Below are 144179 nucleotides of genomic sequence, written 5' to 3' on the forward strand. Positions count from 1 at the left end.
ATTTCTTTCAAAAAATAAGGGTTTATGTGTCATTATCATTTTAATTGCGTTGTAGGAGCCGGGTAGTTTATTTAAGTGCATAAATTGATTTATGTTGAACAGGCTTGCGGTCAATCAGTGAAGTACTACTACTGCTTCGGTCTTACATGTGGGTAGTCTTTGGGCAGCCTGACAGTATCTTATCTATATGACAGCTAATTAACTAGTGGATACATATGCTTATTAATGTTTTTTATGTTGTGGTTTTTGAACTTATATTCAAGGCCTGTTGTGGAATTAGCTGTCAGCTGTGACCTAGTTTTGGGAACAGAGCGCCACCGCAGGTTTATTTAATTAATAAAGTCTTTGTTATTGGGCCACCACTGAGTTGCACAGTTACATTTTGGAGTACTATTTGTAGTTTTATGTTTAATTCAAATATTCTTATACATTATGAATTTAATTTAAAAATTTTCTTTCGCAATAATTTTGGTAGCTGTCAGTTTACCCATGATAGAACTGTTATTAGACACAAATACTTTTTTGGGAATGATAAATGACGTATCAAGTTGGACCACCCTTCAGAGTGTTTTCCTTTAATTAATCCCGATCCTTGTTCTGGGTCTCAATTGGCAGCCGCAGAGCGTGGTTACGTTCTGTCTGGCAGAGGAGGTGGGGGTCGGGGGAGTTAGAGCTGTCTAATCTTTGAAGTCACTTGCTGCTCCTTTCAGTTATTGTGCTAATGCATTTCTCATTCATTTGACTGTTTTCAGAATGACAATATCTATTATGGATTCCAAGGGGAGCCTGGGATTTCGCATTTTAAGAGGGAGCACCTACAGTACCAATTAAAGATTCGTGGTCTGCCTATGGAAGTTAGCGTCCCAGAACTGACAGCCAGGTAGCGCGCGGCGGCTGATAGTCGTGTTTGCCTTTCTTCGGACTCCAGTGGGGAGGTGGGTGCCTCTTTCCCTATTATTTGAGCCACATCAGATGTCTAACGAACTGGGCCTATCTTAGAGGGCATCCAACCCACCTACAAGCAGTCTTGTATGATCAAGGCGCATCTAGCAGGTTGGGGGAACTGCTTAATGTATTTCAGTTATATTGAACTTAAGGATTCCGAGAGCAATGGGTTCCACAGTTACTTAATCGGGTGAGGGATATGTCGGTTAGGGCTGCAACCCTGAGTTTAGAAAGCGACGAAATGGGGTCGGAGCAGGAAGTTTTACGTCTTAATCGGCTCCTTGATGATAAGCGGTCCGGTTCTTTAGGTGTTGGTAGCTCTGATAATTTCGCCAAAGAGCCCATCCCTATTATATGTCCCATTACCGTTATATCTGAGTTGTATATTTATGATCTGCATCAAGTACAAGAAGTGCTGTGGCTGCCTGTCAGGTTTGAGTATCAAGCTGATGCACTGAGCATACCTTCCAAGTGATCGTTTTGTTGCTGTATCCATTGACAAAGGGGACACTGAGTATCTTCGTCACTGAACCATTGAGACAGAAGGGTTCCACTGGACAGCTCAGGGCTCGAATTACAGGCAGAAAGTTGTCGGCGCGTATGCCCTATGAGCTCGAACGCTGAGTCAACACTCGACATGGGAATCATCGAATCTGACAGTATTTCCAGTATTTTAGATGGGAAACGGCCAGAGGATCAGCCTCGCTTGGTGTTTGCGGACCGCCCAACTAATTTTGAGGAATTTGAGGAATTTCTAGAGTCGACAGAGGCACAAATCGTTTCTGACGAGCAGCGCGGGTCAAATGGAAATCTACCATCGACGCCTTGTGTTCCACGGGGTAACAAACCACGGTCCGAATCTGAATGGTCCGGTTGCAAAGAGTTGTTTTCGTAAGGGTACGAGTCACCACCTTGTGCGTGAGTGCCCTGCTTTGGGAAGCCCAAGGCCTGATAGTTGACGCCATGGTAAGTGGGGGTGGGGGGGGGGGAGGGGTTTGGTGGTCGAACGTGTCAGAGGAGGTCACCGTATGGTTGTAGGCGTACACGTGCTATGGAAAGATCTTCCCCTCATTACGTTTGTGTCCGTGTTGGACAGGAACCAGTTTGCACGTTATTAGACTCTGACAGTTCGATCACCTTACATGTTTAAAAGTGGTATCTGAAGTCTGTAAGCTTTTGAGTCTTGTGTAAACTGTCTCCTGTAGTGGTAGTTCATCCATTTGTAACTTCTGATTGCCAATCGGACTACTCATATGTAAGGACTGGGTGGACACATTATTGTTCGTCTGCAATTTTATTCTGTAGACCGGGCTACTCATTGACTTTACGAGTGATAATTTGGACTTTAAACTTTCTTCAGCATAGATGATAACTCTCTGGTCTTGGAGTGGACTCAGCCCCATTAATTCTGTAAGTTCTGAAACTGGTAAATTTTCTGTTAGTCATTTTCAGACTTAAAAGACATAATTTCGCAATAATTTTGGTAACTGTCAGTAGGCTCAAGATAGAATTGTTATTAAATAAAAGTATTTGTACAGGATGGATGTTCAGCCACCTCTGTTGCACAAAATTATTGTCGAATTGATCATGGTTTCGACTGCACTAAGGCAGTCTTCATCGGAATAAAAATTGTCAAAGGATTACATGTAATCACAGCACGGGTGAAAAACGTCTGTAATCTGTCATTTTCATGAAGACGGCCTTAGTGCAGTCCAAACCATGGTCAGTCTGACAATAGTTTTGTCGAACCGAGGAGGCTATACATCCTTCCTGTAATTAAATAAAGTACAGTTGCTGTATCTCAGCCAGTAAAAATGTTTAAAATTTTAACGATATTTGTTTGGGACTGATAAATGACGCATGAAGCTGGGTCACCGTTTTAGATGTTTTCTTTAAATTAATCCCGATAATTGATAGGGCTCTAAGAGCACTTTCTTGGCTTGACAACCGTTCTACATGTAGACATATATGTGATGAAGTGAGTGCAAGGTAAAAAACCAATGTATTTCACAGGTTCATCTACAAAAGAAGAAAAATATAATAACGAAGACTTGCAGAAAATGTCTACCTTGTCTGATGAATGTCAGATCTCGTTAATCGTACAAGATTGTGGTATCACGTATCGATACGAGCCCACCAGCGTCATTTTTGACAACGGAACAATAGGTTTCCATCAATATTCGACAGTGGTCGTGTGGCATCTGCGGACCTAGTGGAGCAACCTTCAGCTGCCACGATATAGGGCGGCCAGCGGCAACTTCAGAGCCACTCGTGCTTGGCGCCTCTTCGCTACGTGACGCTACACAGACGCCGCGTAGTCATGTCTCCAACACCATCAATTGTGCTTCAAAGAGCGTCACCCTTGTTGCAATTGTATCAGCTGGACTCTGTTTCTTCCTACATTATTTGTAATCAATCTTCGTACCCTTGGAGAAACGCAAGTTATCTTCTATTTATCTCGTTAACTTATTCACTAACCATTTCTGCTCCTTTTCAGCTTTTCCTCGACGACAGTTGCCGCACTAATCTGTAGCCCCCCTCTCCTTACCACCGTGTACAAAGTCGTACACAACAGAGATAAATGGAAGGTAATGCCTACAACAAAGGGAATAACTACATTACCTGACTAAAAGATTAGTTAAAAGCGATAGTATCTGATTAGAAGATCTGTGACTAATATTTGACACCCGTCAGAGCGTCTAAGTACGAGGGTGTATTGCTACGATCCGCTATGAAATGGAATGAACACGTACAAGCAAGGTTAAGAAAGGTGAATTAAATATTAGAAATTATTGGTTCCGTTCCGCTAAAAGCCCAAGCATTGCAAGTGAAATCGCATTAAGACGGTAGTAAAAATACTTCAAGAATACTGCGTCAGCGTTTACAATCCTTATCAAGTACGTATTCTTGTACGTCTCCCATAGAGTTTATTACAATAAGAGTCATTAGAGTGAGGAGAGAGGCACATAAATCACACAAAACTAAAATAGAGCTGAAAATCGCTTACATTTTTAGGATTTATTCTCCACCTTACATCGGGGCTTGTGGTGGATATATGTAGATATATAATGATGAAAACTAACGCTATGAACCCCTGCTTAAGAGCTGTTGTTTCACCTCAAACGTCTTACAGCAGGGATTCTGCTTGGAATGGATTCATGTTGTTCCTAGGTTTCCGCAGCTACGTGGCACCAGATTTCTTCCATCGTGTTAAGATCAGGCCAATTTGGTGTCTGGGACAATAACGTGAATTCATTGTAGAAATTCTCAAACCACTTCAATCTGCAGAATGAGATTTTCACTCTGCAGCGGATTGTGCGCTGATATGAAACTTCCTGTCAGATTAAAACTGTGTGCCCGACAGAGACTCGAACTCGGGACCTTTGCCTTTCGCGGGCAAGTGCTCTACCATCTGAGCTTCCGAAGGGCGACTGGCGCCCGGTCCTCACAGCTTTACTTCTGCCAGTATCTCGTCTCCTACCTTCCAAACTTTACAGAAGCTCTTCTGCGAAAGAGCTCTTCGCACACGTGTGCAAGTAACAGGTTTTTATTCCGTCAGATCTGCCACAAATCGTCTCATAAACTTTTTTTTACAGAGCGGGTGACCCTCCGACCGCCGCGTACTATGAGACGTGTACGTCAAACAGTTTATCGGCAGATCATGACATCATCATCATCACTTTCCATAGATGCTAGCTGCAGTAGCAGGCAAACAGTCAACCATCTTCGCCATTTCGGAGATGCTCCAGCCCGACGGCAGACTATAATAATCTTCCCTGAGTCAAAGTTGCTAATGTCAGTGGATTTCAGATTTTGCGGCCCGTACTCTCACCAGCATGACTATCGATGAGTCTCTTCTCCGCCTCTAAGGTTCCCTTATCGCGTCACGTGCCCATATCGCCAGTAGTGCTCATAATACACTCCTGGAAATGGAAAAAAGAACACATTGACACCGGTGTGTCAGACCCACCATACTTGCTCCGGACACTGCGAGAGGGTTGTACAAGCAATGATCACACGCACAGCACAGCGGACACACCAGGAACCGCGGTGTTGGCCGTCGAATGGCGCTAGCTGCGCAGCATTTGTGCACCGCCGCCGTCAGTGTCAGCCAGTTTGCCGTGGCATACGGAGCTCCATCGCAGTCTTTAACACTGGTAGCATGCCGCGACAGCGTGGACGTGAACCGTATGTGCAGTTGACGGACTTTGAGCGAGGGCGTATAGTGGGCATGCGGGAGGCCGGGTGGACGTACCGCCGAATTGCTCAACACGTGGGGCGTGAGGTCTCCACAGTACATCGATGTTGTCGCCAGTGGTCGGCGGAAGGTGCACGTGCCCGTCGACCTGGGACCGGACCGCAGCGACGCACGGATGCACGCCAAGACCGTAGGATCCTACGCAGTGCCGTAGGGGACCGCACCGCCACTTCCCAGCAAATTAGGGACACTGTTGCTCCTGGGGTATCGGCGAGGACCATTCGCAACCGTCTCCATGAAGCTGGGCTACGGTCCCGCACACCGTTAGGCCGTCTTCCGCTCACGCCCCAACATCGTGCAGCCCGCCTCCAGTGGTGTCGCGACAGGCGTGAATGGAGGGACGAATGGAGACGTGTCGCCTTCAGCGATGAGAGTCGCTTCTGCGTTGGTGCCAATGACGGTCGTATGCGTGTTTGGCGCCGTGCAGGTGAGCGCCACAATCAGGACTGCATACGACCGAGGCACACAGGGCCAACACCCGGCATCATGGTGTGGGGAGCGATCTCCTACACTGGCCGTACACCACTGGTGATCGTCGAGGGGACACTGAATAGTGCACGGTACATCCAAACCGTCATCGAACCCATCGTTCTACCATTCCTAGACCGGCAAGGGAACTTGCTGTTCCAACAGGACAATGCACGTCCGCATGTATCCCGTGCCACCCAACGTGCTCTAGAAGGTGTAAGTCAACTACCCTGGCCAGCAAGATCTCCGGATCTGTCCCCCATTGAGCATGTTTGGGACTGGATGAAGCGTCGTCTCACGCGCTCTGCACGTCCAGCACGAACGCTGGTCCAACTGAGGCGCCAGGTGGAAATGGCATGGCAAGCCGTTCCACAGGACTACATCCAGCATCTCTACGATCGTCTCCATGGGAGAATAGCAGCCTGCATTGCTGCGAAAGGTGGATATACACTGTACTAGTGCCGACATTGTGCATGCTCTGTTGCTTGTGTCTATGTGCCTGTGGTTCTGTCAGTGTGATCATGTGATGTATCTGACCCCAGGAATGTGTCAATAAAGTTTCCCCTTCCTGAGACAATGAATTCACGGTGTTCTTATTTCAATTTCCAGGAGTGTATTTTGGCTCAGCCGTGAAAATATCATTACAAGACGATTTAAGTTCACAAACTGTTCCACTTGGTATAAAGTGCTTAGAGGGAAGTGGGAAACCCGCAAAATTGTACGGTTGGCAGAGAAATGGAATATTTGTATCTCAAAACCGGAAATTGGACACCACTATAAGAGAAACAAATGCAGTTAATAGCAGTTAACTCTCGCATTGCAACAACATTATTGTGAAAAAATTAATCTTCTCCGCCCGAAAGTTAAACTGAATCCATTTACAAATTGCATGCATACTAGTCTACGGAGTCCAAACAAAATCGAAAATGGATAGATAAGGTTGTTACAGGATTTAATATGTGGTAAATATCGACGAAGAAATGCTGAATCGAAGAATTTCCGGAAGTAAGGAAGAACGGAATGAGAATGGTCTCCTGTATAAATAGCTTCATTTCGTGAATAGATACTGGATCGGTTCTTGAGTTGAGTCTGTCCGAAGAGCGATCTGCAAGGAGTCAAGATATTCTTCTCGTCAGACAAAATGTATTGTAACACTTTACAGTAACTTGACGTCATTGCCCTACAGGGGCCAATTCTTCCACATATTCGGTATAGAATATAATATTTTTTCAAATGGCTTTCGTACATTGAACATCTTCAGTTCTCACTCTATTCCGAGATAATTTATTTCTATACTCGATATTGTTTCATCCGTGCTCCGTTGAAAGTAGGAAACGTGTTGTGATCGTAGCCGAAGCAACTTTGGAATACAGTGTTTCTGATATTTAGCCTTCATTTTATTCTTTCGTTTCTGTACCGTCGTGATCGAAGAGTACGTGGAGAGACGACTTCGTTTGATTTTACTTGGCTTAATTAGAATACTTTTGACAACTGTGCAGCTGAGTTGAAGTGCTCGACAGCTGTCGATACTTCTATCATAGGTGAATTAGCGCTTGTTTCGACAATATTCAGCTTTTGTTGGTAATGTATGTTGCGGTTTCTTTTCTTGCTAGTCTTTCTTCTTTCCCAGTAACTATTAGATATAGTTTTTGAACCATCTTCAACCTTCATACATTGAACTTTGCATATATTATTTATGACTATACATCATATAAATTTACAGAGTAAAGTTCAGCGAGAACTAATAAGAATTTCAAGGTTTTACGACGACATGTGACTCTGACAGAGACAGCAAATGACTTTGGTCCTCAGTTGAATGAGATGGGTGAGTCATGAATAGGGTTTACACATTGAACATTAACAGATGTAAAGTAATAGTAATGCAGTATAGACTAATTAAAGCTGCTGATGACGAGAAATTAGATTACATAAAAAAGCATAAAGAAGTCACGTTTGCTGTTTTTGGAACAAAATAGCTGACGCCCGATGCCGAAGGCAAAGAGGATACAAAATGTATACTTCCAACGTCAAGGAAAGCTTTTCTGAATAAGAGAAATATAACATTTAAATGGTAGGAAGTCTTCTTTTAAAGTATTTGCTAGATTATAGAAGTATACAAGCGTGAAACGTGGGCGATGGACAGTACACACTGGAAGAAGATGCGTCACAGAGGATCACTGAAGGTCAGGCAGGTAGATCAGATGTAAATCAAAGCGACTCTGAATCCAACTACGTGAAATTAATTTATATACAACCTGAATAAAAGGGAGTGTCACATTTGCGTATGTTAATGCAACCAAAGAAAATATAGTTCACAACATTCACACCTCCTGAAGCTGTAATATCTAGTGGGCCAAAAACTTTGTAAACTATAGATTAAAGCTTCAAAGTGTAATGGTTGGTCTTATTTAAGAGAAGTATTGTCTCACTTTTCTTAAGTTTTCCTTCAGTGACAGTGATCACTGATGCTACAGAAGATCTGTGATCTCCGAACCATTCCATCAAATGATTTTTGTTGTAAGTGGGAAATAAAAATAAAACATAAGTATTAGTGGCAAGACTTTACGCTTATTTTCATCCATACTGTTTCGCATGTCGATTCATTTCATCCATTTCAGTGAATACGAGTGATTTTGACTGGGAAATGACTGAGACGGACTCCAAATTTAGGCAATACATCTTGAAAGATGTATGCACAGGGTAAACTAGTTCAATTTTTGTAACAAATTAATATTGAACCAGAGATGGTAAAATGTTGTATCGATTGTGTAGAAGCATCGCTGCTCAATGGCGATCGCTGATTCAAGGTGTTATATGTCAGAGTAACTTTAGATCGAGTACCTTATGGAGGACTCTCAAGTGTAAAGACGTGTTTTATCTCATGTGTGCTGGATATGTATTTACTGGCTATGAGCAGTAATGATATTTATTTTCAAGATACTATGATGTTTCCTAAGTATAAAAGGAATCTCAACAGAACTTGTTACGATATAAAGTAAAATAATAAGAAGTAAACATATATACATTTTGAAGCAACCAGGATATGCAAGATATGCAACACGTTAATGGAAAATGAAAGAAACAAGTGATACAAAGGTCATTCTTCGTCATATTCCAACTAATTTCTTTCTCGTGGGTTTTACGGAAAGCAACAAATTTTAAACTTCAGGGTAACGTCCATAAACTACAAACTCACTTATATGCTGTAACTAGTCAATTCTTTCTGTGCATGCTACATGAGTATTATAGCACTACCAACAATGACATGTACTGACAACTTTTCTTTATATGGTAGATATAAGTTTATGAAGAGATAATAATGATGACAAAATGATGTTCTACTAATGATAATAATGATCATATGTGAATGATAAGGTAAAGAAAAGTGATGACACAGAGGTCACACTGTTATAATGAGAAATGTTTCATGATAATTTGTAGTTAATGAAAATACGATAATGGATTAAGGGAGATACAGATACTATTTTTCACTGTTGTAGAAGAAAATGAGATTACTTGTAACACACACATATTACTCCTTGTATTGCAAAGGAAAGATTTGTTTTTGAATGGTGGTGTAGTCATGCATGTTCCACGTAGTACACTGCGTTTTTGTGAACTAACAATGCTTTTACATGAAGTGTACACTGACATTTAGTACCTGCTGATACTAAGTTTATTTGCATTAACTATGCCATTGACGATTCCAGCATAATAATTTCCTCGGGCTTTTCAAGTACAACAAGCCATTTCTCATCACCTGTTTTTTTTCTTCTGTATGCTCTGAAATCTATACTTATACTATATGTTTCTAGTAGTTAAGTAATTCTGATTTCTGTAGCATTTTCATGTCTATGCTCAGAATAGTCTTATGATTACACATATTTATTTTGCTTTATTTTGACTGACAAATTTGATGACCATGGATGATAATGATTTTCTTTTGCAACAAAAGTACACTATCCTTTGCCTTATTCCCACTTTTCCCAGGAGTTATGCACACTGCTTACACCTGATATTATTATTTTATTTTCACTTCTCTGTAAGAGGTATGTTTCTTATCTATAGTTATATTTGCCATAAATATCAGTTTCAGACCTCATGTACTATAGAGATACTCAACTATACTGACCTTTCTTAGGAACTCCGACAGTATTTAGACTGACGAATTATGAACCATGTATTTTGACCTTCATTACTGTCAATCTTCAAGTACTATTTTCTAGAATTATCGCCTGTATGCCTTAAGATTCCAAGTGTAGTAACTGGCACAGCCACTGCTATTCTCCATGTAACAACTTCTGTTCTGCCGACAGTCACTACTAGTAAATGTAATTATCACTACCTTGCTATTAGAATAGCTCAAATGTGAGTCTAAAATAAACTCTATGTACCAAATTGTTTGATAATGAACTATGAACACAATTTCTCACTTATATATTGATGGCACTGTCATAAATAATGCAGTTGTTACCTGTATAAGCGTAGTCGAATTAAGTCGAGTGATGCTGGGGGAATTAGATTAGGAACTGAGACACTTAAAGTAGTAAAGTAGTTTTGCTATCTGGGGAGCAAAATAACTGATGATGGTCGAAGTAGACAGAATATCAAATGTAGACTAGCAATGGCAAGGAAAGCGTTTCTGAAGAAGAGAAATTTGGGTATGGATTTAAGCGTAAGGAAGTCGTTTCTGAAAGTATTTGTGTGGTGTGTAGCCATGAATGGAAGTGAAACATGGATGATAAATAGTTTGGACAAGAAGAGAATAGAAGCTTTCGAAATGTAGTGTTACAGAAGAATGCTGAAGATTAGATGGGTAGATGACATAACTTTTAACACCCCACCGATCGCTCATCTGGTTTTGGCGTGTGTTCACCCCAGCTAATTGCTAACAGATCAACAGAGAGTGCAAAACTGCCACAATATCGGATAATGCAAAGAAAGTAATAAGGCCCTGTGACTCATGATTGAACTGCGGTGGCAGTGTTGACATTAACTTATTCAGAATTGGTCACTTTTAATTAAAGAGGGGTGCACATTGATGTTATATTCAGCTATTGAACACCAGATGCAGATATTGAACATAAAATTAATTAAGAAAGTGACTTGGGATTTCAACTACTTGATTGAAAACAGATACAGTCGATTAGCACAAATTTATTTTAACTCACGACCTTCAATCATCACATTACATGACTCTCCTATCAGACAGTGGTAATAAATTGCGTTAACGTGGAGTAAAGCACGATAAATCAAAATTAATTCCTATCAACTGACCCAGGCTTAATGCGAAGTTCGAGAAGAATTCCCCAATACACAGCCCATAAGATCCTCATGAAAACTTTTCCGATGTGATCCAACAAATTAATCAGTGGTCTCGTGGTGCTGCCAGACTGCGCTTGTCTATTCACTCCTATCTATCTTGCTCAGTACATAGCTGAACCACAACTTTCTATCTCCAAGCTCAGTTGTTCCATTTGCTAAGTCCTAAACTGCAGAGGTGCTCACTCTTTCTCAGACAAGCTGAGTAAAGAAGGCCACGTCTGCACTCTAGGCAAGCTGGGAACGGAAGACCACAATGGAGACTTCTCCCAGTCTGCTCTTCGCCTCGGTTTCCCCTCCAGCAAAATCACTTACGCCAATTGCAGCCCATTTCCCAGCGCCGACCAATGCCTGCTCTGGGAAGTGAACAAATTCCCAAAAAATTTCCCTTCCTCTCAACTTCTGCTATTTAGCTTCTCCTAGGCCACCCATCAAGGTTAGTGTCTGCACAAAACACCAATTTTTCCGTAATTCTGACTCCCAGGAGAGTACTTCAAATTCGTCGCTACTGAGTTCCCATCGGAAGCTGGTGTATTCCATTCTGTCGCTCTTCATCTGATTTACTTCAGACTCTGTGGACCGTGAATTCAGCGTGAAATTGCTATAGTCACTAACACCCATATTTTGGCCTCTGTTGACCGCTCCACCGTAGCTTTGCGCAGCTTGCTCACATGTTTCATTGAAAACGGGACGACGGACATTTATCAACGGGCGTACAAGTTCTCCGTGTGCTTCCCGGTACACCAGCATAATGTCAACCGCCCACTCACTGTCACTCATCTTAAGGCAGCTGGAGGCTGCACCCTGTTACCGCTTTCTCAGAGCTTGAGACGCCCTAAGCTGCCTATCGTCGCTTCCCTTCGCCACTCCCCAGCCGGCCACTGTCAACTCTGAATACTTCCATGGGATAAACTGGCCTCCAGTAAATCGATGCATTTCCACAAAGTTTTTATGTCATGTGAATTACTTTAAAACCATCACCTGACATTAATTATTCCAGTGCATCCGTACTATACCCTCTACAAGGTGCATTGTGCCTTGTAAGTCTTTTTTGTTCAGCCCTACTGTTTGCTCAACGTGACTTAGGTGATCTTCAATGACTTCATGTAAGGGGCATAGTTCTTGCCATCTTACAAACTAATGAGGAGGTGTTGAATAGAATTGGGGAGAAGAGGAGTTTGTGGCACAACTTGACTAGAAGAAAGGATCGGTGGGAAGGACATATTCTGATGCATCAAGGAATCACCAATTTAGTATTGGAGGGCAGCATGGAGGGTAAAAATCGTAAAGGGAGACCAAGAGATGAATAAACTAAGCAGATTCAGAAGGATGTAGGTTGCAGTAGGTACTGGAAGATGAAGAAACTTGCACAGGATAGAGTAGCATGGAGAGCTGCAAAAGACCAGTCTCAGAACTGAAGACCCCAACAACAACAACAACCTGCATAATTTTAGGGTTTTGTATTAATATCCACTGCTGTCATACTTTGAGTCTTAAAAGAATTTCATGCCTCTTTAAGTCACATTTCCTCTTTATGGTATTGTCCTTCTCTGCCTTATCCACTGAGTTGGTCATGGAACATGCTGTTATTTACTTGTCTGTAACAATATAAATATATGCAAGCTTACAGTTGTCAATAATAATACTACAAATGAGAGAGCTGTAATGACAACATTCATTGGGGTCACAACCATAGTAGGCAGCACATAATATATAATTGGCTGAGTAGTCATGGGGTTTCATAACTACTGATGCCACCAATGAGTCTGCTCATTGTCAAATCTCACTACTTCCACGTACCTAGTGAGTTTAAAAAAATATTTAAGATAACACGACTTAAAAACATATTCCTCTGATGAAAAAATATGAACGAAAGTCTATGGATTCTCGATTTTAAGACCATTGAGACTGTAATTTTACCTCAACCAGGACTTTAACATTTTTAAGCTTATGATGTAGCTACAATATGATTTGTGTAACAATATCTATGATTAGTTACAACCATGGAAATTAGCGTTCTAAATGGTCACTTGATCTCAGGTAGTAGTGCACAGAAGAACTACATTTTTTAACAAGTTTATAAATACTTAGTAATGCTCTTCTGTAATATTGTAGTGTATAACTCAGGTTGTTTTAATTCCCATGTACTTTCTAAAGAGCGAGTTGATCGCACTATTGTGCTTATCTTAGATATTCGGCAACATTTTATAGTTTCATAGTGCACAAGAGCACTGTCATACCTGACAAACATACATTCATGAGTCCTAACCACAGATGTTAGATGGCTAAGGAAAATGCTTCACAAATTAATCGTGATACTTTTATGCTACTCAAAGAGGCAGATGCTCACAAATATTTGAATTTCTTTGTTAATTATATGTTTTATGCTACATTCCTGAACTTATGTAGTGTTAATTATTTGTTGTGTTATTCTGGCAACTGCCATAACAATCCTACCAAATTCTTCAGAATGAGACAGCTAGGGTTATGAAAGCTATATACAAAGATTAAATTAATTCTGGTTTTATAAGAACATGTTCGACCAGAGATGGTCAAATGTAGTAGCGATTGTGTAGTAGCGTCGCTGCTCAACATGTGTTAATAATGTGTTAGAGTAACTTTGGATCGAGAGATGTATGGAGGACTCTCAAGTGTAAAGACGTGTTGTGTCTGACGTGTGCTGGATACGTACTTGCTCGCTACAATCGGTAATGACTTTTATTTGCAAGATACTATGATGTTTGCTAACGGTAAAAGGAATCTCCACAGAAGTTGGAAATAATCAAGGTAGAGAAAGTTGTTTTGTTACTAATGCAATGCTCATATTCACAAGTGATTGATTGAGATATCGTATAGCACTACATCCAGTGATTTTGTAAAGCTAATTTTAATGTATAATATGTTTATTGAGTGTACTAATTGCGAGCATTATTAATTTTCAAAGAGTCAAAATAGTGGTTTTGAAGTTAGCCATACTGTCAGTACCAGTTCTCAGATCCATGTCATTTTTTATTAACCATTTTTCTCAAAAATTCATTGTCTCAATCTTATTCGATTTAATTAAAACGTATGATACGCAACAGCCATGCACAATAGCTGTTTGCTAACTTTACAGTTTAAAGTACTAACTGAAAGCAGTGCGATGAGCGTTGGCATTGCGCAGATAATGGTAAGAACATTTGTTGTTTCAGGGATAGCACTAATTAAGCACAGCGACCATTATTTTTGTTTCATTGCCGGGGAGAATATCAAATCGGTATTGTTGCATCAGCTTCAGTTTTTGTGTTAGAAAAATTCATGAAATTTGGGGTTGGTTTAATGTTATTGACAGTTTACACTCTTGCAGCTCATTTAAAATTACATTCTCGCAGTCAGAAAATTTCAGTACAAGGCAAATGTTTAATCTAAGAGATAAAGTACACGTTCACATGCCATTCCATTTCCAACAGTTGTGTTTTAGACTACTGTCAGTTACGTAACTTCAATCATATTTCAAACGTGCAGGTTTCAATCTGATTTCGCTGAAATTGTGTTTTTGTAATGTCAGTATTAATGAACGTATCTTGAACTCACAGAATGCATATCCCTCATCGTATATGCTTCATCCCATATACAGCAAATGATCTCAAGTATCCGAACACCCTATGTAATGCAGAATTGGTCACCAGGAGAGGTGGACAATCCAATATAAAAAGAGACGGGAAGTATTGTGATGTCAGTAGGGAAGCAGTAACAACAGAACTGGTCGCAAAGAAGACCCCAGTCACTTCGAACGTGGATTTATTCTCATAATCACCTGAGTAACAAATCCGTCAGAGACATTTTAATCCTTTTAAAGCTGTCCAAGACCATTGCTGATGGCACGAAGAGGATACGCAAAGGAAGAATCACAGCTAAATCAAAACTAGCAGACTTCATGCATTGACGGACAGGGATCCCCTAACATGAAATTAGCGGAAGGAATCAATTGTTAAAGATAATTTTTATTTAGAGTTGCGTCTGAGCTGCACATTGTTAATTAGACTGCATGTTTCGATCACCCATGATCATCTTCAGGTTTAAGTAACCTGTCTTGTCCACTCAGAATTAGAGTACTGTACTGTTTCAAAGTTCTACTAGATATCGAGTTAGCACAATGTTTGTGCTCAGGCAGTTAAAAAGAATGTCTGTAGAGAACATCAAGCGACGCTTGAGGTGGTGTAAAGATGGACGCAACTGGACAGTAGATGACTGGAAACTAGTGATTTGAAGAGGTGAAGGACACAATAACCTGCAGTGGTTTTGACGAATGTTTGGAGATCGCTACCTGCCGTCACGTGTAGCCCCAAGAATGAGTTGTGAAGTAGGTTGTCTTACGTTATAGGAGTGCTTCCCGTTATTAGCGTGAGAGCGCCTTATCGCATTTAAGAAAACGATAAAAGCAGAACGACATGAACACATTTCACAGCAATGTGTACCGTGTACAGTAGAGGAACTGTTCGAAGAAAGTGATTGTTTGTATTAGCCGTGTCAGAGAATAGCATCTGCCACCAAAACACTTGCTGCCTTACAAGCGCGCTGATATGTGCGGCAGTTACTGTTGACACTCGCTATCTCCGTTAACGTAGAGGTATCAGTTTTTGCAGTAGCACATGAAAGATTGTTGCAAAAGATGTGGCGAACGTGCAAGGCAGCATGGCCTTGTAGATATTTTTTGTCTCACCGTAGAGGATACGATTCATGATTTTAAATTTCCTCCGTTTTGCGTTCCTCTAGAAAGATTCTGCAGTTGCTACTCCAAACGGTGTGGTTTCCAAAGCAGTTTATACATTTGACAGGAGACAAACAACCAACTCCTTCATGAGCTGACTTACTACAGTTGCCACATGTCGCTTCTCCCTTACACTCTTGGGTTGTATACCCAAAATGCGGCATTTGATACAGCAAATTTGGTTTGGGGCATACGGGAGGACGTTCAGGCTAAGAAAGCCTGCCTTGATGTGCTCGGGGATTTTGTTGGTATTGAAGGTAAGAATGAAGGAGTCGGATTTCACCACGTCTCCATCCATCCTCTTTATAATGTTCTGATCATCAACGATTCATTCCAGGGTCCACTCACTCTCCAGTTTTCTATACGAACAACAATGAGGTACTTATATGACACACCACTTTTTATGAAATTCAAGGTGCTGTGGAGATCTGTGCGGATGGCATATTCCTTCAGGCACTTATCTGTCAGCTTAGTGGGAAATGGAATTTCGGTCACCAGAGTCCCATTTGGAACTGCTTTTCAGATCTTAGTGTCCTAGCTATTCCTCCTAATCCCTTCTGGATCCAGAAACGCGAGACATTCCCGAAACTTCCTTCTTTCCTTTTTATTACTGAAACACATTCTGATTACCAGGCTGTGTTCCGTTACCCTTGCTCCCTTTGTTCCTAGTTACTCTCACATGTACAGGGCTACCCGATCCCTCTCTTTAGGTATGGTGTTGGTGCCCACCAGCGGTCGGCGCATCCCACTGACATGTGTAAAATTAAAATTAAAATTCGAAGGATCCATTTTGGTCCCACGAGCAGATATGCAACTAAAAGAACGCCCAAACATAGCCCCACATGCCTGGATAAGTCTTAGACAAGTGAGATGCAGCTGTTCCCGAGAGGTGGCCGCTAGCGACTGTCAACCATAACAGCCATACATGAACTCAGCGCGGAGACTTTCTGTACACTGAAAAGCGAATTCTGAGCTCCTGAGGCATTGTTTGGTCACATGAACATATATAAATGACTGTAGCAAAATGATTCTGCAGCCAAAACATCTCCTTACATACAACGAGAACAAAAGTTCGGCTGAAATGCAAATCTGGTTATGTAAACATGTGACAGCAAAAGCTGATGGTACTGTACATTATGCTGCTCTGATGTTTAACTGAAAATTTGTGGGCATGAAAGCGGCGCAAATTAGATAACGCAATTACATTCGTAAAATTTTGCTGTTACGAGTATTTATCCAAACAATCCACAAGAGAAATTTTATTTTATCCAAAACAGTTTTGTGCAGAATGCAGACGAAAATGTACATACAATGTAACTGAATTAAAATTCTGATAGAAAAAGGAAAGAAAAAAATCTACCACTGGTGAAGGAATTATAAAGTCGGACACTTCTAAATGGAAGGGAGGAAATTTAGGAACGACTAGCTTCAGAATAATTCATTGATCATAGTGATTACATAACCATCAGTATTAAAAAAAAGCAATTTTGAACTGCTAAAATGAAATCATCGCCAAGATTTGCATAAGCGAATATTTGTGCAAATTACCAGACAATAGCTGCGAATTATTACAATGTGTTTGGAACTGTAAACTGGCAACTATTAGTATTTTGAAGGAATGCTCATTAAGACGGAAACACCACACGTTACATTCTCTTACTTTAAAAAAGCCACAGATTCGTTTCTGTCCGTATATGAAGAATATATTGATATGTCTCGGGCTAGTTTTGATAACACTGAAATTTTATTTATGTAAGTTTTAGTTACACTGTATAATAAGTCCAGAGCACTTTCATTGCCAAATTAATTGTTTCTAGCTTATTTTGTTTACATACGACCTACTGCGAAATGTCTTCCTGTCAGTACCTAGTTCGTGTTTTATCATAGACTGAAATTTATGAGAATATGAAGGAAATGTATGAGGAATTCCCTTCAACTGTTCCAATGGATGCGAGGTGTGTTGGGTAGCTGGGACCGTGGAATCTTTCACAGAGCTCGCCGGACAGGCTGGAATTCATTCTGTTTCGCCACTCAGACTAGAGTGAATGGGCATCGCAACGTCTGCCGACTTCCGCACTCCGGGGCTGTGCAGACTCGCAAGATGAAGCGCACTTTCTACAAAGACTCTCTTCTACGAGAGTATGTGGGACTCCGAGGGCCCCTGTTTGTGCTAATGCAGAAGATTAACGGACTGAGGGAGTTGCTGCCGTTAACTCCATCCCATGTGTCGGCTGCCATCACCAGGGGTATTAAAATTGGTGAACACATTTCTGAACATTTGCTTCAAACATTGCTGTGTTCTCCAAACCATGCCTGTTGACATTTATCAATCCTAGTTTTGTTTGGGCTGCCAAGATTTGTCAGTTACAGCAACAACGAACATTGTTTTAGGTACCTGCCACCCTTTTGCTTCTGGTTACAGTAGAGACATGTGAACTTCGGTTAATCGAGATCCATTCTGTGATTTTGGAGCTCGAAAATCAGTTTTTTCTCGCTACGGTACAAAATAGTTATTCGATTAATTTTTCTCTGTGTTTTGAAGCAAAACAACTGACTGATTTTACCATGTTGTGGTGTGGCGGGTGCCAAATTTTTATTTTTGCCGTTCTTAACACAGGCTCTGATTAGCAAAAACGTGATGCCTGTAAACAAATTTCACTGTGCCCACTGTGATGGAAAAAAAAAGTTACTGATCATTGAAGTTCATTACGCTGAGGATTTAGGACGATGTGTTCGATTAATTGAAAATGCAGTTTACTACAACAATTTTCACTATATTCTGAAAACGATAAAACGTAAAGCTCCAGACAAAAGCTTACTCAAGCAATTCTACTAATAGCTCTTGTACCATCAGAGCTGTCCAGAGTCTACTGCGCGGATCTCATATCCCTAGATAACGAAGCTGTTCAACAATCGTTATCGATGTAAATGTTCAAAGAGAATGCTCGCCAAAATTTGATGTTAATACTCATCAAACGTTACACTAATAAAGATAGAACGTCTGTCCTGCGGCGACACGAGAAAATACGACAAATGCAAACAGAGAATAAATCACTGAAGTCGTTCCGCAATTAACACCTTACCACAATGCGAACTCATTGTTACGTGCATACCGAGTTACGTACTATGGCATCCAAGGCTGTTCCTTGCAACTGCACAGACGCATCACGGCTTCTGACACGTAGTGCGCGCTAATACAAATCTAGAAGAGAACTGGGGCCTGAATCCGGCTCGCAGCGCTCTTATTTATACAGCCATGGTGCGACCGCCGAAGGCGCGGCCGACAACATTTGCCTTCCTGACTAGCCGCTGGGGTTAGTAGAGCACCACTTCACGTTAGTAAATAATTAATTGCTTCATTCGCTGAAGGCCAATGAGGCTCTCAAATGAATTGTGCAATCAGCACACACGTAAGTATCTATAATAAAATTCTGATGAGGCTAGGTTAAATACTTTTGGCGAGAGAATTATTTTAGTTGCAGTGCACACTATGGATGAGATCTGAACTTGCCCTTTGGAGAGATGCTACTTCTATAGATTTATAGCTACCTTTTGGAAACTTTTCACACCTTTGTTACAATAGCGTATCTATCTTGCTTCTGTACTTTTAGGACACAAAAAGAGAAAATCATGAATTTCAACCAAAATATTACTTTGTGAGATCCAGCTTGCTGTTTCCATTAAATTACAATGAAAAAGGAATCCAAATATAAGGTTTGAAGTTTCCAGCGTGTTGTGTACATAGTTCTGCATAGTCAGCACGTACACAACTTTCCGACTAGAGCAAGCCCCGCTAAGCACAACAGCGCAGGCGCAGCCCTCGTCCGTCTCTGCACTACGAGATGGCGCTGCCTTAGAGAAGGACCAAATTCTGCTTCCGCCGATCCGCGTATTAATATGTAACGCAACCAATGAGATTGCTGCTAACATAGAATCTTTTCTCCTCACGGATCACACTCGGGCAGTGATACCTCAACGCGCGAGGTATTATAACGGGTGTACGGACCTCCGATTAGTCTGCATCAGTCCACATTAGTCTGCATTAGTCTGTACCAGTCTATGGTCAAGTTTCAGTCTGTGCCTAATAAGATTTCCATATTCCTGTACATAGCCATGAAGAGAAATGTATAGACACTTTGTCAAGTATCAGAGATATGTGCGAATAAGATTAACATACCAAGACCAAAGGAACTTCAGAGTGTCAATTGTAAACAGCATCCAGCATCAAGTTACATAATGTTTATGATTTTTATTATTTTAATAAATGTGTGTTAAATTTAATCAAGTTCTGTCTAAAGTTGGTCACCGTCAATCTGCTACTCTAAGCGTAAAAGTGGCATTTCTATCGTCTGACCCAACGGCAGTAGACAAACACGCCACGATAAGACCACAAGACATATTGCTGACACTCGTCTACTTCGTTACAGCGACAAGTCAAATAATCTGATGGTGTGTGTACCGAAGGTCTTACAGTACGCACACCACACAGCGCCTTCCAGTTGCGCCAATGATTCTTTGGAAAACGTCCAAATTTCGAAAAGTGTTAAGGTTACTAAACTGAAACTTAACACATTATCAGTTTGGCATCACTCTTGACATCCTATTAACTTTTCAGATTATTTACCATACTCTTAAGGTATCGAGCAACATTCGTGACATCATAGCTAGTTACAGAGGACTAGGCTGGCACTCAATGGAAAGCATATGAATTCTATATGGCGTGAATAGGCTGCTTCCCTACAATGTGTCTTTCCTAAAGTCAGAATGGCAATTTGATTAATTTTGATGGGTATTTCCTGGGGGTATATTTTTATATTCCTTTTTGGCTTAAGAGTCATGAGGGATTCACCCTATTTATTTTATGTAAAAGTGTTAAGCCGGTTTTTAATGATTAGTGTTTTGAATATTGTACTGCACCCAATTACTGAGGGAACTTACAGAGTCGGGCAATAGTAAAGTGGTGGAGACTGGAGCTGGCTCCTGGTTGTACGGTTTATGCCACCGGTTGTCAAATAATTTGGTATATCTTTAGAACTCTGAGTCTTTTATTGCAGGCATTATGGCACTGTTTTTGTACAATTAGTATTATTTTTAGCCTAAACCTAAAGAACCACACAGGAACCAAGGAGCTGTGAGTGGAAGCTGCATTTTTGTCTGAGGAATTTCATTCATTAAAGTATAAACTGTCGCATCTCACAGCTGAAAAATTGTGAGGAGGTGGGATCCCATAGAGTGTGTCGTGGAATATGAAATAGTATGTGGGGGTCCGCAGCTCGTGATCGTGCGGTAGCGTTCTCGCTTCCTACGCCCGGTTTCCCGGGTTCCATTTCCGGTGGGGTCAGGGATTTTCTCTGCCTCGTGATGACTAGGTGTTGTGTGATGTCCTTAGGTTAGTTAGGTTTAAGTAGTTCTAAGTTCTAGGGGACTGATGACCATAGATGTTAAGTACCATAGTGCTCAGAGCCATTTGAACCATTTTTAGTAAGCGGGCCTGTTAAGTTGAAATGGAGTAGAAGAAGAACATAAATTTCCAAAGGAAACTAAAATTTTATTTGCTGACGCCAGTACTGCAATAATCAAATAATAATCATTAATAGTTGCGAAAAAGCTTACGATATACAATACAGAGTGCCAAAAACATACCAAATTCTTGTACAGAAAGGAGGATGATCCATATAACTAGAAGCCAGACCAGTCATCAGTATTGCTCATACACTCCAATCGACTGCCTGACTATATTCCCATAACATCTGTTCATACTGTAGTACTAAAAAAATCATTAGGAAGATTAACCATCCCCAAACACGTAACTCAATTCGTGAGACAAAAATTTTGATCTTAGGAAAAACACAATGTGAAATCAATAAGTTTGTGAAGCTCTAAAATACACAGCAAAATTAATCAGTGTTCTTGAACCATAGCAAAATACAAGTTGTCTTACAATATACAAAACAAACAACAGGCCTCAGTTAATCCAAGTTCACAGATCTTTACAATAACTAGAAGTAAGGCTACACCGAGTACTGAACACAGTATAAGAAACCGTCGTTCTAGCAGTTGATGAAGCTTGGCAGCCAGAAAAACTTGGTAGAACACAGAAACGTCTGAAGCAAATGTTCAGAAACGTGCTCACCGATTTTGATTCTTCGGTTGAAGGTAGCAGACGCATGGATGGGAGACAACCATAACACGTTCATCAATCTCTGTGAAGCCTCTGCCTGCCACTAATTAGTTCCCTTGGGATCCCACACGCTTTCGCGGAATATAGTCTTGCCAGCATGTTCTTTCGTCTGCTTCCTCCTACGGGTCCTCTACACGCGGCCCTCGGTAGGCGCTCCCTTGCCCTCCTGCTCAGGTATGAGTTTTGGTGGTGGGGGTAGTGCTTATGATTTTATTCGTTTATGATACTATGATATTATGATTGCTCTATTATGAGTACTGCGGGGTGCCAGTGTCACTATTACAATTTATGTTCAGATGTTCTTCGTTGTTTGGAACATGTGTGTTATGTGTGTTATAGGGAGTGAGCTAGAGATGAACCTATATAATTTGCTTGCAGCAAGTTACTTATTTTATAGTTATTTATTTTATGTTTAATTAATTTATTTATCTGATTGGGGGAATCGCTTCCTGTATTACGTAGGACCACACACACACACCGCATTTTTAACATCATAGTAAGCCAATAAACAACAATTTTAATACCACAAATTGTATTAATTATTATTTTGGGGAATGCCAAATTTTACATGCGAACTATTTAATATTGTTGATTTATTATTAACAGAAAATCATATCCACTGAAGTCAATGCGCTTGTGTGTTAGAATATACATTGTTAAATAAACGCTACTTTAAACTAAGCCTACGCTTATAGTGTCCCAGGCCCAAACCTCAGTCCACCGAAATACTGAGGTACCTAGACGATTTTTAAAATTTTTTTACTTCAGATTTCTTTGACTTCAGAGTAAATCTTCATTGCTCTAACACTTAGGTGATCCAACAAAAATATTTACTTTTTATGGTGGTTGATATTTTTATTAGCTCAAATCAAAATGATTTGTTTTTATATCCTAAGTAATTTTATATGATGCTCTATGCACACGTAGTTAACAGTCAGTCCACGGCACACTTTTTTCACATAATTTATTCTTTTTTCTATTACCATATTCCCAGTCCCAAGTCCTGGGACACATCGGGCACGTAGGAAGGAAGAAAGGGGTGACAGAGCCATGTTTGGACCCTTGGCAGGGTAACATCGAATACCTCAACGGGAGTGAAGGAAGAGAGAATGAATCCACGCGATACAGCAACTGGAGGAAAGCTTCACAAAATCTACTTTGCATCTGACTGGGATCAACTGGCAACGCCGTCGGTGTCTGTTCAACAAACGTGCCCATGGAACTTAAAAATCTCGAAGTACCCCTTCAGTCTTAACCACTGCGATGTCTTTAGAGACCAAATCCTTCAGTTCTAATTAAAAATGAATCATTGTAGGAAGCACAAAAATACTGCAGGTAGTAGCAAATCCTCCGTCATCAGCGGCGCAACTAGTCTATCGGATTATGGAGAGACTAGACTAAGACATTATATCCCAAAGCAGAGGATATCAGAACCTTCTGACGAACTCAATCCGAAAATCAGTACTTCCTTTGATACAATCAACATTAATTCCCGGAGAAAGCCAGGAAAACGTAAAGAACGAAGAATTAAAAATGGTTCAAATGGCTCTGAGCACTATGGGACTTAACATCTGAGACTTAGAACTACTTCAACCTAACTAACCTAAGGACATCATACACATCCATGCCCGAGACTGGATTCTAACCTGCGACCGTAGCTGCAGCGCGATTCCGGACTGAAGCGCCTAGAACCGCTCGTCCTCGACGACCTGCGAGGGATTAAAACCTTAACCATGCAAGGAAGGAGATTTCTAGATGAGATCGCCATGAATTACAGACTGTTCAAAAGCAAGGACAAAACAATCCTTAAATATGCAATCTATTTTTGGGTTACATTAGCAATTTCGCAAGACATTCTTGGTGACGTAATCTAATTAAACCCAGTGGACAATGGTTTAATGACAATTCTCTTTAGAAGTATAGTTAAAGTGTAACTGTGATTAAAAGAAGTATAACGATCACCAATAAAATAAAACAAACGTAGAGAAAGTAAATAAATCGTGGCAAGTGGTAAAAAATAACTCTGTAACATTCTACAAAATCAAGTGAAAATTCTTCTGCGCGGTTTCAATGCACACTTGAGGAAGAGCGGAAAACTCAGGAAAACAGTTGGTGACTAACCTGCGTACGAACAGCTCAATGAAAATGGAAAGAGACTGGTAAAAGTGTGCTGAGCTGCAATGTGCAGTTACGCACTTCTTCACGCAGTAGGACACGGTGTTTTGCCAAAAAGGAAGCTTCAGCCTCATGTGTCGGTGGGATGATTCCCTCAGTGCTCACGGTGATTTTGTTTGACTGGCACGTCGGATCTGGACTGTACGGCCTTCGAACGGAAACTTTTTCATCATCCCTTGTAAGTTTGAAGTCGGATAACAAATAATAAAAGAAATGTTTTCCTTTAGTGTGCGATAACTAGAGATTCACAGTTTTCGCATTTTTTAATTTAGTTGTACTGTGAAGCCTGGCTTCTTCCCAAATCTTATGATTGAAGCTGTAGATTTTCATGGGTGAATTGTCGAGTAGCAAAATATGTACGATAATTCGGTGCCTGTGTAATTCTGCGATGTTCCTTCGTACATGCTTGCATCGTAATTCGGAATAAATATAATTCGGAATAATATAGGCACTACAATATCGAAATTTCCCGCCGATACCCGACAAGCAACTTTCATGTAAAATGCCTCCCTTCACGTTCAAGGAAAATGCCTCCCCTTCAAGGTAACGTCCGTAATGGAAGTACGAGTACTGGTTGTAGAATTATGGCAAATCCCTGCAATAAAAAAGAAAAAATAAATAAAAGAAACTAAGAGAAGTATTCAAAGAACAACTGGAAGAGGTGCCATGTGACGTCCGCCCAGACCAAATAACGAGAAGAAACAGTAAGGTGTCAGGCAAATTCAACACCTTCCATGAAAACCCTGACATGATAAGCAAATCCAGTAGTATGTCACACAGCTCCGAAAAAATCGTGACATTAAATTAACCAAAGTAATACGAGTAACGAGTGAGCAAATGGAATACCACAGACTAATACAAGAATCCCTAAATGCATGTCATACCTTCCCACCGTGAGACAGACGCAGTTCAGAGGGGAGAAACGAGAACAGAAGCCGAGAGCAGAGCCGTTTTAAACTAGAAGGCCCTACGATAACGGACGGACACCCACGACGCCAGCTAACCCTTATGACCACCCCCCAGCCCATGTTAAGAGCTAGAGCCCTCCAGAAGAATAGTATAGATCTTACGATAACACTAAAAGGGCCACACCAGCTGCAAGTTTTAGCGTGAGACTTTTTCGCGTCTCTGTTACGTTGCAAACTTTAAAAACATTGCCCCTCCACGAAAAGTATAACGTTTCTCATTGGATAGACAGAATTTTTGCAGGTGGAGCTTAAGGTTAACATTGAGACCCTGATTGGTTAGATGAAAACATAGCCAGATAGTTTTTTTTTAAACCAACTTCGGTAAATTGTAGTAACGAGAAGTTAGGAGAGAGTTGCTTCCGAGACGGCGAAGGTGGAGCTGCGCCACCCGCTGCTCGCCTGAGAAGGTAATGAACGCACACGATGCCGCATTTTTGAGCGCATAAAGTTTCACTCAGAACTGCAGAAGTCTCATCCGTTACACCCCCTTTTTGCGTGATACTAGTGTCGATCGTCAATTAAAGCTCATGGTATTCACATTTGCTACGTAAGTTAAAATCTGAAACGCGATGATTTTTCTGTTATATAATTATTGAGAAGCCACATCAGCCACTGTAATTTACGGCAAGTTAGATAGGTAATTAAAGATAATTGAGGGTCACTGTAGATCATTTAGATAGTTTTCTCTTTTGTGAAACTTAATTTAAACCTAGATTATAGATGTGATATGGCATAGGTCATCCTTCGATCCATTGTAGAACTTGGAAACCAACTCATGGAATATTCGTTCACATTTATGTTGAAAGCAGTTGGTTTTTATCATCCTGTATTAAAATATTTCCTTTTATCAATAGTGCAATTTATAAACAATGTTTTGTGAGTAGAATAAAATTTCCAATGGTAAACTTAACTGCTTTTTCGACGTTATTTTGCCAGCTAACTAAAAATAGGAAAGCCTTGAACCCCATCCACTAAATTTAGTTAGTATTAAGTTTCTTTTACAGGGAGTGCAGTGGAGCTGACGCTGAAATCATTAAGTATTTGGTTATATCATCGATAGTCTCACTGAACTCTTCTGAACTCTACATGTCATGTGTGGTCTGGCGTCTCCTTATCAGCAACAGGTCCCAGGTTCAAACTAGTCAATTCCCTAAAAAAAACACGCTCAGAACGTCGTTGCGCGAAAGTGGTAGGGAGACACGACATAGAACAACAGACACCACGCAGAATGTTAGAAAACTCGAAGAAAATGGGAAAAAGGTAAGGCGATCTCTTGCGATAAGTGGGAAATCCCAGTTGGAGGCCCAGCCCGGCACAAATTACTCATTGTCGTCATTCCATTATGCAGCTGGTGGTTGTTCACACTCGCAACTGCGAATACATATCATGCATCAAAATATGTGACATCAATAGCCGTATCTTATGACAGCATTGAGTTAGAAACTTAATTTTTTACACCACCAAGATACTATAGACCATTCTATGTTATATAAATGTCAACATGATACGTCGCCTACCCCTTTAGAGAAATGGATCTTAATAGATGAAACGACGACATCGTTTATTTTCGTTTGATATTATTGCAAACATTTAATTTTCGTTTTTTATTTTCCTCTGGTTGGCTTGTTGAAACTTACTTCTTACCAAATTTCCTGACTCTCAGACGAAGGGAAGTACCCAGCAGCTTTCCATGAGTGAGTTCGCGACTATCAAAATAAGTGATATACATTTATTTATTTATTTACACGTCAAGTTCCGTAGGATCAAATTGAGGAATAAATCTCCAAGGTCATGGAACGTGTCAGTACATGCAATTACAACTTAAAAGTAATAACAGATTAAAATAAATGTTTATGAACACGATAAAACTAGTCCATAAGATTAAGTAAACGTAATCAACCATACAATAAGAGTCAGCTTAATTTTTCAAGGAACTCCTCGGCAGAATAGAAGGACTGACCCATGAGGAAGCTCTTCAGTTTCGATTTGAAAGCGCGTGGATTACTGTTAAGATTTTCGAAATCGAGTGGTAGCTTACTGAAAATGGATGCAGCAGCATACTACACACCATTCTGCAAAAGAGTTAACGAAGTCCGATCCAAATGCAGGTTTGATTGCTGCCGAGTATTAACCGAGTGAAAGCTGCTTATTCTTGGGAATAAGATAATATTGTTAACAAGAAATGACCGTAAGGAATACATATATTGAGAGTCCAATGTTAAAATGCCCAGAGTCGTGAGCAGGGGTCGAGAAGAGGTTCGTGAACTTACACAACTTATTGTCCGAACTGCCCGTTTCTGAGCCAAAAATATCCTTTTAGAATGGGAAGAGTTGCCCCAAAATATAATACCATACGACATAAGCGAATGAAAATAGGCAAAGTAGACTAATTTTCGTGTCGAACGATCTCTCACTTCAGATACCGTTCGAATAGAACAAATGGCAGTATTAAGTCTTTGAACAAGATCTTGAATTTGGACATTCCACGACAGCTTACTACCTATCTGAACACCTAGAAATTTGAACTGTTCAGTTACACTAATCATATGCCCGTTCTGTGAAATTTAAATGTCAGGTTTTGGTGAATTGTGTGATAGAAACTGTAAAAACTGATTCTAACTGTGATTTACCGTTAGTTTATTTCCCACAAGCCATGAACTTAGGTCATGAACAGTACTATTTCAAACCGAGCCAATGTTGCTCACAGCATCCTTTACTACCAAGTTAGTGTCATCAGCAAACAGAACTATTTTAGAGTTACCCGTAATACTGGAGGGCATATCATTTATATAAATAAGGAATCTGAGTGGCCCCAACACTGATCCCCCCCCCCCCCCCCCCACTTGACTGTACACCACTCAGACCCCACAACACAGCCATTATCAACATTGTGTATAATGACCTTCCGCTGCCTGTTTGCCTGTTGCTAAAGTTGCAGGAAATCGGCCCGGAAATAATTGATAACGAAATTCGTTTTCGCAAAGGAGCTTTCACGCTTGTGAAAGACATCTACGAGGACTCATCAAATTGTAAGTTACGCGTTATTACGGCATACCAAGCAACTTTCATTGTATGCAGCACCACAACTGAAAGTTACCCAGACACATAACTCTATTTTCCAACATAGTGACCAAGTCTCTATAAACAATTCTAAAGTCCCACCGATCGTTCAGTTCCTCAACGGTAGAAATTGGCTTATTAGTCACGGAGCCATTAAAGAAACGCTGTTTGAACGTTTTCAACGCTAGAAAATCTGTTTCCTTCATGTGTTGTTCCACTTTAGAGAAAAGATGGAAACCTCATTGTGCAAGATCCTAAATTCCCGATAAGCATCGACCACGTCTGTGCAGTCTTGGTCAAATTATAGGTACCATTTCGCTGCTGTTGTCCGCTGCTTTGCACTGGGCTCATATACAGCCAGGATTCTCCCGGTGAATTCGTGTGCAATTTAGACGTTTCGCCCTCAAGTATCATACCGCCCTAGTACTTCAACTTGAGTATACGTCTCCAGTTGTCACGACATTTCAATCGCCTTTTATCTGTTCCGCAACAGAACGGTGTCTGCAAGAAATCCGGAACATTTACATACTCTCTTCTGACAGTGCACCAACACTGTCGCGCGATTTTCGTAGCGTGAGGCGACATGTGTAACTTTCTGAACTCCCTACATGTTCCAAAAACAGATCCCAAAATACAGCCAACTGAGACACGGCGTGACAGTCATCAAACCAGAGTACCTTTATAGGGCTGAAATACCCTTTGGAAATGGGAGTAGGGACAATGAGTAATTATAAAAGAATGAAAGAAAAGTAATCAGGATAATTAAGGCCCAGATTATACTGCATAAGGAAGATACAGTGGAAGAAAATAAAAAATTTTAAAAATATACTAACATATATTCTTATATCGCAAAAGGCATGCTAAAACTTTATGGGTATACTAAAAGAAATGGAACTAACCAGATTAACTAGACAATCAGATGAACACCGTCCAAACGAGCGTTGAAACCCCAACGGCGCTTGACGGCCGCCGTGTCATCCTCAGCCCTTAGGCGTAAATGCGGACACGGAGGAGCATTTGGTCAGCACACTGCTCTCGCAGCCCAGTTTTCGTGAACAATGCCGCTACATCTCGATCAAATAGCTCCTAATTTGGCCTCTCAAGTGCTGAGAGCATCCCACTTCCCAACAGAACCGGGAGACCCGGACGGAGACCAATCAGAGGGCTAGCCAAGTCTGAAAGCACTTAACCACGGTCGTATGACGGGAACCGGTGTTATCATAGCGGCAAGGTCGTTGGCAAATTAACTATACAGCTTGTGGATTTCTACGGAACACGCATTAAACCTGAAACGGAAAAAATTATCGATCCTGGTTAAGAATACCTGAAGAGAGCAGAGATAAACAGCTTAATATACCACACAGAAAAAAAATTACCCAAAAAGTTCACGACAGGTTATTTGTCCTGACAGACAAACATAAGAAAACCGGAAAAACTTGGTCGAACGAGAGGAAACGAGCACATTCTGAGAGAATGAAAGTAATATGTGCGCAAAGGAAGGGTGAAACAAAATCCTCGAACGGCGTGGTCAAGAAGGCCCCAAAGATGAATATGTATATGTTGGTTTCTGATTTGAATAAGCCGACCGGTGTGGCCGAGAGGCCTTAGACACTCCAGTCTGGAACCGCGCGACCGCTACGGTCGCAGCATCACATCCTGCCTCGGGCACGGATGTGTGTGATGTCCTTAGGTTAGTTAGGTTTAAGTACTTCTAACTTTTAAGGAACTGATGACTTCAGATGTTAAGTCCCATAGTGCTCAGAGCCATTTCATCCATAGATTGGAATTACTGGATTGATATCTATAGTTTCAGGAAATATTTTGAGCTTATAAAATCTCAGAAATGATAGTACAGTGCCTGATATGTCAAGGAATAGTTCACTTGGTAACGGTGAGATGGATGCGCGTGTGAGAGGACGGTGGTTTGGGGAGAATTTTACAAGAGCCTCAATGAAGTAAACATTGTTCAATGACTGTTGACTGCGGTATTTATGCGAAGATAAAGTCTGGCGCAGGAAATAATTGGGTGGAGGGCTGTATCAAGAGTTCGGAGTGAAGACTACAGCAAACACACATTTCCGAAATGAAGGTTGTATTGCGTTAGATGGTGTACACCTTCAAAGGCATCAAAGTGCCTAAAAATCGTCATCAATGAAGCATCTACCATTAGGGACTGGTGAAAGACACTGACGACGTAGTCCAGCTACCAGCCTCGAATACTGTCAGTGTGATTTTGCAACGGCTGTGGTACAACGAAAGCATTCAAAAATGAATTCGAGGAACAGCGATGTAGTGACATGGATTCGGTTATGGTACCTTACGCTTCTACAGTGTCACATACAGTACACTATATGTGTGTGATCTTAAACATCAACAGACTCTATACATTAATAACGTTGTGGATGTCACTCTTGTTTTGTAGGAAACAGATCTGATATTTATATAAAACGTATTGCCCTGACTGACTGTGACATCAGCGCCCATCCCAAATTGCTAGGGAAAGAAACTTGAAATTTTCGAGCAGCTGTGAATCTTATATCGCAGGCGTCGCTTAAGAAGGGAATTTTCGAAATTCCAAGCCTAAGGAGGTGAAATGGAGGATGACGTTTATTTATTTTTGGAAAATGTCGCTATTAAGGCAATTTTGAAGCTAGGCCTAAGAAAATTGGTATTTGGTTTTGCGGTCAGAAAGAAAGAAGTGCGCGTTTCAGCGTTTTTGGAAATTTAACCCTGTTTGGATAAAATAGTGCGTGAAATATTCTTTGAAGATAAATCGTTTTTAAAGAACTATTAAAGCATTTTTAAAGCTACATCTACGAACATTGTTACTTGAATTCTCGCTCGCAAGTGAAACGAATACGTGTTTCACTGTTTTTCGACACCGAACCCCGAAGGAGTGAGAAGTTTTATTAAAATACTGTATTACGAAAGCATTATAAAGCTAAATCTAGAATATTTAAATTAGGCTTATCAATTAGAAATTTAAAAAATACGTATCCACTGTTTTTGGTAGCTCAACCGTATGAATTTGAAATGGGAGATTAAATGTTGTATAAAAATATTTCATCGTGCAATCATTTTATAGCTAAATCTATAAAATTTTGTATTTGGCTCTTCTGTTATAAATAAAACATACACATGTCACTTATCTTGGAAATTGACCCCTAAGGGAATGAAATAGGAGGTGAAACGTTTTATGAAAACTTTCATTGCGAAACCATTTTTAAAGCAAGAACTTTGAAACGGTGTTTAGCTTCTCTGTCAGAGATGAAAAATATTTTTTCCACTGGTTTGGAAACTCAACCCCTAAGTGGGCGAAATAGGGTCAGACTGATTCATTGACTCATCGCTCAGCCCAAACCGCTGACAATAGAAACTTGAAGTTTAGAGAGAGTGTGAGTCTTATACTGTATGCCTCGGTAAGAAGGGATTCTACGAGATTCTATTCCTAAGAAGGTGAAATTGGAGATGAAAGGCTTTTCGAAAGTATGTCGCTACTAAGGGAATTTTGAAGGTAGAACTACGGAAACTGGTACTTCGTTTCATAGAAAATAAAAAATAAGCGTTTTAGCATTTTTGGAAATTCAGTCACTAAGAGCTTAAAATAGTGGGTGAAAGATTTTTTGAAAATTAATCTTTATTAAAGAACTACTAAAAGACTTTTATGGCTACGTCTACGACAGTTGATATTTGACTTCTCGGTTATAAATAAAAATAATATATGCTTCAGTGTTTCTGGAAATTCAATCCTTAAGGTAGTTCAATAGGGAATGAACGTTTTTAAGAAAATATTTGATTACATTTAAAAATTTTAAAGCTAAATTTATGAAAACTGGTATTTCAGTTCACTGTTACATGTGAAGAAATATTTGTTGGGGATCAAAGTTGCTGTGGAAATAGCTCCACAAGAACGCAAAAGGCATGATAAACAAAACCGTTGGACTCCAGGTACCAGAATCGCTTTTTGATCAGAAGTGTACTCGGAAAATACCACGCTTATATTGCCTTCAGAGCGCGAAGAGTTTAGAAGGTGTCGCATTTTGTTAACAACATAAAAGTTGGATTAAATAAAAAGAAAACATCTGCAGGCCATACAGTCTACGCGAGCGAAGCAAGGGGTGCTAAACTAGTTTAAATATATTCAATCGTTGAAACGATGTCTATTCTATAAGTAAATTTAATTTCTTGTCTATTTTTCTGTCTATTTTTGGCCTCTGATTGATTCCTTCGGCCCACTTCCCTGACTTCTATTTAAACAATTCCTACTCAAAGTACAAGCAGCCATGACCATCCTTTTTACCCAAAACTCATTTAAACCTGGCTCCAGTCGTAAAACCTGTGGACTGGTATTTGTGTTGGGCTTGTGTATCGTCCTGGTGATTTTTTGCACTCGTGGCTAAGCAGGAAAGATTATTGTGGGAGGTATGAGCCGGAATAAGCATGGAAATATTATTCTCAATACCACAAGTCAGGCGTTAGACGAGTTTTGTTGGCACATTCACACTGAGTTTCCACTTAGGCTAGCTCAGCCCGTAATAATCAGTACATGTCACAATACATGTGTAAACACAGAGTGTTATTTTGACCTAAACCATTAAGTTAGATCACTTTTTTAACAAGTGAGATTTTCTCTCTTCTTCACTCATCTACTTTAGTACCGGCATACAGCCAAATTTCGTTTTACGTTCCACAGCTTTCACATTTCTGTGTTAGGGTTCTGTTTTTGTTCCCCTTCTATGTTGGTTGTGAACAATGCCGTGCGGTTCAATTTTATTTCATCACTGAATCTAGAGACTAAAATAGTATTTTGCACAAGTGATAACGCGCGACTGACTGATTAAGTTGCTGTACAGTTAATACTCTTAATTTCTATAAAATTCGAAGTATGGAAGAAGTTGTAGTTTAGGGAAACTGAAACGATATTTATAAATCGACATCTAAGGTATCTTAACAGGAGCGTTGTGTATTTCTGAAACAATTGGATTGGGTGGCGGAGAGTGTGGGGGCAGACTGGCAAATTTCGAAGTTAAAATGTCCAGAATAGCACAGGTCATTGTGAACTGGAGTACAATCATCCTTCAGGGAGACTTAGAGTTGGCTAGTGTTGTCTCAGATTTGCATCGCTGCAAGGAACAACATCAAGTTTGGATATTCGGTTGGAATCCCGATTCTATCATTGTTATCGTGTTAAATGTGGCATGTACGCGTGTCTCGAATATGTTTTAAGTATAATTAATAAACAACCACAAAATCAAGTTGTACATTCTGTGTAAAGTAGAACTCGGAAAAAGTGATACAGATTTGATTAGCAAATTCAGTGTGCGTGATGACTACGTCCATAAAATGATGGGACTGCAACACTCATGTGATGGTCGCGTGCATGACTACTAAAGACGCAGATTTAATGAAGAAATATTCTAAGCAGGGAAAAAGATTAGCAGAAACTTGTATGAGCTACGAACACCAGTTCTGCGATGTATATGGCTGGTTTAGCGATACATTCTTCAAGTAATAACGCATCTCGACTGTTTTGGACTACTTCGGAAACGGTACGTAAATTATTTCCTGCCTCTGCTCAAGAAATGAAACTTTGTAATATTCTATTCCATTCTTACATCTGTGTTAGGTCTGCAGCATTAATTACTTTCGCTGTCATTGGTTTTCGGGCAGTGAAATATGCCCGGTGAATTTCATTACTCTAACGAGCATTAATCATAGTAGACTGAATACATTACCTTAAGCACAAAGTCGTATTAAGGGAAGACATCGAAGCAATTCAGAGGATGTCTGCTAGATTTAATACCAATAGGTTCGAATAACATGCAGGTGTTATGGAGGTGCATTAGGGACCGATGGCCTTTCTAGTCTGGTCCCTTCAACCCGCACAAACCAACCAACCAACCCATCCGGAGATGCTTGGGGAACTCAAATGGGACTCAGCAGAGGAAAAGCGACGATCTTGTCAAGGGGTACTGTTGAGGAAATTTAGTGAACCGGCATTTGCGGCTGACTGCAGAACGATTTTGCAGCCGCCAACCTCCATGTCGTCTAAGAACCAAGAATATAAGATTAGAGAGATTACGGCTCATACGGAGGAGTATAGATGGTTTCCTTCGGTCTGTTTGCGAGTGGAGCAGAAAAGGAAGTAACTGCTTGTGGTGCAGAGTACGCTGCGCCACGCGCTGTACGGTGGCTTGCGGAGTATGTATGTAGATGTAAATGTATGTGTAGAAGCTTTAATTTGTCACAGTACAGTAATGCGTTAAGTTATTTATTTATTGGTTCAAAAATCGTTCAAATGGCTCTGAGCACTATGGAACTTAACTGCTGTGCATCAGTCCCCTAGAACTTAGAACTACTTAAGCCTAACTAACATAACGACATCACACACATCCATGCCCGAGGCAGGATTCGAATCTGCGACCGTTTATTTATTGGTTTAATTAGCTTGATCACAAGGACAAAGTATATCAAGGCTTTAGAAAATATGATTTCAGAGGTTTCTTCCGCTTTAAATGCTTGTGGTTCATTACGGTTGCATAAATATTGGAGTAATAGCAATTAATACGTTTTAATTCTCAAAAGTAATACTACCATCAGAAGAAGTTATGGTGTTAATGAATAATCGACATAGTGGAACAAAATTAAAACGTGTCGTGTGTGATTTTCCGTATCGACATCAGTGTACCACAAACTTTCTTATGAAGGGTTGCACCTCCGACGCAGTACATGAGATGATTTTTCTTTGGGCGAGAACGAAATTTTCTGCTACACAGTATAGACAGAAGTTGAATTTTCTCATGTTGACAAAAGAGAAAGAGCGATCCGTTTTACTTGGTGAAATTTTTTAAAGCCAAGATTGCCTAAATATTTGTTCATTATTAACAACCGGTTCTGACAGACTTTGCTCTCATCTTAAGTTGTTCAAAATTTCTTTTACAGCTGTTACAATGAATACGTTCTTTAACCAAAATATTAAAATTCTGAACATGACAGTAATGTCTGTTGAAGCCGGTGATTGAATACCAGGAAAATATTTTGTTGTCTTGGCATTAGAATGTTTTTATAGATAGAAGTGTTCGGACGAAAACTAATTAGGAAGCCGGCGGTGTAAATAAAGAGTGAAATAAACTATTTTCTGTGCATATCCAAGAAAACTGCCTGTCTGTGAAAGTGATGCGATCGAAATGAAAAGAGGTACAAACACTTCCTAGACAATCGTTCATCAGCAACCCTTACTAGCTTGAAATCTCATGCGAAACGCTCTGACCGCGCGGAGAGGCCGAGCGGTTAGAGGGGCCTTGTCACGGATTGCGCTGCTGCTGCTGTCGGATGTTCGAGTTGTCCCTCGGGCATGGGTGTGTGTGTTGTCCTTAGCATAAGTTAGTTTAAGTATTGTGCAAGTCTAGGACCGACGACGTCAGCAATTTGGGCCCCGTAGGAATTGATAAACATGAAAGGCTTTGCTTGATTCCGTGTTAAGAGCACCTCATTTGCTACGTATTATCTACGGGTGACAAGTGGACTGGACGAGGCCTCTATGGCAATTAGGACCCCTTACACTAGTAGTCTGCCTACGATAATATGCGGGGTATATTTCTGCAATAATGAACCATTTACTGTAATTAATTCTGCTTCTTTACAGAACAGAAGTGATCGCTGCAAGGACAAACCTAAAATTGACAACACTCATGACAGGTCTGTGTACAGATTGACTTTTCATACTCGTGCGAGGACAAGAAATCCATCAGCGTTCTTTTTTTTTATTTAAATGTCTTAATTTTTTGTTTGCATTTTTCACAGACCGTAGTTACTATGTTTCACTATTAAGTGCAACTTTTCAATTCGTAAAGAGGTGTACAATAATTTCTCATAGCTAAATTCTATGTGTAGTCCTTCAGCACCCTCCCCTTCTCTCTCTCTCTCCATCCCTCTCCCTCTCTCTCTCTCTCTCTCTCTCTCTCTCTCTTTCACTCTCTCTCTCTCTCTCTCCCTCCCTCTCCCTTTCTTTCTCTCTCTCTCTCTCTCTCGCGTGCGCGCGCACGCACGCGCACGCACGCAGTCTCGCGCACACACACACACACACACATACACACACACACACACACACACACACACACACACACACACACACGATAAAGTGAAATTACACATTCAAAAAATTATTTGTGCAGTACGAGGAGTTGTCAGGTAAAGATATTAGGTATAATGTTTAGTTTTTATCAGAAGCTATTATTGATATATACAAGGTACTTAAAATGAATATACGGGCTTTAAAGCTCTATGGCATTAATTACACGCAGCTTGCAATGCAGATAAATATCAAATGAAAGAGAAACTCATTTGGTCTTGTTTGTGCCGTGCTGTAAGAGAAGAGTGTGGAACGACCAGGAGCAACTGATAAACGTGTTGAAGGAATGGGACTCCGCCATGTGTGCCTCCAAAAAATCAGTTCGGAAGACTACCCATGAATTAGTAGTTCCAGTGACAAATGCGTGAAGACTTTTAAGGAGGCCTTTACAACTACTTCCTTATCGTTAGCAGTAGTTACAAGCCCAAAATTCTACTGACTATGGTTTACGAGTTAGCTTCGCAACCAAAATGTTGCTGCTTGACCATGAGGAGTTTTTGGATTGTGTCGTCTTCAGTGATGAATCGACGTTTCACTAAGTGGAATTTGAGACACACATATGTGCGCATCTTGAGGTCAACAAATTGCCAAGAGAGGGTACGGTTGCTACACAACTCCACAAAATTGAATGTTTTCTGTGCCATATCCCGGAGGAAATAATATGGGCCTTTCTTTTTCGGTGAGGCAACTGTAACTAGTGTTGCTTATATTGACGTGCAAGAAACATTGCTCTTTACGCAGTTAGAGACAGTACAACTACAGAAATTTATTTGGGATGAAGACCGTGCGCTGCTTCACAGGCATAACTCAGTACGCGTTTGGTTAAGCGGCGTTGCACCACACTGTTGGACTGGCCGTAGAGGAACGGATGACGGATCTTCTTTTGCACGCCTCCACTTCCACACACGAGCTAACGACAAGCGATTTTTACCAGTGGAAGTTCATAGAGAATTATGTGCATGTGCCTCCACTACCATCTGATCTACACGACTTCAGAAACAGCATTGTTGCAACAACTACTCCAGACTCATTGATCATGGTTTGGGAAGAACTGGGCTATCGACTCGATGTGTGGCGTTTGGTGCTGACACTGAACAACTGTAAGAGAAGCTGTTTGAGGTGGTCTTCCATTCGAAGTGTTATTTATAACTGTAAGTTGAATATAATGAAATGCTACAAAGCCTTAAATCCCGTATATTCATTTTGGAACACCCTGTCTACTCGTATTCGATTCTTCATTCACTGGGTTAGTGATCAAAGATTTCTACGCCGTATTAAGGCTGAATGAAATACAAACGAATGTTACTGTGGTTTACGAGCTGTGATTAATTGCTAAGAACGAACTTTTAAGGCAGCAAACGTTCTGTGGGTTTTTTATCAATACACCCAAATCTAAAGGGCCATTGACAAGAGAATCTAGAGTGTTTCAATTTATTCACAAAAACATTTGATATTGACCGTAAGTCTTTCAACTATTTTCATTCGTTCGAAATCGTTCTATGGAATACAGTACATCAATGCTTCTCCATACACATTACACACAGCAGTGCCAGGCACTGTCGTGGTATTCTCTCACGGAATAACAACCTCTCGTACGCCTCCGAGAGAACCTACTCGTATCGAGAGGCTGTTCAATGACCTCGGCGTCTAACTGATGGTAACGAGCATTTCAGTCGCATCTCGAGTACAGCTCTCCAACCCACATCCGCAAGTCACTTTGTTCTTGTTAATTATTTCGTGCTCTTTCAGGCCTCACTCTCGACGCACGTCTGTTGCGCACACAAGACCGTATCTTTTGACAACCAGCGGGCGGCGGTTTGGCGGGAGGTTAGCGAGAGTGGCACGCCCGACTGGGGAGGGCACTCGTATTTCCATAAGAGGCTACCCTCCCGCCCCTCCGTACCCCCCGCCTTTCCTCACCCCCGGGAGGGCGCGAGCAGCTGAGCGCGCCGATAACAGGCAATTTAAAATTCATCGGGAATATTACACGGCAGCTGCGGCCCGCCACACAATGCGCGTGTCAGCCGCAGCGCCGTATTCATGAGCACAATATCACGGCCTGATGGCGCCGTGGCCGCTGCGCTCCTCCCCAAAACCCTCCTTCGCCCACCGCTTAGGGCCGCGGCATGCACAGCTCATGACGCAGCGTTTTATTCACGTAGGCACTCAGAGTACTCCAGGCGAAAACTACCGGTCGGCGCGTAACGACCGGGGACCGACATAAATTCCGCTGGCGCTTTGTGTTCGCTACTTCCTTAGTATCGGATCCCCATTGCCAGAATTACCCTCCACCACGCACCATACGCTGGCTTGTAGACCATGTACTGAGGCATAGGTGTAGTAGGAATCTGACATTCACGGGAGCAACAAAGCTGACCTTTCTGCTTTCGCGCTCAAACGTCATTCGCGCAAGATAATCGAACTGACATGCCGTAGTTTCAAAGCCGCCTTACCTCCCGTAGGCCGGCCGGAGTGGCCGATCGATTCTAGGCGCTACAGTCTGGAGCCGCGCGACTGCTACGACCGCAGGTTCGATTCCTGCCTCGGGCATGGATTGTTGTGATGTCCTTAGGTTAGTTAGGTTTAAGTAGTTCTAAGTTCTAGGGGACTAATGACCTCAGAAGTTTAGCCCCATAGTGCTCAGAGCCATTTTTGAACCTCCCGTACGTAGGACTTCTGTATCCATCGGATGCTAACTGTCCGAAGTAGTAGACATTTGATCTTCAAGGATGCGAAAAAGCTGGCGTTTTTGATTCACATTTTAGAAAAATTATTTGCACAAGGCGATCGTACATACACTTCAGCGACACAAAAGCTCTCGGATGAGGGATCTTTATGAATCGGGTTCCTACTGCTTGAACTACTAGACATTTGACCTTTAATGCTCCGACAAAGCTGATGTTTTTGTTTTGGGAGATAAAAAGTCGTTCCCACAGCAGGACTGTACAGACCTGCCATCATTTCACATCCTTGCATGCCCCCATATGGAGAACTTGCAGTTCTCCCTCCGGCATGGGTGTGTGTGTGTTGTCAGCGTAAGTGAGTTTAAGTATTGTGAAAGTCTAGGACCGATGTCGAATCCTTATTGCCTGAAATTTTAGGCATTTAACGTTTATACCCCGACAAACTGACGTTTTGATTTCACGTTTAAAAAATCATTTGCACAGGAGAATCGGACAGATATGCCAGTGTTTCTGGGCCACCGAAACTCTCATATGGAGGGCTTCCTCATCTGTTTGATCTCTGTTGCCTGAAGTAGTAGGAATTTAACGTTAAATTCTCCGACACGGCTGACGTATTTGATTTAACGTTTAAAAAATCATTTGCTAGGGAAGATCGTACAGACATACCATTGTTTCATCACCACCCAAGTTCCTGTACGGAGGAGAGCCCTGTTCTCTAAATTAGTAGGTATTTGAAGCTTAAGGTTGTGAAAAAATAATGGTTTTGATTTCACGGGTGCAAAATAATTCGTTTAGGAACATCACACAGAAGCACCATCACTTCGAGGTCTTCTTTATTTATCAGATCCCATCTGCTTGAATTAATAGCTATTTGTAGTTTAAGGACACAATAAAGGTGAGGCTTTTCATTTCAAGTGTAAAAATCATTCGTACAGACATGCCAGCGTTTCACGACTGCCCAAGCTAAAGTATCGAGGCCTTTCTTAAGTTTATCGAATCCCTATTGTCTGAATCAATAGGTATTTGATGTGTACTGACACGAGAGGTGATGGTTTTGATTTCAAGTGTAAAAAATAATGTGTGTAATAGGTTTCTACAAACATGCCAGCATTCCAGAACTAGTCAAGCTCTTGTCTGGATGAATTCCTTATATGTCGAATCCTTATTGCCTGAATTTGTAGGCATTTAACGTTTATACCCCGACAAACTGACGTATTTGATTTCACGTTTAAAAAATGATGTGCTCAGGAGAATCGGACAGACATGCCATTGTTTCAGCGCCACTGAAACTCTCATATGGAGGGCTTCCTTATCTGTCTGATCTCTGTTGCCTGAATTAGTATGCATTTGACATTTAAGGCTGCGACAATGCTGGAGTTTTGGTTTCAAGCTTAAGAAATTATTCGCACAGATGTGCCATTATTTCGCCGTCGCGTAAGCTCCCATACGGTGGCATACTGGGGGCGTTCAATAAGTACTGGACCAAATTTTTTTCTCAGACTGTTTCATTTGGAAAAATGCAGAATTTGTTGTGGGGTATCTTATCCCCTATAGTTTCATAAAGATCCGATAAATGGCGGTGCTACATGTACCTCTCCAAAGTGGCGTCTTTAACGAATGTGTTTTAGAAGCAGAGAGCTGTCATTGAGTTTCTTTCAAAGGTGCTTGCGGAATGCCTACATAGACTTGGCAGAGTCTTGGCGGTGAACAGAAACACGGTGAGTCATTGGGCAAGGTGTACATCATTAAATACAAGAAGGTCGCGCAATTATGTCCGATCTCTCGCGTGCCGGTCGGCCTCACACAACTGTGACTCATCCATTGTTGGACTTAGCGTTTTCGTCACCACAAAAATGGACACGAACTACTACTCCTCCACGACAACGCAAGGCCTCACAAAAATGTGAGCAGCCGAGAGGTGCTAATAAAACTTAACTGGACTGTTCTTCGGCATCCATCCTACAGCCCGATTCTCGCACCTTCCGACTCCCATCTGTGCATTCCAATGGAAAATGTACCTTGCGGGATGCACTACGTGGTTGGGGAAGTTATTCATGCAGCAAGATCTTCACATCGGCGTCGGACAACGTAGTGGCACAATGTGGGCCTTCCCAGTAAGTCGGTGTGAGGCCATCGAACTGAACGGAGATTGTGTTGAAAAATAGAGTTCTGTAGAATGGGGAAAAATATGGTGAACTGGAATCCCAAATAAAACCAATCTGCTCCCATAAAGAAAATTATTACATTACTTTTTCAACGCCCCTCGTACAAATAGGCATACCTGGCGCTGAAAAGCAAATCAAAGAGCTGAGGAAAAAAAAATTGTCACACTGTCCAGGTGGAACCTCATTTCTGTTAATCTGGAGCACTCTTTGGCACTGGCCACATTCTTAGATTGCACTTATTGCGTATCTCTCGCCCAGAAGAAAGTTCTAAGCGACTGGATAAAGACACAAAATGGCTCTGAGCACTATGGGACTTAACATCCATGGCCATCAGTCCCCTAGAACTTAGAACTATTTAAACCTAACTAACCTAAGGACATCACACAACACCCAGCCATTACGAGGCAGAGAAAATCCCTGACCCCGCTGGGAATCGAACCCGGGAACCCGGGCGTGGGAAGCGAGAACGCTACCGCACGACCACGAGCTGCGGGCATAAAGACACAAATGACTTCCGTATATAATAAGAGAGTAAGAACGTACCCACTAAATTACAAACCAATATCTTTGGTTAACAACAAAACCCTTGAGTATATACCAAATTTGAATTGAATAAATTTGCTTGAGAGAAAAAATTCTCTATCCATAAATCAACGCATAATTTGAATGTATCACTAGTATGAAACTCATCTTGCCGTTTTCTATCACGATATCCTGCGACCATTCGATAAACGGCAACAACGACATTCGATATACTTGCAGGGTTTTCGGAAAATATTGTTACAAACTTCTAGGACTTGTGGAGGGGAGTGAGTATGTAATGTTTTGGATAGATACCCATGTCCGGCAATGGACAGTTTTTGTGCTATAACCATTTGAAAATATGTTGGTAAAGCGACTACTTTTTTCAAGTAACTGGTTAGGCGTGACACAGTACATTACTTGTTTAACAATTCCTCATTAATAACCAAAGAAGCTGCTCGTGAACTCGTTGATGTTTTCCTTTCAATATGACACAATACAGCCTCTCCGAAGGAAAATGTAACACCGATTAGCGAGAGAGAGGTTTACACCAAGTTATCTCTCAGGACAACTTATTCCGCCTACTCTACTTTTTATTAAATTTTACTTCAGCTATCAAAAATTCAGAAATTGTTCACGTATTGCTCCAACGAAGCGTGGTACCCCGGGAATCGCGAAACAAAACAATAAGTTTTGTCGATAGTTTTGAAATAAATGAAACAAACGGTTGCCAGCCCAATTTGGCACTGTCAGTTCGCTAGCAAACTAGATTTGCTAACAGCAATGAGTAAGGGATGATTTGAATACGTGCTCCAACAGAAGGCTACACACATATTTGTAGTAACAAAGTACTTCACAAAAACAATAATGGAAAAGAATTTCAATTATTACTATATTCGTTTTAAGCAAAATTAAACAAATTTATAATAAATAAAGCTCACACTGGGCAACTAGAGGCTGCCTGCTGTTGTCCGCCGCGCGGGATTAGCAGAGCGGTCTAAGGCGCTGCAGTCATGGACAGGTTCCAGTTCTCCCTCGGGCATGGGTGTGCGTGTTTGTCCTTAGGATAATACAGGTTAAGTAGTGTGTAAGCTTAGGGACTGATGACCTTAGCAGTTGAGTCCCATAAGATTTCACATACATTTGAACATTTTTTTGCTGTTGTCCTTAATAGTTTCTTAACCTCACTGTGGCAATTACTCACCTTTGATAGCTTGGGAATAGGGAACGAAACACGAAAGAAAACTTCCGCTGATTTTAGAATTATTTAAGTAAAAGAATTACTACTGAATGTCAACACAACTACAACGCCGAACCAGGCCAACACACAAAAAACAGCATCAAAATTTAAGTATAATTAGCACGTATCATCCGATGTTTTCTGTTAAATAATCTCTTTAGTTTGCAGTTCCATCAATTAATTTACTTTTAGATAATTTATTTTACTTTTGATCTGCAAGAATAACTTTGTCTCTAAACAACATTTATCTCAACAATGAAGTTACTGAGGCACATTAGGAAGTGTTTTTACTTCTGTTTTCAAAATTAATGAAAATATAGAAAGGAACTAGTATTAAAATTAATTTTAATGTATTTCTCTCTTTTCAATAAATGACGATGGGATTGTACCAATAACAGGAATGGACATGGGACCTTCGTGGTAACAATGACTAAGGATGGTTTCTTAGCATTTGCAATAATTATTATTAAAACTAAAAGTTAACCAATACCACTGGCTCTTGCCTTTACAGTTGTAAAAACGTGCACTAAGTGTAACAGTCTCACAGTCGTTCGTTGCTGCAGAAATGAAGCCGTAACTGCCGTCGACCATGCTGCGGAGTAGCTCCAGACAAAATTTGTGAGCACAGATTTACTTAGCAATGACCACTGGAGGAACAGGATCTTGATGTGAATGGAGCTGCCTTTTCATCTGCCCACCCTTGTCTATTCCCATCGTGCCGCTAATTAAAACTTCTCACACTATCACCCAATTCGCCCGTCCGATCACATCATAGTCCGCAGCCAAGTACTCGTGCAGGGCGCGCGTTCTGACGTCACTCCATTCGCATCGAGAGAAGCCGCTACACAGTATCCAGTATAAATTACAGTTTTGAACTTATTATTAACACAGATCAATAAACATTCTTTACCTATACGTATATCTTGCAAGACTTACAAGAAAATTGAAAAACCGTATTTACATTATATAAGGAAAAAATTTTAAACACCTACATCTGTATTAAAGTGTTACAGGTTCCTGTTCAAAAATTGTGTACTCACTGCCCCTCTCCCCCGCCACCCTCCTCACCCCCTCCCGCCTACAACTCGAAGTTGTTTGCAACGGGAATTGCTGAGGAGGCGTTCGAAGCAGTGATAGACATGAGACTGCTAACACAGAACCTACATCCTTGATAACTGAATTTTCCGTCGGTTCTTATAATTAATGAAAAACGCTAGCTTGTTTTTGTTCTGCAGTATTCCTTTTATAGTGTTAACCGGTTTTCGCCTTACAAGCCCATCTTCCGACATTTGCTGACTATGTAAGCAAGTAAGTAAGTGTGTCAGTAAGAAAGTCAGTTAATGTTTGAAGATGGTCTTGTAAGCCGAAAACCGGTAAACACAATAAAAGTAATACTGTAGAACAAATGCAAACTAGCGCTTTTCATTTATCAGTCTGTTACTTAAGGACAATCTGGTCAATCGTCCTGTACGGAGAGATACGAGGGAGCAGGATATGGTTAGCAAGACGGGCGGGGTAAATAGGTATTTATTGGTTTGTTTCGCTGCTGCCTCTCATGGTTTCTTTTATTCACTTCTTGCAGGAGCTTTTGGGGAAATGATTTCCACTTTCAAGAGCGTTTCTTCTTTGAGTTTTCTGGCATTTGTGAGCAATATTTTCGATGCGTGTCTAGTGCGACATTATTTTGTTGCCCTTACTGTAATATGAATGCACTCGTAGTTTTGAAGTTATTGGCAGATCTTTACATACAGTTAATGGTGAATTTGGAAAAAAAAAATCTTTTTACTTACGGTTTACCTGCAGCCCACTTATGTACTAGCTCGTACATATTAAAAATCACTCACCCAATTTACAGAGTTCAGAAAACGTTGAAAAACGAAAACGCACCACAACAAGCAATCAAAAACGTACATGCGGGGACCAGAGATAACATTTTAGATGGTTCACTTAGCATCTACACTATTCTTCTGTGCAGGAGGTATTTTCGTGTATTTCAACTTAATGACTGTTAGCTTCTATATTATATACGAAGGTATTTATTTCTGTGTATCAGTATTTTATTTTCTAATTTATGTATACTATCGAGGAAATTAACGGAATTCACTGAGCCACAATTCAGTTTATTATTCAATATTTTATTTTCATGTTTCATGTGAACTAATCACCGGTTCTTCCAACAAATAAATTTTACGGCCTTCATTCGGTGTCCGAAAGAACAGACACCATATCCGTATAAGTACATAGTTCTGGCAATAGTGGCCATGACCTCCTTCTTCTGCGCGGATGCAGGCATATTCCCCGAACTCTTACGAGCCGTGGTAGGAATGTCTTTCACTAGTAATGGCCAGCCTCTGTGGCCGAGCGGTTCTAGGCGCTTCAGTCCGGAACCGCGCTATTGCTACGGTCGCGGGTTCGAATCATAACTCGGGCATGGATTTGTGTGATGTTCTTAGGTTACTTAGGTTTAAGTAGTTATAAGTCTAGGGGCTGATGATTTCAGATGTTAACTCCCATAGTGCTAATCATTAGAACCATCACGAGTAATGAGTGTTTTGGGGTCTGACACTACGAATTTGTGTGTTGACATAGTAGGTGAGAATGTGGGTCTAGCGGGAAGCGTGCGCGAGGTAGTCCCTGCTGTCACGCTATACTCTTTGCCATCGGTGGCTCAGATAGACAGAGCGTCTGCCATGTAAGCAGGATATCACGGGATCGAGTCCCGATCAGGGCACACATTTTCACCTGTCCCCGTTGATATATATCAACGCCCGTCAGCAGCTGAAGGTATTAATATATTTCTACACTACTGACTATTAAAATTGCTACACCAAGGAGAACTGCAGATGATAAACGGGTATTCATTGGACAAATATATTATACTACAACTGACATGTGATTGTATTTTCAAGAAATTTGGGTGCATAGATCCTGAGAAATCAGTACCCAGAACAACCAGCTCTGCCCGTAATAACGGCCTTGAAACGCCTAGGCATTGAGTCAAACAGAGCTTGGATAGCGTGTACAGGTACAACTGCCCATGCAGCTTCAACACGATGCCACAGTTCATCAAGAGTAGTGAGTGGCGTATCGTGAGGAGCCAGTTGCTCCGTCACCATTGACCAGACGTTTTCAATTGGTGAGAGATCTGGAGAATGTGCTGGCCAGGGCAGCAGTCGAACATTTTCTGTATCCAGAAAGGCCCGTACAGGACCTGTAACATGCAGTCGTGCATTATACGGCTGAAATGTAAGGTTTCGCAGGGATCGAATGCAGGGTAGAGCCACGGGTCGTAACACATCTGAAACGTAACGTCCACTGTTCAAAGTGCCATCAATGAGTACAAGAGGAGACCGAGACGTGTAACCAATTGCACCCCATACCATCACGCCGGGTGATACGCCAGTATGGCGAAGGCGAATACACGCTTCCAATGTGCGTTCACCGCAATGACTACAAACACGGACACGACCATCATGATACTGTAAACAGAACCTGGATTCATCCGAAAAAAATGACGTTTTCCCATTCGTGCACCCAGGTTCGTGGTTGAGTACACCATCGCAGGCGCTCCTGTCTGTGATGCAGCGTCAAGGGTAACCGCAGCCATGGTCTCCGTGATGATAGTCCATGCTGCTGGAAACGTCGTCGAACTGTTCGTGCAGATGGTTGTTGTCTTGCAAACGTCCCCATCTGTTGACTCAGGAATCGAGACGTGGCCATGCAGATAAGATGCCTGTCATCTCCACTGCTAGTGATACGAGGCCGTTGGGATCCAGCACGGCCTTCCCTATTACCCTCCTGAACCCACTGATTCCATATTCTTCTAACAGTGACTGGATTTCGACCAACGCGAGCAGCAGTGTCGCGATACGATATACCGCAGTCGCAATAGCTACAATCCGACCTTTATCAAAGTCGGAAACGTGATGGTACGCTTTTCTGCTCCTTTCACGAGGCATCACAACAACGTTTCACCAGGCAACGCCGGTCAACCGCTTGTTGTGTATGAGAAATCGGTTGGAAACTTTCCTGATGTCAGCACGTTGTAGGGTTCGCCACAAGGCGCCAACCTTATGTGAATGCCCTGAAAAGCTAATGATCCGCTAATCACAGCATCGTCTTCCTGTCGGTTAAATTTCTCGTCTTTAGCACGTCATCTTCGTGGTGTAGCAATTCTAATGGCCAGTAGTGTATTATATACGTAGGTATTTATTTAGCGTATCAGTATTTCATTTTATAATTTACGGATACCATCGAAGAAACTAATGGAATTCACTGAGCCACAATTCAGTTTATTATTCAGAATTTTCTTTTCATATTTCATGTAACCTGATCACCGGTTCTTCCAACAAATAAATATTACGGTCTTTCTTCTGCGTCCGAACAGACACCATATCCATATAAGTATGGTTCTGGCAATATCCCCGAACTCTTATGGGACTTAGTAGAATGTCTTCCATGAGTAATGACTGTGGGGTGGGACATCACGAATGTAGTGTGTTTACATACTACGTGAGGATGTAGGTTTCGCGGGAGGCGTGCGCGACATAATCCCTGCAGTCACCCTATCCTCTGTGTCCTCGGATGCTCAGATGGATTGGTCGTCTACCATGTAAGCAGGAGATCCCAGGTTCATGTTCCGGTCAGGGCAGACATTTTCACCTGTCCCCATTGATACATATCAAAGCCCGGCAGCAGCTGAAGGTATTCATACAATTCTAATTTCATTCTATACGGTTCCAGGTCATCAGTGGTGTCTGTTCTTTCGGACATGTCCGAAAGAACTGACACCATATCCATATAAGTATATCAATCAGTCTTGGGACCGATGACCGAAATAATTCTATAATGCAGTAGGACACGACGTACAGTCGGCCGCCTTCAGTTCTCCTGTCGACGACACGGAATCGTAAGGCACTGGCTGTCCTTTTAAGTCTTCAAATACAAATCCCATAAAGTGCTTGGTGTAGTGCTTCAGAAAAGAGCATCAAGATATTTGCTCTTACGACGCTGGCGATCGCCCGAGTGCGGCGCCGGTGTTCCGCTGGTTGCGCAACAGCGGATCAGCAGGCTACGTGCCCCGCCCTTCTTTCCCCCGCAGCAAATGGAAACGGCGTCTTGGAGAGACACGGCGGGGGAGCCGCAGGTGGCCGCCGCGCGCTAGCTTTGAGACTGATCCTCTTAAAGGAGCCGGCCGGCCGGCGCGCCCCAGCCTGCATTAAGCTCCTGAGTACCGCCGTATATCTGGCCGTCCTTCTTACACAAAGCCGCCGTACCAGCGGCCGGATGCTGATGCCACGCAACGACTGCGTTTACAACCAGCTATTAGGTACGGCATGAATACCAAATGCTCCGCCACATTCGGTGTTACAGGCGACGTCCTTCGCCAAGCACGCAGACACCTCGCTGAGCCAGCGAGATGGGCATTTCCTTCTCCATATGAATGAGAGGGGATCTGCATCATTTTCGTTATATCTTGTCTAGTATATCATGTCCTTGCCAGTTAATGGATACAGAATTTTTCCGATAGCTGACGAAAGGCTTATGACTTTCACAGGAATCTATTTTGCACCGTCACTGTGAAACTTAAACTATGATTATTACGATTACTGTGACTGATGTCGTAAGTTCTGTTTAATTTTTACCGTAGACTCAAGACCAGAAATGTCGGCCATTGTAGCGCAGATAAAAACATTAATCCTGGAATTCCCAACGTATTTTTTATAACGTGCATTAAAGGGCTTGGGTGAGGAGATGTACTTTCCTGCAAAAAAATAAGTAAATAAATAAAAATAAAAAGATTAGAGAAATCTTAATCGTTAACTGTTGTCAGCAACATACTTTTTAAAGAGCGTCTGATGTGTTATCAGAATCGAGAACATGAAAATATTCCTTAGCACACTCCTAGCAACAGAAACACATTTTCAGTAACTTGTCGTCCGCCCTCGGTAGCTGAGTGGCTAGCCGGCACGGTAACTCAGCGTGTTCGGTCAGAGGATTAGCTGCCCTCTGTAATAAAAAAAAACTGAGTTAATCGATCAATAACGAACGGATGTCTTACGACGTCCGCCCCTGGCAGATGCAACGAACAAAAGCGGACAAAATGGGATTTAAAAAAAAAAAAAAAATTGGTCAGTGCGACAGACTGTCAATCCTAAGGGCTCGGGTTCGATTCCGGGCTGGGTCGGAGATTTTTTCCGCTGCGGGACTGGGTGTTGTGTCGTCCTATTCATAATCATTTCAACCCCATCGACGCGGAACTCACCGAAGTGGTGGCAAATGGAAAGACTTGCACCAAGCGAGCGGTCTACCCGACGGGAGGCCCTCGTCACACGCCAATATTAGTAATTTGCCTATTTTAAGGAAGGGAATACTTCATGCCTACCATATAAAATTTTTGAAAAAGCAAAGTTTCTTTAATAGTTGTTGATTTCTGCTCACAGCATACTTTCTAAAGAGATATTCAGTGTAAGTAAGGTCCTGAAACTGAAAATAAGTATGAAGTTCATTGGGGAAAGTGACATTCACAACTGAGACTAAACTTCTTGGTTTCAGTTTAACAGGGAAATTTAATAAATTTATCGAATCGCTTAGAACAATTCATTAGAAACTCTAAATTTGTTTTTCAAAATTTTAAAATTCAGAGCAACTAGCTAGAGTATAATATTTTCAAAAGTGGGTACACAGAACACCCTCCCCCCACCCCCCACCCTCCCGGTCCTTCTTCGTCCATCGAGTGCTACCGAGACCTCGCTCCTGCAGCCAGAACTGGTAAGCGCTCAATGCGAACACACTTTCTTCATTTTCTAGCCGAAAGTAGAATGATGTTACTATCATAAACTCACAGTACTCGACAAAATGGAACTGAAGTATGTGCGACGTTCATCGAGATATTGGGAACTCTGCATATAAGATATGTGTGAAACTAATAAGACTAAAGGCTCTTTTAGAAAAGTTTCTTACAGAAGAGCAGAATGGGCTTCGAATGAGGAGATCTTGCTTAGACAGCGTTTTTTCCAGGCTGCCACGTCACTAAGAATCACAGAGAATACAATAATCCTCTATACAGAGCCTTTATCGACTAAGACAAAGCTACTGATACAGTTAACAGAGTGAATTTATAGAAAATTTTAGAAATGAATAGGTACTTAGCATATAATAAGTGTAAATCAAAATATGTACGTACACAACAATATCAAAGCACAAAAAGAAAGTACGTTTCTGAGAATCATCTCTTAAGGAGTGAAACAAGGCTGTGATTTATCATCTGTACTGTTTAATGTACAAACAGATGACGTCGTAGAGACATGGCAGCATAAAATAGTGGAACACTATTAGGTTAATAATAAAGTAGTAAATACACTATCGCTTGTACTGGACTCTGAAGACAAATTACAGAGAGCAATATGGTCATCGCACAACGTCTCAAATGCTTATAATATGACATCACAAAAAGCTAAGATAATAGTATTCCACGGTAATAAGGAATTAAGAGCAAAAAGTAACAACCGGTATCTCCAATATCTGATCTCATACACTACATACAGTGATCAAGAATACAAACTGCAAAAATTCCAACAGTTGGTGTGTACTGTAAAGATACAAATGACAAAGTACTACAATTTTATAATGTGATGAGGATACCAGACCAAAATTGTGGGATCAGGGATTTTGGAGTCGTAATAGCTTGTTGAAGAAAGAGGATCGAAGTAGCAGAGATTAGACTCCTAAGAACACTACCTGGATACCGACTAATAGATCCGATGAAACAATGAATGAAACGGGCGTCAAAAGTATACTTCAGAAAATAGAGATATATAGAAAGAAATGGTTTGTACTCATTCAAAGGAACTCAGATGTGATTTCCGTGAGCGGAAGATATCAGTCAACAAAAAACTTCATTTTAAAACAAATTTCACAATCATTTATTTCACTCTTAATTAGGAAACTTGTCAAGTAATAGGAAAGATCATTAAATTTTAGTCATCAACGTAAGTTGAACCAGTCTCACTAAGGTGTCTTGGAACCTTGAAATTAATAAGCGTAACAGACATGACGGTAATTTTAATTCTTGTATGATACTGAAATTAGCGAATATAAAAGACTTTTATCATAGAATTTCGGAAGCCAGTTCACAGTTCTATAACACAACTAAAACACAGAGAATACTACGCTGTAGACTCAAGATACAACTTATTGATGCAAGCAAACGTGGGCAGCCGGTGTGGCCGAGCGGTTCTAGGCGCTTCAGTCTGGAACCGCGCGACCGCTACGGTCGCAGGTTCGAATCCTGCCTCTGGCGTGGATTGTGAGATGTCCTTCGCTTAGTTAGGTTAAAGTACTTCTACGTTCTAGGGGACTGATGACCTTAGATGTTAATCCCATAGTGTTCAGAGTCATTTGAATCATTTGAGTTTGAAGCAAACGTGAAGCAACATACTGAAACAACATCAATAATTTGAAAACAGAGTAATTACCCAGTTAGAAAATTGATTTCACTTTAATGTACATTCTCTAATTATGAAGTGACTAACCGTAAGCAGTACCAAGGGGGGAGGGGGTGGGCCGGTAAATCTTATGCCCACCTTTTGAAAATATGGAAGTCTGGCCTTTGAAATTGTATTTTAATAATTACAAAAATATTTATTGTTTACAATACATTATTCTAGCACATTCCATAAATGTTTTAAAATTTTCAGTGATACTTGAGCCAAAAATGTAAATGATGGTAGTAGATGTCACTTTCCCCAGTGAATGTCGTATTAAATATTTTCAGGTTCAAGATCTTACCTACACCTCAACAATTCTGTAAAAATATGTTATGTGTACAAAACAGTATTAACAAAATTTTATTTTTTAATTTTCTTTTCTGATGGGAGAAAGTGTCTCCCCCTTCCCCGTTAATAGTATAAGTAATTCAGGATGCGTTGATATTGTTAAGTGTGTACTAAAGCATACGTTCAGATTTTGGACCCTGCTTACACATCAGTAGCTGTTAAAAAGTATGCTGTTAATATAAGTCATCAAGATTTAACGAACTTTTTAAATTTTTTTTAGGGTGAGCTTTCAGTAGCCCCCCTCCCCAACACCTCCTTCATCGGTAATGCGCTTTATGGTATTGCTCGGATTAAACCAACGGCTTAAAACAAGGTATTAACTCCATTCTTGTTCTGTGGCAGAAATATTGGAAGCATTTACAGTAAAGTTAGTAAAACTAACTGATAGTACAGTCTCCAGAAGTCCGCAGCCCGTGGTCGTGCGGTAGCGTTCTCGCTTCCCGCGCCCGGGTTCCCGGGTTCGATTCCCGGCGGGGTCAGGGATTTTCACTGCCTCGTGATGACTGGGTGTTGTGTGATGCCCTTAGGTTAGTTAGGTTAAAGTAGTTCTAAGTTCTAGGGGACTGACGACCATAGATGTTAAGTCCCATAGTGCTCAGAGCCATTTGAATTTGAACAGTCTCCAGAACTGGTTTATAAATACTTTCTTTATTAGCGCAAGAGAGAGTGCAACCGGTGGCGTAAAAGCTAGCTACTGTACAATATACTCTTAACATTAAATTCTAATGCCTTATAACAACTTTGAAAAGAAATCATGACAATATGACTGATCATTTTCCTTTAAAAAACGTTTAAAAGTACTTAATTGTATCTAGTACAATCTGGCCCGACTAAAGCGTTAACATTTACTTAACAAGCTGAAACATCGAACCCGTGCGATGCTCACCTCTGTGTGTGCAGCCGAATGACTTCTGCAGCACGCTTATATTCATTCCACAAGATGTGCCAGTTATCAACGGCCAACACGCAGAAAACCGTAAATGGCGCCAAATCTCTGCACACAGAGCGGGGTACACCCTGCGCCGATCGGCATTTGCTTTGCTCCACTAGACTTCAATAGTGTCACATAAATGCTGAAATGGTGCCTGATAGATGGCTCTGCACTGTAATCAAACCAGGTTAATCATTTGAAGGTAGTTCTCTGAAGAACCTGACCACTACATCTGACTGACTTGTGGCAACTCCAAACAGAAGCGTGACAACGCTTCTTGCAGGCAAGGGAACACACTGTGACGGCGCTGAACACAGGCCCACTCTCAGAATACAGTCAGAAGTCACTCGGGCTTTGGCATCTCGCTGACTGCCAACTGAGACGGCGGGACTGGAAGAGAGCCTCCTTCGGCAATACGGAACCTTAATAACCCCTAGAGTCACCGCCAGGCCACTTAGGTGGGTGCAGCAGTAAGTGTTGGTCGGCGATAAGTAGCAATCACAATCTATGTATCGCACTAAGGACAGTACCAAACTGGCTCAGAAAGATGGCTCAGGATGAGCGAATGCCTAAATTAGTCTACGGAGGTACATTTCAAGAGGAGAAGAAATGGTGGACGTCCTAAGACGAGATGGAAAAATCAACTGCAGTCTACTTAAAATTGTGGTTGGCATGAAAATGCTGGGAGACCATGCGGCATTTAGGATGCATTTTTGATCACATTTATTTTGTCTTGACCATACTTTTATTTTTTGAATAACCTTACGGGGTTGTTGGAAAAAAAGTGTTGTCAAGACTTAAGAAAAATTATCAAAAGGGCAACTTAACATTGGAACCGACAAGGATGCCTAAACTGGATACGGTGACAGATTCTAAATATGAAGTAAGAGCTCTCACCCCGCACAAATTAAACTCCACGCACAGATGGAAGAGAGGACTGAAGCTTTCAACCGTGCCTGTAGGAGGAGAAATCTGTCCTCCTACATTTCAAGATTGAACGCTGCGGTGGCGATTGAAGTTAGAATTCTAATTAGGTTTAAAGAATGCTCCCAGACTGCAATTCTTTACCATGTTCACAGTGTGTGTGTGTTGTGTGTGTGTGTGTGTGTGTGTGTGTGTGTGTGTGTGTGTGTGTTAAATTTCACGGTAACAGTTATCGTATTTTAGCCATGAATTTATTGAAGGCAAAACAGGAGTGCGAGTCGAGGTAAGGTAGGGGCCGCTAACAACGTCCACCGTAAAAAATGTGTACCATGACAAAGACTTTACGTTCTCGTGAGGCCGACTGCGTGCGAACTCACCACTTCCACTGGCAGTGTAGTGAATATCGTGCACAACACGTTCGACGGTCGGAAGATGCATTCTCACTGTGTACTGCAGAAGTGTCACGCCAGCGAGATTGAATCCAATGGAATAAGATCACCACTCGAGCTTTTAATGCACTGTCGGGCCGTGTGTGTTCCATGCCTACAGCGTACCCTACACAATACGAACGTGGATGTACAATGCAACACTTTAGACGATTAAAGAATTACTATCAATGGAGACTCCCCTATCATGAGCCTCACACAGTTCAAAAGAACGGTATCTGCGAAGAATTCTGTGGCCACAAGTGTAGGGAAATGCAGGAAGTGTAGGTGATTGACTCCCTCACCTACGGAGAGATCGTGAATGATGTCAGTTATTGTACGCAACAAGAATTCTTGTACAGGGCGATTTGGAGGAAACAACTGGATGACTTTCGAATGATGCGACGTTGCACTTTAGCGCCCAAACACAATAGGCCTAGATTATACGTGATTTGGCAAGCGTCTCGGACGAACTACATTGTTATACACTTCACAAGAACTGGATACGCACCAAGCGATTCTCATCTCTTCTGACATAAGGTAGCATCTGGCTGATCGACGCTTCAGACTTGTTGATGAAGTTAGGCAGGCTGATATTAATGCACTGTAAAGTCTATTAAGCGGATTTCGACAAAATGGTTCATCCATGGAGCAAAAGTTTTGACAAGCACGGTGACTGTGTGGAGAAAAGGTCGGTTCCTATCTCTTGGTTACCGCATGTGCCTCATTGCTTCCTTGAACAAACTTTTCTTGCAGAGCGTGTAGCGTCTTACTCTTTGAACGATACTCGCAAAGTACATTTAAGCTACTGAATATTTGATCCCTGAGGCGTGCACAGCTCGTGCCGGCCCAGTTGACCACCGTCTTTGCCGGATAGAGGGTCTTTGATTTTTCTCTCTGGTGGAAGAGTGAAGGTGTGTTGTACGAAACCGAGAGCAATGACAAGTGGTCGGTTATAGTGAATGGTGTGCCCGGTGGAACGTAGGGGTTTCCTGGGGAGAAATTCGTCAGCGATAGCAATGCCGGCGTACCGTTATTCTGGTGTGAGGATTGGCAGTCGGCGATCTCCGTGCAGGGTGGTACGGTTACTGACGTGACGTGCTGGGCCAACATAGTCCTGCTCTGGCTGTACTTTTTCGTGCAGTACCCATTTTGCTGGCGGAGACGCTGCACTAGAGACAGGAGTTTGCTGGGCACCGAGTCAACGCCTTCTTCGGGTTCCTTATGCTTATGATAAGCGTTATTTTCATGTTCTCCAGCGACTGGCCTCCACTGCTTCATCGATTTTGAAACAGCTTGGCGCTGACCTTCCGCTTGGTGTTGTAAGATTTTGCTAGACCTCGTGAAGGAGTGAAAAACATCTGTTATCGCGTGTCGGAATTTGATATTGGCACATCCTGGACCTTTCGTGGATGCGATTGGTTTCTTTCACAGCAGCTGAAGCTGAGGGTGAAAACTCTTTTCGGAATCTGGCACTAAGAAAAATGGCTCGTCAGAGTGGCAGCACTTTTTGTCTGCAATTTTGTAAATGAATTGTAGGCCTTTATTAAACAATACATCAGTTTAATGAAGTCTCCAGTTGACTGTTATTTAAATGTGACCGTGTTGTCTTTCAGCTTCGTAACTGTAGTCATGATTTGCCTTCATCACTGTAATCAAGTGCCAGGTTAATTAAGCTTGCAGTAGGAAAACAATCTGAATCCTCAGGAAATTGTCAGTACAACGATCTCATATGATCAGTCACTTTACAACCTCAACTATATCATTGTGTAGTAGGGCTGGCACCTTCATTTAAGTGTCTAGGTGTCATTTTATTCCAATATTGTCATTTTTTTTTTAAATGGCTCTGAGCACTATGGGACTCAACATCTAAGGTCATCAGTCCCCTATAACTTAGAACTACAATACTTAAACCTAACTAACCTAAGGACATATCACACATTCATGCCCGAAGCAGGATTCGAACCTGCGACCGTAGCGGTCGCGCGGTTCCAGACTGAAGCGCCTAGAACCGCTCGGCTACATCGGCCGGTCTTGTCATTTTATTCTGAGATTTTTCTGTATTACATTACACCATCTAAAAACTTGTTTAGGGCACCATGATCACGTGGATACCAGGTAATCGTAATATAAAACGCATAAGGGTACCAAACATCTATGTGCACTGTGCTGAATTTGCCACGCGGGACTAGCCGAGCGGTCTGCGTGCTGCGGTCTTGGACTGTGCAGCTGGTCCCGGCGGAGGTTCGAGTCCTCCCTCGGTCATGGGTGTGTGTGTTTGTCCTTAGGGCAATTTAGGTTAAGTGGTGTGTAAGCTTAGGGATTGCTAACCTTAGCAATTAAGTCCCATAAGATTTCACACACATTTGTACATTTTTTTGTGCTTAAACTACTTTCCGGCCGCAGCACATCGGCTAGTGAGCACAGGTGTATAAATTGTCCTTCCAGCCTGACAGCCCCAATCAGCGACGCATTTATTAAAGCAGTGCAACCTGCATGTTTGCGGAAGGACAGTAGTTAGAGCAGGCCAACGTGAGCTTCTGAAAGCCTGGTGAACTTCACGGGGACCTGTTCAGCCTGCTGTACCTGACAATAGAGTGCCCTGTCAACCCAACAGGACCACAGAATAGACACTTGCACGTTTGCGTAGGTACTTTCATGGTAGTTTAGCTGTCTTAAACGTGGGAGTAGCAAAATGAGAAAACCATATTTAAAGGAGATTGAGGAGAAATTACGAACTGGTGAATATATACCAGTCACGAAACAGAGCCCAAGTCAAACATAGGACAAGTTTTCGTTTTTTTACGAGGCAGCTTCCAAAATTGGTTGGTGGGTCGCAATGTAGATTGTATAAAAAGATTCGTGAACCTCGACAAAAGTTACGAAATAATTGTAAGTCTGATCCAGAGCTTCCTCACTCCACAATAGTTTTAAAGAGGACACAGACTCATTGGCCGACAGGTGTGTGGAAATGTGTGCTAAGGACCTCAGGCCACTTAGCAGTATATATGCTTTCTAAATTTAGGGCGAAGAACAGGAAAAATATACAGCCACGTCGATATTAAAAAACACATACTGGTGGTATGTTTCACTCTTGGATGGAGAGTCACCTAGATGTTGGAAACAGTGTGAGAAAGCACTCATCCGACACAGTGACATGCCTGCACTACTCCGTGCACCAGATCTTTTGGCTTCGGCACAACGGTTTCTTCCTAAGGACATTTGCATCACTGATGATTGGTTCTGGAATTCCAGATCGCTCTCTAATTCCCAGCTTATGGAGCTTCCTTCGTGATGTTCTGGTGCTGACAAGGTTTGGAAGTGCGACATTTAGCTCTGCAATGACTTTTGCAGTTGTCGGCCTCTTAGTTTTCGGCAGAGTTCTCTTCACTGATAGTCCGTGACGATCACACGATGTTTTGTCCGCGTAGTGACATAGCGGATCATAGTTTTACGCTTTCCCTGTATGAGGTATCAATTTTATTTACAGTGCCTCCTGGAACGCCAAACCTTTCGGCTCCATTGATGACGAAAACCCCTACCATATGAGCACCAACAATCTACCCGTGTTGTAATTCATTTCGCTCCAATATAATGCACTCCCAGCTACACAGAAAAATATTGTAGACATTTTCAAGCTACTGAGGACATTGTAGAGGTGGCGCTAGTGATGAAATGCAAGAGTTTAAATTGTAGGTGCATCTGCATTTGACAGTGAGGCGACAGGAGTGATGGGATAGCGATATGCGCATACACAGATGGCGGTAGTATCGCATACGCAAGGTACAAAATGCTAGTTCTTCACCGGAGCTGTGGTTTTTACTCTGGAAATTCGTGTGAAAATGTTTCCCTCGTGATTAATGCCGGACTTTGAACGCGCAACGGTAGTAGGAGCTAGAAGCATGGGACGTTGCATTTCGGAAATCGTAACGGTATTAAGTGTTCGTAGATACATAAAGTTAAGAATGTGCCTAGGATAGGCCTACCAATTTTCAGGCATCACCTCGCACCATGGACAACGCAATGACTGACGGCCTTCACTTAACTACTGAGACCAGCGGTATTTACGTGGAATTGTCATTGCTAACAGGCATGTGAGAGTGGTGATACAGCCGCGGAAATGACTGTGGGACGTGCGACGAACGTATCCATTAGGACAGTGCGACGAAATTTCAGTTTAGTTGGCTATGGCAGCAGATGACCGATGTAAGTGGCTCTGCAAATCGCTCGACATCGCCTATACCGCCTCACCTGGACTCGTGACCATGTCAGTTGGAACCTAGATGCCTGGAAAACCATGGCCTGGTCAGATGAGTTCCGAATTCAGTTGGTAGTATCTGATGATCGACTGCGTCGCAGAGCCCCAAAAAGCCATTGACCCAAATTGTCAACAATGCACTGTGCAAGCTGGTGATGGTTCCATAATGGTGTGGGCTGCATGCATTTGGAATGGGCTGGGTCCTCTGATCAAGCTCAGCCGACATTTGACTACTTGGAGACCATTCAACAGTGCACTCTGTCACTGGGTCACAATTGCTTGCAATTGGTTTGAAGAACATTCTTGACAGGTCCAGCGAATGATCTGCCCACCCGGATGGCCTGACACGAATTCCATCGAACACTTATGGGAGGTAATCGAAAGGTCACTTCGTGCACAAAAGCCTGCACCGTCCTGTCGCAGTTATGCACGGTTTTACAGGCAGCATGTCGCAGCATTTCTTCAGGGGACTTCCAACGGTTTGTTGAGTCCACGCCACGTCGTGTTGCTGCACTACGCCGTACAAGAGGAAGTCCGACACAATATAAAGAGTTATGACACTTGTGATCTTAGCGCATGGTCAAGCGGACTTTTCCGGAGGTGCGATTGCAGGCTTTCTCTGCGTATTTCAGCTATGAAATCTTCACGGGTTATCAGCCGAGTGGCGTCGCCTTCTAGTGGCAACGTTTCAATGGATTACGTATCCATCATCTTCAGGAGGTGTTTCCATATCTTTGTGGGTTTCCTGTAGCAGCGGCAATTGTCCCATGATGTTTCGGAAGATGGATGTAAGGACAAAATTATAATTACGAAATATTTCTCGCCTTCATCTGGGTACGACTCATGAGGCGGTGGACTGAGAGCCCAGCATGCTGTTGGCAGCTTGCGCTCTGCGCCGCCGCGTGCGTGTCCTCACGCACTGCCAGGGGCGAGGCCGGGCCTAACGCAATTACTCGGACCGGCCGGGCCCGGCGCGAGCCAAACAAGGTCGCTTTGTCGCGCCCTCTTTGTGGCGCCCGGCCCTCGTCGACAAGCCCTCAGCTTCCAAATAACAACGGCCTGCCGGCCGGCCGCCTCCCCATGCACGTGGCTTCCGTTCCGCGGACCACGTCAACGCCGCCTCTCCACGAGTGCTTTCTAGAGGACGTGCTTCAACTTAATTGTTCACTTACCGGCTGCTTCCGGATCTGAGACCCAGCAACCGAGATGCCGTTTGTGGAACGGTGAAAGCCGTAACTACGACACGCAGCAATTAGGCCAATCATGTTAAACTATTATTATTCTTATCTGGTATCGAGCAGAAAGGGAGCGGAAGAACTGGAAAGACCGCCTGCAATACGTCTTATATCGACTCACAACTTATTTATGAAACTTTACAAAAAGTATTTAAAATATTTATGTTGACTAGCGTTGTTTGTTCAACATTGGGAGTTCAACCTTTAAACGAAACAAAATAAACAGACTCCGAGAGAAATAAAAGTTCTATTCAACACTAACAGATTCATAGCTGAAAGTGTTTTGTAAGTCAGAAATTTATTTCACAAGGTTTAAAATGCAGACTTACACTACTGCATTAAAGACGACAACTTGCCTTCCTAACTGAAGATATTAATTAGTAAATAGCAAAATAATCTTGTGCACTAATTCATCTATGGCTTCAGCATAATTACATAGGTTACAGGAAAATTTCAGGAAAGCATAACAAGACTCTACCATCAGATTCCTGAAGCACGGAAACGCTACTAACGACTACACTGTAATTACTTACTCTGCTGCAACTATCAACGGGCTGTAGGTGAGTCGTCCCAGTTGTATGGTCGTGGTTCGTGAAACTTTTCCACTCCTAATGTTTAGCGTATTCTGCGCTGGACATCTTCAGAGGTGCTCCTGGTTCTGCTGAATCTTGTTGACTGACAATCAGACATCGGATAGTGACATAAACGCTGCGAGTAAGCGGTGTGGTATAATTTTACACGCGACTATCAAAGATATCCTTGGCAGAGGTAAGACTTAACAAATCGATTGTCGTCTGTGAAAGATAAAAATTATCTGTCTAGACTGTAGATCTTCTGCAGCTTGCACATAGGTCGAGTACATACACACTCAAACATTTGTCAGCAAAATAACTACTTGACCTTCGCCTCCCAGTTTAACTTCAGCTACTGTTACCATGAATGTCCTACACGAAGACGAGGAGGATAATTTTCCAAACTGCCCAATGAAGAATGTTACGCAGCATCTACATGAGCAGTAGCAGTAGTTAGCCATGCTTCACCAGGCACCACATCTACGCCAGTTAAATGAAATCAGATTGACAACCAGCGCACTGCAACGGATGACACAAGTGTTATAATGAGAAATAAAACTTTGTCTCATTTACTAAATCATTCATCTATGTTGCTAATTTCATTAATAAGGTGTGTTTTCAACCATTATACAGGCAAGTACTCTGTCAAATGTTACCCCTATAATCTACGGAAATTTGAGTATGTACTTTCGCTTTCCGCAGAATGATCTGCACATATGACTCATAACCAGATAACCTTCTGTGAGCCAGTTCTTCCAAGTTACTGGTTGTACCAGAAAGTTCCATGAAATTTTCAAACATGTATTACCACGTTTCAACAAAATATCGTTGTAACCACCTCAGGTCTAATGCACATACTTGTAGCTTCCGTCATTAACGGCAGAACTATATTAGAACACACTGTAGCAGATGTGTATTCTGAATGTTGACGGGAAGTGAAGTATTTGAGGCAAAAACCTGGAGCGCGCTACTGTTACAAAGTAATAACTCAGTCACCAGATATCCGACTCTTATGCTACAAAGGTTTCTGCCCTTAAAATCCCCGGATGATATCTACCTCATCTACCATTTCCTAAAGAGGTGTTCCGATGACATATGAGACAGGCTGGCCAAAGCTCCAATTTAATCAGATTCTAAACATACGTCTATTCTCCATGAGCCACGTACGGTATGTGACGGAGGCTACTTTAGGGGCCACTATCAGTTCCCTCCTTACTCATTCCAACCGCTAATGATGCGCTGGAGCAACGATTGTATGAGCTCGAAATTTGTGATTCACTCATCGTGGTGATCTCTTGAGATGCACTCTAACATTCTGCGTGGTGTCTGTTTGTTCTATATTGTGTGTCCCTACCACTTTCGCGCAACGACGCTCTGAGCATGTTTTTTAGGGAACTGACTAGTTTGAACCTGGGACCTGTTGCTGGTAAGGAGACGCCAGACCACACATGACATGTAGAATTCAGAAGGGTTCAGTGAGACTAGAGATGATATAACCAAATACTTAATGATTTCAGCGTCAGCTCCACTGCACTCCCTGTAACAGAATCTTAATACCAACCAAATTTATTGGAAGAGGTTCAAGGCTTTCCTATTTTTAGTTAGCTGGTAAAATAACTTCGAAAAAGCAGTTAAGTTTACCATTGGAAATTTTATTCTACTCACAAAACATTGTTTATAAATTACACTATTGATAAAAGGAAATGTTTTAATACAGGATGGTAAAAAACCATCTGCATTCAACGGAAATGTGAACGAATATTCCCTGAATAGGTTTCCAAGTTCTAGAATGGATCGAAGGATGACCTATGCCATATCACATATATAATCTAGGTTTAAATGAAGTTTCACAAGAGAGAAAACTATCAAAATGGTCTACAGTGACCCTCAATTATCTTTAATTACTTATCTAACTTGTCGTAAATTACAGTGGCTGATGTGGCTTCTCAATAACTATATAACAGAAAAATCATCGCGTTTCAGATTTGTACTTCAAGTGGCAAATGTGAACACCATGAGCTTTAATTGACGATCGACACTAGTACTACACAAAAAGGGGGTGTAACAGATGAGACTTCTGCAGTTCTGACTGAACCTTTATGCGCTCTTATGCGGCATGGCGTGCGTTCATTACCTTGTCGGTGTTCGTCAGGGGGCGGTGGACAGCACAGCTCCACTCACCTCGCCGTCTTGGAAACAACTCTCTCCTAACTTCTCCTTACTACAGTTTACCGAAGTTGGTTTAAAAAAAACTATCTGGCTGTGTTTTCATCTGACCAGCCAGTGTCTCATTGTTAACCTTAAGCTCCGCCTACAAAAATTCTGTCTATCCAATGAGAAACGTTATACTTTTCGTGGTGGGGCAATGTTTTTAAAGTTTGCAACGTAACAGAGACGCGAAAAAGTCTCACGCTAAAACTTGCAGCTGGTGTGGTCTTTTAAACGTTATCGTAAGATCTGTACAGTTCTTCTGGAGGGCTCTATCTTTTAACATGGGCTGGAGGGTGGTCCTGACGTAATAGAGATGCGAAAAAGTCTCACGCAAAAACTTGCAGTTGGGGTGTCCCTTTTTGTGTTATCGTAAGACCTATACTGTTCTTCGGGAGGGCTCTAGCTTTTAACATGGGCTGGGGGGTGGTCCTCACGTAACAGAGACGCGAAAAAGTCTCACGCTAAGGCTCTAGCTTTTAACATGGGCTGGGGCGTGGTCCTAACAGTTAGCTGGTGACGTAGGTGTCCGTCCCTTATCGTAGGGCCTTCTAACATAACACGTTTCTGCTCTCCGCTTCTGTTCTTGTTTCTCCCCTCAGAACTGCGATTGTCTGACGGTGGGAAGGTATGACATGCATTTAGGCATTCTTGTGTTAGTCTGTGGTATTCCATTTGCTCACTCGTTACTCGTGTTACTTTGGTTAATTTAATGTCACGATTTATTTGGAGCTATGTGACATACTACTGGATTTGCTTATCATGTCAGGGTTTTCATGGAAAGTGGTTGGATTTGCCTGACACCTTACATATCACCACCCTTCGAACTTAATTTTTGTACTGAAGTTAGGCAATGATTGAATCGTTGTCTAAGCCAGTCAAAAATTATTCTGTTATCTAAATTTTGTTGCTTACTGTTCAGCCACGTTATTCTGGTTCTATGCTAGTTTGTATTACTAATTTATATTTTTATATTCTTCCACATTATTCTCAAAATTGACAAGAGAAGAAAATTTTTATGCTATTATTAATTTTTAAATATTTTCTTTCTTAAAGTGTGAACTTCGTTTTTTAAGAAGTTTGTTATCGAAATTGAGGAGTCTTTCACATCGATTTTCTTAGAAATATATTTTGTTTATAAATGTAGTAATTAAGTAAAATCTATTCCTAACACATTTTCTAAATATCATGTACAAGTAAAATGTTTTTGTTTCTAGACACTCATTTCAACATTGTTACACTAACAGATAAGAATTATTTCCAAGAATTGCTTTGACAAAGAAATATACATATACAAGTATTGAGATATTATCCTAACTAATGGTACAAATGGTTAAAAAAAGGAAAACATCCAACAAGATAATTTGTTATTCTTTGTTTTTATATGGAGAAAATAAGTAAAACATAGTTATTCTTTTATTTTTAAGAGGATAAAATAAGTGTCATATAGTTTTATTGTTTATTATGCCTTACTTTCGTTCCTTATATGCTGTCCATTTCAGAAATGACTTATTTTTATCGATAGTCTATTTTTTACTTAAGTCCATAGTCAGTGACTGTTATTTTGTAGTTTATTAGCTGTCTGGTGTGCTTAACTTATTTAGTTTTTCACACATTTCTTTTGCACAATTCCTACATCACATAATTTGATTTCACACATCCACACAATCCTATGAATATTTAAGCATGAGGTTGGCGAATGTTTTTGCACGAAGGTGATGGACTTGAGCAAGATGGATGCGGGCAAGTATTTGATTTACAGCTTCGTTCGTCGTTCCTTGTTGGCTTTGCAAGTGTGTGTTGCTGTTGTGGAGGTCCCATAGTGGAATGGAGCTGTGAGTGCTGAATCTTGTGGTTTACTGGCTTTGTATGGGTGAAAGTCATCGTTATGTGTCGCTGAAAGCGGTCGTTTTTCGTTGTAATACTTCGCAGACGACTAGTTTGCAATAGGATAGGGATTTGAGAAGGTATGTCGTCTATTCTTCACCCATCTTCTTTCTTGGTCTCAATCTTGCGAATCTTCAACTTCTGTTCTTCCTGCTTTTTCTCTGCTTCTTGCTTGTCTCTTGGTTCTTCTCTGGGCAGGATATGGAAATATTTATTGATAACTAGTCGCTTTGAAGTTCTCCTCCAAGTAACAGTTTGATAAATGGTTTGGACACGTCATTTCTACTTTGTGGACGTTTTCTTCAGTTTCGTGCACCAGCGTGCTGTTTAATAGTGGTAGTGTGACTTTTACACATATTTTTTTGCCAGTGGTGGCTTGCCCAAGCGGTCTTCTCGTCGGGCCGATTTTTACTCGCTCTGTTCATTCGGGGTGCTCGGAGACGCTTCCGGCGTTCGGCGTCCTGTCGCGTCTCTGCAGGGCTTTGCCACTGTGCGGCTCCGTGTTCCTTCCCAGCAGGGTTCCGCCTAGCACGCAGATTTATTGCCCACTTTCTATAAAAGGGCCTTCTGTTGGTCTCACTGTCCTTTCCTTTCTCTCAACACTTCTGCCTTGTAGGAATCATGTATTGCTAATTACGTCCTTTTTTTTCTTGATACTTATCTCGTTGCAACTTGTGGGTCGTTGCATCATGTCCTTGCTGGAGTTTTTACAATGGTTCTTACAAAAAGTTTTACTTATAATCATCTAACGTATGTCTAGTACCTACATTGTTTTACACCTTCTTAAAACGCTTTACAAATTTCGGTGCCCTTTCCATGTTACAATTCTAAGGTATTTTGAGTCTTAACTTCTACAAAAATCCTCAAATTCGTTTTTCTCTTATTTTTTGTGTAGTGTTGTGGTGTGTAGCATTTTAGTATTTCATGCTGTTAGACTATCTACGTTTTATCCCTTCACCTTAATTTATGGTACCACTGGCGTTATTTATGTTTTTGTTTTTATTGAAACTACTTTGTTTTTCCCACCTTCCTCTCTCTTCATTCTTCTTTCTCCTGATGATCTTATCTGCAACATAATCTTGAAATATTGTGCTGATTATTTACCAGTAATAAAATTAATCTTCAAACTTGTACTGAAAGTGTTTAATACTGCCAGTCTTAGGCAAAAATACCTCTGCTTTATTTCATAAAATACCGTCTAATTCTCGTTTACTGTGTTCTGAAATACCTTGAACTTCTTGCAATTTTTTATCGATTTCTTTATGGACTTCTAACATGAGTTGAGGCGATTCCCCCTTTTGTGCATACCATTCTAATTCTTCATCCTCCTTACCTCAAATCATTCTTAATTGTTTGTTTATAACTGGTATATCTTCTAATTTTAGCTTTTGCTCAAAGAGAAGTGTGACATTCCCTAATGTTACGCTACCTTTCCCCGTATCTATTATCGCTCGTTTCTCATTTAAAAAATCTGCACCTATAATCAAATCTACAGTTAGTTTAGGTATAATCATGAAGTTGGATTCGATATTTCGACCTTGACACGAAAGAGTTGACCTTGTTTGTCTCGTAACTTCCGTAGCATTGTTTCTAATAGGACCTCTTACTTTAATCTTACGTGTTTTCAGAACTGTCAATTCCTCATTGACATTACACTGCATGAATAAATTTTCTGAGATCGCAGTCAGTTCACTTCCGCTATCAATTACAATATTGAGTGGGATATGCTTTACCATGGCCTTCACGATTGGTTGAATTTAAAAGGGTTGGTTCTGTTCTTCTTCTTCTTGCATCAACAAATCCTCCACTGAATCATACATGAGTCTTTTTAGGAATTTCCCTTGTGAATTCGAACTTTCTGTGGTATAAGCTTCGAATGCTACTTCTCTCTATTTTATTTCCTCTTCTCTATTTCTTCCTTCATTTACGCTTTCTTCAACATCCTCTACTTTTTCCTCATCGTCGTCTATCTTCTCCTTCTTCGTCGCTACTTCCACATAATCGCATCTAAATGCTCTAGTTATCGCTTCATAACTTCCTTCATTATATTCGTTGGGTTGTGTGGCCACTCGTAACTTATTTTCAACTTCTGTCGACTGCGCATTATCCTCATTGAATTCGCTTTCCCTGGTTTCCATCTCAAATAGCTCTGCAATACTCATTACTTCGTCCTTTCCTCCTACATTCGTTGTGCATGCCTATGGTAATTCATCTTCCTCATCAGTACTCTCCCAATTAATTTCTACCCAATACGATATTGTTATTTTCTTGTCTCCGTTTTCATCTGGTCCCTGCGGATTTGTTTCTTCCTTCTTCTCTTCTCGTGATAAGATTTATACTTCTCTGTCCAAGGTGCTGCAATTGTCCTGGGTCGGTGCGTCATTCTCTTTGGCATGGGCGCTTAGCTGTCAATTCGAACGTTTATCAGGGTTTGGTGGTCTTACCTCCAGCTCTTCTATCTGTATTATCTTTTCTTGTTCAGCTTGTTGATAGTGGTTTCTTTGTTGATAATTTGTCGGTCTATTGGTTCTCCAGTACCCGTTCCGGTTGTCGTTATTCTCTCCGTAATAGTTGTTGCCGTTCCTGGATGAACTACAGTTATTGCCATATTCTCTTCTAAATCCATAACCGGTTCTTTGTCGAAGTCTATTGTCGTTTCTTGGTGCGAAGTTATCACATGGTTCGTAATTATTGTTTCTTCGTACTGTGTCTTGTGGATTCCACTGCTATTTGCTTTCGTTTCCACGTGCGCTTCGTCTTTTTCTTGCGTCGTCTTCCGAAAATATGAACTCTAGTTCCCTTTGAATACCTTTAAATGCTTCGACGTCATTGCCTCCATGACCTGCTAATGATTGCTGGTATTTCAATGGTAGCTTCATCGCGCATTATTTAATCAACTCTCCGTCACTGTATGGTACATCTAAGCATTGATTTTTCTTTGCAATTAATTCGAAAAATTTCACGGGACTCTTCTCTCCTGAATTTTCAAAATATGGGTTCTGTAATAATTCATACTTCACTCTGTTCTGTGCTTCGCAGGACCAATAGCGTGAGAGAAATTTCTCTCTGAAATCTTCGTACGATCGGCATGTCGCTGCAACATTCTGCATGATTTCTGCGACTGTTCCTGACATGTGTGCACATATAAAGTCTAATTTGTGTGCTAGCGTCGAGTGTTCTGGTAATCCTAGTCGGAATTGATCAATAAAAGTTCGTGGATGTAATGAGTTTCCTTCTCGAAAGTGTTGAAATTTTCTGACTGTGAGGAAATGATCGTTGTCGTATTTCGTCATAGTTCCATATGAAATTCGCGATTCTTCACCACTTTTGTTTCTGATCATTTCTCCCGTCGTTCTTTCCGGTTGTGGTAGATCCATTGGATATTGTCCACTGTAACTTTCGCCTACCCTTGCGTAGTATCGTTGGAGTGGTACGCAATTATTTTCTTCCATGTGTTGTGAACGTGTAGCTGAATGCATTGCACTGTACTCTTCGCGACCTGGCTTTCAATTGTCACGTATTGGTTGGGTATCTTGTCTGGCTAACCTTGTCGCTCCATTGCACGATCCAAACTGTCTTGAAACGTACATTTGTGGTTCCGCATGTGTTTGTCATGACGTTTGTTCATCAAGAATTTAGAAAAGTGTTTGTTGCTATGCAGGCTGTCTGATTTCACGTATGTTACTTTCCGCCTGTGATTGGAATCGCAAATGTGTAATATCTTCGTTAATTGCTTGTTTTTCTGGCGCTGTTACAGATACAGATGTTGTTGCAGACTCTGTGCTTGTTCGATCCTGTTCACTACGCTCTTCAATGGTTTGCATCAACTCTGTTCGCAATATCTGAAATTGTCGCTTCGTTTGCGCTTCTACTTTGACTATGCTGTTATCATTTCTTTTCAGCGCTGCTTTTGTGATACGTTTGTGTAAAACACTGTTTTCAACAATTTCACGCGCTGTGCCTGCTGCTTGTCTAGTGATTTCATTTATCTGTTTCTCTAGTTTCTTGACTTCTCCCTGGGTGTTTTTACGTAATATTTTGATCTCGTCCAGAGTGTCATTACGCAATGTTTGTACGTCCACTTGTACCTTGTCAATGTCTGTTCTCAATTGATTGTAACCTGTTATTAAGTTTCCTGTCACTTCTCGAGATTCTTTTGCCTCGTCTTCAATATGACTTAGGTGTAACTGAATTTTTTTGTTTTGTTCTTTAATCGCACGCATTTGCCTCGTGGTTTCTGCATTTTATTTCGTCATTTCTGCATTCTGAATTTTAATTTGGTTCGCAATATCTTTAATTTGTCTTGTCATGGTTTCCGTCATTGATTGTAATAATTCTGCCAGATTGGTGGGTCCTATTCCGTTTTCTTCCGACGTCCTACGCTCTGTGTTTTCGCCCAATTGTTGGTTGCAACCGATTGCATTGAACTGTGCTGTGACACGTTTCTCCTCGCATTCCTTGTACTCTGTGGTGAGGGAGCTCTGATTACTTGTACTATGGGTTCTACGTATTCAAGGCGCAAGTTAGAATCCTCCTCGAATGTCTCTCTACTTTCCTGCTCTTCTGTCGTATGCTGACCTAGGTTTTTTGTGCCTTGGCGTACATTATCCTCGTTATGGTGCGTTATATGTCCTATTTCTCGCGATACTGCATCGTCTGTTCTACTGTCCTCTATTCTCTGTCCATTTTCATGCTGGGTCTCTACCTCAATTCGGTCAAGGTCTCGATCTGCCACTGATAATCTTTCCGAATCCCTTATTTTCTGTTTTAAAAGCAATTCACGCGCCCTACTTCGAGTCAACATGCGCTCATACGATCTCACGCGTTTCATAAACTTTTTGTTCACACGTTTGACAGTCAATTCACTTACTTGTTGGGTCAGAACCAACCTGTCAACGATGTATCCGCCACCTGTGCACTTGCATTGGAGAGAAAACTTAATTCTAACAATATTAAAATTCATAACTCTATTATGCTATTGTCTCTGCCAGAATGTCTCAGTTTTATTGAATACTTTCTTGCTATCTATCGCTGCAGCTACTGTATTCGACTATTTGTAACGTTCAAAAAAAAGTTTTTTTTTATTACGAAATTTTTCAACAGGATATTTTTCTGACCCAGTTAGGCATGTGGTCGACCTTCAATCATGGTATTTTGCCATCCTGGCAGGGTCGCCATTTTCTAACATTCTGCGTGGTGTCTGTTTGTTCTACATCATGTCTCCCCACCACTTTCGCGCAACGACGCTCTGAGCATGTTTTTTAGGGAACTGACTAGTTTGAACCTGGGAAGAATATTGCGATGCTGTCGGCAACGCCTGTATGAGACAACAAGCGTCTGGCGCAGTTGTTAGATCGATTACTGGTGCTACAGTGGCAGGTTACCAAGATTTAAGTGAGTTTGAACGTGGTGTTATAGTCAGTGAACGAGCGATGGGTCACAGCATCTCTGAGGTAGTGAAGAAGTGGGTATTTTTCTGTACGACCGTTTCACGAATGTGCAGTGAATATCTGGAATCCGGCAAAACATCGAATCTCCGATGTCGCTGCGGCTGGGACCATTCAACGAAACATCATCGACATGGTCTTTCGGAGCCGAAGGTCCACTCGTGTGTCTTTGATGACTGCTCGACACAAAGCTTTACGCCTCGCCTGGGCCCGTCAACACCGACATTGGACTGCGAATTTAGGCACACCGTCCGGTGGTGTCCTGTTCCTGAGTGGCTGATTCCAGAATCCTGTGTGAGAGAGGACAATGGACCTAGGTTGAAGCCAGAGTCTGGGAAGACGATGGACGACTGCTGAGATGCAGCACAACGACATGGGTGTCGAATGCACTGCGGGTGCGGCTTCCGGTGTTGTTTTGGTTCCCAGGTGGTTTGGTCGTGGAGACTTACTGCGAACAGTGGAATGGCCAGAGTTTAAAGATCACCCTGGGCGTCTTGCTGGCTGACAGCGTGCGGGTTGCCGGGCCCAGTGCACGAGTACGAACGGTCAGGTGTTGTCCTGTTTCCGAGAATGTTCCTGAGTCTTTTGGCGAGCAATGGAAGAGCGTGGACTTGGAAGCGTATGCCTGTGGAGCCGAGTGGCAGTTGGCTGCTGGTGACGAGAGGACTTGCGAAGCCTTGACCTGGCGACCGGGACCACTGAGCCTGGGGTTGACGGACGTGACGGCGCCTATTACTGCGTCTCCCGTACACAGGACGGCACAAGGGCATTCTAAGGTCTTACAGCGCAGTGAACAATTCCTTGGTGCCACCGAGGCCTTCATTTCGCGTATTACTGTGATTCTCCCGGATATGGATTAGCTGTGTTCTTGAGACTGTGCAGCCTTCAGACTACTTACTCGCAGGCTGTTGCTCAGGCTCTCTCCTTAGCCCACAGTGTTCTCTTTACGTTGATCAGTGTCATTGCAACTTGGGCGCTGCGAAGACCATGTGGTAGATTCACGCTGCTATTGGTAAAATATTGTTTCCTAAACTGTTAAGTTTTGGTGTCAAATATTGAAGAAATACTTTAAATGACTAGTGTTAAGCTGCCTAAGTTTCTTGTTGTGAGATCACTATTTGACGCTATTCTGTTAGCTGTGATGAAACATCTATGTGTGTGAGGAAGCAGATTTTCAGTTATTGTAAGAATATTGTTTCAAGTCATCACCGCGTGTGTTCTCTGTTGTGTCTTCTGTCCAGCATTTATTTGGTGTAATTTAAATTTTTATTATGCTAGCAAATTTGTGTGCTAGATTAGAGTTTCAGTATTCACCAGTTGATTCATTCTCTAATTCAAGATTATGTAATTCTTGTAATCTAACTTTGCAGATAGTTTTAGTTCCCTTTTCATTTGAACCACTGCTGTCTTATGAACTACAGGTCTTGTTATACATGTCATTGAATAGTATGGTACTGCTGGTTTACGTATTATTATTTTGAAATGTTGCTTTTACGTGCAATTAATATTCTCATTGTACATAATCTATTCCGAAAGCGTTTTACTGAACATTTTATAATTTTGTTCAGTAGCAGAGTTGTCAATAAACAGTGTCACTACTAAATGATAATCGCACCTCGAAAATCCATAGCCACAATCATGCTCAACGTTTGTTGCTCCCTAAAATTCTGCCTCACCATTATACAGTTTGTTATAAAATGATATCGACAAACTTCTACTTGTTTAAAGGGGTGTTATCTTCAGGAAAATGTTGAGGATAGGAATCATTGTCCCTAAAAGTCCTCGAAGGACGGTACAGGTGCCGGCACCTACGTCTGACCCATCCCTTTCGCAGCAAAAGTGACTTTGTACGCTGACGCACCGTAGGCGAAACGTCCTGCAATTTATTTGTTAGCCAATGATCGCTTCTGATTGACAGGATTGCCATTGGAGAAGATAGAGCTAGCTGCTGAGGACACAGGCCTTATCTCCTGTAAGTGTGATTCTCTGTTGCCTCCGTGGGCGCCATTTCCGGAGACGGGTTCCTATCCTCAGTTCTTTCCTCAAGACACGCTCTACACCCCTTTGAATTTTGTCGGTATCGTTTTACAAAACCCTGTATGTAATCAAACTTACACTTATAATCCAATGATTATGACCATTATCCACCGCCAGACTGGATGCCACATAGCTCCATTGCATGTATGTGGCGCTGTACAGAAAGTACATATGCGGAACAGAAACGAAATTGAACTATCCTAGGTACTATATGGGCTGAAAATGGAAAAAGACACTTACACATGCGACTCTGAAGAAGGGAACATCCTTATGATCTGGCACCTGGGACTAGGTTTCTCGGAAATGCCGAAGTTACTGGGCTATGACTATGTAAAAATCATCAGCATGTGTGGAAATCGATAAAGGAATGATGGAACCATAAGCAATCGTGTTGGACCTCCACACCTAGTCACAGAATGACCAGATCGTAGGATTTTCTGCGATGTATAGCACGACAAGCTGTGACCAGTGTCAGATATGACGACGTAGTGAATACTGATGCAGGCACCAGCACTTCAGAGCACAGTTCAGTGTACATTCTTGAACATGGGGCTCCACTGTAGAGACCCTTAAGTGTTGGTATGTGTTGATATGCTGACTAAGCGTCGTCAGATACGATTTAGTGAGCACGGGATCACAGAAATTAGACTTTGGATCTAGGGAAACTTGTCGTTTGATCGGATGAATCACGTTTCTTGTCACACCATCCTGACTGTCGTTCCGGACACGCCGCCATCTACGTAAGTATTTACTCGAAACGTACAGCACGCCACGGACGCAGGCTGCTGGGGCCAACAATCACTTGAGTTTCCATGAGACATGTGGTGGCAAAAGAAAGTACCATGTCCACTGTGGCCTACGTAAACATTATTGCGGACAACGTGCAACTTGATGCTTTCCACAATGGCGCATCCTCCAGCAGGACAAATGTCCGCGTAACAAGGGCAGAATCGCGCTCCAATATTTAACGGAGCATGACAACAAACTCACGTTGATATCCAAGAAAATTTGCTTACCTTAATCCGACAGAGTACACTCGGGACGCTGTAGGACATTAGCTCCGCGCCCTTAAACCTCGAGCGCATAGTTTAGGGGAAACTGTTCAAAGACATGTAGACCACTACCTCCGGAAAAGTACCACGGACTTACCGAGTCAATAATAGGGACATTGTAATATACTGATTATTCCTTGCTACTATCGTGTTATCTTGAAGCTGTGAGAAAGGATGACAGGCGTTCCAAGGCGCGGAAGCAGAGACGATGCTGACGGCAGACGAAACTAGGAGAGATATTGTTACATGAAGTAAACCGTAAAAGGAGAGCCCTGCGAAAATGCAGACGCCCCCTGACGCAGTCCCAGCGCGTTAGCTACTCTTCAAGGAATTAACATGTAACTTCATATGTGGTCTAGACGATGTGGTAAGTTGCCACTGAAGAACTTTGTAACCAACAGGCACGTAGTAGCGTATAAAGCCAGCTTGATACCAGCCATGAGAACGGCAACGTTAGTAGGCTCGCAAGGGTTAGAAAGAGAGCGGAAACGCCAAAAACTGTTGACCAAGCGGTCCCTACTCCGGGGAGCTCGAGGGGTGGGACTAAATGACGTATAACAATAATGTTGCAAGCCTTATTTGGCAGAGCAATAACGTTTAGCTTTCAGCTGAACAATGTTGATATCAAATACGGACTTACTTAGTGCTACTGCATTAATATCCCCGCCTTAGGAGGGGACCTAACTAAACCGTGATGAGCAGGCACCTGCAAGAGACCTACGGGATTGGCTGTCTGGCTTTAAGTGGTAAAAACAGTGCCCCCACGAGACTTTGTGGATCCCCTAGATTCCGCATTTTGGCAGAGTTCTCAGTCAGACGATCTGGGCGCCGAATCTGCATCCGTCGACTCCAGCCTCGGTCCAGCTCCGCGTAAGTCTGCTCTCTCACTTGGAGTGCCTCAGTGAACAGTGTCACATTCAGTATGTTTTGTTTTGAAACCAAGTTGTAGACAGTGTTTGCTACTGTGGTAAGCATGCACTCCTGGGACTTCTGCACAGGCTTTTGTTGTAACAGTGTTAATCATGCTTTTTCTAACCCTAGACCTAGCCTCCAGTGTATTAGTTAGCCATGTCTGGAATAAACAACTATTTCAAAACCTGTTTGTCGAAGAGTCTCCACAACAAGTTCCCTACCGAGTATGACCACCTGCATTTCTAGTAAATGCTAGTGCCAGTGTTGGCTCAGATAGGAGAAAACAATCAAATGCCTTCTTCTTTGTACCGCTCGGGAGTGCAGACTGGCCGGAAACGCCTTTTTTTCCTCTCCCACGACATCGTTCTCTGCTATAACGGTCTCCTTAAGTGCACCAACATCTTACTAAGAAAGTGTAGAAAGTGGTGAATATATTTTGGCTCGTCGTTGTACATTCCAGTATGATGAGGGTGTAACTGTTTTTTATCAGTTACCTGTGTACCACACTGAAGGAAAATTATCGCAAAACCAAGAAGGGACTGTGCGACATTAACGAAAACCGACAGGCCAAATCGTAACACCAAGAAGTAGTTGTGAGACATAAACGAAAGCTGATAGGCTTGTTCCTAGATCTAAAACGTGATATGTATTCAAATTTCACGCCAGTTGGCGCTAGTAACGCCAATAGAAAGATGCGCATCAAACTTTCTTTAAATACATGCTGTAACGGTCGAGATAGTTAGTTACCTTTGACTTTAGTCGTGGTGAGCTGATGTTAGTCGAGAATGCCTTTAAGGCCACAAAGACGCCATTATCAACAACTCACTGAAGTTGAACGAGTTCGTGAAACAGGGCAATGAGTAGCTGGATATTCCTATTGCGGTAGTGCAGAAAGACTTGCAGAAATGTAGCCACCGTACATGACTTCTGGCACCGGTGGCGATGAGAATATGCGGTTCCAAGAAGACTGGTCTCCAAACGGCCACGTAGCACTACAGAGACTGACCATCGTTTTCGGTGTATGGCTCTGGCGCATCGTACGGCATCTACAGCAGCAATCTGAGCAGCAGATGGCACCACAGTGACACAACGAACTATTGCAGATCGGTTACTTCAAGGAAAGCTCCAAGCCAGACGCCCTACGGCAAACGTTCCACCAACTCCAATCCAGCGCCATTTGCGATTTCAGTGGTCTCAAGGTCGAGCTGATTGGAGGGCAGGGTGGAGATCTGTTGCGTTTCGTGATAATCTGGTTCTATCTCGGTGTCAGTGATGGCCGTGCGTTGGTTGAAAGGAGACTAGTTGATCGCCTGCAACCCCGCCCCCCACTTCCGGTGTCCTTTCCTTTCGGCACCCTCCCTCCCTTCTCTTCTCTTCCCATCTTTTTCCTTTTCCCCGTCCCCTCCCTCCCCCCTCTTCCCCTGGGCTTCCTCTCCCCCTTCCTCCCTGCCCCCCTCTCTCCCCTGCCCGTGGCATCTCTGCTCTCCCCTCTCGCTCTCCCACTCCCCTTCCTCCTCCACCTCTCTTGGCAGGTCCCCGGACTCGCACACGCATAGTGAACATTCGCGCGCCGGAGATCATCGCCTTCTGTGTCTCGTGTGTGTGACGTCGTTTAGTGTTTTTTGGTGTCCGCCGTCCCACTACTACGTTCACTTGGCCGTCGGATTCATCAGTGTTCTGTGCGCCGTGCCAACGTGTTTTCAGTGTTGTTATCGTCACGTGTGAACGACTCCGTGTTTTTTGTGTCTCTGTGACCTCTCTCTTTTGCCCGTCACTTTGTTCACTATCATTCTCCGTTCTTATACTCTTGAAAACGCTATGGCTGAAGAGCGGCGTAGTGTGCTGCTGCCAGCCTACCTGATTTGTACAGGTTTTAAAATAACAATAAAGTAAAAAAAAAAACACCTGCAACCAACGTGTTGCGGGTGAGACGCACTGAACCTACACCTGGAGTTACAGTCTAGAGAGCGATATCGTATGACAGCAGGAGCACTCTCATGGCTATCCCATGCACCCTGGCTGCAAATCTGTATGTCCGCCCAGTGATTCAACCTCCTGTGTTGCCATTCATGAACAGTATTCCAGGGCGTGTTTTCCAGCAGAATAACGATCGCCCACATACCGCTGTTGTAAAGCAACATGTCTTACAGAATGTCCACATGTTTCCTTCAATAAGTTCCATCCCACAAACTGACATCAGGCACCTGTAAAATACAATCCACTCCATTATATGCTTGCATTCAGCATTCTGGCGGTTACACCGTTTATTAACGTACCTTAATTTCACATTAATAAAACAATCTCGGGTCTCAAGCCGCGTCAAATGGTTTACTGCTCACGATCTTTCGGCAGGGATCTCCTCTGCCATTGTCAAGTTGATGATAGTCGTGTGGTTGTCATTGCCGTGCTTATATAGCCGCGCCGTCGCTCGTCACGCCACTGGTGCTCGGTCCCGCACCATATATGGTAATTTTTTGGCCTCAAGACCGCCGGGCCCGCTTCAACGTCCTCACCACCGGATCCCACGCTGTACTCAGCTGCAATGCACCGTCTCTATTGAAAGTGTTGTCAGAAATTCTAATCTCTATGGCCTCGTTTATGACTCTATCCCAGAAGCCATTAGTTCCTTTAATAATAGACGTCTCATCGAATGCAATCCAGTGTCCGTTTTCCAGTGCATGTTCTGCTACAGCTCAGCTGATTTTTTGGGATATCACAGAGGGTAACACCTTTCATGTTCTATGTGGCGCTGTTCAATAGTGCGGATAGTCTGGCCGTCATAGAGCTGCCCACATCCACACGGTATCTTGTACATTCCTGGCGTTCTGAGGCCTACATCGTCTTTCAAATATTTCATTACTTTCTGGTTCTTTGCCGGAGGCCTGAAGATTGTGTCCATTTTATGCCGACTAATGTTCCCTGTTGTCGAACCACAAAATGGTAAGAATGAAACCTGCTTGGCGCCTTCTTCAGAGGTCTTCTTCCTTTGAGGCTTGGATAACACTGCTTGTGGGATCTGTTGTTGTAACCACTTTCCTTAAAAACTCTTAATAAGTGTCTCCATTTTCTCGGCAAGTTTTCAGTGTCTGAGACGGTTTCACATAGATGTACTAACGTCCTCAGAACTGGCTGTTTCTGTGCTGGGTGATGGAAGCTGGTGGCGTGCAGATATCGATCCGTGAAGGTGGGCTTGCGGTAAACCCTATGACCTAGAGACCAATTGGGTTTACGTAGCACAAGCACGTCCATGTGGTCGTGGATGTTGCTGAGGAGCTCCAGGAACTCTCCAAACATTTCTAGTCCATGCGGCAAAATGACGAAGGTATCGTCGACGTAGCGATAAAAACAGCTCGGCTTTGCAGGTGCCGTACCTAAAGCGATGTCTTCGAAATCTAAATGCTCCATAATGAGGTTGGCTACTACTGGAACAACCCGAGAATGTTTAACTAACGGATATCGCCGCGAAAGCATGCATTCGTACAGAATTTCACATTTTCATTAACTTATCTCATGCTTATATTAACCTGTGATCTTGTAAGGTTTCTCATTTAAATACGGCTGGCCGTGGTGGCCGAACGGTTCTAGGAACTTCATTCTGGAACCCAGCAACCGCTACGGTCGCAAGTTCATATCCAGCCTCGGGCATCGATGTGTGTGATGTCCATAGGTTAGTTAGGTTTAAGTAGTTCTAAGTTCTAGGGGACTGATGATCTCAGCTGTTAAGTCTCATAGTGCTCAGAGCCTTTTCAATCATTTAAATACGTTACTCTATTTAAATAATTGTTTGGTGTTGCGATTTTTTTCTGTCATGGATAGGTCTGATTCCACATTTGATGAGATATAATAGTGGGAGTGCCGCTCTGAAGCCCCTTAAATGGGCAGTGTTCCGCTGGGCGACTAGGGCTTGTCACTTGCTGAGCGCGCGACTTGCCCTTTAATTGGTGGCGCTGCCACCCTTCGCAGAGCTTATCAGCACGAGTTCCCGGGGTGCCTTGCATCTGGCTGGGGGCGGGGAGGCGGAGGCTGTAGTAGCCAGATAAACTGGGGGCCGCCAACGAGGCGGCTGCCGTCTCAGGCAGCAGAAGGATGGCGGGTGAGGAGGGAGGCGGCCGGATTTATGGGCGGGCCGGCAGAATGGACTACAGCTCTCACTGGCGGCTTAACCAGGCGCCCGCCGCGAGAACTTGTGTCGGCGCTCTGAAGTTGCGTGGCAACCAGGTGCTTGCGGAGGCGCGCTGCGGCCCCTTGAGCCATGGGGCTACAGGCGGGCCTGTGACTGACTTGTAGCTCACGATGGCAAGTTTCTTAGGAGTCTTATGTTTGTCTCTCGCAGCTGATAATTCCAGGACCATTTACGTCAGATTTTTTGTTAGCGTTGCATTTAAAAGAGACAATATGAGCATAGAATATTCGATACAGTGAAAGCAACCTCATGTGATTTCTGAAAAGCTTTCAGGGGTCATTGAGAAGGATGAATGTATGAATTTGAGTTCACGGTCTCTATTCTGGAAACGAAGCAGTCAACAACTATAAGCCAAAATGGTATTGGTATCTCTGTCACTGAAATACATGTAATGCTACTGTGGTTGCTAAGTTTTAGGACAGAAAAAGGTTAGAGGTGGTACTATAAACTCAAACAAGAAAGAAATGTACCTGAGTAGCTACGAACACTTTTTTATCTTTAGTACTCTGAAACCCATCTGCTTTACTGAACAGGTGCTCATATCTCATAAGCTATGCATTTTAGGGTCTATTTTCATTGGACATTTTTTTCTTGTTTTGGTCCATACTAGTACCTCGGAAAACTGCATACCCTACAAGCTTAGCAACACCAGTACCAGTATGTGTGTTGCACCGTCACAGGTATCAGAACGATTTTCACTTACAACTTTCCACTCGTTCATTTCTATACAAGGGTCCCTTAACTCAAATTCACACATTTATCCTTGGTGATTCAACTGTCCATGCCTCTGGGCTTTATGCAAACCGCAACACTTTCAGATACCATGCGCAAGATTCTCATATTCTCTAGCTCGCTATGTGTAAACTGTTAGCCCTACAGTAAAGATTAACTGAATCTCTCTCTAGGGATCTTAGTGTAGTGAAATTTTGTGGAAGGGTGCGTTTCCATCAGAGACTTTGGTTTTCGAGTTTCTCAAGAGGAACCTACAAAAGTGACCTTAAGATGTATTTTTTCAGTAACTCGAAAACCACGGACTCCAGTGAAAACGTAACCAATAATAAAATTTAACTACATTAAATTTCCTACAAAAAAGGTCAATTTGATTTTTTCTGAGGGCCCAATAGTATGTGATTGAATATGGAAGTAATATTTTGAAGGAATCAGCCTCAGTTGCGCAAGTTTTCTGGTCTTTACCAGGTTTCGGCTAAATTAATCTAGCCTTCTTCAGAAGCATAAAACTACTATAGCATGCCAGAGTAAGGCACAGTCAACATTAAAATTAAAACCTATAGTACCGTGGCACAATGTCGAATTACTATAGGTTTTAATTTTAGTGTTGACTGTGCCTTACTCCGGCATGCTATAGTAATTTTATGCTTCTGAAGAAGGCTAAATTAATTTAGCCGAAACCTGGTAAAGACTAGAAAATTTGCGCAACTGAGGCTGATTCCTTCTAAATATTAGTCTGTCACAGTTGCTGACGGGGCTGCAACATTCTAAAAATTCTTAGAATATGGAAATCTTGCGAGTGGTACTTAAAGACGTTGCAGGCAGCATAAAACCTTGTAGTAGGGCAACTTGGTCGGCCTGTATGCGTACTTATACAGGACCTGGTACCTATAACTTCGACGCTCTGTAGCGTCGTTGGATAATATTTGTGGAAACAGGTTCCTGTCCTCATTCCGTTCCTCAAGACTTCTGCAGCATCCCCCCGTAGTTTGGGGGTGTAATTTTCGAACACTCTGTATAAAGGGACAGAGAAAAATGACGTAAAGCCCCAGGTTGAATGTCCTCAGTAGTGGATTATTGTCAGAATGATTCCCGATGGATGCTCAAAGAAACATCATCATTCGTCATACTTTTATTGGAGAACGAAATACGATGCTCGGGAATGGCAATACCACTCAGGTTGGACGCTGAAAACAGCTAGCTGGCAGGCACTGATGCAGCCGGACGGCCAGAGGCCGGCCGTGTCGTCCACAGTGGTATGATACTAAATTACGGAGTATTATGCAACTGGTGGTGGCCAAGAATCGTGGATGGAGAACCACGTCAGCCCGTCGACCAGCGTGACCATCATCTCACAAATGATGTTTCGAGACTACGGCACTATATTCGCACTGGTTTGGTGTGCATTTGTTTTGACGAAGCACAGGGTTCAGCAACGTAGAGCATAACAGGGCCGCAGCTCAAATGTGTTGTAACAGCCTGCCGATGCTGTACTCGCACTGCCTTTGTGCTGTGTCGTCGTTATTGCCATGCTGGCTCCAGACCCATCTGTGGAGTTACAGTGTTAACGTAGCCGTGTATTGGCCTACTCTGCACTCGCCCGTTACCGTGGCCTCTTGCAAAAACCGAGACATCGTCGCCATTTTACTCATTAGCACTGAAAAATAGTGGCGGCCCTACAAAGCACGCATAATCAAGACGAGCCCTCATTATCAGGAAAAATAAGCTAACGTGGGTGCACAACAACCATACAGTGTATTAGCCATTGTTTTTAATTCGTATGTTGATGAGGATCTAGGAAAAAGCTGCAGCTCCTTCAACTATTTTCACAATTGTAGTCTAACGTTTAACAGGCAGTCATTTATTATTATAATTTTTACAGAATTTGGCTAATTTTTTTGACACATCTGTCTTTTGAGTGGCCCACCGCGAATTCCTCTTCTGTGCCAACCTGTTCACCCATGGTAGCACTTGCAATCCACGTCCTCAGTTATTTCCTGGATGTACTCCAGTCTCTGTCATCCTCTACAATTTCTTCCCTCCACAGCTCCCTCTAGGACCACGGGAGTCATTCCCTGATGCCTTAACAGATTTCCTATCATCCTGTCGCGTCTCCTTGTCAGTGTTTTCCACATATTCCTTTTCTCATCAATTCTGCTCAGACCCCTCCTTCCTTACCTTATCAGTTCCACTGATTTTCGACAGTTATCTGTAGTAACAAATATCAAATGCTTTGATACGCTCCTGTTCCGGTTTCCCACAGTCCATGTTTCACCGCCAACTAATGCTGTGCTCGAGACGGACATTCTCAGTAATGTCTTCCCCAAATTAGGACCAACGTTTGATATTTCTCTTGTGCAGGTTTGCCCTTTTCGCCAGTGCTAGTCTGCTTTTGATGTCCTCCTTGCTCTGTCCGTCATTGGTTATTCTGCTGCCGGGATAGTAGAATTCCTGAACTTCATCTACTTCGTGACCATCAGTCCTAATGTTAAGTTTCTTGCTATTCTCGTTTGTGCTACTTCTCCAACTTTCACCTTTCTTCGATTTACTCTCAATCAGTATTCTAGCCTCATTAGACTGTCCATTCCATTCAGCAGATCAGGCAATTGTTCTCCATTTAGGACAACAATGTCATCAGCGAATCGTATCACTGACATCCTTTTACCTCGAATTTTAATTCCACTCCCGATCATTATACACCACTTAGAGCCCATGACTAAGTTACACTCGTTTTCTTCTTATCTTCATGCGTTGGATGATGACCAGAGCACTGACGTTCATTTGACATCACGCTCCAAAATTGCGGTTTTTGTTGCTGGACAAGAAATGTTTTAGTACTGATCAGTATTTAAGTTAGAATGAACAGTCAAGATCAAATAAATTAGTTTATTTACCGGTTTAGGCTGTTGTAAAATTCATCTACAGAATTTTTGGCCTCCTATGGCTGGTGCTGGCGGCGCCTCTGTTGTCTCGTGATACCACTATCGTACACTGACTCAGCAGCATGACATTTTTCCTGTGCTGTTTGCGACGTTAAGTTTTCTGAAATCCCATCTTGTCTCTTCTAGCCATCCCGTGATATTTTTTTTTAATTTATAAAAGAAAATAAAAATTTTCTTCGTTTACCAGCTGTCATTCATTCATTAAATATGACCGTAAAGCATTAATCTCCTTTCTCTTAACTGTGTCTGTGATTGCTTCTATGTTTCTTTACAGGTCTTCATTTCTCCTCTTCGTCCAGTTATTTCTTTGTTCTTTTGTGGTCCTAAAATTTGTATGAGCATTTTTCCTTTCTTTCTTTTCCAGTTATTCTTATTCGCCTCTTTCATTCAGTGTTAAGCATTCAGATCCCAACATGGCTTTCGATTTCATTGCTTTCGCGCAGTCTCTAAGTTGTGTCTGGAAGATACCGTTCTTCAATTTTCGGCTAGCTTGTATGCTAATTCCATTTTCTTCAAAGAAGGTCACATATGTGTGCATTCCCTGGTCTTACACACTACTTAGATTAACTTAAAGTAACTTATCCTAAGAACAACACACACACACACACACACACACACACACACACACAAACACATGCCGGAGGGAGGACTTGAACCTCCGGGGGAGGGTCGCGCAATCCGTGACATGTCGCCTTAAACACCCGCGGCCACTCCGCACGGCCATTTTCTTCAATCTTTCTACACTTGGGGTGTTATATGTTAGATTGTGTCCATTCTCCCAAGCAGTTAAGCCTCTCTACCTCTTTGATGTTTCTGTGTAGTGCTTCTATACAAACTGAAACGCGCTTAAGAAACTGTATTTGAATACGCATGCCTGTACCAATTTCTTTGGCGTTTCAGTATGTATAGAAGAACTACACAGAAACATCAAACAGATAGAAAAGCTTAAATACTCGGGAGAATGGACACAATGTAACATATGACACCACAAGTGAAGAAAGATTGAAGAAAATGGCCGTGCACGGTGGCCGCGCAATCTGCGACATGGTGGCTAAAACCCCGCCTTTATAAAACAATAAGTGTCTGGCGCAGTTGGTAGACGGGTTACTGCTGCTACAAACACAGGTTATCAAAATGTAAATGAGTTTGAACATTATGTTATAGTCAGCGCTCGAGCGATGGGACGCAGTATCTCCGAGGTAGCGATGAACTGGGGAATTTCCCATACGACCATTTAATGAGTGTACCGTGAACATCAGGAATCCGATAAAACATCAAATCTCCGATATCGCTGCGAACCTGGAAAAGATCCTGCAGGAACGGGACCAACGGTGACTGAAGAGAGTCGTTCAACGTGACGGAAGTGCAACCTTACCGCAAATTACTGCTGATTTCAATTCTGGCGTATCAACAAGTGTCAGCATGCGAAGCACTCAACGAAACATCATCGATATGGGCTTTCTGAGCCGAAGGCCCACTCTTGTACCCTTGAGGACAGCATGCCACAAAGCTTTACGCCTCACATGGGACCGTCAACACCGACATAGAACTGTTGATGACTGGAAACATTTTGCCTTTTCGGTCGAGTGTAGTTTCAAATTGCATCGAGTGGATGGACATGTACGGGCATGGAGACAGATTCACAAATCCATCGAGTGTGTGTATGAATTCCTATGGTACCAAACTGCTGAGATCATCGGTCCCTAGACTTGACTATGCTCAGAACAACACACACATCCATGCCCGAGGGAGGGCTCGAACATTCGGCGGTAGGGCTCCTCAGTCCATGACACGGCTCCTCAAACCGTGAGGCCACCCGTGCGGTCATGTATCCATGGACCCTGCGTGTCAACAGGGGACCGTTGAAGCTGGTGGAGGCTCTGTAATGATGTGGGGCGTGTGTAGTTGGAGTGATATGGGAGCCCTGATATGTCTAGATGGACTGACAGGTGACACTTATGTAAGCATCCTGTCTTATCACCTACATCCATTCATGTTCATTGTGCTCTCCGAAGGACTTCAGTAATTCCAGGAGGTCAATACGACATTCCACACGTCCAGCAATGCTACAGAGTGGCGCCAGCAACACTCTTTTGAAGTCAAAAATTTACGCTGGCCACCACACTCCACACACATGAACATTATTGAGGATATCTGGGATGCCTTTCAAAGTGCTATTCAGAAGAGATCTCTACCTCCTCGTACTGTTACGGGCTTTCCAGCCCTGCAGAATTCATGATGTCAGTTCCCTCCAGCACAACTTCAGACATTAGTCGAGTCCATGCCACGTCGTGCTGCGGCACTTCTGCGTGCTCGCGGCGGCCCTACACGATTTTAGCGAGGTGTACCAGTTTCTTCAGCTCTTCAATGTATTTTCGTCTGTTGCGTTATGTTCAATGTATTCTGTCTTCTCACACGGCTTTGTAATCCGGTTTTAGCAGCAATTTCGTGACGTTTCTCTACCATTATCTTTGCATCTGTTTTGTCCAAATTGTGATAAAATCTGTAAAGCTGGAAACAAAAGTAATGCGGTTAATAATGTCTCCAACGCTGCAAACTTAACCTTCGCTATCTCTCGCAATAAGTGAGTTAATTAATTCGTGTTTCTACGATGCTGGATATCACATATATAAGAAATGGATGTTGATCCACAGTCAGAAAATTCGATATACTCATAGAAATCTTTGGAAAGGCATTGGGAAAGTAAGGTAGGACAATTCACACAACAATGAATATAACAACCTTCCCATGCTCTGGTGAGCGATAGATATCAATATATAAAAGCACAATCCCATCCTCGAAAATTTTTCAGAGCAATTTGAGCCGTGTGTAGCTCGTGTTCCTGCCATCATGTATTTTACGCCCTGTTTTTAACGTATTTGCACCTTACTACGTAAATTTAAATTACTACTGTCACTGAGTTGCTGTTTTGCCTGACCGTGACCGGCGCTAGCAGCGCGTGTCGACATATCGCCTCTCATAGTATCTTTGCTCGACTGCCATTACTTCCAGGTCGTTGTCTGTCTTGAGGCAGTTCAGGTCACGAGTTCGGGCTGCCAGTCAGTTGGATCGTGTCTGGAGTGCAGTCCGGACCTGCCAGTCACGGAGCTGCAGTGCGGCACTAGTGCAGTCGGGTTAGAGCAGTGAGGTCCGCGTGGACATGGGTCGCCCGACCATTGTCGCCACGCATCACTTGAGCCAGGCCAGCGTCTTGGTGGATCATCGGTCAGTTGTCCTACCGGACGACGCGTTTTGGCTCGACGATCGTTTATGAGTCGGCTGTGTGTGTGTGCATCGACTCCCGATTTGTCTTTGTGCTTTCTAGGTTACTGTTGGATATTGTTCAGGTCTTCGTTCAATTGTTTGTCAGGTAATGTGTGTAGTTGGCGTTATTTCCACTGACAACTATTTTAGATGGTGTCGGCATTCTGGGAGGAGTCGGTCGGTTGCTGCGTACCAGGGACGTTATCTCAGCGCGTTGCAGGCGGCTGCGTCCGCTGGCGGTCCCTGCGCAGTGCCGGAGCGTGCGTGGAGCTGCCCGATCGCTACGAGCTTCGTGGTTCACCGACCCAGGACGTCAAAGTTGAGTAGTGGTTCCAACTACCCAATCCACGACGATTCATGTTGTGGTTGTACGTTTCGGTGGTTTGCTGTTGGGGAGATATTCCTGTGAGCAACACCGAGTATTTCTGTTGCTGAAACTTTATCCGCCATGCAGTGCAATTAAATATATTGGTTGACTACAATTCGAGTGCACCAGCGTAATTTTCTGCCTTGTGGCCGTTAGAGATCCGGTTACCTGTCCTGACCACTAACGTAATTCCAGGCAGCGTACTTTCCTCACCTGTTGTCGCTGTCCAACAAGGTGCATAATTCTGACAGATAATACATAAATCACTGTGGGTTATCACGTTCGTAACGTTTTGTGTTTGAGTTCTCATATACTGATGGATGGCAATGAAGTCGTTGTGTCGGTCAGTCCGTGGCTGTCCCCTGGTTGGGTTCCAACGGATCAGGTGTAGTTGGGATCACTACCTGTCCAACCAAAGTGAACGAGCGCAGATCGACCTCCATGTAGGCTTCTGAATGCTGTTGTCTTTATTGTCTTTCCCACCAGTGTTTAGTTATCTGTTTTCATCTATTTAAAATTTAAAGCTGATAGTTAAATTTTTTTAAAAATTTTGGAAAATGAATTGTGGGCTTTCAGTCTTGCAACTTTATTCTTAAAATTATCTTTCAAGCCTAAACATTGCAGCCTTTTGTCTATAAAGGATGACGGTAATACATTTTAAAATTTTGAAATTTAAATGTGGCCTTCAGCCATTTGTATTGCACCTTCCATATGTTTGTTGTATCTACTTTGCCTTGAGGCTTTCCACCTAGCTGTGATATATGTTTTACTTTTTAAAATTATTTTATTTGCTATTTTAACTGCATTTTATTTTGTAGATTTTTAAGATTTCTTGTTTGCAGGCCTTCGGCCGTGAAAGAGTAGCATTTGGTAAAGGTTCGGATATGTGCCGCTTTGGTTGTAAATGTGTTATGAAATTACAATAAATTACAATTAGAAGGTGAAACTGACCTCAAACGTATTTGGCCCTTTCCACAATTTCAATTAACTGTCTTGCCAGCGGGTTCAGCGGGCGTCTCACAGTTCAAAAATTCAGGGGAATGTTGACTCACAGCAGCAGCTGGTTGTCTTTAAGTCAAAAGAGAGAGTTGGTTCTTTAAAGATCTATGTATCGTCGTATAGAGAGTATTCCGTGAAACAGACGTAAATTAATTATCCAGTGCCACCCAGGACAAAGAATAGTCTTTGGCACACGCCCAATGACACTGTACAAACATTCACAAGTGAAGGTGTATTGGACCATACTGTCTAATGTTTGAAGAAAGAGTGTAACAACAATTCGTCGCTGCATTTTCTATATTTTAGTAAAACACTTCACTTCAGAAGATTCTTATCAAGAAATTAAAAATTGTTCCGTGGCATTTTCGTGAGATTATGTTGCAAATATAAAGATATATGGAAATTTTTCGGTTAGATATTCTCACTTTTCTTTGCTTTTGTAATATTATGTGTTTCTTCGTGTTCCACGGAAGGCACTACTGGGGCGAAAGGGTATTTTTCTGTTTTTGAGACAGTCTTATGATTGGTTTGATGCGGTCCACCACGAGTTGTTCTGTTGTGACAAACTTTTCATCTCAGGGAAGCAGCAATAGGAAACTATAATAGTCTTTCATAGTTCATGTTGCTCCATTTAGAGTAATGAAGGACGGCACTCGGTTTTACTACCATGTCGTTGCAAAGTACACCATTGTCCGTTCAGACATAAAGATCACCCGGATTTTGGGGAGGTATTTTTAATGCGTCAACGGAGTGGCTGGCTCACCCAAATTTTTTCGTAAGTGGTCAGCCAGGCTCATTTCCCTGTGCTGTTTTTTAAGCTCTTTCGTGGTTTGTTTTCCCTCTTTTACTTTGCTGATTGGCTATCTTGCCTCCTCATAGGTTTTAAAGCATATGAGAGAGCCTGTGCGATAGTCCTTGTGTGGTGGTTTCGTGTGCATGCGTGTACGACAGTTTTCGTTCTTATCCACATTCGTTACACACACACACACACACACACACACACACACACACACACACATACACACAGATCACCCCCGGTTGGTTTATATTTGGCCTTTGCTCCTGATGGCTTTCATATAGAAGATTTTCGAATCATGTGTTTGTATTTTGTGCAGTTTTGGTTCTCTTGTTGCTGCAAAAAGACGGAAGCCTCAGATATTTTCTGTTCTGTTTATCGGTAAGAACCTCTCAGACCAAAATTCGCAACTCGCTGAGTCCATCTTTTGAAGCCCTAGATAATGTGGAGTGGTAATGGGTGCGAAATGTGTGTGTGAATGTGTGGAGAGCTTTGGTAAGTAGAAGTTGATCTACTTAAAACTGCGAAAACAGCAGTCTGGCCAGACGCACAGTGTATGAAACCAGATGTACAAGTTTCAAATGATATTACCAGTTATGAGGAGAGTGTTTTACATTTGGACTGCTTATGAAGACTGGATGAAGTGGATCCAGAAAGAAATTACATCCAAGTAGCTCCAGTTCTCCACAGAGGTAGCACGCCCATGTTATCAACAGGAATATTAAAGGCTAATTAGTTACGTGATTTCAGCTCTGAAAATTTCCTATTTCGTCATTGGCTCTAGGATTTCGAACAAATACGACACTGGGAATCCACATTGTATGTGGCTTTTGTTGCAGTGATTTTCAGGATCGTCATCTAACGTCTTGCACTACAGCTACGCGGGGACAGGGAGTGGCGGCGAAAGTGTTAGTGTGGCATATATTGTGCTGCCAGTAGCTGCGATGGCAGGGATAGCGCCAGACACGTAAGAAGAGGACGACCGCTTGCAATCTGCAGGTGACAAATATGCGGCCTCGTGGGTAAACCGGCAGGTCGCACATTGTTACTTATGATTCTTGCATACGTTACCTCACGTATCCGACCTATAGTCCAATTTGATATTATATGCATGATTGGTGTCTGTTTTCCCCACGGCGGGGGTTGTGGTTGGTGGTGGGATGATGTGTGTGCGTGGTGGGGGGGGGGGGCGGGGAGGGGAGGAGTGTTGTCGCATCGACGGGCCGGAAGCTGTAGCTGCAGCGGACGTCAAGCTTCCCGCTGTACCCAGACATCTGGTCAGCGCTCTGGCGGAAACGCCCCCCGGAAAACGACTGGAAGGGTACGCGTCCACTCCATGCTGGCATGATCTAGATGAAGAAGGCAGCGACTGCTGATGTGTGGGCGGGTCCAGCCCCATCGGGGGACGAGAAGAGGTTGAGGAGGCGAAGGCTCCGTCTCCATGGTGTCGTCCCGCGGTGCCGTGATGACACCCTCTGGCGGCTGCTGTGGCCGCTCTGTCCTTTGCACCCGGGAATCTGGGGAAGAGAGACTGAAAGATCATCGTGTACATGGCAGAGGCGAAGTTGATTTGGTGGCGGCTCTGCAAACCATCTGAACCTGAAAGAGGGTACATGCAAGCGCCAAGTCGACGGACGATTTCACCTCGCTCTCGCCATTTTCTGCCGCTAAAAACCCTGTAAAGGACAATATCGTGCGCGAAACGATACTTGCGGCCTTCCTTCGGCACCGGATGCTTAGGAGCGTGGACCTGTTGGAGCAATTCCGCCGGCGGTGGTCCATCTCGTGGGTGCGAACCATATGATACGAGCTAGAGTTGCAATGCTTGATCCCTGCTGTGTGAGGAGCGAGGTTTGGCCATCTGCCGTTTGAATGTTCTGACAAAACGTTTCGCTTCTCCGTTTGACTGTGGATGGAACGGGGCACTGGCTACATGCTGTATACCATTGCTCTCACAGTATGTTAGAAATTCATTTGACATGAACTGTGGACCGTTGTCTGGTACTATCACTTCAGGTAAACCTTCAAGGCACAAAATCGATGACAACATCTGAATTGCGCTACGTGACGTTGTCGAGTTCAATGGCACCGCAAAAGAAAAAAAAGAAAATTGCTATACGAGTCAACAACAATCAACCAACGAGTGTTCCAAAGAGGCCATGCAAAGTCTACGTGCACACGTTGCCATGGTGATTGCAACTTAGGCCTAGCAGAAAATTTTTGTGGTGGAGCGGACTGACTTTCCGGACATGCGTGACACTGTGATGTCATCTGTCATCTGTTCTATTTCGGCATCCACAAGCTGCAATAATGTCGACTTGCTAACTGTTTCGTACAAACAATCCCTCAGTGTTTTCGGTGAAGTAAAAGCAACACCTCTTTTTGCAAAGCTTTATGGATCAACACATGTGACCGTCCACTGTCATTTTGATCAAGAATCACACCTTTTGTACAGTGAGGCTATGCCGATGTACAAAGTATCGTCGCACTACAGAGTTCTTTATGATATGGAAGGAATGGGGCCAAGATGTGCGAATATATATCAACAAAATGTTCAAATTTGGATCAGCTTTCGTGACCTGTGCAATTTTCTTGTGGTTCAGCGGAAAAGACCGAAGCAATCCAGGATCCTGAGCAGCGACCTAACAAGAAGATGCAGCAGAAGTGTCAAAGTCTGTGTCAGGGACCATCGGAAGACGTGAAAGTGCGTCCGCATTATAATGTTGAGCTGTCGGACGATACACAATCTCGCACTGGTATTGAGACAACAATGAAGCCCATCTTCGCAATTTTTGGGCAGTTCGTAGAGGAACCGGTTTTGTCGGATGAAACAAGGACTGCAGAGGCTTATGATCCGTTACTAAGTAGAATTTTCTGCTGTACAAATAGTGGTGGAATTTGGTGACACCATAGCCAAAGCCTCTTTTTCAATTTGTGAATGGTTACAATGCGGTTTGAACACTTTTGGTGCGAAAGCAATAGGCCAGTCATTATCACCAATTCTGTGCGAAAGCACTGCAACGATTCCGTAAGAGGAAGCCTCAACTTGCAATACAACTGGTAAACTAAGCATCGATCACTGAGCAATGCATCTTTAAGCTTTTAAAATGCTACTTGCCATTCATCTGTCCAGACAAAGGGGACATTCTTGCGAGGAAAGCGATGCAGCGGAGCTGCGTTTTATGCTGCATTCGGTATGAATCGAATATAATAGTTCATTTTCTCCAAGACTGACTGAATTCTGTGATATTGCGATGAACTGGCAGGTCGCGTGTGGCTAACAAATGCGAGTGAAGAGGTTGTATGCCCTGATTGTTTATGGCAAGACGAAGGTACTGCAAGTCAGGTTTGAAAAACCACATTTGTCCAGTCTACACTTCTGTCCTGCCTCAGACAATACACGAAACAAAGCACGTAAATTTGCAATATGTTCTTCAGGTGTACGACCTGCGACGACACGATCGTCCAAATAGATTGAACAGTTTGGCCCTTTTGCAGTCAGCTGTTACAAATACCGATAAAAAATGGCGAGTGCGGAAGCACTGCCAAAAGGCAAACGCAAATAATTAAACAAGCCCAAATGAGTATTTACGACACACACATTATGAGAGTCTTCATCGAGCGGCATTTGAAGATAGTCGTCGAACAAATCCGTTTTTGAAAATTGGCGTCCAGCGCCTAATTTGTCCATAAGATCCTCTGGGCGTGGCAACGGATTTGTATCAATGGCAGTTTGTGGGTTGGCTGTAGATTTAAAGTCGACAGAGAGGCGCATGCGACCTGAAGGTTTGGGGAGAGAAACCAATGGACTTTCTCACTGACTATATGATAGGTGTGCAAAAACTCCGTTATCAGGTATTTCTTTAAGTTCATCAGCCACTTTGTCCCACAATGTTATGGAAACAGTTCTGGCCGAGCAAACTTTCTGCAGAGCATTGTCTTTCGGCGTAGTATGTGCAACAAGGTTGTTAGCTTTGCCTAATCCTTCAGAAAAGAGATGCAGGAATTCTTTTAGCAAGCTAGCCACACTGTCTTTTGCATTGAATGCAGACACTGACCACCATTGTCCTGAATGTTGAAGCAAACAAGTCAAAAGAATCAAGACCAAATATGTTCCCATACTCGCCTGATTGAAGCACTGTAAAAGTTACTGTTCGAGTATGCGAGCGATACATAGCAAGCAAATTACATGTTTCGAGAACGGGAATGACTTGTCCATTATAAACAGTCAGTTGCTTTGTAGTTTTAGATAGCCTTGTGGAGCTTAACAGTTCATATGTGTGGCGATTTGGCAATGTGTCACAGGCACCCGTGTCAAACTGAAATTTCACACTTTTACCACAAAGAAGTAATTGGACATGTTTGTTTGACTGATGCAGACAAGGAATGTATTGCATCAGTGACATAGGCCTTGTGACTAGATTTTTGCTAGTGGGCCGAATACTTACGTTTGGTCCGATGCAAACATACGGATTGAACATGTCTTTTGCTACCACAAGCGTAATGCTGAGCTCGTCGGGAGGGGCAGTCTTGGCGTTTGTGCCGTGAATAACACCTAGGACTTAATTCTGTACACCTGAGTAGCCGCCTTTTTAGCGAACTCCTTAAGCGGCGGGATGGGACGATCGCAAGCAAGGGACTCAACCTGACAAATAGCTGGCTGCTCAAACGTATTAGCCGACAGGGCACTGGAATCGTACTGATCTCGTATTTGCAATACCTGCTGAAATGATGATGTTTCAAAATCTGTTCTTTGATTTTGACATCAGGTTTATTGTACACGATCGCATCACGCAACATATCATCTGAATATAAAGCACCGCAAACACATTGGAATTTGCATTTCCTCGTCATACCTTGCAAATCTATTACCCACTCGCAATAAGTTTGTTCTGACCGTTTTTAGCAATTAAAGAATTGATACCTAGCTGCTACCATATTCACTTATTGGTCATAATAGTGAGTTAGTGAAGAGTGTCATACGCAAGTTTACTCGGAGTGGTGTTAGGAAAGAGATTTTGGAATTAATCCGAACAGTGCACTTCCTACCGTGGATAATAGATTTTGAAGTTTTAGAGTACCTGGGACCTTCTGAGCTACCATATGAGCATCGAACTGTGCAGCCACTCTAGCCATTCTTCATCTTGTTCACTAAACTGTCGAGAAAGTGGCATAGCAACTGTAGTAGGTGGTGCTTGTTCCTTCGGGTACGCGGCGTTGGCGAGTAGCTGCTGCAAAGTGTTGAGCAGGATAGATATTTGTTGTGTCTGGAACTGAATCATCTGCATTAGCTGTGTTGCAATCTAATGCTTGGGGTTGTGGCGCCTGAGCAGGGGGCGGAACAGGTAGCGGTGAGGGGGGGGGGGGGGCACTGGGTTAGGAGGATTCTCATCGCCAGTTGTTGGGTCTAGCCCTTCCCTCTCGTACAGGGTGCCTAAGGGATGTTGCGTTCTCTTAATGCTGTGCAAAATTTAAGCAAATAACATTAGTAACTTTATTTCTATAAAACAAATTGACAATACTTCAGTGTTCAAAGGTGTCGCAAGTGATGGTCGACGTGCAGCATAAATCCGAGTCCTTGCTGTTCACAATGTTCAAACAAGCAGTGGATATCGATCACTACAATCTGATATCGTAGCACTCTGTGCTAGGCGATGCTAATACTCTGCGAATCCTGTCCATTAATGTCCGGCCGATGTTGGCAGGACCGGCGCTTATATTCACTTCTTGTGGAGATCATTCCGCCCGCCTCGGTGGCCGTGCGGTTCTAGGCGCTTCAGTCCGGAACCGCGGGACTGCTACGGTCGCAGGTTCGAATCCTGCCTCGGGCATTGATGTGTGTGATGTCCTTCGGTTAGATAGGTTTAAGTAGTTGTAAGTTCTAGGGGACTGATGACCTAAGATGTTAAGTCCCATAGTGCTCAGAGCCATTAGAACCATTTTGAGATCATTCCTGGTATGGCGCAGTACTTGTCAGCGGGCTGTTGGCTGACGTCGCCTCACCGCTTTCTCTGGCCTTGCGTTTTCCCTCTTCGTTCGGGCGCTTGTGGTTACGCCAGAACATTTAGTTTCTTCATGCCACTGTTAAAGCTTGTACATAATGTGAAATCAGGGTTGTTAATATAGTTTATATTTGAAGTGAGTGAAAGTCCAAATACGCAATAGCTGTTAATTCTGTTTTTACCTATATGACGATGAGTTTCATATCTTAGAGGTATATTTTCAGGTAGTATCTGCATACGGAATGAAACTGCATAAGTGCAGCGCTAATAGTCAACATTAGCTACCGAACAAAGTAGACAGTAAAGCGATTTACTCACAAAACTAATACTTCATGTGCACCATTTCCAAGATGCAAGTGGGCAGAAAAATTTGTAAATCCTTGGTAAAACCGTGGATGAATGCGCACCCGATGCAAACCGTGCATTATCAATAAAAAATATCCCAAACTCTGTCAAAAAACGAGCCCAGACAGCACATGACAATCCACGTCTTACAGGTTGAAACCTGTTAGCACAAAACATTGCAGATCGAAGGTAATGAAAACTAATACATTGCTCACGGTGTCAGTAGAGTATGAAATAGTAGCAACCTACCAACGTCGAAATCCGTGGGGGAAATAAAAAATTGAAAGACACATAATCCTTGGCAGTCTTCGACATACTAAAATATATTGGTCGGCGTCAAACAGAATTGTACGTTACGCACTAAACAGAGTGAAGCCAAGCAAGCGCCAACTGAACGCAGGTTAAAAGTCGCAACATCTAGCGGTAGAAACCACATTAAAGGACACGCAGACCGGACCCTGGAAATCGCTGTAACAAAATGGATCTGAGTGTTAAATGACATTTAAGTACAAGAGACAGAAAATATTATCGATCACACTTCTGAGGACTAAGGTACACTTACAATTACTTACTTTTCAGCCCGCGATGGGTAGGTGCATACCTGGCTCCACTCTGTTCGGTGTGTAGCTAGCGCTGCAATGTGCATTTCTATTTGACGCCTGCTAATATATTTTAGTATGCTGACAACTGCCATGGACTGTGTGTCTTTTGATTCTTTGTTTCCCCCGCGGATTTTGACGATGGTAGGTTGCTCCTCTTTTATACCAATGCGTCGGGTTATGTTTTAGTTTACATTCAGTTCATTCTCCAATGTTTTGTACTAACAGGATGAAATCTATAAGATGCGGACTGTCAAGTGCTGTCCGCGCTCATGTTTTGACAAATTTTGGGAGATGTTTTACTGATCATACACGGTTCGCATCTGATGCCCGTCTGCTATTTCATCCAGGTTTTACCGAGAACTGAAATCTTTTTATGCGCACTAGCACCTTAAAAGTCGGGGACGAGAACTGTTAGTTTTTTGAGTAAGTCGCTTTATTGTCTGCTTTCTTCGTTGGGTAATGTTGACTATCAGCGTTTTCACTTATGTAGCTTCATCGTACTTGTAGATATGACCTGAAGATATACCTCCACGGTATGAATTTGGTCGTTATCCAGGTAAAAACACAGTAAGCAGTTATTGAGGATTAGGACTTTCAATCACAAGTGGAGGACATGAAGTTGGGATCACGAATTAACTTCAAATTTTGTACACCTTTAGTAGGCCATTTAAACTATATAATGTGCACGTTTTAAGGTGCACTAATCTGACAATCCCGAGGAAATCGCAAGCGGAATTTCCGCATCTATTATGTAGCTGACGTATCTGTGAGAAGCTGTCGCACGTTAAAGTCTGTGTGGTCATGTGGTTAGCGTACGCGCACGGCACGAGTGACAAAGACAAAACGACTGTTCGAATCCGCCGGCGCGGCATCGCAGCGTGTTCGTTCAGAAGGTTAGCTGCCCTCGGTAACACAAAGCTGAATCAACGGATCAACGATGCACTTAAACGGGTGTCATAGACTTTCGCCCCGACCATATGCAACGATCAATAACGAGCAAACGAAATGAGATTTAAGAAAATGCAGTAAGTACCAATTTTTAATCTATGCCCTTTTCTTATTTTATATTCCTTATTTTTTTCGTCTCTGGTCGCATTATTTAAAGAATATGCATTTTCATGAAGTTGTGGTGAATTTTATCTGCCATTTGACTATTTACTATTTTTAATTAAATTTTCGATTACGAGGGAGAGGCTTGGAAAAACAATCAGACCTCGATAAATTATTATGGGAATGACGCTATTCCGTAATACAGTTAGCCACAACGTGCCAGACCACAAGAGTAAAGTACGATTACTCGTCGGATGTGCTCTCGGCATCATACGTTGCAAAAAAGGAATTTCTCAAACAGATAAGGAAAGCACAAAATGAAACGGCATCTACAACATGGAAATAATGCAGCTTTCCCGCATTTACAGGCTATCTTCGTAGTTTCAACGGGAAAACACACCTCGTTGTGATTTTGAAATATTTCCCTTTCGTCCCATTGTTTAGATTCAAACCATATATGATTAGAGATCAAAAAATTATAGATTAAAAATTGAGTTTGAGCGGGAGTCGACCCGTCGCTTCAGACGTGTTCACCTTACGAAGCTGGAACACTAATCACATTTATTTTTTTATTTTATTTTATTTTTTTGATTTTTTGTTTCTTTAAGGCACTTTCCTGGCGCCGAAAGCAAGGGGCGGGGGCAAAGTGCGCAGAGGTCGTAATCGGAGGCATGGCCACCATGTCCCGTTCCAAACCTCCAGGAACCAAGGAAAGCGTAGGGAACATGGTGTAGAGGTACAATGAACATCGTTTATTTCTTTATTTTTCTTTTCGTCCTTTTTTATTGTCATTTATTTAATTGCATCATTTATACCACCGAGTATATCAGGAAACCGGCGCCACGCGAGGAAGAGTGCGCAACACGACATCAGATTAATTGAGACTACCAACGTAAAGTTTTTCCGGGAAGAACACTCCAATTACAAGTGAATTTATCGGTGCTAATTGTGGAGACTATCAACGTAAAGTTTTTCCGAGTTTTTCCTATTACAAATGAATACGTCAGCTCAAAGTGTGGAAGAGAGACACGAACACTTCTGCTCGGGATGAGCTGAGGAAGACACTGCAGAGGAAATTGGGGAAAAATTGTCTGTATTTTGTATTGCGGACAGTTGCACAACGGCGTTCATTAAGGAACTGCCAAAAGTCAACAATACTTTTCTCACAATCAGCAAATATGTAGTGTGTTGCGTGTCCACAAATCCACCTCACAGAGTTCGTCTTCGCTTGCGGGAAGTATCCCGCGTCCGGAAAGACTAGCAGTTGAATAGGTATCTGATGAGGAGTCCTACAAGTGATGAGGGACAACTTCTGTTGCGCTAAGAACCAGACATCTCTCACCCACCTGCACATGAGGCGTGGTTCGTCTGTGTCCATAACATCACAGTCGGCACATAACGGAGTGTATGCGACGTGAATCCCGCGAAGACGTGACCCTGTTTCCCATTGACATTAAGGTATCATGCAGACTGGACGTCAGTGCCAAGGTAAGGAGCGCACACTGATCGCCATATGGCATGTCAGTTGACGTGGAGAAGCCTCCTCCCAACTACATTCGGTGACCTGTGTGGCTGAAGGAAACCATAGATCGCCGTCGTGGATGTTAAATGCGCCGGCAGTATCAGAGTACGAACGTAGCTCAGTTCAAGGAAAAACTGGCGGAAATAAAAGAAGGACGGCGGGACTTCCGAAAGTTGGATGGGTGCTCAGAGAGAGATTGTGGTGAAAGGGCCTCCAGCAATAGCCTGGTAAGGCACGTAGGACTACGGAACCACAACGTGTTGTGAGAGCGAATAGAAAGGGCTACCGCTCTGTCAGACACATGATAGAGACCTCAACCTCCCTTGCGCCGCAGGAGGATGCGGCCTTCGTACCTTACCTTGAACAGCCAGAGTGACAAACAAACGAACCCAACCCCGTTAGCATGCGGCGGACCATTCATGTCGGAATAGGAAGTGTCTGTGCCACGTTGGGGATACGTGACGTCAGACATACATTTAGGTATTGTGTGCGTTGCAGAAGCTCGAGTGCTCGTAATGGGTGATCTAAGATCCCAGCTCGTAGTTGAGAAAGTAGACGTCAGCAGTTGAGGGCAGTTGTCCGCCGCGAAATCGAGTCCCAAGCATCAGTCAGTATCAGCTACAAGCAAAGGAGCAGCACCGGCCGCAGGAAGTCCCGTACCTGTAACCATGGTGCTCCATTTGCGGCAGCTACCAGAAGCTTCGCCGTAGCTGATACCCCATGCCAGTGACTCCCTGACCTCAGCACCGCTACGTAGAACGATGACGAGATAGTCTGCATATGCAGTGCAACTGAATATATGATAAACGAGAGACATGCCACAGAGGCGTTGACGGAGGCCGCATAGCAATGGTTCCATAGCGAATGCATACAACAGGGCAGAGAGCGGGCAGCCTTCATGCACTGACAGATCGAGATGGGAGAAGTAAGACGGCCAGTGTAGAGCACACGAGACGTAGCTCCAGGAAGGAGGCGCATTATGATGTCGACGGTAGTATCAGGGTAACCCATATTGCGGAGCACCCCTTCCAGGAAGGGACTCGATCGAACGCTTGGCTTAAGTCAAGAGCTGGGAAGTCCAGGCATACTGCGAGTGTGAGCAAGAGCGATTATGTCCCGACAGCGGCAGAGGGCAGTGAGGATGTTATTGGTAACTCCCAAAGAAGTTTGACCGCGGGAAACCACCTACCGAGCAGTCCGTTTAAGTCGCGCGGCCAACACCAATCTTTGTATTGCTGTTGAGTAACGTCAAGGGGCGGTAATCGCATATCCGTGAGGTACCCCGAGGCTTATCGTTGGGAATGACGAAACCATCGAGGATACCTTCTAGAATCGGCACGAAAGCTGAAATGAGGTCCTGACAAATTTCCGTCCACACTGCCGACATCTTCATTGAACTCGCCTGGAAAGCGTCATGGACTTCGTCCTCCGTGACTTAAGAAATCAGCCAAAGGAAAGCCAGGAGATCGAAGTAATGTTGGCAGGGCGGTGACGTTGTTCAGAAATTAGCGTAACATAATGTGCATGGAGTGAGGATCCGATATCCCGTTGGGTGTCAAAGCGCTGCCCATCATCAGCCGTAAGAACATTAATCAAATTCCTCCGACGGTGGTGTCGTTCCGCTTTGACATGATACATAGATGGACGCTCTTGCACTAACTCATCTCGTGTGCGCGCCCTGTCCGTAGATCCTTCAAGGTGGCGGCGAGAGAAAGACGTGAGCTGTGCCTTGGTACGGTTCGCCATCGCCTGGCGCTCTTGCGAATAGGGCATCATAGTACATTCCCGAAGAATGGTGAAACAAAATTCCTGAGTCCGTTGCCGCCACGCCGCTGCCTCCCTTCCGTAACCGATCAAGGTCTTGCTCAGAGAAGGCTTTGCACAGACCACCCACCACGACAGGGCAGACTGATAGTTAGCACGGCGTCGACGACAAGCTGCCCACGTGGTCTCGAATAGCTGCCGGCAGTCGGTTAAGGTGGATAGTGATCAGCTGACATGGTCCACGACCGCTTCACACCCTTTGGCGACAGAGATTGATGGTGGAGATATATGAGTCTTGGTCAGAGAACGCAGTGTGCCGGACTTCAGCAACCTGCATCGCGGGAGATGTAAACACGATCGATTCGCTGGAAGAAGGGCTACTGAAATGCTTAAAACGGCTCTGAGCACTATGGGACCTAGAACTTAGAACTGCTTAAACCTAACTAACCTAAGGACATCACACACATCGATGCCCGAGGCAGGATTCAAACCTGCGACCGTAGTGGTCGCGCGGTTCCAGACTCTAGCGCCTAGAACCGCTCAGCCGCCCCGGCCGGCGAAATGCGTAAACCCTGGACGATCGCCATGATCACACTCCCAAGAATCCTCTATGCAGAGGTTCTGGAGAACTGTCGCTAGCACCGCACACGGAGAGTGACGTGGTAGTTGGTCTTTGGTTGCCTGGGGGCAGTTGAAATCGCGTGCCATGGCCAATACATCCTGCAGGCTTAGGAAGAGAGGCGTGACTGTTTCTGAGAAGAAGGTAAAACGTTCACGTGGCCGACCAGAACCAGATGGCGCATAGACATTGACGATCCTGACGCCCCTAAACGTGAGAGCCATACCTCTGCATCAGGGAGACAGGCAATTGCATCTGAGAGGATACCGTCACGTAAGTGGATAGCCACTTCACTACCATTAGGGGAAGCTTGAGAGACATGTGTTGTAAAACCATGTGGAGCACCTCCTGATGGAGAGCTACGTCAACGTCCGTGGCATACAGCATGCCATGGAGTAAAGCCAGTTTGTGCCGTACATGAATAGTGGTGACATTGACGGTGGCTGTGTAATAAATCGGGAAAGCTAGCATCGCTAGTAGGACCGGCGATTCATACACAGGGGAAGCACAGGGAGCTTCCTGTGAGAACCACACGGAAGGGCACATCGCTGTGATGGGAAGGGAGCCAACCCCACTGGGGGAAAGGGGGGGGGGCTAGTCCATCGTTCTGTACAACTCCAGAATGTCCATCCTCAGGATCGACGTCGTCCGCAATCGCATCCGACGCAGGTAGGGGAACGTCGGTGTCCGGAGGTGGACGCTGACTGGAGATGGAAGCAGGGAAGGACGTCGCGTCGACGGGTGTCAGGGCGTCAGAGGACAGCGCACTATTTGCAGCACGGTCGTCATCTTGTGCAAACTCCCGATTGGCACAGTCATCAGAAGGGGTACGGCGTTGTCTCTTCTGTTTCCTCAGCGACCATTGCTTCCTAACATGTTGTTCCGTGTCGGATGACGGGAGGCTATCATACGACAGGTGGCCAGATGGCATAAAAGGGAAGGTAGGTACAGCTCCATGACCAAAAACCAAGGGATTGGGAGAGACAGCTTGTACCAGCTTACTGTTGTGGTTCGTTTGTATTGCCTCAGGCAGAGGTGTAGGACAGACGGGCGAAACGTCCACTGCGTCGTCGAGAGGAGCCGACACCGGTAGCGACTGATTCAGAGGGAGCGTAGTAGGCAGCGCCGTCGCAGACGCGTAGAACAGAGGTAACACAGTGGGCGCCGCTGGAGGAGCTACGTCTCCGATCGGCGTCTGAACCAGTCGGACACACTCATAAACGGACTAGGCATTCCTAGCCACATCCTGAACAAGTGCGCGGCTGGCCGTCGTGCATGACAACAGACCTGTAGCCGGCAATAAGCAAGTAGGAAAGCACGTGTTTCAGTAGTTGAATGTGCATCTGACGGACACCATTGATAACACGGTACGTTTTTCAAGTTTTCCGCTTTCAGCCACGTGACTGACGACGATTTGGAAAGTTTAAAAGCGGCCATCACGGCTTCCGACGGTACTTCAAACTGGAGTTCTAAAAACCGCAACCTTTGGAGGCCAGAAACCAGCGAGATCAGAGTATCGAAACTTGAGATCGTTAGCGTGGCACCACACAAGTTGGCCCACAGCTCGTCATTCGAGAGCTGTATGTACTCGATCGATAGTTCTGAGGATCGGAAAAAGGTATTCTGAGGACGTCTTGTGGTGGAAGACGTATTTTATCAGGTATAAAACGTTCAACTTCATACCCCTTCAGTTGTTCGTGATCTAATGGAGAAGTTAACTTGATCGTGATTTGGCGGTAAGAAAACGCCATAACAGTCAATGAAGTCGGACTCAGGCAAGCCTCTCGCTCGCAAGCAGCGCAACAGGAGAGACGCAAACAAGACGTGTGCTCCCAACACAGCCAAAGGCCGACTAAACCACTTGAGCACCATGAACTCATTTACACAACACTACGCGCAGATAGATACATCACATAGCACACGCCTAAAATTTCGCTTGCGATTTTCTCGAAATATCCCAGTAGTCCGCCTTTGTACGTGCACATTTGTGTGTTGTTTTTAATAGCCTACTAAATGTGTCAAAATCTGAAGTAAATCTATTATATTAAAGTCGTTTCTTCACTTTCTCAGTTTAATGTGAACTATATTACCACATCTGGTTTTAAATATTTTGATTGTAGTTCACATTATATACAGTTTCATTAGCTGTGGTTGCCTAACCTACAAGGTGATTTATAGTGTTACATCTACCGTGGAGATTAAGGGGACCCGCAAGACTGTAGGTTTTCCTTGCTGAAACTACAAGTCTTAGGAAATTTTTTCTTGAAAAGTACTTAAAATACATTGACGATCCAGAGAAACTGGTTCACCCGCATAATACTGCGTAGGGCCACCGCGAGCACGCAGAAGTGCCGCAAAACGACGTGGCATGGACTCTATTAACGTCTGAAGTAGTGGTGCAAGAGATTGACACCATCAATCTTGTAGGGCTGTCCATAAATCCGTACGAGGAGGTGCGGATCTCTTCTGAACAGCCCACTGGAAGGAATCGCAGATATGCACAATGATGTTCACGACTGGGGAGTTTGGTGGCCAGCAGAAGTGTTTAAGCTCAGAAAGTGTCCCTGGAGCCATTCTGTATCATTTATGGACACGTTGGGTGTCGAATTTCCTTGTTGGAATTGCCCTAGTCCGTCGGAATTCACAATGGACGTGAACGGATGCAGGTGATCAGAAAGGATGCTTACGTACGGATCACATGTCAGGATCTTGTGTAGACGTTTCAAGGGTCCCATATCCCTCCAACTGCACACGCCCCACACCATTACAGAGCCTCCACCGGATTGAGCAGTCCCCTGCTTACACGTAGGGTCCATGGGCTCATCAGGTTGTCTCCATACTCGTGCACGTCCTTCAGATCTATACAATTTGAAACGAGACTCGTGTGACCAGGCAACATGTTTCCAGTCATTAACAGTCCCACGTCGGTGTTGATGGGTCCAGGCGAGGCCTAAAGCTTTGTGGCGTGCAGTCGTCAAGGGTACTCGAGTGAGCCTTCCTCTCTGAAAGCCCATATCGATGATGTTTCGTTGAATGATTCGTACACTGACATTTATTGATGCCTCAGCATTAAAATCTGCATAAATTTGCGGAAGAGTGGCACTTCCGTCACGTTGAACGAGTCTCTTCAGTCATCGTTGGCTCCGTTTTTGCAGGATCTTTTTCCGGCCTCACTGATGTCGGAGATTTGATGTTTTACCGGATTACTGATGTTCACGGTACACTCGTAAAATCCTCGCTGTATCGCTACCTCGGAGATGTTGTGTCCTATCGCTCGTGCACCGACTGTAACACTATGTTCAAACTCACTTAAATGTTGATAACTTACCATTGTAGCAGCAGTGACTGATCTAACAACTGCACCAGACATTTGTTGTCTTACATTGCCGTTGTCGACCGTAGCGCCGTATTCTGTATTTGATTATGCATGACTTTGCCAGTTTTTTTGGAACTTCAGTGTATTATGATGAAATTTGTACAGGTTGTTAAACAGGCTTTATTCAGTAATTAAAAATGTTCTTAGAGCAGTGGATTGTGATATGAAAAATTAATATTTTTTATCGGAATACTAATATTTTAACAAAAATTTTAACATAGAATTTCTCATAACATTTCTTTCTACAACACGAAATTCAGCGGAAACATTTTGAAATAGTAAACATATACAGGGTTATTACAAATGACTGAAGCGATTTCACAGCTCTACAATAACTTTATTATTTGAGATATTTTCAAAATGCTTTGCACACAAATACAAAAACTCAAAAAGTTTTTTTTAGACATTCACAAATGTTCGATATGTGCCCCTTTAGTGATTCGGCAGACATCAAGCCGATAATCAAGTTCCTCCCACACTCGGTGCAACATGTCCCCATCAATGAGTTCGAAAGCATCGTTGATGCGAGCTCGCAGTTCTGGCACGTTTATTGGTAGAGGAGGTTTAAACACTGAATCTTTCACATAACCCCACAGAAAGAAATCGCATGGGGTTAAGTTTGGAGAGCGTGGAGGCCATGACATGAATTGCTGATCATGATCTCCACCACGACCGATCCATCGGTTTTCCAATCTCCTGTTTAAGAAATGTCGAACATCATGATGGAAGTGCGGTGGAGCACCATCCTGTTGAAAGACGAAGTTGGCGCTGTCGGTCTCCAGTTGTGGCATGAGCCAATTTTCCGCGGGCTACGCGTGAAACTTGCCCGCACGCGTTCAACCGTTTCTTCGCTCACTGCATGCCGACCCGTTGATTTCCCCTTACAGAGGCATCCAGAAGCATTAAACTGCGCATACCATCGCCGAATGGAGATAGCAGTTGGTGGATCTTTGTTGGACTTCGTCCTGAAGTGTCATTGCACTGTTATGACTGACTGATGTGAGTGCATTTCAAGCACGACATACGCTTTCTCGGCTCCTGTCGCCATTTTGTCTCACTGCGCTCTCGAGCGCTCTGACGGCAGAAACCTGAAGTGCGGCTTCAGCCGAACAAATCTTTATGAGTTTTTCTACGTATCTGTAGTGTGTCGTGACCATATGTCAATGAATGGAGCTACAGTGAATTTATGAAATCGCTTCAATCATTTGTAATAGCTCTGTATATTATAACAGCTTGTGAAAGTTTTAAAGAAAATGATACTGATAATATAAAAAAATGTAAATTTGAGACACATATCTTTAAAATCTTGTTTAGAACATCCCAGCTGTATAGAATGGTTTGTCAGGGGCTTCAATCGCATCTTACAATTCTGTTCTGCTGAAGTTTGTTCAGATAAGCTTTTTGTATCTTTTCAGCATTTCTTAATCTTTGAGTATCGCAGTCATGGATTTTATTGTGGACCATTCTGGTTTTAGTCCTAGCCTCTTCAGAACTTCACACTTAATCACACTTCCTTTATTGTAAATAGCTACTGCATTATATAATCCAAAATGTGGAATACTAATTTAACAAACACCATTTTGGAAACGCGGCTCCAAATTACATTATTCACCCTTTCATTGCAATTTTGTGTTTTCTCATGTAGACGTTTCTCCAATAACCATCCATTTGACAATTCTCTAAATATTGGCTCAGTTTCCTCCATAATTGCTGCAGATAAATCTTGCTTGTGATCATAGAGTTCTCTTGTATTTTTTCACTTGTTGTACTCACACCATGCCGATGTAGCACGTGGACATAAACTGTGCTTACGTTTTGCTTCTGTCGACATAGCATGAAAAAAATAACTTCCATACCACCAAGCTTGACAGCTTTCAGAATGTTAATTTCGAATTCTGTCAGGGCATCTGCAATATTTTCATAAACTTATAACATCAGACATCTTTGTAGTGTCTCCACTAGTGGCTGTTACCCCACCCTTTCCTGAGCCAGAAACTGTCTTATCCTACAGTAAGGCCCGTTTTGTTGACATTGTCATTCACACTAACAGTCTCTTCAAATGCCTTCTCCCCAGTTTTTGTGTCATATCTTCCACTACAGCCTAACATTTTACAATAAACACTAAATTTTGTGTGAGGCTTTGGTAATTTCATTAGGCCACACATCATTTGTTCTGCCGTTGAAACTTTTTCAATTGAGTAGAGGGCATAAACCAGTCTCAAATTAATTTCAAATAACTTTCCTGACTCACTTTGCACAGAGTGACAATTAAAACACTATACTTTGTAAACAGACACACATCACATGATAGCATTATGTCATTTTCAAGGCAAACATATCGCTTGAGTTGAAGCTCACGACCTTCCTGATTACAATTCATACGCGTGTTATAATTATTCAAAATATCTGACACTACAATTACGTGAAATATTTCATTTACATTGTTTTGTTTTGTTTCCTGAGCCATTTTATTGTAGCTGTCTTTGCTAGTATTCAGTTTTTTCTTCGATGCACTGCACTGGGAGGAAGCAACCACACTATCAGTTTCACCTCTAACCTCTACATTTGCAGAAACATTCTTCCAAACATGCTTCTTCCCTTTGTCTTTCCGATTTTTAAATTTTCTATTACTCACTCGCGATATTTTCGCTAAAAAAATAATATTCAAATAAGAATGCACTCTCTCTGCCCACCTACTCTACACACTTCTGAACAACACACGTAAACCCGCGCTCGAAAACCACACAACAGCATACTTCGATGTCCAACTGCCTTGTTTTCTCCCGGTGCCGCCAACGTCTGCACAGAATCCACATGACGCAAAATTCATATCCGTATCGCTACAGAAAATAGTGGGACGTTCAAAAGATTTAAACATCTTTCTCCGACAAACAGAAACAATTTGGCAAAATGGTAGAGAAACATCCACAAACTTCACCGCAGGCTCTTTTTTACTTACTTTTAAATACTTAGAATTAAGGTAGATGTGTAATCCTTCAAGCAAATTAATCAGAAAACTCGTCTAAAGTTTTAATAAACAAAAGACAAAAATACCGTACTTTTCACGTTTTTCACGTTCCGGGGCCCCTAAAAGTGATCGGAAGCTTCCAATTTTGGACGTATTTGCTTACAAAATGATGATGGTACACCTTAATTAGTGTTCGCCCAAAGCCGATATAGACCGACTGGTACGTGCATGCTAAGAGTTACCATCCATCATGCGAACGCAGTTGCGTCCTTGATACTCTGGTACGTACCCCATTGGGGTACTACTGAATTCTGCCAAGGAAGCATTGGCTCTTCGGAAGCCTGACATGTACTAAATTTCGTGTCACTGACGGAACGCTTACATGGGCCGGTCGATTAGAATAGTTGACAGATACATGGAACATCGGCACCACACGAGGCTACAACAGCCTGAAAAGTCGGCTGTAGCTGTACAACGTTTAAACGAGAGACACGGGATGAAATTAAACAAGACCCTGATAGTTTCCAGTAGGTCAAGTTTTTGAAACAATGTTCATAAATAGTCAATTGAAATTATGTTGTCAGTTTTATAAACAGACACAAGGGTCTTACTCGTTGTAGCAATGGAAACCTGTACTATTTCACATCAACACACAACGTTATTTGGTGGATCCAGCCCTAGAGTTTGAGTATATTCTTTGAGGATGATATTGCGTCGGTCCCGGTCTTCTACTAGAGACGTCGCCACAAACACAGTTTTTTGGGGTGGCATCTGTAGTGGGCGGTGCATGCACAGTGTACAGTAAGGGGAGCCTATGTTGGACGACGATACTGAAGATGTCGGACACGTGAATCGCTGAAATAGCGAGACATGTTGATTTTAAGATCTGCCAGAAAACCTGTTAAGCTCGCGTTACTTGGAGTCGTAACTCGACTGTCTACTTAGCAGGTTACAGTGCATACCTATTCACAGACAGTCCGGTCAAGGTACGAACTTCATATCGTTTATCAAAACTTTATCAATTTAAAGACTCGTTCCTTGACATCGGATTCATAATTATTACCAGGAGCCTTAATTTAACTTGATGTGGTGAAAATCCGTGACTTGGGGATGGCTACTTGAACGACACAGGTGATCTGTGGATGAAAGTTTGGAATGTCTTTCGGTATTTCCATGAAGCCGCTCCTAAAACATATTGAAGCTGCGAAAGAATATATTGTTTAGTTGAGCAAATGCATAATGCATCGTGTTAAGTTGTGCTTTTTCACCACTGAATCTTACATAGAACATGGATTCTTCAGTGGTAATAACACTTCCCAGAGAAAATGTTTACTCGGAATACGGCACTGTATTCTGTTTATACACCCCAGTGTTTAGCTCCGGATTAACGAGACAATCAGATATGTTTGTGAATCCTAGTTGGGTGCGCACGTGCTGTAGGATTAGCGATGTAATGCGCTTTACAGTCAGAGAACAGGTACACTCCTGCCGGATGGCAAATACAGCAAAGCGTATCTCATATCCGAACTGGACAACGAAAACAATCAGAACGTGTGCCATTGTTCAGGACGAACAGACGTCTGTGATAACTAATTCGATAGAAAAGCGAGTGCTGTAGCGATGAAACTGAAATCTTGTCGACAAATTTGTTCTGTCCTTGAAGACTGATTCCAGTTTATCTAGTCTTATCTATAAGCGCGGTTTGATAGGTACTACATGGGGAAAGATCGTGAGTGGATAAACCATCTAAGTAATAAATGCCGTGAACATGGGAGTAACAGTACTACTCGAAGTTGGTTTTCTCCATTCACGAACAAAAGTTAAACTTTCACAACACTTCATTCTGACTAATTTCTGTTTAGCATAATTAGAAACAATCCGCATTTAATCTTACAACTTGTAAGTGTCATCAGCATACATAAGCGAAACTAAAACGTTGCATCAAAGTCTATGGAATTACTAAAAAAGTTGTGATGAGATAACTTATCGAAAAATGTTTTCTATAACATTTCATGTACCTTTCATGTAGCAGATATATTAGCTTTATAAATATCAGACATTATTTTCCTGTTAATTTGGCTTTGGGGTGAAACGTTGTCACCAACGGAGCACTCATAAGCAGCCTAGATATAATTTTCGTAGCCTCACACCATTTTTATTTCAGTACCAAAAGATAAGCTACAGAATTTAATCACTGTAAGCCCATAGAATTCCTCTGGATTTTAGAAAACAATTTTGAAATCAACAGGAATATCCTAAAAAAATCTCCATATATAAAATACATCCTGACTTCCTGAGTCCTCACAAACCAATTATCGAGTAGCCGAAACCACTGAGCATAGGTGGTGGTGAGTAGTTTTAAACGTTACGAATTTGTTTTCCTCAGTAGGCATAATGACACGTACCGTGTCCTTGGCAGCGCAATCTACTAGATGTGCCGCTAGTAATTTGTCTGAGGAAATACAAGCCAGGCACCTTAAACGATGAAGATAAGGCTACAGACATTGGTATTATGTTTCTGGGTCAGAAATGAAGAAATACGTGTATCAGTAATTTTGAAAGTCGAACCCCTATGCGGTGAAACATTGAGTGAAACTTTTGTAAATAAATCATTATGAAAGAACCACTAAAGTATTTTTAAAGCTACTTCTATGAAAATTGGTATTTCTCATCTCGGTTACAAATCAAAAAATACATGTTTCAATATTTCTGCAAATTTGACCCCTAAAGGGCTGATATAGGAATGTTTTAATAAAAAAATTTCAATGCGAAATCATTTTTAAAGTTAAATCTATGCAATTTGAATTTGGCTACACAGTTTGAAATGTGTTCCACTCCTTTGTAACTTCAACCCCTATAGGAGTGAAATTGAGGGTAAACGTTTTTATGAAAATATTTCACTATGCATGCCTTATTGGAGCTAAATCTACGAAAATTTGTGTTCGGCTTCTCTGTTAGAAATAAAAAAATTTGAATTCCACTGCTTAATGAGGGGGTGAAATAGGGGATGAAATGTTTTATATGATAATATTTGATTGTGAAAGCATTTTAAAACTAAATATTTGGAAAGCGGTATTTGGCCTCTCTGTTGGGAATGAAAAAAAATGTGTTTCACTGTATTTGTAAATTAAACCACTAAGGATGTAAAATAGCCCTGCATGGATTCACTGTCACATCATCATCCGTTTGAAACCGTTAGGGTAGAATCTTGTAGTTTGGAGAAGGTGTTTATCTTATACTGTGGCTATCGTTAAAGAAGAGTGTGTCCAAAATTCCACTTCTAGATGGTAAGTAAATGAAAATAAAGGCTTTTTGGAAGTATGTCACTATTAAGACGATTGTGAAGCCAGAACTACGAAAATAAGTACTTGCCTTCCCAGTCACAAATTTAAAAAAAAAAACGTGTTCTAGCATTTTTCAAAATTCAGACTATAACGGGGTAAAATAGTGGGTGAATTTTTTTAAAAATAAATTATTATTAAAGAACTAGTAATGCACTTTTAAAGCTACGTCTATGGAAATAGGTATTTCACTTCTCAGTTGGAAATTAAAAGCGTATATATTTCAGTTTTCGGAAATTAAACCCCATAATGGAGTGATATAAGGAACGAAAACTTTTGTGAAATTATTTCATTATGGAAACATTTTCAGAGGTAAATCTATGGAATATTGTATATGGCTTCTTTGCTATAAATAATACCTAAGGGCATGAAACAGGCGATGAAAATTTTTAAGACAATATTTCGTGATAATAAGAAAATCTTACACCAAGATCTAAGAAAACTGGCATTTCACTTCTTGGTTAGATATAAAAATACATGTGTTAAGGGTTAAAAACTTCTATGGAGATATAACCACAAGAACGCAAAAAGCATGATTAACAAGAACCTTCGACTACAGCTACCTGAATCGCCTTTTGGACAGAAATAAGTTCGGAAAAGATCATCCTTCCGTTGCCCTAATCAGCGTGAAAGATCAGACGTTGTTAAGTTTATGAAGAACGTAAAAATCTGGTTAAAGAATAAAATACTCCCCTTATAGAATAACAAGAAATACGAAATACATCACACAAATAAAATCAGCAGTGGCCTGAAATCGAAAAGGTTGGTATAATACAATAAATGCAATGATGTGAAGTCAGCAAAACTGTCCCCAGCAAGATATAAAGACAAAATTACTCAGTTTCAAAGGGCGCTCAATAACGAATAGTAAATGAGTGTCAAAATGATGCGGTAGAATGTCGTTTATCTTCACATTTGCGTGACGGCTAGGGCGATGATTACCGAAATCGCATCGCACGCCGGAGGCAAGCTGCTGCCCAAACACAACGCCATGTTGACAACATGACCCAGAATTTCGTGTTCACATTGAATGGTACTATTATTAGCGTTACATATCAGCTGGGCCACAAGCATTCGTATGTAAATGTATGTAGAGGGACAAGCTGTCCAACAGTGAACAGATACGCTGCATAATGCATTACTTGATTAACGATATAGCGCGGTGGCTTTTCATCATCGCTAGATAATGAGGCCAATTTCAAATGTAAACCGGGTACCTGTCCTGTAGAGTACTAATAAATGCGAGTCACGCTTTTCGTTGTGTAAGTAGGTGTGGTAACGAATTACAACCGCTACAGAGGGTTGTTTATGTGTGTGCCACTAACAAGCAAGTTACAGAAAGTGTAAACGTAGTTCCTAGCATGTATTCATAATCACCGGCTAAACGGTAACGTGAAGGCTAGTAAACATGTTCGCTATCTGGTTTATATATGAGGACAGTCACTTAATTTTTTCATCTCAGGACTCGCCCAGAACATAGCTGCTATTTATTTTTACCTATACCTACAATGGGAGAGAATGTGCTGATCTCCAACATTCCTAGCAGCCAAGATAAATACGTTATCAGTCATACTTTAGCTGTCCTTTTCTCGTGGTTATGGTGGGGGAAGGGGAGATTCGTAATTGCAGCAGTCAGCGAGAACAATTCAGTGACACAGAATCGCCGAGTAAATATGCTTTAAACTGCATTTTCTTTCGTTCTTGCGGCACACCAGAATGAAGCGAAACTAAGAAATTTATGATACTTTGAACAGTAATGTGTTTAATTCAGATACGACTTGCTTCATTAGTTTTATATACTCATTCGGAAGAGGCGCGGTGTAGTCAAGATTTACGTATACCATATTTGATGGCAGGTAAGTCGGGAGCTTTTTTAGGTCTTTAAACTTCCTAACAATTTAAATCCGTGTACCATAGTGAGACTCTAACGTGTTCCTGGCAACGATCTTGACAAATTAATTTGTCAGTGTGGATGGTGAACTGTGTCTTAATACCAACTCTTTTACGGTAACTACCAGGTAGAAGTAAGATTTCTGTCTGAACCTCCAGTGCAGCACATAGTTTAAATATGTGAGAAGTTTGGAAACAGCTCGCTCTATATAGCACCTACGCTGTAACCAAACCGTTCCTACGCTGTATCCTTCCTCCCAGGAGTGTTAGTCATTCAAGACGCTCGGCAGAGTTCCATTGAAATATGGAATGTAGGAGGCAGAGCTACACCTAAAATGAAACTGGAGGTCCGACCGTTAGTCGTACCAAAGTGTCTCAGTCGGTAAGACAGTTTCTCACAAACAGCGAAGTTCCGGCTACGAATCCAGCTAAGACACACTACTTTAATCTGTAACGAAGATTAAACAAAGTGCACTTACAGGGTGGAAAATTAGTTCTCGACAAAAAGTATTCTTCGTAACATACTCACTTTTGAATTTCTTGGCAATGTGTGTGCAGATTTGTGGCATCTAGTACTAATGTTTCGTTGTTAACATTTCTACTTTCTATATCTCTTCTCTAGGCAAAACCTGCAGTTCTTCAAATACTGATGGCTACGAGACGAGCAAGGTCGTATATGCCAACAAACCATTCTAAAGCCTTTTATGATGTTCTTGACACTTATCTATGACATTTAGCATATGTTAGTATCACGCTATCGTTATTAAAACTTAAAATTTACTACAATTTTTATGCAAAAAGTAGTAATACTGCAAAAAGTATATCGTAAATCCCCTTTGCATACTTTGCAGAATTTCGGGTCCATTTATACATTACTTTCACTTCAGAGTTGACGAGCATTTCGCTCTCATTTAACTATATGGCCAAAAGTGTCAGCCCACTGAAACTGCGAAACGAACCCTATCGTCCAGGACCGCGTTCCACAAAGGGCGCAGATTCACCACGAGATTGGGAAACTCCCAGGCGTCTATTGTCTATTGAGGCCTAAGTGTGCGAGTGAGACAGACGAGAACCCACATCATAGGGAACCCCAGTAAAAGCCGTTTGTGGCCGAGGACAAGTAGCAGCTTTAAATATGGCGGACCTAAGATCGGCCATGAAGGGAAACATTTAACAAAATCTAACGGGGTCTTTTGGACGGCCGATTAAAATGTTATTGCGTCCATTTTCTGTTAGGAAGGGATGCGTGGGCGGTAGTTCCGGGTAGTGCAAAATGTGGAACACGGAAAACTTAGTTTTGCCATTCATTAATGAAGACGGCGCGACAATGCATTACGCGCGTCTGGTAACCCGTCATCACTGTGTCGAGAGCGATACATGTTCGCGACTGGCCGGTCTCAGACTGTCTTCGTAGCCGGTGGCTGTGTACACGCCACGGCACGTGACTCAGATTGCATTTCCCGTCAGCATTCTGCGTGATAAGCGCACAGCGCGGCGACTCCGGCGCTGTCCGCCACGGCCGTACAGTTCTGCCTTTACAAAAAGTATTTAATTCTGTAGTAATGCAGGGAATCAAGACACAGTAATTTTAGCCTGCCAACCTCCATAAATTTTCATGGTGATCCCAATAAAACTTGAATATTGATCATATCTATAAGAGTTTAGGATTTATTGTTAAAGTGAAATTCTAAAGTTTTGCAACAAAGACCTGAATGCTAAAATCTGAATGCTTAGGTCGACCTTAACGATGGACATTTCATATAGAAGCGCATCATTAAAATGACAAATGTTGTAAATGTCAACTCTGTGTCTTCATTTGTTTAAGAGATATAGTAAATTTAAATTATCAGTATTTTAAGTTGAGCACTAGATCATCATTTACATCACACAAAACACATTGAACCATGACAGCATGACTCCTTATTGAATCATTAGGTAATATAATATTTGTTGTAAAGTTTAGTGCATAATATTACTTCTGTTCCTTATTAATTTATCAAAAAGCACATTGGTGCTAGGCTACTGGCCGTGTCCTTGAAAGTTAAGAAGGAAATTGTATTGGTTTTACTAAAAGAATTTAACGTGTATTATGTAATTGATATTTTGTTACTTTATTTAGAACGTGGAAGTGGTCAAGCTTTGTTTATTTAAATATGTTAAAGTGTAAAATAATGTACAATAATCTGTAGCCAATCAGATGGACGATTTCAGGAAAGGAAACAGCCCTGGTCAGTTGATGGACGATATTCGGCGAGCGGGAAAACGCGGTCGGAGACGGGCAGAGGGACAGTTCGGCTGGAGACACCAAAGTGAACAGTTCGGATCCACACGCGAAAGCGGACGGTCGGCCTTTTCGCAGCTAGGAAGTGAAAGGACTTAGAAAATTTCGCGTTAAGTGGTATCGCTGGAGCGGTGAACAGCAGTTCGCCTTGTGTGAAGTCTAACTTTTCGCATAGTTAACGAGGTGAAGTGTTGAACTTTCAATTCACAATGAGATTGTGAATGATCTAACTGTGACAAATGAACATGCGCTCGAGTGTAATAGTAATTCTAAATACGACCACTTTCGCTGTTAGTTGGCTTTCTGAATAAACGTTACTCTGACCAATTCGCAACTGTGTGGCTTACATCATTTATGGATCATTAACTTAGGTCCCGATATTATTATCGCTGTTATTATATGTTATGTTAACTTTGTATTTCGCAGACTTGTCATCAGTCAGATAATTTAACCAAAGGGTCACACGTGTCTAAATTAGGTCGTGTAATGCAACACGTGCGGTTCAACCGCTAGGCGAGTTTGAGCAAAGACATTTCGACGGAGAGGAACCGCATGTGAGCTTAAACATCTTTGGATGTTAGCTCGTAACTGGGAGCTCGTCCGGGATAGGAACTTGGAAAGTGTTAGTTGAGGGATAAGAATCTTGAAAAGCGTTGGCACAGGAATGTATTTTGGAAACCGTTAGTTGAGGGATAAAAATCTTGAAAAGTGTTGGTACAGGATTGTAGTTGGGAAAGTGCTTTCTGAAGTATTATCTGAATTTCGATAGGCAAGACCTCTCGCAAAAGTTAAATGTGAGATCGTTTCAGGACTGAATATTAGGTTTCTTTAATAGTTGTGAAATTACAGTTGTAATTCTCACAGTTAACGACATTCTGTGACCTAGGTCCCAAGTCTGTGGCAGTTTGGGCAGGTTGTGTGGGGGATCTAAGCTACGAATTTTGTAACAGTTGTGTACACCAAGTCTTAGCAGTGGTTAGGAGTGATAAAAAAGTAACGCGGAAGAAGAGGCGACATCGAAAACACGTGGTTCCAGCCAGCAGCGGAATCTTGAACTGCTATTAATCGCGCAGCTACGAGGTCTTCAGCGTCGGCTTCAACTGCAACATCGGCAGCAACACCAGAGCAGAAGGATTCAGCACGACAAACCTAAGTGCCTGCGCTGATAGCGAGATTACGTATGATTATGCAGTTCAATCGCCAGTGGTAGACGTCGCTTAAAATTGAGCAATGGGCCATCTTGTGTGGGTCCGAAAATACTAGCGAGCTGCTTAGCCCGAAGTCGGAGCGGGAGAGCGTGATCAGTGTAATTTATGCAGATGATAAGAGGACTGGGATCAAAAACTGATTCTGTTGAAACCGATATGGAATCAAAAGTTGATTCTGTTAGAACCGATATGGGTGACGTAAATTTAAAAATGGATTCGGGTTAATCCGAAATAGCTTCGGTTGTGAAAGGCGAAGTAGGTAAAATGGCTAGTGGAATCGAGAAATTGAGAGACGGAAAATTTAAATCCATTCGGGATGAAATGGGTAAAATTTCAGATGAAGTTGTGATACTTGACTCTTAGGAAGATCAATCAAAGAAAAATTACAGTCATAAGGTGGAGAAGTTGAAGGCAGATCTGGGAGGCAACGTAAGAAATTGTATGCGTAGACAAGACGCTCTAATGGCTGAGACAACAGAGGCTATTAGCAACTTACCCGTTCCGATAAATCACATTACTCTGAGCCGCGCGAGATTAGCCGAGCGGTCTTAGGGCGCTGCAGTCACGGACTGTGCGGCTGGTCCCGGCAGAGGTTCAAGTCCTCCCTGGGGCATGGGTGTGTGTGTTTGTCCTTAGGATAGTTTAGGTTAAGTAGCGCGCACGTTTAGCGACTGATGATCTTAGTAGTTAAGTCCCGTAAGATTTCACACACACAAAATAAAGGAATAAGTAAAATCTGCCATGAAAGCTGAAAATAGTGAAGTTAAAAAGCAAATCAATGAAATAAGAAGTGAACAAAATTCTTTAGCTGCACATCAAACCTCTACAGTGATGAGTGTTCCATGGATGAACTCGGGATCGGTCAAATGTTTTGCAGACGACGGGAAATATCACCCAGTAAATTTTCCAGCAGCATGCAGGGATGGTTTTATAAGGGGAATATCCGACAAAGGGAAGATAAAAATTCGTGAAACGACATTTGGAAGGTGAGCCGCTATCGTGGGCTATTATACACAGTGATACTTTCACTAGCTACGAAATATTTGAAGGCAGTTTCCTGAACAAGTTCTTGAGTGAATGGAAGCAAACGCAACTCCAAAACGAGTTTCTGAAAGGGCTAACATATGGGTATGTGTCGATAAGTAAGACATGTCTTTATTTTGCAAGCACTATTTTATTTAAACATTTAGAGGCACTACCACCATCCAGAGTGGTCGCCTAGGGGTCTGGACTCCAACTGACCTAGAACATAGTACCGACGCGAGAGGGCGCTATGTCCATGACGTAATCCAAGACGGTGGGGGAAAATGGCTACAGACAGTGACTCCACCAAGAACTCTAGTCCAAGTGGCCTAGTACACAGTACTGCTACCAGAGGGCGCTGTCATCTGTGACATAATCCGAGATGGCGGTGGAAAATGGCACCAGACAGTGTCTCCACCAAGAGATCTAGAGTCCAACTGACCTAGTACACAGTACTGCTACCAGATGGAGCTGTCATCCCTCCTGTGACATAATTCATGATGGTGGTCTGTAGGGGGAAAAAGGTGCAAAAATGACTCAGCCTACCCTGTGCTGCTGGAGAGAGTAAGGAAGGAGCGTACTTTATTTATTTTGGAACAATTTAATTGGGGATGGAGTATATTTATCACACTGATACAAAGCACATGCTTGGGGTCACAATATACAGTCTGCAGACCTGTAAACTACTTCTAAAAAACGCGCTTAGCCAAATAATTTCAGTACAGACCTGCAAACTGCTGCTAAATAAGGCAGCACAGTGATGTGTAGACACATTCAGTACTCGTAATCTGTCCAAACAGCACGTAGCACAGCCTACTGACCTGCTTGCAAAATAATGCTAAAGACACACGCAGACACCACCCACTGCCCCCTGTCCATTGGACTATATATGCTCCCAGAACTAATGATGCACCAACAGCCCTGTGAAGTGACGTGGCTGTCAGCTGTCAAACTACACACAGGCATCCATATGGATCCCACCCGCATGAGGTGGCGTCATCCCTTTCATACTCAACACCTGAGAAATTCCTCTCGAATTCATTTGCACCCAGGTGCCATTGATAACAGACACTTCTAGGTGGGGTGCACACACATGTTCACCACTGCTGGCATGTAACTTCCCTCTACCTGCAGTCTGGTGAAGCGCTTATTGCCAAGTGACACTGCAGAAATCTGTTCCGGAACAGCATAAGCCGCTTTCGCCCTAGTGATTGTAATGGACGATGCATGACGTATGGCTGACGCATCGCCAAGTGTAGCTACATACCATCGGAAGAGCGTTTATCAACATTCTCAATGTTATACTGAAGCCACATGGCTATCTAAAATAATAACCACTGCTGGCATGAAACTTCCCTCTACCGGCAGTCTGGTGAAGAGCTTATTGCCAAGCGACGCTGCAGAAATCTGTTCCGGAACAGCATAAGCTGCTTTCTTCCAAGCGATTGTAATGGACCATGCATGACGTATGGCTGATGCATCGCCATGTGTGGCTACATACCATCGCGAGAGCGTCCATCAACATTCTCTAAGTTATACTGAAGCCAAATGGCTATCTAAAATAATAACCAAGTCGAACTCTAGTAAATTGGATAGTGTCCCAGAAATACTTAACGTGCACTTTTATAAGAGTTTTAATGATGTCTCAACTTGTATACATGGAAATTCTTTCCCTAAAAGAACCTGTTTACGAAAATAGGGCAGAAGAACATCGAATGCACTCTTTCCAGAGGTCCTAACGTGATACCTTTCCTGTTCTCAACATACGCAAACGTTCTCACTGCTATGTAGAGATGTCTTGTGAATGAATTGAGCGTTATGGTTGGCTGTTATCGAATTTACCCGCCGAATTACTGATGCCACCAGTATCGAAGCACCATCCACATTTTCTTTCTTTCTGCAGACGAGACTTTCAGCGGTAAAATTATTTTTCAGAGATTGCTCAATTGCTATGACAGTTAAACCCATGAAGTTATCTACAGATTATGAAATACATACTAGATCCACAAGAATAGTGGAAGCCAGGAGCATATTTACCACAGTAACTACAATTAAATATTACAATTGCTGCTACAGTCTGACACCGATCGATGTACAGGTAATGTCTCATCGTGACAGCTGTGCTTGTTGAACAAATCTCAGTATCTATAGTGCACATAATTTCCCACGTAAAAAATCTCTCTCATACCCTCCCAGTTATCGATGTACTGAATCTATATGTCCCTCATTATAGCACACACAGTCATCTCCTCTTGTCATGCCACAACATAAGCCACAGTATCTTTACAATACAATACATACACATTTTACACAATCAGTGCAGTTATCTGTACAGCAACCGAAAAAATTGCGGGATGCATACACTCACACTGGCTATGTGTCACAGTTCTCCTCAGTGCTAGGTAAGCACCATCCTCCTTTTCTTTCTTTCTACAGATGTGACTTTCATCAGCAAAAAAGCTATTTTACGCTGATTGCCATATTGCAGCGACAACTAAACCTTCCAAAGTGCCATACATATCGTCAAACACGGAAAGAGTCACTGCTCTCCCACTGAGGACAGGAGATTGAATATTAGAGAGTGAAACCGATCTCCAACTGAGCAATATATCACTGCATACCATGTCAATGTAGTTAACATGCAATTCATATGTTCTACCATAGAAAATCATCCTTTTCACAGCAGAAATCCGTCAGTGGATCGAAGTCTATCTCAGAACTGTCGTTCCTAGACTGGCCCGTTTCACCCCGGGCACAAATGCGTTACTGATTCTGGTCTGGATCTGCTTCCCTGATTGCTTTTTTACCCATCTCCAGACTCTGGGATTACAAGAACAAATACACTACTGGCCATTAAAATTGCTACATCACGAAGATGACGTGCTACAGATGTGAAATTTAACCAACAGGAAGAAGATGCTGTGATATGCAAATGATTAGCTTTTCGGAGCATTCACACAAGGTTGGAGCTGGTGGCGACACATCCAACGTGCTGACATGACGAAAGTTTCCAACCAATTTCTCATCGCAATTGCAGTTTGTCCTATAACGACATTACTGCTCGCATTGGTCGAGATCTAATGACTGTTAGCAGAATATGGAATTGGTGGGTTCAGGAGGGCAATATGGAATGCCCTGATGGATCCCAATGGCCTTGTATCACTAGCAGTCGAGATGACAGGCATCTTATCTGCATGGCTGTAACGTATCGTGCAGCTATGTCTCGATCCCTGAGTCAACAGTTGGGGACATTTGCAAGACAAAAACCATCTGCACGAGCATTCGATGACGTTTGCAGCAGCATGCACTATCAGCTCGGAGACCATGGCTGTGGTTACCCTTGATGGTGCATCACAGACAGGAGTGCCTGTGATGGTGTACTTAACGATGAACCTGGGTGCACGAATGGCAAAACATCTTTTTTTTTATGAATCCAGGTTCTGTATACAGCATCATGATGGTTGCATCAATGTTTGGTGACATTGCGGTGAATGCACATTGGAAGCATGTATTTGTCATCGCCATACTGGCGTATCACACGGTGTGAAGGTATGGGGTGCCATTGACTACACGTCTCGGTCACCTCTTGTTCGCGTTGACAGAACTTTGAACAGTGGACGTTACATTTAAGGTCTGTTACAACCCATGGCTCTACACTTCACTCTATCCATGCAAAACCCTACATTTCAGCAAGATAATGCACGACCGCACGTTGCAGGTGCTGTAGGGGCCTTTTTGGATACATAAAATATTCGACTGCTGCCCTGGGCTGTACATTCTCCAGATCTCTCACCAATTGGAAACGTCTGGTGAATGGTGGCCGAGCAAATGGCTGGCCACAATATGCCTGTCACTACTCTTGATGAACTGTGGTATCGTGTTGAAGCTGCATCGGCAGCTGTACCTGTACAAGCTATCCAAGATCTGTTTCATTCAATGCCCAGGTGTATCAAGGCCATTATTACAGCCGGAGGTGGTTGTTCTGGGTAGTGATTTCTCAGGATCTATGCACTCGAGTTGGGTGAAAACGTAATCACATGTCAGTTGTGGTATAATATATTTGAGCAATCAATACCCGTTTATCATCTGCATTTCTTCTTGGTGCAGCAATTTTAATGGCCAGTAGTGTATATTTTCGTATGGTTTGTACACAGCAGTATCGAACCGATTGCTCACGCAACATAATTCCGAAGATGTGGATTGTGATTTATTTCTCTACAAACCCAAAACTTGAGCTATGTCGAGTATTCTCTAGACCACTGAGTAATTAGGAATGTATCCCTTCTGCAAAGACCTAGAGGACCGGCAAACATGACTTCCACACGCTAGGTACACACACGACAATCGATCTTCTCTGAACTAGATAAAGGCACGAAACGTGCAGAAGCATTCAACTGAACAAATTACATGTGCGGGAATAACGATCCAGTGCAAACACACATCCATATTCATTCTCCAATTTCCACACGATCACGAAAGCTATCCAACACATACTAAGTATTAATTCGCTATTTGGTCGACTAGAGGACAACACGGTTAATTCATGTACATTCCAACACTCCAAGAGGCATCTCCAGACTGACAGCTCCTACTGTTAACGGGTGACGTGGATCACCCCAGCACAGGTCACCGGCGCTGCAGGTGTAGCATGTACAAGTACATCTACATCTACATCTACATCCATACTCCGCAAGCCACCTGACGGTGTGTGGCGGAGGTTACAATGTTGATCCTAAGAAATCGGTCACATATATATTTTATCCCTGTACTTACAACTAAATGGTATAATCACGGTGTCAGCTAAACGACTTTCGACAATGAGCGAAGTATTGGAAATACACTCTGTTGACAGCTGTGGCTCTGCAAATATCAGTAACATTCTTATGACTTGAGATACTCTTCCCATGCCATCGCAGTACTCCACGTCAGTTCCATACCTTCCTTACGACTGGACAAAGTCATTTCCTTTACACAAGTCAGAGCGCAAACCCGTAGTTTATAAGCCACTTACTCAAATGCGAAGATATCACACACCCCCTACTACTAAGTATAATACTTCGTCAATAACTGATAACCTGCGATACAAAATAATATTGAGATTAAATCAACCATGGGTGTACATGTCTGACAAGTTTTTCTTGTGAGTGCCACCACCATGTCCTAGAAAGAGAGATTTAACAGCCGTATCTTTAAAAAAATTCAATCCCAACAACCACAGTATGTTACTGTCACAAGCGGTCATGGTTCTACAGGTGCACACAAGTACCCATGTTAAAAGCTATACTGACTTTATAAATCGTGTTACCACATAACCACAGAATGAGGTGGCTTTTGTCCAGACATATACCGTGACGGCGGCTATCGCAGGAGTATATAGTATCAGACCAGCACTCAAATTACACGTCGCCTTCGGTGCAACCTCGTAATAAAATCGCTGAATTCTGAAAGTCATTCGGCTAAGGAACATGGTACGTAAGAGGTATTTGCGACTCTCTCACGCCTCTCCAGCTAGTTATTTCTATAGTACTTGTAATATTTTCTGTCTCGATACCATGTCAGAAGTTCAGGGATATATCCACTGAGTAATAGGCGATGACTGATTGAGAAGGATCACAAACTGTAGTAGTAGATGATGTGCTGATTGAGGTCATAAGAAAATGTACACTAGCTTCTCGGATCTCTAGTGTTACGCTATCCGCTAGAAATGATGTCCATGATTTGGAGTCAGGTCTTTCCATCAAGCACATGCTTGCATTGGATGCTATTGACAATTCCTTTAATGATTACAACCACTACTCAATCATATTTCTGGCACTCTCATATCACGAAACGAGTCACCTTTCTCGAACCTGGCTGTTACATTAAAATTCTAAGGTGGGTTCAATCACCCCCACACATCTTGCAGCTGCTCCCATTTCTACAGATTTCTGCATGGGATCGTTCAAATTTAACTCGGAGAAAGACATATCCACCACCTTCTGCAACCCGTGTAGAAACGGAACGACTTGAGTTAGTGCAGCATGATCGTGTTTTGACCATTCAGTGCAAATGCGTGCAATGTGGTACGTCCCAAAACTAGATACAGATTCTACAATCCAAAGCAGATCGGCGTCCATTCAAATCTATCAGATCAACATGCCATCATCGTTATTCTCTACCCCAACAGAGAAAAATTAAGAACTATAAAAGTTCTACTAACTTCATCTGATATAGAACACACCTAGCCACCGTCGCTCACGCGATGACGCATAGCTGCAGTGCAGTCCAGTGCGGAGAGCGCGATTCCGCGATGCTCTCTAGAATAGCATTCCTAACGGGACACCATGTCCGTCATAGAATTTACCTGACAAACTGCTGCTGCTGCCTATGCAGAACGATCCTATTACATATACAGCTTTTGATCCAGTGCAGAGGGCAGTTTGAGATTTCATCAGCCGTACTGTAGGATGATGACCGTATCCCACAGGCTATACTGTAAGTCGCAAGAGACGCTCCCTGTGACCCTGTGTCGTTGTTTAAAACATTGTTTTCTAACACACTTTGTACACTGACATACATTTTGCTTTTCTGCCACGACTTCGAGGTCTGTGTCAGATCCTAAACTGACATTAAGACACTCTGATCCACGGCCTCTCGCAGAAAACTAGAGATCGCACGCTGTAAATCATTTTGTTACGGCGGCTACCATAACACTCCACACCCTGGACGGTTTTAAATAAAAGACAGTTAAAACATATGGAAATTAGAAGAGTTTGGCTGCGTTGTGGAGAGTTTCCAATCCGAAGGTGATTTACGACCTCTATATTGAAACTGATCTGTCACAACGACGGAATAGATGATGGCTCTAAGTTCCATTTCGACTGATTCCTCATATTGCACACATGTACGCGATCACTGTTTCTGCGCTATCCACCCCAGAAGGTGCTGTCCATCCACCAAAACTCTTTCCCCAACTCAAACAAGCACTGTCATTCAATCATTATGTGGTAACCAACAGCGTGCCAGTGCACGGATGAGACGGAAAAGACACCATGGACGTACTCTAATAACAAGCTTCACAGCCAATAGTGCGAACGATTTTACAGTAATGATGTGATAGCATGTTTCCCCAATTTGTGTGTCATAGCTAAGCCGTCCCTTCTCTACTTTGCTAGCATCATTGCGAATGCAGATAGATGACTGCACAGTACGTCCATTCAGTGTTAATTCTCAAACACATAAATCATCAAAGTATACCAGACAGCGCTCAACATATTTCTAACACTTCGAGCACAGTGCTTCATTTACGAACTATCTCTCTGCGTATGAGAGTCGCAGAGCATTCTCTCTGTCTTACGGTAAAATTAGAGATTGAAAGATCCTCGTCACACTGTCATTGACCAGTCTGCCCTGCAGCACCGTTACCGAATTAATCTGCAACCAATCAGAAGTAAACAGCTACATTCCACGTCTCGTGATTCAGTAGAGCTTTCCGAGTCCTCACCCATACAAGTGCAAAAGATTTCTCAAGATGCGCCCATGTCGAGGAGCTTAGCACTCCTTATCGATGCATAGTAACAGATTTCAAAGTGTCGTGATGTAATAGCAGACAATTAAGAAGAACAAGAATCGAATGCTTTTTATATGCCATTGAGCTCCAGATGGATGACGTTCGACGCATTTCTACGTAAATCAACCAAGCTATCAACTCTAAAGTATTGCTCTAGAGTCTAGGATCGGTACCTGGAAGGTATTGGTAAGAGAGAACGTAAACACACACACTCCTAAGGCTACAACGTTCTGCACTTAAAATGGGCTATAATGGTAGATCGCCTGCGTTTACAACCTGTCAGTCGTATGTAATGTAGCGCTGTTAATATTCGAATGTAAGAGATATATTTCAACCGCATGACATACACCCTTCTTCCCGGTTTCTCTACAATAAACTATGTTATCGAACCGTAAAACGAGAAAACTACTTCCGTAAAACATTTGCTCTGCGTGATACGAGCACAAAATAGCTTTCCAGAGACGTATTCTCACCTCAGTGTACGTCTTGCATCTGCATCTGCAGAAGATGGGGAAATACGTAAAGGCAGATAAGGTGTGCTGCCCTGTCCAGCATAAGAAGGTGGTAAAAACGTTTCTAAAATGCTATACAAGCGTCAGAATCAGGAGAGATTACGTATAGGAACAGCGGGTGACGCATTAGTCATAAGTAGCCGAAATTTTGGTGTATACCTAAAATGCAAAAGTAAAAGAATTTTAAAAAATCGTTTCCTTTAACTCGCAACGATGAGCCAAATCGAAAATTGGCAGTAGAACCGATGCGCCGATCCTTAACAGTAGAGAAGGCATGAAGCTATGCTTAGATAGGACCACATTTCCAAGCTTGATACGAATATTGGTATACATATTGTTGTAGCCGTCAGTGCATGACTGCATGTGCGCACACAACGTGCTTGTGGTACGTAGGACGCTACTGTTGCAAGGGACGAAGCTACTCTGGGTGGCATCTACATGTTTTAAAGTACAATGAATAAGACTAAAATAAAACATACAGTGCTAGTTAACGTCCATTCAAATGAAAAGTAGATTTAAAATAGGTGATAACAGTGAAACAGATGTACAAACAAATAAAGAAGGGATTAAGTACCAAAGCAAGCGCCAAAAGTGAGAACCGGAAGTCCGTAAGAAATAAACGGACATAACAGATTGTTTACAAAACAAACAAGTTATATAAAAAGTCCATAATTCAGATGTAAAACGCAGAATACAAGTAAACTGATGTCCTTATAAGGAAAATTTTGCCAGATCTCGTTTATATTCGTTGAAAAATTGTCTTTATCGAATCATATAAAGTCTGATTCTTGGTGGTCAGTTGGTTATTGGGACTGACCTCTTTATCTACATGAGAGTGTTTCACAATCTCCATATCCTCTAGCAATGTCAGTTCCTTGCTCTTGGGTGCGCGATACAAAATTTGGAGCAATTCTAAGACAGGTTCTGCATGTCCACTAGCTTTTAGATGCACATTTCTTATACGGAGACAGAAAGATAAAGAGAGAGAAATTTAAGTTGCTATATACCTCAATGAATACTAAACTTGTATTGTTAAAGTTCATTTGAACGTTACTTGACTTTTAACTTATATGTTAATGTGCTTTACAAAGCAAAGCTGAATGAAGGGTGCCTTTAAAGGGATCTATGATTACTGGACGGTCCAGCTATCCCCGTATCTAATGAGTTTACTAGTATGATGTAATGATGTAACGTCAAACCGTAGCTATGCGAAGCTGTAGCCTCCTCACCCCGCACCGCTGCTGTTGGACACCACTTTCCAGGGAAGCTCATTTAATATTATTTTCCACGTTAAACTTGTGTGGTCACCTACTCCCGTAGCACACTCTTGGATGTATGAATGTAGTCTCAGTTTTGGGGGAGATAATATTAGTAAATTGCAGTTCGAATGCAAAGATGGCCCCTTGCGAAGGAACCGGACCGCGTGCAGGCTCCAATTAACATTCATAAATCCGAAGTCACTAAAGTCTAACCGTGTATTATGTAAATTTTAAACAGAAATTTCTAAAGTTGTTAAAAAGTTGACATCGCTCACCCTTGAATAAATATTTATCCAAATGATAGTTCTCTTAAAAGAAACATAACTTTTGTATTTTTGTTCACAAGATATTACACCTGAGCGTTTTTAAAACACTCAGTTTTCTCATTCCGTAATGGCTCCCATGCCACAATAGAGTTGGATCCACTCTTACACACGCGTTTCTATTCCAGTGTCTCAAGCCCTAGTAAAAAGCATTATTAATCCATTTTCAAGAATGCTCTATCTGCAAAGAACAGCATCGTCTACGCAGAGTGTATATTCGAAGTCACTTTCTTCCTCTGTCGCGAAAACATTAAGTCTCCAAATGCACACAGCGCGGAGTTCGTTGAACTACAGTATGTGTCATGTAACGCAGTCAACAAAGCTGATACACTCAATGTTTGCAGGTTTCTAATCTCTTAAGTCAATTTGTACTGTTATACAGTGAACGAAGGATTATTTAACATTGTATCTCCCAAAAAGCTTAGCAAGCTGTTAGGAAACGCTACCCAAGAGCGATAGGACAACAAACTTCGCTTTGGAATAAAAAATTAACCACCAGTTGAACTACCTCTTAGAGTATGTGTTTGCTATGTGACTACACAAATCGTCTTTTTCTCTTTCATTTAACAACCGTTGAAGGGAGAATGTGTGACGTCCTTGAAGACGAGCTGCGCTGCAGAATGTCTAGTCACAAGCTATAACGCGCCGAAGGCCATCGTCCCTCAAAGAAACGTTCAAGAGTAGTTCCTGCTTTCCCGCGAGGCATTTATTTTTAATTTTTGTGGTGCTACAGTGTCTTGGAAGACTGGTTAAGGTAGGCAAACCTACGTTTCTAGCACTGTAGACTTAGAGAAAGCTTTTGACAATGATGACTGGAATACTCTCTTTAAGATTTAGAACTTGGCAGGGGTAAAATACAGCGAGCGAAAGGCTATTTACAATTTGTGCACAAACCAGATGGCACTCATGAGAGTCGAGGGGCATGAAAGAGAAGCAGTGGTTGTGAAGGGAGTGAGACAGGGTTGTAGCCTATCCCCGATGTTATTCAATCCGTACACTGAACAAGCAGTAAAGTAAACAAAAGAAAAATTTGGAGTAGGAATTATAATCCATTGAGAAGAAATAAAAACTTTGAGGTTTGCCGTCGACATTGCAATCCTGTCAGAGACAGCAAGGGACCTGGAAGAGCAGCTGAACGGAATGGAAAGTATCTTGACAGGAGGATATAAGATTAACATCAACAAAAGCAAGATAAGGATAATGGAATGTAGTCGAATTAAATGAGGTGATGCTGAGGGTATTAGATTAGGAACAAGGACACTTAAAGTAGTATACGTGTTTTGTTGTTTAGGAAGCAAAGTAACTGATGATGGTCGGAGTAGAGAGGATGTAAAATGTAGACTAGCTATGGCAAGGAAAGCTTTCTGACGGAGAGAAATGTTTTAACAGCAAGTATAGATTTAAGTGTCAGGGAGACTTTTCTGAAAGTAACTGTATGGAGTGTCGCCATGTATGGAAGTGAAACAGGGATAATTAACAGTTTAGACAAGAAGAGAATAGAAGTTTCCGAAATGTGGTGCTACAGAAGAATAATCAACATTAGATGGGTAGATCAAGTAACTAATGAGGGGATACTGAATACAATTGAACAGAAGAGGAACTTGTGACGGAACTTAACAAGAAGAAGGGATCGGTTGGTAGGACACGTTCTGAGGCATCAAGGCATCACCAATTTAGTACTAAAGGGAAGCGTGGAGGGTAAAAATCGTAGAGGGAGACCAAGACATGAATACGCTAAGCAGATTCAGAAGGATGTAAGTCACAGAAGTTATTTGGAGATGCTGTGGCTTCCTCAGGTTAGAGTTGCATGTACAGCTGCATGAAACCAGTCTCTGGACTGAAGACCGTAGTAACAACGTCAACAACAACAACAGTGATACAGATGGGAATTGGACTGAATGGTGTTAAAAGTTTATGAGTTAGGTTTACTCATTCTAATATTCAAAGTTCATAACACAAGTAAGTGCTTATTGGAGAGGTGAAGTGAATGCAATAGCTCCTGCACCACTAAAATTTTTTTATAATAAGATGTATCCTGGAGAGACGTTTGCGGCTCGTTCGATAAAAAGAATTTGAGAATATTATATGTGAAGAGAATTTTTTTAACGGACCTATAAATTCTGTGGTGCCCAGTCCCAACTTAATGACAACAGGTAGCCTCGAAGCTTATCACAACCCCTGTTTCACATACCCTACTATCTTTTCCCTCTCACTCTGTATAAAGACGAACGGAAAAAAAATGTCCGTGCAAGCCTCTTTATCTCTCTCGACGATTTCTCCCCCGCCCCCCCCCCCCCCCCCACACACACACTTCTCCACAGTGATAAATTAGTTTTCTCTTAATATCCCTTCCCTTAGTCAAGTTGTGCCCAAATTTTTTGTCTCCCCGGTTCTATTCAGTACCTTCTTATTAGTTACGGCATCTAGTCATCAAATATTCAGCATTCTTCTGTAGTACGATATTTGAAACGCTTCTCTTCTATTCTTGTCTAGACTGTTTACCATCAGTGTTTGACGTCCGTACATGGCTACACTCAAATTTGACATACAAATTTGTCTTCTTCACAAAACGCTTTTCTTGAGACTGAGAAGCTTACGTGTCCAAACCAACGTGGTATTAGAAAACACCACTCGTGCGAAACTCGCCTTGCCCTTTTCTCACTTGATATGCTGAGAACTATGGATGAAAGCTAATAGGTGAACTCCATATTTCTATGTTTCCGGAAAGCATTTGACATGGTGCCCCATTCCAGGCTGTTACCGAATGTACGACTGTTTCAGCGTCATGACCGGCCTCATCTTAATGAGGCCGTTAGGAGCGTTGATATGGGGTTGGAGATAGCACTGATGGCAGAGGGCATCGCTCACATTGTAGTGGTGCCACTTAGATCTATCAGCAGGTAAGGTTTCACTAGGCATGGGAAGGGGAGGCTGACAAAGCTCATTGGTGACAGTGTAGTGTGTGGTGGTGGGATAACTCATGGAAATATTCCTTCAGTAGTTGGTATTAGAGGTGCAACTTTTTTAGAGTGAGGTCAGCTGATAGGTAAACCTGCTTAAGTTAAGTCCTCCTAACTCAGGGCTCAGCTTCGGAGGATGTCATGTCCAAGTAGGGAAGGAATTAACATATTTCATCAAAGCGTAAGATGTATTAGAGATAAAGTTATCGAACTGCTTACACATGTTGACGCTCAAATTATTGGCATGCTGGAGCACCACTTACATAATTTGACAATTCATAGGCTTTCTTTACCAGGATACAGATTAGCTGGCTGTTTTTCAAGGAGTTCCTTGTGCGGTGGAGGAGTGGCTATGTAAATAAAAAGCAGTATTGCATTTGAGTCCACTGACATATCACAGCACTGCACTGAACAGGTATTTGAATGCTGTGCAGGGGCAGTTGAATTTAGTGAAAATAAACTTGTAATTGTTGTTGTTTATAGGTCCCCTAACTCTTGACATCAGAGCATTTCTGCTCAAGCTAGAGAGGGCTCTTCATTCACTTTGTAGGAGGTACCAGAAATTAGTTATTTGTGGTGACTTCAATATATATTTTGCGTATGATGGTGCAAGAAAAAGGATGTTGATAGATCTCCTTAATTCATATGATCTGACGCAAACTGTTTTTCAGAACTAGGGTGCAGGGGAACAGTAGCACAGTAATAGACAATATTTTTATTCATTCTTCATTACTAGATGGGCATTCAGTTGGTAAGGGCGTGAATGTCCTTTCAGACCATGGTTCACAAACTTTAACGTTAAAAGTTTTTCTACTCAAACAAATGTCACATGTAATTACAAACTATCATGAAGTTAATTCAATAGCAATAGACAGTTATTTAAACCTTGTCAAGGAACAAAAGTGGCAGATGTTTATAGTGCTGATACCATAGATGATAAATGTAATGCTTTCCGTAAAACATATTTCACATGCTCTTTGAGAGTTGCTTTCCATTAGAACGTCTTAAATGGGGTACTAGCAGTAATAGGCAGCCCAGGTCGCTGACTAGTGGGATAAGGATAACATGTAGAAGAATGCAGGAATTATATCAAAATGTTAGAAGTAGTTACAATCAAGCTGCCGTACCCCATTACGAACAGTATTTTAAGGTGCTTAAAATGTTGTTAGGAAGGCAAAGCGTGTGTGGTATGGAAATAGAACAGCTAATTCACGGGATAAAATTAAAACCACATGGTCAGTTGTGAAGGAAGTCCCTGGTCAGCAGCACAAGTTCGACAATATGAAGTCAGTTCGCAGTAAAAATATTTCTGTTACTGGTAAATCAGATGTATGTACGATACTGAACAATCACTTTCTGGGAATTGCTGGAGAATTAAATAAAAGCTTAACTTCTACAGGGAACCATAGGATTCTCCTGGCAAATGTTTTTCCGAGATTGATGCCTTGAAACATTCCTCTATGATACAAACAAGAGAGAGATTGAGTCAATAATTAAATTACTGAAGATAAGGACACTCATGGTTATGAAGGAGTGCCTAGCAGAATATTAAAGTACTGTAGTGCTCATTTTAGCCCTGTATTCAGACATCTTTGTAATTTTTCTTATAGGAATGATCAGTTTCCTGAACTATTAGATTAAAGTACTCAGTAAGAAAGCCGCTTTATAAAAAGGGAAAGAAGGGATAAAGTAGACAATTTTAGACCTATATCTATGCCATCAGTGTTTGCTAAATTTATAATAAAGAATGTAAGGATAAGTGATTATTTTGTATCACACGATTTGCTATCAAATGTACAGTTCAGCTTTAGAAGTCATTAACAACTGAAAGTGGTATATTCTCTTTTCTCTGTGACGTGCTGAATAGATTAAACAAAAGGTTTCAAACACTAGGCATATTTTTTGATTTAACTAAGGCGTTTGATTTTGTTGATCACAAAATATTGCTCCTGAAGTTGGACCATTACCGAATAGGGGGAGTAGCTCACAATTGATTCACCTCTTACTTTAGCAGCAAACAGCAAAAGCTCATTATTCACAGTGTTGAGAATGGCTCTGATGTGGGGTCTGAGTGGGGTACGTTCAAGTGGAGGGTACCCAGGGATATAAATGATATGCCCTCTAGTATTACAGGTAACTCTAAAATAATTCTGTTTGCTGATGACACCTGCTCGATTTCAAAGGATGTTGTGTTCAACATTGGCTAGGTTTCAAATAGTGCAATTCATGACCTAAGTGCATGGCTTGTCGAAAATAAACTGACGTAAATCACAGTAAGACTCAGTTTTTCCAGTTTCTGACAGACTATTCAACAAAACCTGTCGTTTTAATTTCACAGAATGGGCATATGATTAATGAAACTGAACAGTTCAAGCTTCTAGGTGTTAAGATAGATAGTAAACTGACGTGGTAAGTCCACGTTCAGGATCTTGTTCAAAGACTTAATGCTGCCATTTTTACTATTCAAACGCTATCTTAAGTGAGTGATGGTTCGACACAAAAATTAGTCTACTTTGCTTGTTTTCATTCTCTTATGTCTTATGGTATTATATCCTAGGGTATCTCTTCCCATTCTAAATGGATACTTTTGGCTCAGAAACGAGTTGTTCGGGCAATAAGTGGTTTAAGTCCACGAACCTTTTGTCGACCCCTGTTCACGAGTTTGGGTGTTTTGACATTGGCCTCTCAGTTTATATATATTCCTGTCATTTCTTGTTAACAATATTAGCGTATTCCCAAGAATAAGCAGCTTTCACTCGGTGAATACTCGGCAGCAGTCAAACCAGCATGTCGATCTGACTTCCATAATTATAGCGTAGAAAGGTGTGCAGTGCACTGCTGTATCCATTTTCAATAAGCAACCACTCGAATTCAAGAAGCTTAGCTGTAATCCACGCGCTTTCCTCATGGGTCACTATTTCTATTCTGTCCAGGAGTTCCTGATTCTGCTTGTATTGTTGACTGCTTTTACGTAAACTTATGAACTGACATTTTTCGGGTTCTTAAACATTTTATTTTTATTTGTTATTGCTTTTTTTTAATTTCATCTACTGACACGTTCCATGACCTTGGAGATTTGTTCATCAGTTTGGTCCTAGGAAACATTGCGTGTAAATAAATAAAATAAAGCATATGGAATAAACTCACAGACATACGAATGGCTCGAAGACTTCTTAAATAATAGTACACAGTTGGTTCTTCTTGACGGAAAGGGTTCATCAGAGACGAGAGTGTCGTAAGGAATGGCCCACGGAAGCGTGATAGCACCGCAGTTGTTATCTATATACACAAATGATCTGGCTGACAGAGTGGGCAGTAATCTGCGGGTGTTTGTTAATGGTGGCGTGGTGTACAACAGGGTGTCGAAGTTAAGTCACTTTAGGAATATATAAGACGACTTAGAGAAAATTTGAAGTTGATGTGACAAATGGCAGCTAGCCCTAAATGTGAAAAAAATGAAAGTTAACATAGATGAGTAGTAAGATCAAACCTTTTATATTCGGATACAATGTTACTAGTGTCCTGCTTGCCACAGTCAAGTCGTTTAAATATCTGGGCATAAGGTTGCAAAGCGATATGAGGTGGAACGAGCGTGTGAGAACAGTGGTCGGCGAATGGTCTACTTCGGTTTGTTGGGAGAATTTTAGGAAAGAGTGCTTCACTTGTAAAGGAGACCGCATATAGGACGCTGGGGCGACTTATTCTTGAGAACTGCTTGATTGTTTGGGATCCGTACCAGGTCGGATTGAAGAAAGACATCGAAGCATTTCAGAGGCGGGCTGCTTGATTTGTTACCGGTTGGTTCAAACAACACGTAAACGTTACGGAGCTTCTTTGGAAACTCAAATGGGAATCTCTGGAAGGGAGGCGACGTTCTTCTCGAGAAACACTGATGCGAACATTTAGAGGACCGGTATTTGAAGCTGACTACCAAACGATTCAACTGACACCAACAAACACAGCACGTAAGATAAGATGCGAGAAATTTGGGCTCATACGGATGTATACAGAGAGTCGTTTTTCCCTCTCTCTATTTGCGAGTGGAACAGGAATGGAAATGACAAGTAGTGGTACAGAGTACCCTCCACCCAGCAACGTACGGTGGGTTGCGGAGTATCTGTGTAGATGTAGATGTGGATATAAGAGTATCTCCTCTGCTTCGACCTTCGTCAGTTGTTTCTCTGCCCAGATACCGAAACTCATCTACTACTTTAAGTATCTCGTTTCGTAACTCCCCCAGCATCACGTTATTTAATTCGACAACCTTGTTTTGCTTTCTTATATCCTCCTTTCGCGACACTGTCCGTTTCTTTAAATTGTCCGCAGCTTGTGGTCTAGTGGCTAGCGTTGCTTGCCTGTGGAACACGGGCTACCCAGGTTCGATACCCTGCCGGGTTGGGGATTTTCTCTGCCCGGGTAGTGGGTGTTTATGTTGTCCTCATCATTTTATAATCATTCGTGAAAGTGACCAGATCGAACTGTGTAAAGATTGGGACTTTGTACGGGTGCTGATGACCGCGCAGTTGAGCGTCCCACAAACCAAACATCATCATCATCCGTTAAACTGCTCTTCCAAGTCTCTATGCAGTTTCTGATAGATTTGTAACGTCATCGGTAAAACTCAGGGATTTATTTATTTCTTCTCCCTGAACATTAATTCCCAAAATATCGCAGTATAGTGTCGTATATTCACCGAAACCCCCTTCCGCCCTTCCCATCACTTTTAGTAGTAGTAGTAGTACTAGTAGTAGCAGTAGTAGCTTTATTCATCCGCAGATCTCTTTTTACAAGGATATAAGACATGTCGAAGTACTTACCAGTTTAGATCAGTTTAAAATAAGCTGATTCGCATACACATACATTTACAGACATCTAGTTAGAGACAATCATTAGATTTACTCCTGGTATAAAATACTTTTTTACAAAAAACTTATAAAATAATGTAATACCACACTGTTCACTCGTATCTCACTATCAGTCACTGCACACACTATACACACATTGTTTCATATCACTTCACTCACTACACCCGCAAACAAGCACACACACACACACACACACACACACACACACACACACACACACACAAACACTCTGGTGGTCTCTAGGCCATTTTCTGTACCGCAACTTCCTATTTGTTGCAACTGAGTAGGCATCCGTCCTAATGAGTGAGATGTTGAACTCAGAAAGAGGAAGAGGTGTTAATATTGTGCTTTGCATAGCTTGCAGATAAGTATATCTAGAAAGGATAAAGAAGGAAAACAAAGAAAAAGTGAAGGTGTTATGTGGACTGTTGGATGTTTTATAATCATTATTATTGTTATTTATTTGTATTACATTTTTATATTTAACTCCTTATCTGTTTTATCTAAACTACAAAGAACGAAACTAGTCTAGCTTGAAGGGGGAAAGCAGATGGCGCTATGGTTGGCCCGCTAAATGGAGCCGCCATAGGTCAAACGGATATCAACTGCATTTTTTTAAATAGGAACCTCCATTTTTTATTACATATTTGTGTAGTACGTAAAGAAATATGAATGTTTTAGTTGGACCACTTTTTCACTTTGTGATATATGGTGCTGTAGTAGTCACAAACATATGTTTCACAATTTTAGACGAACAGTTGGTAACAGGTAGGTTTTTTAAATTAAGATACAGAACGTAGGTGATTTTGAACATTTTAATTCGGTTGTTCCCATGTGATACAAGTAGCTTTGTGAACTTATCATTTTTGAGAACGAATGCTGTTACGGCGTAGTTTCCTGTAAACGCCACATTAATGCAATAAACGCTCAAGATGATGCCCGTCAACCTCAATGTGTTTGGCAATACGTATAACGACATCCCTCTCAACAGCGAGTAGTTCGCCTTCCGTAATGTCAGCACGTGCATTGACAATGCGCTGACACATGTTGTCAGGCGTTGTCGGTGGATCACGATAGAAAATATCCTTCAACTTTCCCCAGAGAAATAAATACGGGGACGTCAGAACCGCTGACAGTGCGGGCTTCGACGACCAATCCACCTGTCATGAAATAAGCTATTCAATACGGCTTCCACCGTACGCGAGCTATGTGCCGGACATCCATCATGTTGGAAGTACATCGCCCTTCTGCCATGCAGTAAAATATCTTGTAGTAACATCGGTAGAACATTACGTAGGAAATCAGCATACATTGCACCATTTAGATTGCCGTCGATAAAATGGGAGACAATTTTCCTTCCACCCATAATGCCGCACCATACATTAAACATCCAAGGTCATTTATGTTCCACTTGTCGCAGCCATCGTGGATTTTTTGTTGCCCAGTAGTGCATATTATGCCGGTTTACGTTATCGCTGTTGGTGAATGACGCTTCGTCGCTAAATAGAACGCGTGCAAAAAATTTGTCATCGTCCCGTAATTTCTCTTGTGCCCAGTAGCAAAACTGTGCACGACGTTCAAAGACGTCGCCATGCAATTCCTGGTGCACAGAAATATGGTAGGGTGCAATCGATGTTGATGTAGCATTCTCAACACCGATGCTTTTGAGATTCCCGATTCTCGCGCATTTTGTCTGCTACTGATGTGCGGATTAGCCGCGACAGCAGCTAAAACACCTACCTGGGCATCATCATCTGTTGCAGGTCGTTGTTGACGTTTCACATGTGTCTGAACACTTCCTGTTTCTTTAAGTAACTTAACTACCCGGCGAACGGTCCGGACACTTGGATCATGGCGTCCAGGATACCGAGGAGCATACATAGCTCACGCCCTTGGGCATTTGATCACAATAGCCATACATCAACGCGATATTGACCTTTTCCGAAATTGTTAAACGGTCCATTTTAAAACGGGTAATGTATCACGAAGCAAATTCCGTCCGCACTGCCGGAATGTTACGTGATACCACGTACTTATACGTTTGTGACTATTACAGCGCCATCCATCACAAAGCGAAAAAAGTGGTCCAACTAAAACATTCATATTTCTTTACGTGTTACACAAATATGTAATAAAAAATGGGGGTTCCTATTTAAGAAAACGGAGTTCGTATCCGTTTCATCTATGGCAGCGTCATCTAGCGGGGCAACCGTAGCGCAATCTGGTTTCCCCCTTCAGGCTAGACGAGTTTCGTTCTTTGTAGTTCTTTCGTTTGATGCTTATTTCGTGAGATGTTTGGCCCGGTCGCTATCAATGGACCACCCTGTATATGGTGATTCAGTTGCCCCTAATGATTTGTTTTATGCAATCCGCGACGCCTTCAAATAAGTACCATGCGCAAGATTTTCATATCCTGTCATTGACTACGTGCAAACTGTTGGCCCTACAGAAGAAATGAACAGAACCTTTTTGTAAGAGGTTTACTGCACAGTGAAGATTCGATTGACTGCACTATTTGTTGTAGTAAGTCAACTGGATAATTGAATGTATGGAGAAAAGCGATTTTTGTGCTATTATCTCTAGAAAGATAACTTACGTCTCTTGCACGTTATTATCGTTCAGGTATCTTGTAATACGTTTATCTTTCTAGGGTTAATATATAATGTTTGATGCTTGTTTAAAACCCCAAAAATAAATTAGTCTTATAAAATTAACAAGAATAAGTGTTCACTTATTAAGAGTTAGAGACAGATTAGTACATACATATTCTCTTCAAATTACTGACATACCTAACAAAAGTGACACAGAGCAGTCACACTAGTTCAGTTTCGTTTAAAATATTTGGTAGTTATGATTCGACATAAACAATTATTTGTCTTCGTTGTTGCAGCATCAGGAATTCGTTTTAACTGTAGTAAACTCAATGTATCACGCTCTGCTTGTTTTTCGAACAATTTGAAAGCATTTTCAACGATTGAAATGTTTCCGTATGAGGTGATACTGCATCATTTTCTGCATCTACATTTCCTTCTGTTACGTTTTCTAGCGTATCCTGATGTTCGTTTCCTGCTATATGTTTTCAACAACTTCGTCATCCGACATTATCTGAAAACGTTAATTATTACTGTTACAACTGAGCCATTCTTTCATATCATCAGTATCATATTCCTGACATATTTGTTTGTCATTAGCTAATCTATATTCTCGAAAACAGAATCATCCGTATTGGTTATTGAATTATCGTGCTCACATTTTAGTTTTCTTTTCAAAATTTTATTCAAAGTCTACCTTTCAGTCAAATCCCAGAAACCCATAACAGAGTAGCAAACTGCTTCAAATTCATTCGCTTGAAAAATTACAAAACGACTTCAACCTTCCTTCATCAACAGATAACAAAGCAGGTAAAAGTTTTTTCTATAAAATAGTTTTAATGTTTGAATAACACTTCGAGGAATTTGTTGTATCAAGGATGTCACTTTAGGAGGCAAAAATTTCACAATAAACATTCCATTTCCTCTCTCTTTAATAATTCAGTCGAAAGATGGCTTGGCGCATTATCCAGCGAAAGTATGACTTTACCAACTTCGTTTTGAAATGTTTTTTTACTTCGGGGATAAAAGTGTTTTCATGCCAGTAAATGAATATTTCGCTCTTCATCCATGCACATTTTTAGTTTTATGAGTTAAGTAAACTACAAAACTTTTGAATCATCTGGGGTCTATGCATTTTCCGATGAGGATCAAGAGCATTTTATTAATCTGGGTAGCGTTTACGCAAACAAATATTGTTTTTAGCTCGTTACAAGTCTTATATCCTAGAGGTGAATGAGAGAATATGAAAATCTTGCGCATGGTACTTATTTGAAGGCGTCGCGGATTGCATAAAACACATCATTAGGGGCAATATACACAGGGTGGTCCATTGATAGTGACCGGGCCAAACATCTCACGAAATAAGCATCAAACGAAAAAACTACAAAGAACGAAACTCGTCTAGCTTGAAGGGTGAAACCAGATGGCGCTATGGTTGGCCCGCTAGATGACGCTGCCATAGGTGAAACGGATATGAACTCCGTGTGATCAAAATGCCAAAGGGCGTGTGCTATGTATACTGCTCGGTATCCTGGGCGCCATCATCCAAGTGTCCGGACCGTTCGCCGGATAGTTAAGTTACTTAAGGAAACAGGAAATGTTCAGCCACATGTGAAACGTCAACCACGACCTGAAACAAATGATGATGCCCAGATAGGTGTTTTAGCTGCTGACGCGGGTAATCCGCACATCAGTAGCAGACAAATTGCACGAGTATCGGGAATCTCAAAAACATCGGTGTTGAGAATGCTACATCAACATAGACTGCACCCGTACCATATTTCTATGCACCAGGAATTGCATGGCGACGAATTTGATCGTCGTGTACAGTTCTGCCGCTGGGCACAAGAGAAATTACGGGACGATTACAGACTTTTTGTACTCGTTCAATTTAACGGCGAAGCGTCATTCACCAACAGCGGTAACGTAAACCGGCATAATACGCACTATTGGGCAACGGAGAAACCACGATGGCTGCGACAAGTGGAACATCAGCGAAGTTGGCGGGTTAATGTACGGTGCGGCATTATGGGAGGATGGCCCCCACTTTATCGATGGCAATCTAAATGGTGCAATGTATGCTTATTTCCCACGTAATGTTCTACCGATGTTACTACAAGATGTTTCACAGTATGACAGAATGGCGATGTACTTCCAACATGATGGATGTCCGGCGCATATCTTGCGTGCGGTTGAAGCGGTATTGAATAGCATATTTCATGACACGTGGATTAGTCATCGAAGCACCATATCATGGCCCGCACGTTCACCGGATCTGACGTCCCCGGATTTCTTTCTGTGGGGAAAGTTGAAAGACATATTCTATAGTGATCCACCGACAACGCCTTACGTTCACAAAGGTACATGTATCACATTGGAACAACCGAAATAAAGTGTTCAAACGTACCTACCTTCTGTATTTTAATTTAAAAAACCTACCTGTTACCAACTGTTCGTCTAAAATTGTGAGTCATATGTTTGTGACCATTACAGCCCCACCTATCACAAAGCGAAAAAAGTGGTCCAACTAAAGCATTCATATTTCTTTACGTACTACACGAATATGTAAAACAAAATGGGTGTTCCTATTTAAAAAAAAACGCAGTTGATATCCATTTGCTTATTTCATGAGATATTTGGCCCGGTTACCATCAATGGACCACCGTGTATAATGTATTGTATATCAGGTACTTTTTAGCTGCGTTTTTAAATAAGTGTATTTTTTTAATTTCTTTAATCTGTTTTGGTAATTTGTTGTACAGTTTTTTTCCTTGGTAGAAAATGCTGTTTTGAGCTTTACGTTTATTTTTTCTTGGTAAATGTAAGTTGAGTCTATCTCTTGTTGCATGATCATGGACAGAGCTGTTTGTGCAGTAATTACCAATGTCATTTTTTATGTTTACAACTGACTGGTAAATGTATTTACATGGAGCAGTTAAAATTCCCAGTAGTTTGACAGATCTTCACAATGAGCTCGCCTTGTATTTTTGGTTATTATTCTTGTGACTCTTTTCTGGAGTTTGAAAATCGTGTTCATATTATGTGTGTTTGTTTCCCAAAAAAGAATGCGATTGCTAAGAATTGTGTGTACATACGAATAATAAGTAACCAAAAGACACTGCATGTTGCACACTGATGATAGGATTCTAAGGGCATAATATGCTGATAACTTCTGTTTGCAAGTATCTTTGTGTGATCACACCACTTCAACTGAGAATCAATATTCATTACTAGAAATTTCGCATTCGTTACACAGTCTGTAGTGGTGCCATCTACATTTAATTTAACATTGCCATTTTTCCTCTTCAAACTGACAATGTTAAATTAAACGTATACCAATGTCAGTCGATCATTCGTTTTGAGCGATAGAGAAGGTGTCACGCCTAGTTTGTGGACATCGGTTAGTGAGGTTGATGTTGCATATCAGACAGACATTCCATCAATAGCAATGTCAGCGGAACTGCTGTGAAACATTAGGTATTAATGAGCACGGGCAGCCAGAGAGCCATAGCGCTCTGCAGGAGCTGCGGACACACGCGTGTTGCGCCGTATTGGCAGGCCGGGATTTGATTAGATGCTGCTGAGCGGCTCACCGGCTGCCTCTGAAGCGTCAAACAGCATTAGACGTCGCCGGAGCACTGCCGACCCGTGCTAAGCCGCGCAGGGCTAATGAAACGAAATTACACGACACGACGCACAGCTGTGGATCAGCCGCTATTGAATGTCGTACTGCAGTGGCATGACCGCTCCACATTCGCCTTAATTGAGTTAGAGAAACAACGGAAAACTTACTTGTGTTTCAACATCACTTTTAAATCATTGCACTTCATCTTTGGAAATGTGTGGAAGAAGAGAAAAGTGTACTGATTTCTTATCGTCACCTGCTCGATTACTTTTATTTTGTTCTTTGAATGCTCTACTTAGAACAGCTAAAACATAGGTTTTATGGATTTAGCTGTGGTAATGTCACCTACTTAAAACGTTGTTAATATTAAAATGGTTCAGATGGCTCTAAGTACTATGGGACTTATCATCTGAGGTCATCAGTCCGCTAGACTTAGAACTACTTAAACCTGACTAACCTAAGGACAGCACACACATCCATGCCCGAGGCAGGATTCGAACCTGCGACCGTAGCAGCAGCGCTGTTCCGGACTGAAGCATCTAGAACCGCTCGGCTACAGCGGCCGGCGTTTTTAATATTAACATGACCTCCTTTTACTGCGGCAGTAGAGTTACCTTTAGGTGGGAGTCATGCTTAGTAATAAACACTGATCAGACTTACGCCCTTTCTAAATAGCGGTTCTTTCCTCTAGGACTGGGCAAACGATACCCGTTTTCGATCGGGCTCGAAGTACCCCGATACGCCGCAGAGCTCCATACTGTATCGACGTTGATCAAAGAATCAAGTGATGTTTGACGCACGTGGTGCATGTGCAAGCGGCTACGATAAATTACGGTGTAACTAGAATAACAACAACAAGCTAAGGCTCGGGTTACAATTTGATAGTTAGTGTAACGTTTGTGGACACAGCATTACATCCTCCCACTACGCCAACTCCTTTTGTATTTGAACAAATCTGCAGTAAGTGTTCCCATACAGTAGGTAACCGGTATGCACGGATATACAATTACCATTGATGATGATTTTTCTGCAAAAGTAAAAGACAAAGGCGAAAATGTTGTCCTCCAAACAATATAACTCGGCTCAGTACAAAATTTTATTTGTTTATGAGAGGCGGTAAAGATTTACCAGTTTGGTTGCAAATGAGCAGTTCAACGCCTTTTCACATGTTACAATAAAAGATACAACGTTACCAAATTTTAATCAGTGTGAAAACAAGATATCAACATTGTGATGGAATGAAGAAAAAAAATTAGTCAATTATTAAATGCCTAACAAGAAAAATACGAGGGTATTTGAATAAGTAATGCCCCACACTTTTTTTTTCTCAGAACGTATTTATTGTTAAGAGTGAGAATTTGGTAACAATGTACATCAATATGTCTTTTACATGTCCTATCAACGTTGTAGAAGAGCATGTATTCCCTGCTGGTAAAATCTATTGTCTTGTAGGCGAAGTTGTTTTCACTACATGACTCATACTCTCGTCATCTTCAAAGTGTGTTCCCCGTTGGTTGGTCTCAAAACGCTCCAACAATTACTGCTACAAACGCACTTGTGTTGAAGCACATGAAGCAAACGATATTTATGTGCTTAATTTCTTCTTAAAAGGAATCGATATGAATCCTACAATCTGAAATCGATCGTCTCAAACCTAGCCCTGAAGAGCTTTACTGGACGGCTCTGGACCACTAGAACACTTTCTTCTCCAGTACAAGCGAATCTAGATACCATGGAGTGTTCAAGAAAGATCATTAGAGCACTCAGACTTAATAGCTTTCACGTTCCAGTCCCACTGACATTGTTTAAGGTGACCATAATAACTGACATTACGTTTGACCACGAGGCCCACATTAACAGTCAAACTTGGGCGCAACTCTTATGACAGTATTCGGAAGTAATGAGTACGTGAGAAAAGTAATGAGAAAAAGTTATGAGATTGATAACACTGCTGGAGATCTGGCAACACTGTGTTCTTCTACTTATGTAGGCCGGTGTGTTCATTCTTTCCAGATCCTCAGACCGAGTTTCAGCCCCGTACAGCCATTATATGATTTCTGAGAGCGTCATCATGGAAGTTGTGTTGTATGTTACTAATGACGAAAAGCGGAATTTAGAGCAATGTTATGCCATCAAGTTTTGGGTTAATCTTGGGGTATCCGCGAGTGTGAGCTATGACAAGTTAAGGATTATATGGAAAATTCCTTACCAAAAACACAAGTTTTGGCTTGCAAAAATCATTTTTTTCGAGAGCCGAGAACACGTTGAAGATGAATCTCACTCAGTGAGACCTTCAGGTTCAAAAACCGACGACAAAATCTACTGTGTGCGTGCTCTTGGGATGTCAGACCGACATTTATTAATAAGGATGATGGCTGACCTGTTAAACACTCACCGTACATCAAATTTAGCTGAAAATTAGCACATATGAAAGGTTTGTGCCTAAATTAAGCCGAGAGACGCCACAACGGATCACAAGGACAGTCGAAGAAACATATAGGTTGACCTTCTTGAGAGGACTGCCGATGACCACAGGTTCGGTCGTATGATGAATTCTGGATTTTTGGGTACCGTCCTGAGACAAAGTGGCCAAGTGAGGAGTGCACACTGAGACATCATCTCTACAGAAGAAAGCTCGAATAAGCAACCTAAAGATTAAAACAATGCTGATATACTTTTTTGAAATTGGGGCTATCGTGTATAAAGCTTTTGTTTTCCAAGGACAAACTATCGACCGTTTAGTTTAGACTTCCTAGAAAGGCTTAGGACAAAGGCGAACGAATGAGACCGGGAATTGTAGGTAAGTGGATACTGCATCATGACCACCCCCTTGTCACACGTCCAGTTTCATGACGGATCTTTTGACCTCAGAAGCCATTCTCGTTTTTCGCGCAGGCTCCTATTCACATGATCTGAGTTCTTGCTACATTCCTCTTTTTCTCAAATTGAGAAATGACTCTGGAGGAAATTCAAAAGAATACGACTGACATGTTAAAGACCCTATCAATATAACCCCTTCAGCACTGCTACCAAGAGGAAGTAATATTTCCACCTGTTTATAGCTGCCGAAATGTACTTCTTTGAAGGGGACCATATTGATTTCTGGAAAAATAAAAACCTAAGTAGATAAAAATTCAGTTTCATAATTTTTCACACGTTCTTCGTTTTCCCCACACGCCTCGTTAATCTATACTGACGGCTCCAAAACCAGTGACTGTTACGGACGCGCGCACTGTGTACAAGCTATTGAACTTAACAACAGGATAACATGACCGTGGAAACTCTTGCGATGGTAGAAGCCTTAATTTTTGCTTCCGGATGACAGTATCGCTAGATTTATTTCTCAGTGGCTCTCCAAGTGCTCTAAGAGTACGTAAAAATTTTAGCTCCTTTTGGACCGAAAACCCGTTAAGTAAAACTGAATTTTGTGGTACATTGATTAACTTTCTCGTATAGAGTGCTGTTTGGCTTAAATTGATTATCGAAGTGCTGGCATGGATGCGTGAAGAATGCCACTCCGTTAATTTTGCTTGGATGAAATCAGAGTATGGGATCCTTGGCAATGAAGCTATCGAGCGCATAGCCAAAGAAGCTGCTGTCATAGGACATTTATCCCAAGTACTGATTACCGATGTCCTACACAGACGCATAGTAGAAGACTGGCAATGGTAAAGGCAGTAAACAACAAGACTCAAAGGCATTAATCACCCGTCGTCCACGAAGTCTCATGCAAACTCAATACCTAGACACCTGGCCTCTCTAATAGCCAAACTCGCGTTTAACACGGATTTTTCGATAAACATCTTTACTGTGCGCTCATCGTAGTGACACCTTTCTGCTCGGGCAGAGAGGAAGAGGACGCAGACCATCTCTTCTTTGGACTCACCAGACTATACACAAGTATTGCAATCTTTTTGAAAGAACTGTGATCATCCGTTCCCAATCTTCATGAGTGGTTTGTTAGCGATACGGGATAACAGAATTTTGTACGCCATGCATGGATTTAGTTGGCCGAAGGTATCCACATCTAAGACCAACATATTACTGACAATGGACTACAAAGGTGTTCTATAATATTTGATTATAGAGTTAACATCAGGTTTTCGTCTGTAACTTTATTCACTCTAAGACAAAAAATAAGAAAAAGAACGCACAATGAAGAAATTATCCGAACGGGACCGAAATCGATAGATTTGATGTGATAAAAAATTTAGTATGAATTTGAAAAGTCAATAAATCACGGAATAATGTAGATAGAGAGATACAAATTGACACACATGCTTGGAATGACATGGGGTTTTATTAGAACCGAAAAAATACAAAAGTTCAAAAAATGTCCGACAGATGGCGTTTCATCTGATCAGAATAGCAATAATTAGCATAACAAAGTAAGACAAAGCAAAATTGATGTTCTTTACAGGAAATGCTCAATATGTCCACCATCATTCCTCAACAATAGCTGTAGTCGAGGAATAATGTTGTGAACAGCACTGTAAAGCATGTCAGGAGTTATGGTGAGGCATTGGCGTGGATGTTGTCTTTCAGTATCCCTAGAGATGTCAGTCGATCACGATACACCTGCGACTTCAGGTAATCCCAAAGCCAATAATCACACGGACTGAGGTCTATGGACCTGGGCGGCCAAGTATGACGAAAGTGGCGGCTGAACACACGATCATCACCAAAACATGCGCGCAAGGGGTCTTTCACGCGTCTAGCAATATGGGGTGGAGCGCCATCCTGCATAAACATCGTACGTTCCAGCAGGTGTTTATCAGCAGGCTGGGGATGATGCGATTCTGTAACATATCGGCGTACCTCTCACCCGTCACGGTAGCAGTTACAAAACCAGAATCACGCTTTTCCTCGAATAAAAAGGCCCATAACGGTAGATTTTCTTCAATTATAATAAAACCCCATGTCATTCCTAGCATGTGTGTCAATTTTTGCCTCTCTATCTACATTATTCCGTGGTTTATTATGTTTTCAAATATATACTGACTTCTTGATCTGCCGGTACATCTACAGGCAAGCAAATCACAAAATTTCAGAAAAAATTGGATTCTCTAATGGTGACAAAGACCTTCACAAAGTGAGCAAGTCAATAGCCCGTCGATCCATCTCTGGCCCTTGTGGAAGCAGTTATTCGGTTTGGTACTGATTTATAGAATTGGTGGATATCCTCCTAAGAGATATCTTACCGAATTCCGCCCACCTGCTGGTTTAGATAGTCAGAATCCCAAGGTGGTTGGAAGGCCATTGCCGTAATCCTCTCAATTGGAGAGAGATCTGGCGACCTTGCAAGCCAAAGTTGGTTTTCGCAAGCACGAAGACAATTAGTAGATACTCTCTCCGTTTAAGTCTAGGATGACTTGCCATGAAGGGCAACAAAAAGTGGAATGCCGCCTACGTACCGCTGTAAGGGTACTGCGTATGATAAGCAAAGAGGCCCTGCTACGGAAAGATATGGCACCCTAGACCACAATCCTAGCTGTCGGGGCATGTAGCGGGCGATAGTCAGGTTGGTATCCCACTGCAGTCTGCGGCGTCTCCCCACATGCCTTCACTGGTCATCGAAACTTATTTCGAAGCGGGAGTCATCACTGAGGACATTTAGCTAGTCAATGAGA

Source organism: Schistocerca piceifrons, chromosome 1 (assembly GCF_021461385.2).
Source record: "Schistocerca piceifrons isolate TAMUIC-IGC-003096 chromosome 1, iqSchPice1.1, whole genome shotgun sequence".
In the NCBI taxonomy this organism is placed as follows: Eukaryota; Metazoa; Arthropoda; class Insecta; order Orthoptera; family Acrididae; genus Schistocerca; species Schistocerca piceifrons.